The 144179-nt window shown below is 41.7% G+C and overlaps 3 protein-coding genes across 20 annotated transcripts; 1 reads left to right on the top strand and 2 right to left on the bottom strand.

Annotated features, from left to right (window-relative positions):
• The first annotated feature begins 7463 nt into the window (after window positions 1-7463).
• Window positions 7464-89395, top strand: TLR2 (toll like receptor 2). Of its 11 annotated transcripts, none has more exons than XR_011501967.1 (4): window positions 7464-7834; window positions 64492-64635; window positions 67655-67807; window positions 85598-89395. XR_011501967.1 is itself a non-coding variant. In XM_044767075.2 (4 exons), exon 4 carries the CDS (start codon window positions 16096-16098, stop codon window positions 18448-18450), a length of 2355 nt encoding a protein of 784 aa, XP_044623010.1. In that variant the 5' UTR covers window positions 7488-7834; window positions 11650-12244; window positions 15232-15323; window positions 16080-16095; the 3' UTR covers window positions 18451-18966. The 11 variants fall into 11 exon arrangements, 5 of the variants coding, with proteins under 5 accessions (XP_044623012.1, XP_044623010.1, XP_070361038.1 ...); XR_011501966.1 differs by lacking the exon at window positions 85598-89395 and adding an exon at window positions 77558-84712 and having other exon boundaries at window positions 7465-7834; XM_044767075.2 differs by lacking the exons at window positions 64492-64635; window positions 67655-67807; window positions 85598-89395 and adding exons at window positions 11650-12244; window positions 15232-15323; window positions 16080-18966 and having other exon boundaries at window positions 7488-7834.
• RNF175 (ring finger protein 175) lies at window positions 19107-63770 on the bottom strand. 7 transcript variants are annotated; one of them, XM_014826674.3, is made up of 9 exons: window positions 63491-63739; window positions 53144-53181; window positions 50199-50340; window positions 39042-39196; window positions 34757-34864; window positions 31845-31965; window positions 27739-27872; window positions 24614-24715; window positions 22276-22628 (listed from the first exon to the last, which is right to left on the bottom strand). In XM_014826674.3, the coding sequence occupies exons 1-9, from the start codon at window positions 63542-63544 to the stop codon at window positions 22508-22510; spliced, it is 975 nt and encodes a 324-aa protein (XP_014682160.1). In that variant the 5' UTR covers window positions 63545-63739; the 3' UTR covers window positions 22276-22507. The 7 variants fall into 7 exon arrangements, with proteins under 7 accessions (XP_070361040.1, XP_014682160.1, XP_044623015.1 ...); XM_044767080.2 differs by having other exon boundaries at window positions 50199-50380; XM_070504939.1 differs by lacking the exons at window positions 22276-22628; window positions 53144-53181 and adding an exon at window positions 19107-21647 and having other exon boundaries at window positions 50199-50380; window positions 63491-63770.
• On the bottom strand, window positions 84108-95037 carry SFRP2 (secreted frizzled related protein 2). Of its 2 annotated transcripts, XM_070504943.1 has the most exons (4): window positions 94852-95037; window positions 91862-93202; window positions 89404-89484; window positions 84108-85272 (listed from the first exon to the last, which is right to left on the bottom strand). In XM_070504943.1, the coding sequence occupies exons 2-4, from the start codon at window positions 92358-92360 to the stop codon at window positions 84968-84970; spliced, it is 885 nt and encodes a 294-aa protein (XP_070361044.1). In that variant the 5' UTR covers window positions 92361-93202; window positions 94852-95037; the 3' UTR covers window positions 84108-84967. The 2 variants fall into 2 exon arrangements, with proteins under 2 accessions (XP_070361044.1, XP_014682159.1); XM_014826673.3 differs by lacking the exon at window positions 94852-95037 and having other exon boundaries at window positions 91862-93746.
• Window positions 95038-144179: the final 49142 nt, after the last annotated feature.

Raw genomic sequence — 144179 nt, forward strand, 5'->3', positions numbered from 1 at the left:
ATTACTATGAGGTTTATATATAATAACTATGTATATAGCCATCTATATTGAGTCGAGTGCCTCTTTAGTTTGACCTCTTTCTAAAAGCTCTACTCTTTTACCACCCTGCTCCCACATTTTATGTTTTTGGTATCCTATCTAACCTCTTTTTTGGTGTGTGTGTATCCACTACCCTATTATCATTGAAATAGGTAATTTTAGTACTTTTGTCTTTTGATCTTCATATTATCTTCCTAGGTGGTTGATCTGTTACCTTTACTGTATTTTTGCCTTTACCAGTGATTTTATTGCCTTTTTAAAAAAAAATAATTTTCATATTCCTATTTGTGGTCTTCTCTTTCCCACTTAAATAAGTCTCTTTAGAATTTCTTGTAAAACTGGTTTCTTGCTGATAAACTTCTTTAATTTTTGCTTGTCTGGGAAACAGTTTATGTCTCCTTCCATTCTGAATGACAACCTTGCTGGGTAGAGTACTCTTGGCTGTGGGTTTTTTCCTTTCAGTGCTTTACATATATTGTGCCACGCCCTTCTAGCCTGTAAGGTTTCTGCTGAGAAGTCAGCTGATAGCCTTGTGGGGTTTCCTTTGTATGTTACTTTGTTGCCTTTCTCTTGTGGCTTTTGGGATTCTCTCTTTATGTTTAATTTTGGACATTTTAACTATAACATGTCTTGGTGTGGGCCTCTTTGGGTTTATCTTGTTTGGTGCTCTCTCTGCTTCCTGTACATGGATGTCTGTTTCCTTCCTTATGTTAGGAAATTTTTCAGCTATTATTTCTTCAAATAGATTCTCTGCCCCTTTATCTCTCTCTTCTCCTTCTCTCTCCTTCTCTTCTTTATCTCTATATATTCACCTATAATATGAATGTTAGTGTACTTGATGTTGTCCCAGAGTTCCCTTAGAGTGTTCTCATTCTTTTTAATTCTTTTTTCTTTTATCTGTTCTGCTTGGTTGTTTTCTTCTAGTCTTTCATCCAGCTCATTGATCCATTCTTCTGTATCGTCTACTCTGCTGTCACTTTCCTCTAGTGAATTTTTCATTTTCAGTATTGCATTCTTCATTATTGACTGGTTCTTTTTTATATTTTCCAATTCTTTGTTGATATTCTTACTGAGTTCACCCATTCTTCTCCCAGATCAGTGAGCATCTTTATGAATTTTTGTTTGAACTCTTTGTCAGGTAGATTGTTTATTTCTGTTTCATTTAGTTCTTTTTCTGGGGTTTTGTCCTGTCCCCTTGCTTTGAACATATTCTTTTGCCTCCTCATTTTCCCTCTTTCTCTGTGCTTGTATCTATGTATTAGGTGGGTCAGCTACATCTCCTGATCTTGGAGAGGTGGCCTTATGTAAGAGATGCTTTCTGAGGCCTCGCGGTGTGCTTCCCTCCCATCACTAGTTCCAAATGTTCCAGGGTTACCCCTCTGTGGGCTACATGTATCCTTCTGTTGTGGCAGGGCTGCTCTTGCTGCAGGTTCCCAGGGAGGATGGGCTGTCCCCCTGGCTGTTTGGTTGTAATTCTCAGCTGCATGTGGCTGAAATCCTTCAGTCTGGACCCTTCAGTCACTTGATCACATTTGGGGAGTCCCAGCACAGTTGGCTGCAAGGTATAATAGTACATTTCTATTGCAATTTTTCTGTCAAGTGAGTAGGCCCCCAGCATGGCTGGTTGCTAGGCTCAGGGACTTACAGTTGCTGTAGGTTTCTGGCCTGCAAGGCTGTTGTCAGGTCTATCAGGGTTGCAGCTGAGTGGGGCTGGCCCCAGGCACAGGAGCACCCAATTATTTATTTATTTTTTTTGAGGAAGATTAGCCCTGAGCTAACTACTGCCAATCCTCCTCTTTTTGCAGAGGAAGACTGACCCTGAGCTAACACCCATGCCCATCTTCCTCTACTTTATATGTGGGATGCCTACCACAGCATGGCTTTTGCCAAGCGGTGCCATGTCTGTATCTGGGATCCAAACCGGCAAACCCCAGGCTGCCAAGAAGCAGAACGTGCGAACTTAGCTGCTGCACCACCAGGCTGGCCACAGGAGCACCCAATTATTTCAGGTTTTGGAAGGTGGGGCTGATCTCCTATGTGGCTGTTTGAGAAGAACAAGTCTTTTGCAGCTGATAAGCCCCATGGCCTTCAGGTCCACACACACTGTCAATGCAGTCCTGTCTCATGTGCACATCCTGACTCCCTGAAAGGACCCAGTTTCCCCACTGCAGAGGCCCCCCACACACTCTACTAACGTGCCACACACTCCACCTGCTCCTCATGCACTCCCTGCCCCACAGAGGTGGAACCACTCACCTGCTTGCAGAGGATTCAGGCACCCAGTCTATCCAGACCCACAAGTTGCCGGAGCGCTCGCTGTTGGGCAGGGCCAATCCCTAGGGCTGGCTGCCTGGCCTGGCTGAGCTGGATTAAATCAGTGCTCTCATGGGTGGGGCAGACCCTGGGCTAGCAGCCCAGGGGAAGAACTCCAATGGCATCTGCCAGCGTCTGTGTCAGCACACCTGTACTAGGTCACAATAATGGCTGCCCCCAATGTCTCAGCTCCTGGAGAGGTCTCACCTCTCACTGAGATGCACCCAGAGCCTAGCAAGTGAGTCTCTTTTCAAGAAATGACTGTGCACCTTTCTTTCTGGTGATTTTAGGTTCTTTCCAAAATGAGCGAATTTGTGCTTGGGCCCTTCAAGAGCCGGCTTTTCTTCTGCTTGTGTCAAACAGCTTTTCTAGGGGTTCTCCCTGTTGTAGTTAATGGCCAGCAAAGCCAGATTTATGAGACTTGTCTCAGTTGTGCTGAGTTTGAAGGATGCTTTTAGTGGTAACTCTTCCCTGCTCAGGTCCCCTGCTCCTCCAAGGAAGGCTAAGTACCTTAGGACTGCTCTCCGCTGGCTGTGAAGCTCTGTGGCTCCTGAAGGAGGCTTTTTTTTCTCCCCAGAGACGAATTTCTGCCTTTTCCACATTGGTCAGCACTGTCCCTCGTTGCAGGGATTCTTTTTATCCAGTTTTCAGTTCTCTCTCAGGGGTAATTGTTCCAAGAATAGTTGTAAATTTGTTGTGTCCATGGGAGGAGGTGAGTTCAGAGTCTGCCATCTTGACACCAACTCCAGTTCCTCCTTTTCATTGCTGAATAGTATTCTATTGTATAAATATACATGAATTTATTCATGTATTCACCAGTTGATAGATACTTGTGTTGTTTCCAGCTCTGGATAAAGTACATGCCTTTGTGTGGACTTATTTTTTCATATCTTGTGGGTAAATACCTAAGAGTGGGATTGCTGGGTCATAGAGTAAGTGAACATGTTTAATTTTATAAGAAACTGTCAAACTTTCCCAAAGTGGGCGTATCATTTTGCATTCCCACCAGCAATGTATGAGAGTTTCAGTTCTTCTACATCCTTACCAACACTTGGTATTGTCAGTCTTTAGTTTTAGCCATTCTAATGAGCATGTAGGTGTATATCTATGTGGTCCCCCCATTTTTATTGAGATATAAGTGACATATAACATTGTATTAGTTTAAGGTGTACAATATAATGATTTGATATATGTAAATATTGTGGGATGATTACCACAATAAGTTTAGGTAACATCCATCATCTCACATAGTTACAATTTTTTTTTCTTGTGATGAGAACTTTTAAGATCTACTCTCTTAGCAACTTTCAAAGACTCAATGCACTATTGTTAATTATAGTCACCATGCTGTACATTACATCCTCAGAACTTATTTATCTTATAAATGTTAGTTTGTAACTTTTGACTACATATAAACAGTCAATTTTATTCTGAGAAGTTTTGGTCGATCTTTCAAGTTTCCAGAATGTTTAGAAGTGAGAAATACTGCTCTTCATATGAGATGACAGGTAACAGAAGAGAACCTTACAGTCAGGCTCATAGCAAAAAAACTAATGTTAAAACCAGTTGAAGTAATAAAACGATGAGATCTGAAAGTCAGTTATTGGAGGTAGAGCTGGAAGACTTTGTACCTCAGGAAAATGGGATGGCTGAGATTCCATAATCAGACCAGGCCCATCATAAACTATAATAACAACAGAGCTTCGCTAGCAGAATTTTCCACGATGACAGAATGTTAAAGACGTGCTTTTATATTAACTAAAGATACTCACAGTTGTAAGTGCAAAGTCTGATTAATACCATATCTTCTGTTACAACACTTAAAATCCCCAGGATACATGGATCTCAGTGAAAATTTGATGGTTGAAGAAGAATTGAAACACTAAGCTCATAATGATACCTGGTGTCCCTTACATACTGTGAATTTAAGACAACATGATCTATAGACTCTGGAAAATGTGACTTACTCTAGAAAACCCTGAGTAACTTTAATCTTGGTCAGTGTACACTTGTTTCTTTACCTAACACTTACCAGTGGCCAGAAAAGATAGCATACTTAAATTTATCCAACAGAAAAATAAACAATTTAACCCACAGTGGTTCCCAGACACTGGGCATATTAGATGTTAGCAATATAATTATTTTGCATTCTCAGGTATGTGTTGAAGATCCTACCAGATACCTCCTTCTTCTTTGAGAGTAAGCAGGAGAATAAAATTTTCTCTAAGGAGCAACTTGATTCTTTTCAAGAACTGAAGACTTTGGAAGCCGGTGGCAACAATTTCATTTGCTCCTGTGAGTTCCTGTCTTTCACTCAGGAGGAGCAGGCACTGGACCAGATCCTGATCGACTGGCCAGAAAACTGCCTGTGTGACTCTCCCTCCCACGTGCGGGGCCAGCGGGTTCAGGACACTCATCTCTCGGTCTCTGAATGCCACAGGACAGCTCTGGTGTCTGCTGTGTGCTGTGCCCTTTTCCTGTCGATCCTGCTCACTGGGGTTCTGTGTCACCACTTCCATGGACTGTGGTACATGAAAATGATGTGGGCCTGGCTCCAGGCCAACAGGAAGCCCAGGACAGCTCCCCAAAGGGACATCTGTTATGACGCCTTCGTGTCTTACAGTGAACGGGACTCCTACTGGGTGGAGAACCTCATGGTCCAGGAGCTGGAGCACTTCAACCCTCCCTTTAAGTTGTGTCTTCATAAGCGGAACTTTATTCCTGGCAAATGGATTATTGACAATATCATTGACTCGATTGAAAAGAGCCACAAAACCATCTTTGTGCTTTCTGAAAACTTTGTGAAGAGTGAGTGGTGTAAGTACGAACTGGACTTCTCCCATTTTCGTCTCTTTGATGAGAACAACAATGCTGCCATTCTCATTCTTCTGCCCATTGACAAAAAGGCCATTCCCCAGCAGGAAGGGTTTGAATTGAAAAATAATTGTAGCTTTTAAAAGGAAAATACCTATTAAATGAAATATTCTCAGTTTTCAAAATAGTTCTATGTTACTTTAGAATTTTACAATTAATTATTTTTGATGGGCAGTATTAAGTACTATTCTCCAAAAATTACAGATGTTATTGAAATCTGTACAGAGGAGAAAAATATTGAAGAATGAGTGTGTACAAAGATTTGTAAAATAGTGCAAGGGTTACAGCAGATTTTCATTAAGGGATTTTTGATAGATGTATTTCTTCTTATTTTATTTAACTATTACAAACTACTTTATGTGAAAAAGACACAGCCTGTGTTTTTTGATAACTTCATTTTAGAATTTGTCAGATGTTCAAAAATATAAGTATATACCATAAGATTTACCCTTTTCCAAACATCTTTTCAAATTGTTTCATTTTCTAATCTTTTTTTTTTTTTTTCTAGAAAAAGAAAAGTTTTGTAGGGAGTTGCAGGAGGTCTTACAGCAAACTGAAAAGATGATGGACTAAGGAGGCTTGGAGTCTGGCCTGGGGTTGCCACTCAGCTGTGAGCCATGTAATTCGAGGCAAGATCTCTAATCACTTGAACTATAATAATATCAGAACTATTTCATGTATCATTGTGAAATTCAGATAAAAAGATATATATGAAAGTGCTTTGAAAACATTAAGAACTGAGCTCGTATAAGGACTGTGCGTGAGTGGAACATGCTAAACAGCTTCGCTGAGTGCAGAACAATCTGCATTTATACAGATGACCATGAGAATGACTCATGGGTAGAAAAATGACTTTTACCTGACTTTGCCAGAATATTCTAATTGGCATTGGGATTACAAAGCAACAACATCAGTGAATCTAGGCATTTCAACTAGAGAAGATATCTAGAGAAAGGACAGAGGTTTTTAGTTTCAGGGGAAAGAAATTGGAAAGTTTTCTCAGGTACACACTTGAGAAATCATGAGGAAGAGAGGTGGAGATTTTAAAGTAACAAGAAGGGAATCTTTTCAGGCAGCTGGAGAGCCTGGCTCCTCAGAGACAGAAAGAAATATCTATATAGTCAACTGTACAGAAAATCAGACTCCACCTTCTCAAGTTCACGTTCATGCTTATTGATTACGCTTGCCTGACGCTGGAATGTTTCATGAGGTTTAGGGATCTGAAATAGGGTAAGAAAAAGGACCCTGGATTTAGGGCAAAATTCTTCTTTCAAATCTCAGTTTGGACATAATTTGCATGATATTTCCTTGTGGATAGCAGAGTTGCAAGAACGCTTCCTCGGCCTCTGATCGCAATTTGTGAAGATCAAATGTAATTATAAACGTAAAATGTAGTTTATGAATATTAAGACAGTTTAATTTTTAAAAGGTAGCTTGTTTCCCTTATAAACATTCCTTGCTAGTGTCAGTGGAAATGAAGAAAGCCAATCGAAGACTGTTTTTGGAATTACTTACTTTGAGAAGCAGGAATGGAACGGAGCAAAGGAAGGACTTAGGTCCAAAATCTTGGATATAAGTGGATGTCCCACATCATTTCCCAGTCAGACTAGGAATGGGACGTAGGTACTAGAGATAGTCAGCGCACGGCCAGGAACTGCCCAGGATTGGGGGGGAAAACAACCTGGGGCTGTCCTTTTTTTTTTTTTTTTTAAGATTGGCACCTGAGCTAACATCTGTTGCCAATCTTTTTTTTTCTTCTTCTCCCCAAAGCCCCCCAGTACATTGTCGTATATTTTAGTTGTGGGACGCCGCCTCAGCATGACTTGATAAGCGGTGCTAGGCCGGCACCCAGCATCCCAACGGGCGAAACCCTGGGCTGCCAAAGCGGAGCGCGCGAAACTGAACCGCTCGGCCGAGGCCGGCCCCCTGGGCCTGTCCTTATCCCAGGCAAAATCTTGCTGTGTTGGTCTGGATAGTGACTGGTGGGCTATTTTAAGGCAGGAGAGCACAGACTTGCGGGTGCAAGTGGACCTTGGAGATATATTGGCCAGTGAGTAAGTGTTGAAAAGGGGGGAAAAATGAGAAGCATGGTTCACGATACTGAATTCAGGTTCCCAAGGATGGAGACGGAGTGGCGTTTAACGACAGTGTGTTTCACAGTCATGTGAGGCTTTCGATGACCGAAGCTTCAAGGAAATCCTGGTTGGGTAATTAGCCTTCTGTCTGGTTACGAAACCTTCTTCTGTGCTTCGGGAATCCCACGCGGAGGCCGCTAGCATCTCGGTTCTCTTTTTCCTTTACCGCGACTCCTCCCCAGCCCCCAGCGCCCTCCTCCAACCCGGCCGGCACCCGGCAGCCGTCAGGGCCACACCTCAGTCACAGTCACCCGAGGGAGCCTGCGGGGAAGGGCGGCTCGGGCGGCCCCGGGCCACAGCCGCCGGGCGCGCGGACCGAGCCGGGCATCGCCTCTCCGGGGTGAGGGGCGGCTCCTGGGCCGGGGCAGGGGCGTCCCGCGGCGCACTCGCCGGGACTCTCTTCCTCGGTGCCTCGCGGCCCCACCGCAGGCGGCAAGAAGGCGCGGCCTGGCGGCGGCTCGCGGACTCCCCAGGTACGTCGGCTCTTCCCGCCGGCGTCGGGCCGGGAGCGCGCTCGGCGGGCGTCCTCGCGCCCAGTCCTGCCCCGGCTCGGGCGGGCAGGGGCGCAGGGGAGCGGCGGCCGGGGCGCGGGCGCTGGGGTTCCCGGGGCCCCGCGGCTGCACCCAGGAGCCCAGCCGCGCGGCTCGGGACCCGGCGCGCGCTCGGAGAGCCTCCGGCCCTCGGGGACGTCCACGCTCCTGCCGCCCAATCTGCGCGGGGAGGCGGACACGCGGAGGTCCGGCTGAGGTCACCCTCGGGAGGAGGAAGGGCCACCTGGAAAGGGACCGGGCACGGCAGAGAGACGCCCACCTCTGAGCGCCTCGGTGCCCACGGTCCGTGGCGGGGCCGAGCACCCTTCCAGCCTCGGAGGTCCCTGGGGGTCGCTGCGCGGAGTTTCCGCTGGCTCCAAGCTGCGGACGGCCGCGGTCCCCGGGAGCCCGAGGTGGGCGGTGACCCCGGCCCTGTCCTCCGGCCTCCCGGGTTCCCGCAGGCCCGCCCTTCCCGCTGCCTCGGTCCCCTCGGCCCCCTCGACTCCGCCCTCGGGAGACGGGGATCAGGCGCAGGCTCTCGAGCTTGACCGCGTGCGTCCTGCTGGGGGCGGGTCCGCGCTCGCCCGCCACCCCCGGGACCCAACTGCGAAACGTGGGGTTTCGCTGCCCCTGGCTCAGAAGCGGCGAACGTTCAGGACTGGGAGCTGCCCCGGGACTCGAGCTCCCTCCCCCAGAGCTGGCCTTTGCGCCGCGGCGGGCTCCTCGTTCCTTCATCCTTAGAATCTCTGAGTGACGTCTCTGGTTAGAAAATACCTTCGAGCGTTTAAGCAGAGACGAGTTCTTTAAAATAAGAATGCTTTAAAGTTCACCTTATAACTTCTTCAAAATGAGAACTTGCGTTTAGAACTTAAATGCAAGACAGGGTGGCGTTTTACCTGTTTAAAAAGAGGTGGTGGGGACAAGTTCTAATTGTAAACAACTCAGGCGGGTGAGCTGATTCTAATCTTGCAGAAGGTCTTGTCTGCACTTTTACTAACTCAGATCTTCACCAAAAAGCAGCTGGTAGGTAGGGTGGCCTGACTTGAAAGTAGAGACCAAAAAAAAAAAAAAGAGGAAATGGCAAACAGCCTATTTGAAAATGACTTATTCACCAATGTTTTAAGTTTCTTCCTGTTCTAAGCAGAGGACATTTGCATCTTTAAACTTTTTATAATGAACCCAGTTTATCAAAATTGCCAGAAGTTGACAGCGTTGTTTTGGACGTTTCTAAGCTTATGAGTTAATTTTTTGCATTATTTTATTTAAGAATTTGGCTTGGTTGGTTAAATATCTTGCAGGAGGTTGCAAGGGGTGGCGGCTAAAGGGTGGGAGGAATGGGTGAACTCTTTTTTTTTAGTTTAAATAAATTTAATAAAAATTTAAAAATAAAATAAGGGAGCTCAGAACTGCATATGATCAGGAAGTGGTCCCAGGTATGGCAAGAGCTCTCCATTTAAGGCAATACTGATTTCTCCCACCAGTTTCCCTCTGCCACCTTCTGTCTTTCTTTTGGAACCCTACATGGTCCTCCAGAGAAATATCCCTTCAGCAATGAACACCCAGGAAACATACCCCTGTGGGAAGGCATATACAAGAATCCACTAGCTTTGCTTTCTGCAGGACGAGACAGGATAGATTTTTGGGGGGTTAGTCATTTAATACCTGAGTGCTTTTAATACTCTGCAGCAGGTAATTTAATTTGTTTTTAGGAAGGATGAAAGTTAAAAGCAACACAAAGAGTAATAATGGGTCAGAATTATGGGTCAGTGGCTAGAACTATCTCCAAAGTTAGAGCCTTTTGACGTAGACTGCTCAAATGAGGAAGGGCCTCAGAAATGAGGAAATCGTTTTGCAACCGGGGGAAGTGAGACTCAGACATGTGCAGTGATCTGCCCAAGGCAAAAAAAAAAAAAAAAAGAATTTGGCTTGTTGGTTAAATATCTTGTCTTGGTTTTAGTGATTGGGTATGATTTACTGGATATGACATCCTGGATGTGACCTCCTCAGAAAGCTCTTTTGATCCATATAAGTCATATTTACTCCTTCAAAATAGTAGGCTTGCTTGTCAAAATTACGGGTTTTTTCTCCCACAATATCATTTAAAATTTACATTACTTTTCCCTCTTATTGAAAAGTCACGTCTGAGTGAGTGCTGTCTTCCTTCTTATCTATTAAATATTATTATATTTAAAAAAATTCAATTGTTGCTCCGTATGCTGCCTACTCTTACCGGGTTCATTTTCCGTATTGCTGAAGAACGTAAGTTTTTGGGTACTTCTCTCAATGAGGGTCTATGGATAACAATTCTTTTTTAGTTTTTAAATGCCTGAAAATGCCTGTCGTATCTTTACTCTTGAATGATAATTTAAATGGGTGTAGACATTTAGATTGACAGATATGTTTTCTCAGCCCTTTGAGGATATTATTTCATTATTTTCAGGCTAGGGCAGGAATTTTTATTCTTTTTTGTTTGGGATTCAATGTGCATTTATAATTTGGGAACTTAGGTTTTTCTTCAATTCTGAAAAAAAAATCTGTTACTATATCTTTGAATATTTGGATCCACACCAGTGTGTGCGGCAGACCTGGGGTTCTGATTTCTTATAGAAGGTTTCTGGTAGGCTGGTTTCCAGCCAGGTCGAGACCCTGGGCCAGATGGCAGAGGTTTTTTAGGTTCCTCGTCACATAAGTGTAACCTCTTCCCTGAACATGGTTTTATGGAGAGAGCTCACTTTTGGTTCTCTACCACGCACTGGGCCATGAGTCCTTTCTCTTTTTGTGCTTCACCAGGCATTATCATTTAGGCCTAGCCCTAAAGCCGGTATCGGGTCATGGTTTCACTGTGGGCTTCAACTTCCTCTCTACCCAAATCAGCAGATGTCCACAGAGTAAGTTGCCTCTAATACCAGGCTTATTTCTCAGATTTCCATCCTTTCTTGAGTCTTGGACCAATAATTCCTTACCAGTCTGTCAACTTTCTGAATTCTTTAAGCAGATGATTTTTATAGTTTGTCCAGACCCACAACCCTCATTAGATGTGACTTCATTTAGTCTAACTCTGGCCATTGCCCTTCCATTTCTCAGTGTCTTACGTTGAGGGGTTCCCTGCCCTATGCTGTAATGTAGTGGGGAAATGAGAGGGGAGAGAAGGAGTTCTGATCTTAAGGGTCAAATTGTTAACCGTAGTTTTAGCATCATCAACAATTATAATTTGTTGAAAACTCACCATGCAATAGATACCATATAATATTTGTATGAAATAGCTCAAGATCTCTGCTCTTATAAATTTTACATTTTAAAGAGAAAAGACTAGGAAAAATAAAATAAAATAGATGTACTTGATCTTAAATCTTAGCTGAACACTGGTATAGATTTCTTAAGATTTGTGCTATTTATTACAAAATGGAAAAAATCAAATAAATGTTGGTTGCCTAGTACAATTATACTCAGAGGATTTTTTTAGTAACTGACTAAGCAGAAAGACAATGGAATAGGTATAGTACTGGACAGTAATAACCGTCTCATCCTAACCCTGTCCATTCTACAGGTGGGTACAGTACTAGATCTATAGCCTCTCTGGGTTAGTTTCTATTGTCAGCTGTTTCTGCTCCTCATACTCATTATCTTGCTTCCTTTAGTACCTGGTTGTTTTTTATTTTGTACTGGACATTGTATTTGAAAACTTGTTTGTAGAAGGAAATTCAAGGCCTAGGACGATGCTATCTTCTTTTAGAGAAAATTTTTCTTTCCTTCTGCAGGTACCCATGAGCACTAGCATTCCAGAAATCACCTTAATCCATTTTCAGAGATTGAGACTGTCTGAGCCATCCAGATAAATGAAAGCTGTGCCGAGGTCTATGTGAAGACTTGTTTTCCTCGATTTCAGCCTTATCTGTTCCATCCATGACTGCCTCACACCTTAACCTTTACACCCCTGTCCTTCAAGGCCATCGAAAGTGCCATGCAGCCTAGCAGACTGTGCTTACTGTGTTCAAGGTGATAAAAGACAAAACTGAAAATTTTGGCAGAGAATTGGAAACTATGAAAAAATGACACAGCAGATGTGAAAAAGAACCAAATAGAAATTATACAGATGAAAAGTACAGTAACCAAAAAATGTAAAAGCAGTGGATGGATTTAACCCAGCTGAAGAAAGAATAATAAACTGGAAAATAAAGCAGAAGAAAACAGCTAGACTGAAACTTGAAGAGACAAAAGTATGGAAAGAACAGAAGAGAAAGAAACATGGAAGATAGATACAGCTAAACCAGTACTTAGATGAAAACTGATGACCTTAAATGGATATATTCAAAATGAAGAATTCCAGGGCCAGCCCGGTTGCACAGTGGTTAAGTATGCAAGTTCTGCTTCAGCGGCCTGGGGTTTGCTGGTTTGGATCCTGGGCGCGGACATAGCACTGCTTGGCAAGCTATGCTGGGGTGGGCGTCCCGTGTATAAAGTAGAGGAAGATGGGCACAGATGTTAGCTCAGGGCCAGTATTCCTCAGCAAAAAAAGAGGAAGATTGGCAGCAGATGTTAGCTCAGGGCTAATCTTCCTCAAAAAAAAAAAAAAAGAAAGAAAGAAACGAAGAATTCCAGAAAATTAATGAGCAAACATCTACTTCAAGAAATTAGAAGAACAGTAAATAAAATCTAGAGGAAGCAGAAGGAAGGAAATAGTAATATAAGAATAGCAATTAATGAAATAGAAAATAAAGGTTCCAGGGCTGGCCCCGTGGCCGGGTGGTTAAGTTCACGTGCTCCGCTGCAGGCGGCCCAGTGTTTCGTTGGTTCGAATCCTGGGCACGGACATGGCACTGCTCATCAGACCATGCTGAGGCAGCGTCCCACATGCCACAACTAGAAGGACCCACAACGAAATATACAACTAGGTACTGGGGGACTTTGGGGAGAAAAAGGAGAAAAAATAAAAAAAATCTTAAAAAAAAAAAAAGAAAAAGAAAGAAAATAGAGGTTCCATAAAGCGAGAAGTTGGTTTTTTGAAAATATCAATAAAAATGATAAGCCTCTGGCAAGACAGTCAAGAAAAAAACAGGCACAGATAACTCATCTAAGGAATAAAATAGGGATCTTACTATAGATCCTGCAGACATTAAAATAATGAGAGGATATTCTAAGTAACTGTGTCAATGAATTTGAAAATGTAAAAGTAAATGATAAATTCTTTTAAAAACACAATTTACCAAAACTGACAGAAGAAGAAAAAGAAAATCTGAATAGTTCCATAGCTGTTAAATAAATTTAATGTATTTCACAAAAACAAAATAAATGAACAAACAATAACAACAAAAACTGCAGGCTCAGAAGATAAAATTGGTGAATTCTACCAAAGAAAGGAAAGGAAATATATAGGGCAATTTTTCTTATGAATATAGACACAAAATTTCGAAACAAAATATTAGTAAATAAAATCCAGCAATATATAGAAAGGATAATACATCCAGACTAACTTTGAGTTTGTTCTAACAATGCAAGATTGTCTTAACACTAAAATTGATTAATGTAATGACCAGTATTTCTTAAAAAAGTAAAGGAGGGAATTCATGTTAGTATCTCAATACATAAGGAAGAAAAAAAGAATTTGATAAAATTCAACATTTAGTAATCAAGAAAATGAAATAAAGGTATAAGGATTGGAAAAAAGAAATAAAACCATTATTAGATCTGGGTGATCTGACTGTGTACATAGAAAATAAAAAGGAATCTACAAACTGTAGAATTACTAAATTAGTTTAGCAAGGTTGCTCAGTGCACACTAAATATATAAAATTTAATTTAATTTCTACATATATATGTATATGCCACATAGAAGTATGTAATATTATTTTCAAAGCTTCAAAAGTATCAGATGCCTACAAGTAAATCTCACAAAATATGCTCAAGACCTCCATGCAGCAAACTACATAAGATATTATTGTGATAAATTAAAGAAGACCTAAGTAAGTGGTGGAAAGTTATATCACGCTCATGGATCGGATTATTCAATATTGGAATGATGTCACTAATTCCCAAATTGATCTTCAGATTCACGGCATTGCCGACTAAAAGAAACAGGTTTTGTTTTTGAAACTGATGAGCCGATTCTGCAACTTATAAGAACATGCAAAGGGCCAAGACTAACCAAGAGTCACTTGAAGAAGAGCAAGAAGGAAGGACATGCTCTCCTGGATATTAAGATATGTTATATATTTAATATAGTGTGTTATTGATACAAGGGTGAACAAATAGGCATTGGATCAGAATAGAGAGCACTGAAACAGACCTACCCCTATGAGGACAGGTGGTTATTGGCAAAGGTAATATTGTTGATTGTTTCCCAGAAACAATCTTTTTAAAAATGGTGCTGGGTCCATTGAATACCCATAGTGGAAAAAAAAAATGAGTCCTGTGTGCTACCTCAAATATTAATCCCAGGTAGATTATAGGCCTAGAAGTGAAAGGCAAAGCAGTAAAGATTTTAGAAAATAATAAGCAGAATGTCTTCATGATAATGCAGGAAAGATTTTTTAAACAGGCCACAAAAATCACTATTTTACAAAACAAAACAGAAAATTTAATGACATCTGTTCATCAAAAGATTCCACTGAGAAAGTGAAAAGGCAAACCAAGGAGTGGAAGAAGATATTTGTGACACATACATCTTCCATTTCCAGAGTATATAAAGAGCCCCTATAATTTAATAATTATAGGATCCCAGTAGAAAACAATGGGCCAGAAGCTGAAACAGGCACATTACAAATGAGGATTTCCAAACGACCATACGCAGAGGTGTTCAGACCTATTATTAGTCTAGGAAATGCAATTCAGACTACAGTGAGATACCACTACCTACCTACCAGAATAGCTGAAATTAAAAAGACTGACAGTGCAAAGAGGTGGCAAGATGTAGAGCAATGGGAACTCTCATACAGTGCTGATGGGAATGCAAATTATGGTGTATACCTACTATGAAATGCTGTGATCCATTGGAAGAAAATCAGAACTGTCTCTATATGCTGACATAGAAAGACGTCAAGCTGTAGTTTTAGATGAGAAATGAAAATCCAGAATAAATATGCATGCTATGACCCCATTTATCTAAAGGAGACAGGAGGTGATGCAAAGCTGTGGCATTGGTGTTGCCATAAAAAATCTGGCTGCAACAGCGATTAAATTCCCAAACCAAGTATGTATTAACATTATTTATGTCTTAATTCTCTGTGCCTATAAATGAGATAGCCTAGGCCTTTATAATCTCTCAAATTCTCTGAATGTGGGAAATTAACTTTACTCATCAAAAGTATTCTTTTGGGGTTAACAAATTTTTCCTTTTTTTGTAGAGTTAATGCAGTGAGCAAATACAGACAAAGGAGGACACATGCAAGGAGTGAGAGAGCTGAATAGAGCCAGAGAAGGATAAAGGGTGCAGAAGGTGGGCAGAAAGTGCTGGGTTCATGGTTGAAAGGAAACTAGCGGTTGTGGAGAGTGTGCAGACAGCTTGATTTCCCCCGCGTTTCTCTCAACAGCCCATCCAGACTAAAGCACTGTCTTCTGCACTTGCTTCTCTACAGGAAGAGAAGGTTCTAATGGTCTGATTGTCCCTCAGCTCAGCAAACCACCTTGCTCTGCCTGGGCCTGCCTGCTAGTAGTAGGTGCCAGACAGGGTTGAGGAGCATGGGACCTTTAACTTTTGGTCAAAGAGCATGCTGCTCCTGGAGCGGCGTTCAGTGAATAGTGTCCAGTGAGAGCGGTGCTCTGGCTCTGTGACATCTCTAACTCCCAGGAGGCATCGAGGAAGGGAAGAGCCATGCTTAAAATATAAAACAGGGTGAAGTGCAGATTTGGGTGATTGTAAATCTGTGTGGTTAAGCCTAGCCCATTTCTTAAACTGCTTGCTTGTCATTCCTCCATTCATTCACTCATTCTTTCAACCCATGTTTATCGAGTCCCACTCTACTCTCAGATGGTATTGTGCTTTTAAGTCACTGCACAGTGCAGTGTATTGTGTTAGTGTTGCTGGATGTGTCAGGGAATTCATTTTTTATCCCCATTCATACATTCCATGTGCCTCTCGCTTATTTCCTGGTAGCTCTGTGTGTGTGTGTTACACCTTACAGAACGTTTCTCAAGAACTGGAATTACGATACCCTGTCAAACAATCACTCGTTTGAATGTCTTTTATTTGTAGGTTGAATCACTGGACAATGCCACATGCTTTGTGGACGGTGTGGGTCTTAGGGGCCGTAATCAGCCTCTCCAAGGAAGGGGTCCCTGATCAGCCTTCTTCTCTGTCTTGTGATCCCACTGGTGTCTGCGATGGCCGCTCCAGATCTTTAAACTCCATCCCCTCAGGCCTCACGGCAGCTGTGAAAAGTCTTGACCTGTCCAACAACAAGATCGCCTCTGTCGGCAACAGTGACCTGTGGAAGTGTGTGAACCTCAAGGCCCTGAGGCTGGGGTCCAATGACATCAACACCATAGAGGAAGACTCTTTTTCCTCCCTGAGGAGTCTTGAACATTTGGACTTGTCCAATAATCACTTATCTAATTTATCGTCCGCCTGGTTCAGGCCCCTTTCTTCTTTAAAATTCTTAAACTTACTGGGAAGCACTTACAAAACACTCGGGGAAACATCTCTTTTTTCTCATCTCACCAATTTGCGAATCCTGAAAGTGGGAAATATTCACTTCACTGAGATTCAGGGAAAGGATTTTGCTGGGCTCACTTTCCTTGAAGAACTTGAGATTGATGCTACAAATCTCCAGCGGTATGAGCCCAAGAGTTTCAAATCAATTCAGAACATCAGTCATTTGATCCTTCGTATGAAGCAGCCTGTTTTACTGCCAGAGATTATTCTAGATACTTTGAGTTCCTTGGAATATTTGGAACTGAGAGATACTCATTTAAACACTTTCCATTTTGCAGAAGTATCTGACCCTGAAACCAATACATTGATTAAAAAGTTCACATTTAGAAATGTGAAAATCACTGATGAAAGTTTTGATGAAATTGTGAAGCTGTTGAATTATATTTCTGGAGTGTCAGAAGCAGAGTTTGATGAGTGTACTCTTGATGGGCTTGGTGAATTTAGGACACCGGATATAGACAAAATTAAAGTTATAGGTAAGCTAGAGACATTAACGATACGGAGGTTGCGTATTCCACAGTTTTACTTATTTCGTGATCTGAGTAGTATTTATTCACTTACAGAAAGAGTTAAAAGGATCACAATAGAAAATAGTAAGGTTTTTCTGGTTCCTTGTTCACTTTCACAACATTTAAAATCATTAGAATATTTGGATCTCAGTGACAATTTAATGGTTGAGGAATACTTGAAAAACTCAGCCTGTGAGCGTGCCTGGCCCTCCCTCCAAACCTTAATTTTAAGGCAAAATCATTTGACGTCATTAGGAAAAACTGGAGAAACTTTGCTTACTCTGAAAAACCTGACTAAACTTGACATCAGCAAGAACAGTTTTCATTCTATGCCTGAAACTTGTCAGTGGCCAGAAAAGATGAAATATTTGAATTTATCCAGCATAAGAATAGATCGTTTAACCCAATGCATTCCCCAGACACTAGAAGTTTTAGATATTAGCAATAACAATCTCAATTCATTTTCTTTGATTTTGCCACAAGTCAAAGAACTTTATATTTCCAGAAATAAGTTGAAGACTCTACCAGATGCCTCCTTCTTACCCATGTTATTAGTCATGAGAATCAGCAGAAACACAATAAATACTTTCTCTAAGGAGCAACTTGATTCTTTTCAAGAACTGAAGACTTTGGAAGCTGGTGGCAACAATTTCATTTGCTCCTGTGAGTTCCTGTCTTTCACTCAGGAGGAGCAGGCACTGGACCAGATCCTGATCGACTGGCCAGAAAACTACCTGTGTGACTCTCCCTCCCACGTGCGGGGCCAGCGGGTTCAGGACACTCATCTCTCGGTCTCTGAATGCCACAGGACAGCTCTGGTGTCTGCTGTGTGCTGTGCCCTTTTCCTGTCGATCCTGCTCACTGGGGTTCTGTGTCACCATTTCCATGGACTGTGGTACATGAAAATGATGTGGGCCTGGCTCCAGGCCAAAAGGAAGCCCAGGACAGCTCCCCAAAGGGACATCTGTTATGACGCCTTCGTGTCTTACAGTGAACGGGACTCCTACTGGGTGGAGAACCTCATGGTCCAGGAGCTGGAGCACTTCAACCCTCCCTTTAAGTTGTGTCTTCATAAGCGGGACTTTATTCCTGGCAAATGGATTATTGACAATATCATTGACTCGATTGAAAAGAGCCACAAAACCATCTTTGTGCTTTCTGAAAACTTTGTGAAGAGTGAGTGGTGTAAGTACGAACTGGACTTCTCCCATTTTCGTCTCTTTGATGAGAACAATGATGCTGCCATTCTCATTCTTCTGGAGCCCATTGAGAAAAAGGCCATTCCCCAGCGTTTCTGTAAGCTGCGGAAGATAATGAACACCAAGACCTACCTGGAGTGGCCCACTGATGAAGCTCAGCAGGAGGGGTTTTGGTTAAATTTGAGAGCCGCCATAAAGTCCTAGGTTCCTTCATTAAAGGCCAGTCTTGGTTTGCTGGTGGTCTTTATATCACTAGTTGTAACTAGGTCCATTTTGACACACTTATATGTAACCCACATGAATGTACTGTCATTTGAGGCCTTGCTTACTAAAACGACTAAAACTCAGATTTTATCTAGAGTGCTGTTTTATAAAAACTGCTACCAGATTGAAAAAAATCGTTTTTGGTTTTTCTTTATCCTATGAGATAATCAGGATCTGAGTGCATTATTGATACCTGAATTAGCTGTAGCAATTGGCTTACTTCATTCAGAAAGGGCACAAATGAATAGATTTCAGCCGGATGTGTCCGTCAGCTTTCTGCAAGGAGAGGCATCCATGTCAATCGAGGGCCTTCTCCATCCCACCCAACGGTCTCCTCCCTGTGTGACCGCACTCTAGAGCATCAAAGCAAAACGCTTCGCTCACTCAGCCAAACTTCTTGTTATTCCTAGAAAAAAGTGTTGTGTGTCCCCATTAAACTTTACAGGATACAAAATACCTGGAGGGTGTGTTTTCATGTGGACTGGGTCTGTCTTTCTGGGTATTTGATAGGTTTCCCTTGTCATAGTTACTTGAGAGAGGGTACATAATACAGGAGGCAGTAAATTATGTCTTTCCATGAGAAGTAAACCAGGGAAGTAAATAAAATACTCCGTTTGGAAGAATGTGAAAGAAGCCTGCCATATCCCTGACTCTGATCTTCCTCCAGCCTTTAACTATGTGTGAAGTTCTACTTAGCTTCCGGTGACTTAGCCTCTTGGTCCCTGTGTTCCTGGCTGTTTCCCCTGCATCCTGTTGCTTTTTTCTTCTTTGAAAAGTTTTCTTTCTGATGCTAAAAATGCCTTCTTTCCTCTTCTTCTGAAAATTTATAAAAGTACAAGTGAGCTAAATAGATTTATAAACAGAATGTACCTAGAGGTTCATCATAATGACTCAAAAATATTTGATATACAGTAATTTAAAAAATAGATACCACTTCCATATATTAATTTTTATAATCTAGATTTAATAATACATTAAACTTAATTCAATGAATGCATTAAATTTAAAAGCCAAGTGCTATTTACTGATTTGGTGCGACTCTTCTTAAGCTGGGAACCACAAGCGAACCTCCTCTGACCCCAGTCACTTCTCAGCCAGAACTGGCTTTGTGTGGTTAATTGGACTCTGGAGTCAGACCTGGGTTAGTAGATGTGTATCTTTGGGTAAGTCACTTAATCAGACCCAAAATATTTTCCTGTCCTTAAAATAGGTATAATAAGATCTACATCATGTAGCTATCTATAATATCTCTGGTGTAAATATTAATGTACAGTAATGTAAGTGAACCACTGAGTGCACACCCCTAGCTTGCCATTTCCCTGGAGGGGTGAAGAGGGCAAGAGGACCAAGCCTGTCAGAATGGGGACCATGGGGTGCTTGCACGGGGTGACAGGGATGCCTATAGTAGATGTTAGCTATTATTATTATTCTTCTTTTCCAAAAAGTGATTCATCTGCTTATGTCTTATGGTTTGTAAATGGATATTTCTCTGTTATGGATACTAGCAGGGATATAAGGGACCCTGTTGTTTGCAGAAAACTATCCCAAAGAGATAAGTTCATTAAGTGCATCACAGGCTTTAGTCCTTGGGAAACTCACACCGTGTTTCTTCTCTCTCATATAAATTCCTGGGAGAGTATAATGGAGGGAACAGTAGGCAGCCTAAGAAAAAAATGGGAAAGTTCAGGAGAAGGAAACTTGAGGAGACGCCACAGAAACCAAACACCATAATGGACTTTTTGCTTTACTTCTCTATTTCCTACATTAAGCACAATGTTAATTATCATGAGAACCAGACAAATTTAACACGGACTTGATGTAGATTTAATTTCAATGATCTAAACAGCTGGAGAGGAAGTGGGTGGAGGGAAGGCAAAAGGGGTAAAGGGACACATGTACAGTGATGGATGGCAACTAGAGTTTTGGTGGTGAACACGATGCAGTCTGTACAGAAGTAGAAATATAGTGATTTCACCTGAAATTTATATAATGTTATAAACCAATGTGACCTTAATAATAAAAAAACCCTTCCAACCTAAAAAAAATTTAAACAGTAGAAATAGCTTCATAGTTAATTGATAGATTTAAAGCAATATTTTAAAAGAAGACTTTATTTTTCACATTGTAAATGTTAAACATGTTCACTGTAGGAATTTTGGAAAAGAGATGAAAACATATAAAAGATAAGAATCAGCTCTTATCCCTTTACCTTGGGGTAACCACTGGCAACTGGGTAGTGTATAGCTCTCCAGTATTTTATTTTTTTCTCTCTATATATATCTTCACAAAATTGGGATTGGATTTCAAATACTTAAACCATATAAAGAAAATAGCATCTTTTTTTTCCTGAGATTGTTTAATTATTATTATCTAACATCTCTGAACTCTCAGGGTCATTCAGGATTCCATGCAGATACATACTGGTTGACTTGCCCAGACTTCATAGGGTTCTAACAGCTACCCTCAGGCAGCTGTCCATAAAAGAAAAAAGCAAATACATCAGAGGTCAATTTAAGGACTCCTTCTTTTACAGAAGAAAAACTAATATTTAGTTAGTGCTTTATCCAAATGTGAGGGCTTTTATTTGTCAATAGACTATAAACTCAATCTTGTTTTCTCTCTTTAACCCTTGCACATGCCTGGTATGTAATAAGAATTGAATTGTTGAACGTTTGCTGAGTAGGGAAATAAACCAGAGTCAAATCTTCTAATAATCCTGATGGTGAACCAATCGTAATGCTGAAGCACTGGGCAGTTTCAGGAAGGAAAACTACCAACAGGTAGAAATCTGTGTGTGAGTTTTCTTTGTTACAACTATGATGGAACTCTGAATAACATTAAGTTAGATCCTTTGCCGATATTTTTAGCAATAGATGTGTTTCCCTTTTGCTTCATACAAGTGTGATGTCTTCAGGCATTGCAGAGTAGATGTCTGGTGTTCTGTAGATGGTGTTGGCTGTTTAACAAATGACCGATAAATTTAAAATGAATTAATTTTGGGAGTCCAACATATCTTGGGTTAATTCTTTCTGATTGGCCTCCCCATTTTGTTCGTTTTGTTCCCTCCTCCTGGATTAATTCGTTCTTTTAAAAATATTCACTGAGTGCCTGTTACGTGCCAGGCATTGCTCCAAGTGCTAGGGATACAGTAAGGAAGAAAACTGATAACATTCTCTGCCTTCATGGAGGGGAAGACAAAAAATAAACAGGAAACAAATAAATCCATGATATGACTGCAGGTATTGATAAGTGCTCTGAGACAATAAAAGCAGAGCATGGCAATCGAGTGTGCGTGTGTGTGTGCATGTGTGTGTGTGCATATGTGAACAGAGTGGCACAAAAGAAGAGAGTGATTCTCCCCACTTTAGTGCAGCCCGTGGGTGGGTTGAGAGCATTTGGCAGGCCCCGCATCCCCAGTGTAGCTGTGGCCCACTGAGTGGGCTGTGGCACCTCGTGCTGAAGGTTTTGGGAGTAACCCTCTCCATATAGAAGAGCTTTGTGGTGCCAAAGCTGCCACTTGGTGACAAGTACAAAGAGCAGAAAAGACCACATCCTTAAATCACAGATTACTTAACAACTCTGCCTACTTCTTTGAAGACGTTGAACTGATCAGAAGGAATTAGTTCTAACTACATTGTGTATGTAAGAAGTACTTTGCAAACCTCTGAAACACTTTACAGATGAGATCATCGTCAGCCAAACTAGAGGTGGGATATCTGTGGTGGGCTGTTAACACATGTGTTGCAGGCATGGATTAGAAAACAATTGAAATGGGAAAGATGCAAAGCATGCTTTGTTTATTGCATTGTTCAACTTCCCTTTAAATTCTCTCCACATAGACAAATTGCCTTATGTAAGAGACCAAATTTTATTCACTTCTCTAAACTCTTGGGATCATCTCTAAAATTAAAAAAAGAATATTAATATTAAATGTAGGATCAAGGATTTAAAAATATTTCAACATGCAATACATTGCTTCTGGGGCAAGTCAGCTGTACTATTCCAGCCCTAGAGAATAGTTAATGCCTTGAACTATTCCTATCACCACGGGTTGCCAGGCCACCAAATAACGAAGCCAATCCAGGATTTGTCCATACAAAAAGCGTGTGCGCTCCCAGCTAAATCCCAGTTAAGGAGGTTGCTCTATCTACAGCCAAGTAGCAGAAATGTTCATAAATATCATTTGCAAAGATAATAAGCAACGTCATGAGTGGGTATTTCCTTTCTTGTTAATTGTATGTGCTCATTTAAAAGCCCCTTGCATGATTTTTATAGCATTTGGTTATCATTGTCATTTATGCTACACTTAATTTCCAAAAATAAATCCAAACAATTTACAATAAAATCTCAAACTCTAAAACAGGAATAAAAAGCAAAGGTGATACACTAAAGGAAAGAGGAAGAGGAGAATGACCACGTTGGAAAACCAAGGATAATGGAAGCTGCTCTAAGTGAGCAAAAACAGCTCTGGGCTTTCCTATAGTCAGCTCATCTGAGGAGCTCATAGTATATTAAAAAGAAAAACATGAGTTCACAGCTAAGACATGCCTTTTCCTGGTATCCTTGATAAACTGTGCCAAGAGCACTTAATACATAGCATTTCTGATAGCCTTGTTACACACATAAAGGCTGTTTTTTCACATGTACCTTTTCTTCTACTGAGTCTCAGTAAAAAGAGTACATGTAATATTCAAAAGTTTATTCTCTCGAGACCATATAAAGAAACCACTTGTCCTTTGTTATTTGAATGATCATTGAAGGTGACATTTATGATCATATTATCACCAATTTTATAAGAAAGATTTATGTCCTGTAGTTTTATAAAGTATTAATCAAAAGTGGTTCTGGACTCGGTCTCCTCATGTTTGTAGGGAAACTCAGGGAGAGTGGATGAGAGGGCAGGAGGAAGGAGCATCGCACACCCATAGCCTCAGTGGTCCTGGAGATGGACTGTCTCACCAACAAGGGCCAGCCGTGTGGATGGAGCTGGTGGCTGCAGAGGGTGTTGCTCTGGCAAGGTTCTGAGGCCCAAAGACCCATCGATGCTGCCTCCTCTGCTGCCCCACTTGAAAGTCTTCCCTTGATTTGCAGTCGTCAGGGATGGGGGCGTTGCTGCCAACAGCCATTGTTAAAACTGTACATTTGGGGTTGGTGAAAAGTAGGGGGAGCAGGAAGCCAGGGAGGTGTCTCCTTCGGCACCATGAAATTTAGGTGACTGGGACTCAGAGTATTGAAAGGCTGTCTCTAATGATAAGAGAGAGTACTTGGCAGATTGATGCCAACTTCTCAAGGCTCTTCTGCTTAATGGGAGATAAGTTTTAATTCCATTTACCCACCCTGAAAGACATATATTATGGTCTTGGGCCAGTGGGATTGAGGATTAAGTCTTTATAGTCAGCTCTGGATGGGGCCCTTACCTTCCTGTGGCCTTTGTGAGATTTGGGTTTATTCAGTTGGGAATCCCTGGGGTCTATAAAAATTCTAGTTGCTGCCGTAAGGTGACCAAGTCTGTGGGTCTTCATTTCCTTTCAATATTACTATCACTAGGGTTTAATCTAAGAAAAGATGAGGCATAGCAAGGAATTAAAAAAGCTAAAATCCAAGGGAAAAAAACCCTACTCATTTCTGGAAATAATAAAATTTGGTACACCTTAAAAATAGTTTCCTATACTCTAGTTCTCATTTGGGGCTTTTAAAATTTCAATTCCAATCTATTTATCTACCCACCCACGCCATCTACAAATTACCTACATTCATCTGTCTGTCTGTCTATCTCACCATCCATCTTTCATTTATCTTATCCTTCCATATATTTACCTATTTTTTGAAACGCCCCCTCACATTCCCACTAAAGCCCTTATAGTGGAATATATGGAATATAAATAGTAGAAAGTATCTTTTTTTGGCATTTAAGTTCCTAACCAGAATAGTAACATAGGCACAGGGGAGAAAAGAGACCAGCAAGTCATTTTGAAATAGGTGGTTAGGGAAAACAGAAAGTGTTGTGTTATAACTATAACGAAGATAATGAAATTTTCGACTGAAGAATGCATCACCAGAAACATTTAAGATAATGTTTTGAAACTTTTTAAAAAAAGGATACGGGTTACTGATCATCCTCTTCAAATCAACCTTCTCTTTGCAGTAAGGGCAAGTCTGCTTTTTACCAACAATACACCAACCTCGGATGCAGAATTCATGAAAGCTTAGGCATCTTGTTAGGGAAGCTTCTAGATATTAAAGAGCGAAGTCTGCTTCATGAAGACATCGTGGAAGTGATCCCATATGTAGGGTGGAGTAGTGGAGGGTGAGAATGGCTGTCAGTCATGACTGGATTGCGCACATCCCTTTGTAGGGAGATTCTGTAGGACAATGGAACCTCCAAGGACTGTGAGCTTGGAGTCAGGGCTGCAATAATTCTGTGACTCTGAGGAGTTTACTTGGCTTCTTGGCTTTACTTGTTCCTCTCGCCTCACTTGATTCTCGCAAGAATTAAATTAGATATGGAATGTGAAGGTGCTTTTATACAGTAATATCTTATGTAAATGTATCACTGTACTTCCCTGCCTCGCTCACTGTGCATTTCTCATGCATTTTCCATAGCATTTCCCTAGTCTACTTTTCGTGCATTACTCATTACCTACTATGTAATCAGCCTTGTCTTAGGCACTTGGACAAGTTTAAATTATTTGTGGTCATAAACTTACAAATATTTCTATTAGCTTCATAAATTTTTTCTCAACTTGTTTTTATTGCTGATAAGGAGCCAGTTATTTTTAATAGAATATAGGTCTCATAAACTTCTGAAACTCTAGGCATTTAAAAATTCATTTGTATACAACCCCTTGTCCAGAAAGTTGACCCTTTGCTCCCAAAGTTGAGAGTGAACCCTATGTTTTCCCACACATCAGGGACTTATTCTTTTTAAAGCACGTATCACACTGTATCAGGACTGTCTGGGTACTTACATGTCTCTCCTGGACCATAGGCTACCTGTGGGACTATGTCTCCTTCATTTCTGTCTTCAGCACCTTAAGCAGTGCATAAGTGCCTGATCATTGAAGGAACATTTGAATGAATCACTCAAAACCAATTACTTTTGCAAATGTATTCTCCCAGGTTCCACAACATTATGGATTCCGGCAAAATGCTTAACTGTAATGAGATCCATCCTATTGATTGATTTATTTCTAGTCTTTGGTCCCAATGCAGCTTCTGGATCCAGATCACATGATCTTCTGAGTGGCCTGCTACACACCCACGTGAACAGCAATGATGTACAAGTCCTCACCCTAACAAATAGAGGATCATGGAGGTGTAGACAAGTCAAGGCCATGTATATAATTCCTCAACATTAGATCTGTGTGCCAGTAAGAGTTTGCACTATTTTAGTTCTTGGAACTGGGGTCACTTTTGCAATATGTTTGGGTTGACATAAGTGGTGTATTATAGCCAAGATTTTGAATTAAAACCCATACAGCCCTTCATTCAAAAGGGCTGGAGTATGGACCCGTCTTCCAGATAGGTATAGAGTTCAGAGGTCATAGAGCCAGCACTGAAATGTCCACCTCCTCTTTAATATTCTTTTTCATCTTCCAAATCTCAATGCTAGAAAGCCTCCGAGCTGGCAGCACTGCCGCAGAGCAATGCTCAGAGTCCCCTGCCCCTTGTTAACATGACTCATGTTTGCCCACTCCTTGCTAATATGACTCATGCTAAAATAGGCCATTAATAATACTCCCTGCAAAGCAAATTTAAAGGTGACTACATTTTTGATTACATATGCACACATGTACAACAATCCCTAAGGGCTTTTAAAGGTGGAGAGAGAAAATATTTCCACTTGCAAATGGCAGAAGGGGCTCTGTTCCAACATTTGAAGCATAAATCATATTTAAAACTAGGGCCAGACTTGGAAAACTTCTACTAAGAATGATAGTTTTTTGGGAAAGGTATCACACTGAAAAACCACCATAGAATTCCATATGGGATATCTTTGTTAAGGCTTAAGTGTTGCAGTAAGGGCTCCTATTACACTTCAGATGCCATTTGGTCCAGTTTTTCACTCTCAGGATTGAGTAAATGGAATCTGTCCAGATTAAACAGAATTGAATCATTGGTGCTGCACATCTAGGGTATAACTGACTGAGTTAGGTGGGCTTCAGAGGCAAAAGACAGATGGTTTGACCACCTCGTGAATGCCAGAGCTTTGAACGGACTGAATGTATAGCAATATTATAAAATTGATATTGTACTATAAAATAAAGTTAAATGATGCCCTTTTCCCCCCGTATTTAGAAAAGAATTAAATTACTGATTGTTGGCCAACCCAAACACAACTTTGGTATCCAGAGTTACATGCTTGGGCAGCACAGGCTGCTTTGCTCAGGGCTCTTGACCCCAGTATCCTTCCATATATTGAGGTCTTCCTCAACAGTTACTGGAGTGCCCAGAGAATGCTGGCTTCCAGGCTCAGGCTTGTCTGGTCCCTAACACCTAAAGATCCCTCAGCTGATAGATGGCTATTTGGGACAGAACCCATAGGCAGAGCAGCGAAATGGTCCAAGAACTGGGTGCTCAAGTTGTGGTCCCTCCTTTCGTAATCTCAGGTGTACTGCTGCCTGTGGCATTACCCTCTTTTCAAGAACAAAACTGATACTTGGCTGCCCCTGTTACCACTGTTGACACAACAGGATCCTAGGATTATTTCCAGGGAAAGTACACTTTGTTGTTATTGGTCCCATGAGATTCAGACACAGGGCTCCACCTGGACAGTCCTGAGTTCCTCTCTGTACCAGAAACTTCACTCTTTTCCTCACCCCCAAACCCTTCTCTCCCTGGTCTTTCTTGGCTGTCTGTTCACTTATGGCTTTGTCAGCTTTCCAAGACCACATCCTGAGCAGGTGCGGCAGCCTTCCTATCTGTGCGGCATTAAGATTCCTTTTTAAACAGGAAATTACTGGAGGAGGAGGTTCCCCTTAATGAGCAGTCCATTATTCAGCAGGGATTATCAGAAAGTCTCAAAAAGAAAGATGGGCAGGAGGAAAAAGGCCTGGGGTTTGGGGACAGGAGGTAAGCAAGGCAGAGGAGATGGGGACAGGAGCAGAGGAAGGTGATGTGACAGTCTTCCCTGACTTGCCATCTCCCATGCCCAACACAGATTATTTGAAAATTCCCTCCCAACATTGGCTTGATGAAGCCCAAATGGGTTTCCCGTGAAAAGGATACACATGATTGCAGGAAAGCTGGTAGGTGTTTTCAATGAGCCCTTCTTCATTGAGCTCCACAATGATCTTCTGCCCACAGACGGCGCAGATATTGTCTGACAAGCTCCTTGTGGGCATCCCACTGATGCTGTAGAACTGTTGGGGGAAATGCACAGTGCACCGTTGGAAAGGAGAGCACATGCCCTTCTCTGAACACACAGAAGCCACTGCCAGACTTTGGGACATAGAGGCTTTACTGCTTCTTTGTCGGTTTAGAACTCGAAACACTTTTTCCCATAGCAGTGATGCCACAGTGGGGTTAAGGTTTCCAGGAAAAACCCCTCTGAACCCCAAATGGACCCAAAGTACACTGCTAATTATAACCTCCAGTCTAACTTCCCCACTGAGGAATCCTTGAATAGGAATAGTTTTTATGCAGGGCTGTAGTTCAGAATCACATTGTAGGAAGCTTGTTGAGCTTACCCATGGCCTGACCCTTCCCTTTATTCTCCTCGAGATTCTGATTCATAGATCTGGAGTAAACCCCAGGCATCTCTATATTTTTTAATTCCCATGTGATGATAGGGAGCACACAGATGAATCCCATTGGAAGGTAATGCATTTCAGATTCTAATTTGGGATACCTGCATCTTCCCAGTGCTGTGGCTGAGGAGTGGTTCTCAACTGGCAGCACGTTAGAATCCCTAAGAAGCTTTTTTTTAAAAAACAAAATATTTACTTTATAATTGTTTTAGATTTAAAGAAAAGATGTGAAGATAGCGCAGAGACCCCTTATACCACATACTCAGTTTCCTTTTCTATTAACATCTTACATTAGTATGGTACATGTCACAATTAATGAACCAACATTGACACATCATTATGAAATAAAGTCCATATTTTATTCAGATTTCTTTAGTTTTTACCTAATGTCCTTATTCTCATCCAGAATCCCATCCAGGATACCATTTAGTTGTCATGTCTCCTCAGGCTCCTCTTTGCTATGGCAGTTTCTCAGGCTTTGCACTTTTCCTATGACTTGGACAGTTTTGGGGGAGTATTTTGTAGAATGTTCCTCAACTGAGATTTATCTGTTATTTTTCTTGTGATCACTCTGGGGTTATGGGTTTTGGGGAGGGAGACAACAGAGGTAAAGTATCATTCTTATCACACCATAACAAGGCTACATGCCATCAACATGACTTATCACTGTTGATATTAACCTTGATCACCTGGCTTGAAGTAACATTTGTCAGGATTCTCCACTATAAAGCTACTCTTTCTTTTACTCCTTGTCTATAGTGTACTCTTTGGAAAGAAATCACTGTGACCAGCCTACACTTAAGTGGTGGGGGGTATGCTCCACCTCTGTATCAGTCAGGGTTCTCCAGAGAGATGGAACTGATACGATGTGTGTGTGTATGTGTATACTCATGGATATTTCTTTAATATTTTGGTTTATAACCCTGTACTACTACTAAAACTACCATTACTACTATTTTCTTGCTCAAATTCTTCCAGCTTTGGCCATTGACCGCTTGTTGAGTTGGAATCCTGTGTCTCTTTGACATACTCCCATCATTGTGGGGTTTTTTTGCTGTGTGTTTTTTGAGCACTTCTTTACTTTGTGGCACTACAAGTTCCTCCAGGCACATATTGTATATTTCCTGCCAACTTGAATCAGCCATTTCTTCAAGGAGTCCTGGTTCCTCTCATTGTAGAATGGTATTAGAAACCAAGATCTGGGCACTATGTGTGCTCACTAGAGCTTCTTAGCTGATGGAGCAAGGAAATATATCTGTATATACTAATCCATGTATATGGACATATCTATAAATATTTCTATATGTATTCATCTATATTAAGAAACAGGTAATATATACTAAGCTAAACATGAGTTTGGTCCAATGTCTTCAACTCTTATTCATTACTACATGGGTCATTCTAGCCTTTTCCCCTGGCTTGTCTATAACCTTCTGAGAGTGAGAAACATAGCTCCCACTATCGGTCATCCATGTACTTAGTTGTTCAATTCCAGAATACATGTATGATGGTATCAGAATTGCTAACCCATAGCCCTGAGGGAAACACCTTTATGAATTAGAGGACCATGCTCATGGACAGTTCCTTTTGCTTTTGATTTTATATCTCCACTCATTTCAAAGTTACTTAAGTCAGCACTTTTTCCCCATTCCGTGAGGTTATTTCATACATTGGTAATACAGCTAGATTCTTTTGTCACAGTCTATATTCTATCCTGGCATTCTCTGACATCCTAAATGATTTTTTAGATTTGTATACTTTAAAGTTTGCCCTTTCTGTGATAAAGTACTATTCATTTTGACAAATGCAGTGTCACATAGCCACCATTCAATATTGTACAAGATAATTACACCACCCTAAAAACTTCCCCATGCTTCACCTGGTCAGTCTCACTCCCTCCCTAAACCCCTGGCAACCACTGCTCCGTTTAGCATCTCCATAGTTGTGCCTTTTCCAAAATGTAATATAAATGGAATCATACAGTGTGTAGCCTTTTCAGACTGGCTTCTTTCACTTAGCAATATGCATTTACGATTCATCCATGTTTTTGCATGGCTTAATAGCTCATTCCTTTTCCTAGGGAGCTTTTAAAACAAAGCAGATGCACTGGCTCCATTCCCAGAGATTCTGACTTAATTAGTCTGGTGTGGAGCTTAGGCACTGGTGTGAGAATGGAGATTGCTCCTCCTCTGCTTCCTCCTTACCTCCATTACAAGCATGCGCACGAGTGCACACACACACACTATCAATTCACTGGTGGCTGTGCCAATGGGCTTGTGGCAGTGGGTTTTACACATTTTGTAGCTGGAGTGAAGATGACAGAGGATGACAAGAAGTTGAAGACTGGTGGGGTGGGATCAGGTGAGAAGTCTCCAGAAAGTTGGTGCTTAAAGACTTGGTTAAGTTAACCTTGGTTAGGTTAAATTAAGCTTAAGACTTGCCATATTAAATCTCTTCTTCCTGGTCCACTGGAGAATGGAGGACATACAACTCTTCCCTTTCTCTCCTGTCCATTAACAAGCACAAGAAGCTTTGGGAATTTTCTAAGGGGTATGGCTTCTGGTTTTTGTTGAAAGGAGCTGGGAGTAAAAATGCTCCTTCCAGTGCTCACCTTAAACCTTTATAAGAAGGCAGTTGTCCCATAGGTGATACATGGCAGAGGGATTCCAAAAGATATGTTGTTCTAGCATTTGACTACAGAAGCTGGATTCTGGGCTCTAGGAGAAAAGTAAGGTAGAGCCTATGGAGGAGGGGAAGGGCATATGGTTGTGGATAAAGTCAAGGTCATGTGCGCTTAGTCCTGCCCCATAAATGGAGAGAGAGAACAGTCTAGAAGTTCACTCTTCCCTTGCCGCTCACACTAGATTTTCCGTTTTCTATCTGGCTGTGTACCAAGAAACTGGTGGAGGACAGAGACGCAGACTTCCTGAAACCACTGGGTCATCCCTGGAGCCCTTAGTCTGTAAGTTTTTAAGAGATGTGCACATGTCAGACACAGATGAATGCTCCTAACGTCTGAATCTGAAATCCATCTAACCAGAAAGTTTGTTCATTCTTTAATTTTAAGATAGTTAAAAAAAACTATTAGAATTTTTTTTTAATTCCAGGGAACAATTTACAGTCAGAATCCATTTAGCACACTTTTTATATCTTCTACTTCTTCAAATGCTATATAACCATGACTGATCTTTATGATATTACCCTGAGGCACTGGTTGATTGTAAAGTGTTTTATGTGCATGAAATATGATTTTTATTTGCATTAGGCAGAGATAAAGGGTTTTGTTACTGTTGACTTTTTCCTAATCCTTTAAATGTTGGCAACTGGAGTATGCTAGAGATGGTAACTTCCAAATAATTGCGTATTTTATTTTAAAAGATACCTTATTTCCCAGACACTTTGTATAAATAAGAAATGTATTTTCTAATTAATTAGCAAAGACAATTTTGATGCAAGGAGAATCCAGGAGCAACTGTGCTAGGAGAACCAAAAAAGATTTATTCCTGAAAATGGACGCAAACATGTAAGAGGAGACCATTTCTCCACGTTCCATAGATGGTTTCAAAGAATGAAAGCAACACTTACCCCTATAGTAGAAGCCATGTAATCGGAGCAGATCTCTGCAAAGTCTCTTCCCATCATGCCATAGTAGAGGCCATAGAACAAGGACACGATGCCAAAATCCATGGAATCTCTAGCTTTGATTCTATTGAAAGCAACAGCGTAAGGGAATAAGAATGCAGCATTTGGGGCGCTGGGGAGGGCTGCAGCTCGGAAAGTATTTACTGCCATAGTATCGAACAGAATCTTGGGGGTACTTTTTTTCATTGCTTTGTTTACTTTTTCTTATTTCAAATGAAAGAATTTAAAATTCTTTCAATTCCATTCAAATTTTACCTCTCAGAGCTAAGTGGACAACTTTAGACGCCTCTTAAGGCTGCAGTGCTTAGATAAACTCACTCTAACCAGCAGTTTTCAAGCTTGGCTGCACAGAGAAAGACCTGGGCAGCTTGTAAAAATCTCTAACTCCTGGCTGCACCCTCGGCCACTTACATCAGACTCTCTGGGGCGGGGCCTGTGCAGCAATGTTTTTGGAAGCTCTCCAGACCCCAGGTGATTCCAGTGGGCAGCTAACATTAAGAACCTCTTAATAGATCAATGGTTCTCAGCTCTACCTATAGATTAGAATCACCTGGGGGACATTTAAACATATACTAATGCATAAACCCACTTTCAGGGCCTCTAATTTAAGTGGCCTGGGGTGAAGTCTGGACAGCAGTGTTATTTAAACGAGCTCCTCAGGTGACTCTCCAATATAGCTAGGGTTGAGAATCTCTGCTATCGAGCTTAGATTTTACAGAATGCTTTCAAATACTTTATCTTACTGAAAATATTTGAGATAGAGATCATCATTCCCACTTTGCATTTGAAAAAAATGGAGCCTTAGAAAAAATGATTTGCTTAACATGGCAGTTCGTACAAAATAAAACCAGGAACCAAGCTCCAATTTTGAGGCCCTTTGCTACTATGCTGTAGTTACCATGTATTAATAAAAAAAAATTGTTTTACATTTTGGATCATATTTCAAATACACTCAGATTCTCTATGATAACACCCTCTTTCTTTTTTAAAGGTAAAGATTTCTTCAAAAAGTAAATAATTAGCTCCTAATTTAATTTCTGGATTTTAATCATTGAACATTTGGTTGCTATCTCTGCAAATAGTCTCAAATACTAGCAATGGGCCTTGGTGGATCTGACGGAGTTGGGAAGGGAGTGGAGAGAAGTTGGGTTGTCTGTTTCTGGAAACTTCTGGTTGTTTTTGTGTTCTACTAATTTGACGAGGAAATGGTAAAGGCAGAGAGCTGTGTGATCTTATGGTGATGCGAATGGGGAATTCCAACACAAGTGGTGGCTTCATCCTTTCAAGATTTGCCTAGGTATATTTGAGACTTGGGTCAATGGGGAAGAATGAAGATTATCTTCCCTCCATATCCAGGGGAGCATGTATTTATAATTAAACTTATGATTCCACAGAAAAGAATCTTAATACAATGATGATCAACAAGAATTAGTAGTGAAAAAATAGTTTCTTCCCAATCTGAAGGGTTAAGTTCTTGGCATGCCTCATTGTAGGAGAACTCATGGTTAAGGATCTTAAAATCTTATGGATAATAGTCTTGGGACAACTATAGTCCCAAGTGATTTTATAAAAGTTCTTATGAATGTTTTTTACATTCACTGAAATAAAGTAATATAGACAGTAGGCTGAAAAAAGAAATCAGTGTCTTCCTATATCCTAAACTAGCAATAATAGGTCTGTACAATTATTTTCTATCCCATTCCTGCAAGAAAATGGTAAAAGCTGCCTCTCTGACAGTTTCTTGAAATGCTTATAAAATTAGATTGCTATGGTGCCATAGGACGAGCCTTTTCCTCCAGGAATGGCTCACCATCCAATTTCCTTCTTTACTTTATGAATTAAGGGTTATCAATCTCTGCCTTTCAATTTCTTTTAAGGTCTCAGAGATTTAGAGTAACTTTGATATGAGAGATATTCTGGGCATTTTTATTTGAGCTGCCTTCCATAGCTGTGTGGTATGTCTTAAATTCCCTTTCCAGAGCACAGGTTAATCACACAGCCTCAGCTCTGCCCTCATCCACAGCAACCATCTTCCTAATGGGAGCACAGTTCTGAATCACAGACACAATTATCCAGATTTCCTTTATTTCTCCCAAGAATTTCTTGCTCTATCTCTTTACCTCTCTTTCAATTTCTAAGCACTGTTTCTTCCTTTTCTGTCCCTAGCAAAAAGGATTTCATAGGTACCAAAAACAAAATTCTAGAGCAGTGCTATCCAATGGAAATACAGATTGGACATATACAGAAAATTTAAATTTTGTAGTAGCCACATTAAAAAGGTAAAAAGAAACAGATGAAACAATTTCACCAATACATCCAAAATACTATCATTTCAACATGTAGTCTATACAAAAATTATTTTTTCGTCCTGTCTTTGAAATCAGTGTGTATTTTACACCTACAGCACATCTTATTTCATATTTTGGGTGCTCAATAGTCACATGAGCTAGCAGCTACTGTATTGGATAGCACAGTTCTAGAGGTTTTAAGGAAAAAGCTGTATTGAAGGAACTAATACTTCAGAATTTTGTGGAAGGGAAATTTGTAGGTTAGTAAGAATTACTCTACCACAAATGTAGGCCTACTTTTAACAGAGATCTTTTACATTTGCAGATCAAGTATAGATTCTCTTTAAAGCTTATAATTTTTTGAGAATTTTTTAATCTGTGGGTTTTCTCTTCCTTTTCTAGTGGTTTCCCCCAATGACATCTACTATACCAATGATATCTACTATAAACAAGGTGTGCATGGAAAATTATAGGGCCAAATGTGGCTTCCAGTTACAGAATACTTGACAAGGTGAACAACACAAGCAAGTGCTTGGAGATATTACTGTCCTAACTAGAGACACTTACTTGAAAAATAAATTGAATCCACACATTGTAAACATGATGGCCAAATAACCCACAACACCAAATGCATAGCTGAGTTTGTAGATCAGAAGAAACCATTTGTAGACCAATCTGTGGAGTGAAAATGGGGAGAAACACAGAACATATTATAAAGTATTTCATCTTTTTCAAACATTGTTGGAAGTCAATTTTTCATTTCTAAAATTCTATTAATTATGTAATATACAGAATATAAGTATATTATCTCAGCTAAACTCAATAATAATCTAGAATTTTAATATACTATCAACAAGCAGTATATAAATAGTACTGTCATGCACGTGTTTCTATGTAATGTGCATACCTAAATTCATCCTAATTTATCTATGTTCCTCATGTAAAAATGGCCTTCAGGAATGGTTATTCTACCTGGGCCCCTGCCTCCCTTGCTCCCCTCCTTTTCTCATTTGGCTCTCAGGTTAGCTTAGAGTGGTTTTGGCAGAAGTACCTTGGAGGCGAGCAAAAGATGGGAAGAGAAGTCAAGAGGGGAGACCTCTTCCCCCAGGAGTTTCTCTCCCTCCTGCTCCTGCTGCCCCTCAGCCCCAGTGGGGATATCATAAGTAGTGGGCCCAGCCCTCATCCCATCTCCTGTCCACGCAGAGCCCCTCCCCTAGCCCTGGGATGAAATTACAAGGGCACTTCAGCCTTGGTTTTTTTCTGCTATGTGGACGGGTCCTTTGTGTGTCTCAGCACTCACCATGACTGCTCCTAAGGCCTTTCCTTCTTCCAACAAGGTCTAAGTGGAGAAGTGAGAGGATGGGGTCAGAGGGTGAGATTGGAGGTGATCTAGAAGGGAGCCCTGTACCCTGTTTGTTTCCTTCATCCCTGGCAGTAAAAGCCCTCAGAAAAACTACAGAAAGAGCCACGTGGCTGCTTCATGCCCGGGAGAATGTGGGAAGAGTCTGGCAGCCTGGTTCCATTGCTGGTGCACCACAGCAGCACAGCACAAGGGCTCCCCCACTGGAACAAGAGATGGTGGAAGGAGAGGGAGCAGGTGGGGGCAGATATCCTTGGTGCCCAGGGAAAATAAGGGAGTGGCTGGAATGCTTGCTCACAAGTTTGAACAATGGCAGGAGGCCCTGTCTGCCCCTCAGCTGTTCTCTCCACGTCCTCCTGAAGCCCCTCTCCTGCATTCCACTGCAAACTCCATTGAGTCTTGCTCCAGAGACTTGGCCCCACCCTCTCATCTCCAACCCCCCTCCCCCGGCACCCTGTCACCAACTCTCTCAGCTTCCCTGTCTTCCTTCCTGTTGGAGCAATTGCACCAAATGCTCACGTTCTGTGATATTACAGTGTTATTTTAAAAGATATTCTGCTTCATTCTGGATTCATTCAAATCCCAGTCAGAAGGGACCTTCTGAAATATTACAGTTTAAATGGAGGTTTGTGGGCTAGTCTGAGGAATGAGTTGACATTTATGTTATTTCTCCAGTGAAATGCTTTCCCCACATCAAACAACTGACATACAGGGCTATCTGGGCGGCACCTCCCCCTCTAGACGTAATCCTGCCCATGGGAGGGGTTGGCACTGTGGAGTTACCTGGAGCAGGAAACTCACATGGGCTGCACAAAGTGGCTCAAATCCCCAAGAGGCTGTCATCTCTCAAGGGGGCCAGAGAGGGCTTTTGGGGTCTTTCTGCTATAGAGACTCCTTGGGCCGTCAGTCCTTTTGATTTGCTGGTGCTGAGCAGTTTGGATCATTGCTCAGTACAGCCTAATGGAGGAGGAAGTTTGTGTAGCTAAAAGGGGTGATGATGGGAAAAGCGCCCAGCTCTGAGGCTCTCCCCCTGTGCCCCACAACACCAGCCGTTTCCTTGAGCTTCATACATACTCGACATACCCTCTCTCTGCCTCGAGGGGCCCCTGTCAAGGTTGTGCCAGCATTAGAGGTGTTCCTGATTAACAACTTTTTAAACCGCAGTTTCTCTGTGTGAAGCGGTTTGTTGATGTATTTAAGCCACAGCATGCTGTCGGGAGCAGCGTTTTGCATTCTAGTAGTCTTTGGGTGATTCTGGGTTCCCTTGCTTACTGCCTGTGGGATCTTGGCCACCCTACTTAGCATTTCTTCCTATGATTGCCTCATTTATAACACCAAGACAACACTGGCTCTTAAAGTAGTTCTGAAGATTATGTGAGATTAATGTTTAAAAGACTTGGCACAATAAATAAATGCTCAATATGTCATATCATTGTTACGGATGTGTTGGATTTGCCAAATCGGCCCAGCCCAGAATCTTCCGGCTTATTGGCGGTAAAAATTTCTAGAACACTGGAGTCCAGAACGCCCTTGCTACTCAGATTACACTGGAAGGCAGATCAACCAGATTAGAAATTGTGTTCACATTTCAGCACAGCCTCCACAAAGGAAGGCTTGGCCTTGGGTTGGAATTGATGTGATCAAGCCCAACTCTCTGTGGCCAGCATGTGGCTTGTTTACAAGCCTGAACATTGCTTGAGAGGCAACCCAACTATAGCAGAGGGGAAACCCACTTCCCCTTCTCTGTTACTCTGTCCCATAGAGAGGGCTTGGTATACCCTGGGGAGGAACAGCCAGTTTTTAAGCTGCAGTGCTGCCGGAGATGACTCCTCTTGGGTTTGCCTTCTGCACCATGCCCATTGGCTCCCACCAGCTTTCCTAGCCTGTAATGAAATCCTCTCCTTCCAAATGGAAAAGACCTAAGTCGTGACTTACCTATAACACGATGATTAAGCAAAGATCCATAAAGATCCTTAGGGCCTACTACCTCTCATAAACAGGAGCTTCTTTTTCCAGACTGCTTTTCTAGAAGAAATGGGGCCCTAATTAGCCTTTCCCATTATTGTCTCTTCAAATGGCAGCTAGGTCTGCTTAAAATGTTAGAGGAGTTTCTTAGCTCTCAGACTATGTCAGGTTTGTAGCTGCGCAGGCAGGAAGAAGCTAAAGTGGATGCACAGTGGGCATGAGAAGCAGAGGGCATGGGACGCTGGCCATGGGAGATACATCAGCGATGGAGTGTATGACGGCAGCATTTGAGTATTTCTTGTAATGGAGTTCTGCATTGAATGAGCTGATGTGCACAGAAACACTGCGTTTAGCTAGAGAATTCGTTACACGATGGAAAAGTGAACCACTTGTGTTGAAGTACAATATAGATTATATCCAGGGGATGAAAACAAGTACAGTTCAATTCATCCAAAATTTAGACTTTCACAAGTCTTAAATAACTTGCCACATTTTGTAAGAAAGAGAAATGGCGTCATATGTCCATTTACTGATGGGGAAACCAGGCCCTACAACAGCTATCTAAAATCCCAAACTGGCCAGGTTAGAAGATCTCCTAACACCACCCCAAAGCTCTTCCTAAAGTGGGATTAAATTACAATACTCATAAACCTGAATTCATTTATTTGAATTTCAATCTTTATCCTTACATTTATCTATCTGATTTCTCTCACTGCATATTTCCCTTCTCCAAATTAAAAGGAAAAGTTGATATTTGTCTCTCCCACTTTTTTTAGAGGATTAAAAACACATATCTGAATGGCTAACCAATCAGAAAAATATCTCACAGGAGTTGTGATTTATTCTCCAATGAAGATCAGATCTTGATGTCATCTTATTACCATTTAATACCTTACACAGTTTCTCTTTATCTCATCAGTTTTATCTGGATTCAGATTTAGAACCTATCTATGGAGAGTGAAAGCAAATCCATGGGCATATCATGTGATTACAAGCACTTTGGAAAGATTTGTGAATGATACGATGGAATTATATGAATGTCATGAGGTTGGCAATGGTAATTAAAAAGATCATTGGAATGTAAAATCCTCATTTGTTAGAGTAATGAGCTGTCCATTACTTATGACTTATCAGACATAAAATACATGCATAGTTGTTAGAAATACAAACTTCCAACTCTTGCTCTATTTTAAAGTGTGTGTGACACAACTGATTGTGGAATGAATCAAAATGCTGAGTTGAAAATAAACAGGCAAATAGTGCTCTAGAAAATTTAAACACTAGTTTCACTTCTCTTTCTCCTGGCCTTCACTAGCTAATATCTGAAGTCATAAATTCTACAGGCATGTCTAAATCACCATTAAATAAGGAATGTGAACTGACAGTATAGCTAATCTCCAAATGGTTTTGCTAATAAAGGCAAAAGTGTAGCACCCTTCTCTCCCATCCAGGAAAATGGAAATTAAATACACTTTTTAATGTTTACAATAAAAGGGAGGGCGGGGAAGGAATGAATGGAATACATACCGTGGTGTTCTCCCTGACAGGGGTTTTCGGGTAGCTCTGAAGACGATGTAACTGGTAATGACTGAGAACATTCCCCACATAGACAGAAACCGCCACCAGTACAGTTTTATCGTGAAATACAAAGGGACAACCCACATCTGCAACAGGGTCACCAGCTGTCAGAGAAATGAACAGAAAGTCTCTTTCAATGACGGAGGGTCCAGAATGGCATGTGCACTATTAAATGGGTTCAGAAGCTACTCTACCACCTTCGCCATCATGTCTGTAACGTACACCTGGTTGACGATCCAACTGTAGGCTGTTCTGTACATGCAAAGTTATGGAGCAGACTGCCACAATTATCTGAAAATTCAATGGGAAATTATCCAAAATATCCACCTTCTGTCACCTCCTTTCCTCTGGGTGTTTCAGATGAAAGCAACTTTAGGCTTCAACAGCTATGTGATTTTGGACAAGTTAGCCTCCCTTTGGTTGTAAGATTGAGGATAACAATGCCTGCTTCCTTGTACTGACGGAGGTGGGGATCAATGATATCACAGATGGGAAAGCGCTCTGGAGCCGAGGGGCTGTTGCTACTGTCACATGCACAAGTGCAAATGCACAATGATGTCAAAGGAGGAAGTGGTGTCCAAGCGGCTTCTGGGACCTCTTCTGCCTGCTGTCCCAGTGCACTCTGCAGGTTAACCCTGGAATCCCAACTGTCGGGTTCCCTTGCCCCTGACGATTGGATTTGCACCCCAACATTTTGCTTCTTGTTTTTCCTCTTTAATTACTGGTGCCTTTTCCAGGCAGCCCAAGATGTAGACCAGACTCTTTCCTGTTCCTCTGTGTGTAACCCCTTTGTGGCCTGTACCACTTCCCTGAATCCGAGCAGCCTTCAGAGGGTTCTTCAAGTTGCCTGGCCTCAATCTCACATGGCAGGAAGCAGGACAGACTGTTCTGATGGGCTGTGGGTCAATGACTTGATATGGTTACCATAGTGACTCTCCTACTCTTTGGATCAGGCCTAACACCAGCTCTTAACTTCTCTTGTGAAAAGCAAACAGGTTTAAACAACAGCAGTAATCTTTGGTCTTTTATGTTTTATCACATTCAGACTAACCATCTATTATTTGCTCAGCACCAATATAAGTAAGAGGGGCATGACAAAGAGGTTTTGTCTCAGGTATGGACTTTAATTGGTGGTGGCACCTGGCAAGGTTCTGTTGAGGAGGATTCTGAGCCTGGGTCTTGGTTTAGTGGTAAAGAGTATCACAACCGGTTAATTATGTCTGCTATCAATGTGTAAAGAGTTGTTAGAGCACGCATGTCACATATTTGTCATCTGAGTATCAAAAAGACTGCCGTCATTTATTTGTTTTCTTTGCTTTCTTCATCTTCGTGATAAAAGGAGGCGGCTAAGAAAAAAGAGCCTATGGTTATAATTTTGGATCCTTTGATAAGGTCTTGGCTATAATAGTCTTAAGGTCAATAACCAAAATTATTTGAGGACTTCAAGATGTAAATGAAAAAGGCAAGGCCACAGCCATTCTTCTTTCCATGTCAAATAAGAAGACATTTTGAGGCTTTTCCTTCTCTTTTTATTGCTTCATCCCCATAAACAGCCTGGATCTGAAGTCTCCTTAGAGTTGCTCTAAATCTTCTCCCAGAGAACGCTAGAGTTGTTATTATACAGACGCATTCAGACACAAATACACATGCAGCAAGTCTGAGGTACCTATCTGGGGGGTTCAGGAAAAAATATCTGTAACTTATTATTTTTGTTTTTAAATTCCAGGCAGAATTAGTCAGATACTTGTTTTAATTTTCCATCCTACTTTGTAGGTTTGATCAAAGCTAATAAATGAGTTGGCACCTTTATTTATGAACTCAAGATAAATATACATACCCAAACAGGAAAAACAGGCTTTACTTAGGGAAGTAGGATAGTTTCCACAACGGTTGGAAACCAGGTAATCAAGACTCAAGATACACTTACCTTAGCACTCAGCATTAGCAACTGTTGATAACAAAAGTGTGAAGCCCCTTAAAAAATTTCATCCGTATGTTGGTCATTTATTTTCTATAGCTGATTATGGAGATAGTTGTCTATGATAAATTATAGATTTTGACTTCTTTTAGTTCATTCCTTCTGACATTAAAGAAGGAAATGGGCACGAACCCTATCTTTCAAAAGCTGATCATCTGTCATTTGCATTTTTCATCTTTCTGTTTTAAGAATTTGATTCATATTTACATTTTCCCCATAAAAATGCTCAAGTTTTTAAAAACAAGATGTTGAGTCAGTTCATTTTAGTTCAGTGAAACTACCATGCTCCTTTATTTTCTACTTTAGATTATAAGCCAAAATTTAGAGGACTAATTCACTTTCTCAAATCCGTGGAGTTACAATCTATAGTAGTTTGAAGCAATGATTGGACCATATTTTTATGAAACTAGTTGTCTCCCTGTGGATCTATAAGTACAACCCATTTCTGGAAGATCCCAAATTTCTCTTACTTGATGCCTGGATTTAATTAACAGTGAGTAACAATGTTCAAATGTATAGACACACTACTTTTTAAAAATAGGCCTTGGAGATTAGAAATAAAAGGAAAGCAAAAAATCATTACAATGTATTATATATGCAAATAATTTCTTAATGAACTTTAGAGGGTACACCCAACACCATATTTTCTCAAAATGCAAGGAGAAAGGTCAGAAATTTGCATTATGAATTCAATAACTATATGAGAAGTCATTTTAAAATGAGGGCCACATTTCATAGCAATTTAAAAAATTCTTTATCAATTTCCAGAGCAGTTAAAAAAACTTCTCATTTTTAATAGTAACTGCCACATATGAAATGTAGGAATGTTGTGCCTCATAAATAAACACATGAAATATGTGAAATCGAGGCGCATGCATGCAAAGGAGGAAGCCTGGCAGCTGGGACACATTAATAATGCCAGAGGGGTCACCATCTGGGCATGTGCATATAAAACACATCTGCACTCCTGGCAAAGGGCAGCCCATGCATCTGGATCACATCACCCACGTTCTCCCCACCCAAGCATTGTGGCAGAAGGAATTTCCTGACAAATCAGAGGCTGCCCAAAGGTACCATGTTTTTCCTTGTAGCCATGCACATAATGAATCTGAAAAGAACTGCAAATCAAGTCAAATAAAAGATATCTTTTCATTTGTCTAATTGTACAGAATGATGAATGGGTCACACAATATGGGGAAAGAAAGAAAGAAGAAAGAGAGAGAGGGAGAAAGAAAGAAAGAAAGAAAGTTATATGCTATTCATTTCCTTTGCTCTGCAAATCCCAAACTATTTGCAACCATTTGTGCACGTGTCTGTGTGTATTTGTATGGGTAGGGGCGTGGAGGGAGAGCAGTGGGATGCTAGAGGTAAGCAGAAAATTATCGTGTAAAGAAATGGTTCCAGGAAATATTGCTTCCATCAGTAAAAAGGCAATGAAGGAAAGTGTGAACGCAAATTGAACAAGAAAAGTACGGAATCTTGGCATGTGAAGGGCTCTTTGAAATTCACTTGGTCCATATTTCTATCTTCAAATCAATTCAGACTGTTAATTTTGCTATTTAAATTCTTAAAGGAGATTCTGCAATGTTGTGTATGTATATATGTAACTATGTATGTGAGTATTTGTGCCTTGCTTCATTTCAAGAAGACTTGAACAGACATAATGCTTTATTGGTATAGTAATACGTTCTAGAGTTTCACAGCTATTAATAGGCAGGAAGTTTGATTTAAATAGAGAAATGTTTCAATCTGTGGCAAATTATTTGCCTGTGTATCGAGACAAGTTAACAGTGTGTCTGAAATCCAGATTCTGTCTATGTAGTCATCAGATCTTCTATTGATTTGAAGGGAAGTAGAAAGATTCTTTCTTGGTGCCTCTCCCCTATTTCCTGCAGATATGAAAAGTAGGATACATAAAAGAAAGTGGAGAGGGTGGTGTTGAATGAAATTTTATTTTTAATTAAATGCTGTAAAAAGCATTTGGAAACAATTTAATTTTGAAGCTCTGCCATGTCTCCACCATATCAACACTACCAGCTGGAAAGAGAAAAATTCAAATATCCAGATGCTTGGTCTACATTGTACTGAAAATGTGACTATTTGCAAACACCCAGGTATTTAGTAGTATCCCAAACAAAAGAAGAACTTTCCACTGTCTATCTTCTTTCTCTCTGCACTTTTTGGCATCACCTAGGAGCAGTAAATGCTATATTTTTAAACTTTACCTTCTAAATAACCTGTTTCCTTTGCTTTACGTATTTATATTAAGCTGCTCTGATGTACACAGCTCCAACACACCATCGAACAGAACCTGTCCAGACAAATTAAATGATCACTTCAGAAGACAGACATATTTGTTAAAAGCTGGACCTGAAAACGTTCTGAGCTTTTTGGATCGGTCCCTCACCTCTGAAGTACATGGTCTGAATTATGCATGAAATAATGTGAAAATAATAATACTTTATGTACAAAAAACAACACCTTAGGGTATAAGTAATATGTATAAATAATAATACCTTCACTGTACAAAGCTGTTCACACATATTCTGTGTGCCCTTCCTACTTTTTTTCTGGCTCCCTACTCCAACAATGGGCAACATGGCTCCCACCGTCTACCATCTATTTACTTAACTGTTCCATTCCAGTATGCATATACAGCCATCCCTCAGTTTCATGGGGGATGGGTTCCAGGACCTCTACGGATACCAAAATCTGGGCATGCTCAAGTTCCTTAGTCACTTCCATGTCCTCAGGTTCGGCAACCACAGATTCAACCAACCACAGAGATTGGTTGAATCCGTGGTGCAGAGCCTGTGGATACTGAAGGCCGACTGTATACCAGTATCAGAATTGTTAATGCGTACTCCCCTGGGAAACAATTTTATCAACTAGGGTACAGTGCTCATATGCAGTTCCTATCGCCTTAATCTTACAGATACCTCTCATTTCCAAAGGTACTTAGAGTAGCACTTTTCCCTTCCAATTCCCTCCAGTGAGGCTGTTTCATCTATTGTACTGCAGTTAGATTCTCTTGTCACTGTCTGTATTTTTCCCTGGGATTCTCCAACCTCCCAAATGGTTTTTTTAAAATTTACATACTTTAAGGTCCAGTCTTTGTGCTGTATAGTTCAGTGGGATTTGACAAATGCATAATCTCTTGTATCCACGATTACAGTATCATACAGATCAATTTCACTGCCCTAAAATCCCCGTTTCACTTGCTTATCCCATCCTCTTCCCTCCCTGAACCACTGGCAACCACTGATCATTTTACTGTCTCTATTGTTTGCATTTTTCAGAAGGTTGTATATTTGGAGTCACACAGCTGATATTTGAAAAGATCAGTGAATTTGCTAAACCTCTAGCCCACTAACTAAGAAAAATAAGAGAGAGAACACAAATTACTAATAGCAGAAAAGAAAGAAGGGTCATCATTACTGATCCCATGGACATAAAAAGAAATAAATATTTTACCTTCATTTTTTCCTTCTCTGACACTCTTCTTTATGTAGATCTGAGTTTCTGACCTGTATGATTTTCCTTCTTTCTGAAGAATTTCTTTTAATATTTCTTGCAGGTAAGGTCTACTGGTGATGAAATTCTCTCATTTTTTGTTTGTCTGAGACAGAAACTCTTTATTCTCTTTCACTTTTGAAAGAATTTCTCTGAGTATAGAATTCTAAGTTGGTGGATTTTTCCTTTTAATATTTTAAATATTTCACTCTACTCTCTTCTTGCATACACGGTTTGTGAAGAAAAATCTGATGTAATTCCTATCCTTGTTCCTCAAGAGGTAAGGTATCTTTATTCCTCTGGATGCTTTTAAGATTTTCTCTTTGTCCTTCTGCACTGTGAATTTTATATGCCTAGGTATAGGTTTCTTGCTATTTGTCCTGCTTCTTCTTTGAGTTTCTTAGGCCTGTGGTTTGATGTCTGTCATTAATTAAAAAATTTTTTTGGCCATTATTCCTTCAAATACTTCTTTAGCTCCATTATTTCTTTCTTCTCCTTTTGGTATTCCAATATGTATATGTTACACTGTTTGGAATTATTCCACAGTTCTTGGCTATTCTGTTCCTTTTTTTTGGTTCTTTTTTTCTCTTTGTGTCTCAATTTGGGAAGTTTCTATTGAGATTATCTTCAAAGTTACTGAATCTTTCCTCAAACACGTCCAGTTTATTGATGAGCCATCAAAGACATTCTTTATTTCTGTTAGTTTTTTAAAATTTATTTCTAGCATTTATTTTAGTTTCTTTCTTTGGGTTTCCACCTCTTTGCTTCCATCATCCATCTGCTTCTTGCACGTCATCTACTTTTTCCATTAGAGCCCTTAGCATGTTAACCACAGTTATTTTAAATTTCCAGTCTGATAATTGCAAAATATTTGTGATATCTGAGTCTGGTCTAATGCTTGCTTTGCCTCTTCAGATTGTGTTTTTCTCCTTTTAGCATGACTTGTAATTTTTGGTTGAAAGGCACACATAATGTACTGGATAATGAGAACTGAAATAAATAGGCCTTTAGTGTGAGGTTTTGTGTTAATTTGGCTAGGAGTTGGGCTGTGTTTAATGTTTGCTGTAGGTGTCAGAAGCTTCAATTTCCCTTAGTATACTTGTTTGTGTCTACCTTTTTGTCTTTGGGTTTCCCTAAAAGCTTCTTGCATAGCGTCTGAGTCTTGCAGCTCTTTCAGCTCTAATACACTGCTACACCAGATACCTATTGATGTGCTGGTAAGATGTGGGGGCAGTGGAAGTGTTCTATCATTCTATGATTAAGTCTTGGTCTTTTAGTGGCCCTCTGTCCCTATGCTGAGACCTTTACGAGTGTTTCTCAACTATTTGTTTTCCCCTTAGGTGAGACAAGAAGACTTGAGGGGGCTGAAGTTGGATAATTTCCCTCCCCCAAGGTTGGATCAGACTCTGACAAAACTTTTCCCCTCGCTGTGTAGGTCTTTGTTATGGAGAACATTCTAGGTCTAGTTCAAAATGATTACTTCTCCCCTCTCCCATTCAGAAGCACAAGGGGTTTGTCTCTGCTTTTCACCATGAGAACCTGGTGAGGTTCCTAGAGGTAAAACCTAAAATAATGTGGGAGGTCCCTAAGATTGTGGCCCTCAGGAGTTTCTCAGTCTCACACTAGTCTAAACTTCACTTCCAGAAATTCTTCAAAGTTACCCAGTAAGTGTTTCTACCAGTTTAGGGCTCTGGCAGCTTCTGCTCCCAGGAAGCAGATCTCGTTGTGATTCCCTGCTTTCACTTGTCTTTCCAGATTTTGAAGGGGGTGGTTTGACCTCAATTCTCTGATAGATCTAAGAAAAGTCACTGACATTCAGTTTGTCCAATTTTTCTCTTGTTGTAAGAGGGGAGAGATGATTTTCAAGCTTCTTATATGTCAGAGTTGAAACTAAAAGTCCTTTTTATTTTTTAAAATTCCATCACTTTAAAGATCAGGAAGCTGAGGCTCACTGTGGGTTAAGTGAGTAGCTAAAGTCTTCTAACTCCTAAGCCAGTACTCTTCCCTTCATCTTCCCGCCTCTGGTTCCTGTTAATACATCTCGCAAGATCAGCCTGGGGAACGCTCCACAGACAAAGCATATGGCAGAGCAGAAGGGTGTGGCAAGGCAGGACACACAGGTGCGCTGCTTTGCAAAAACAAGACATCAAATCTCCTAGCGGAGAATGTTGATTAATAGCTGAGCATTCACTTTAGCTCTACAAAAAGGTTCAGAAAAAGAGTCTTTTATTAGTAAACTGCTTTTATAGTGCATGATTAAATTTGCACAAATGGTATATACAAAGAATCCTCTTGAACACATTCAGAGTCAACTAATGGCACGGAACACTCACTATGTCCAGTCACTGAGCTAGAAGTTCTCACAGGGAAATGTTTCCGAATCTCAAGGACTCTGGGAGACAGGTTCCTGTCTTCAGTATTTCCATCTCACAGATAAGGAAACCATGGTTCAAGAGATATTGAAGGAGCTTATCCTTGATATGAGAGAAAACAACTAGTGAGGTTGGATTCTAGTCTCCTCTGTAACTGATTAGCGATATGACCTTGACCAAGTTATTCACTCTCTCTGAACTATGTTTCACAAAGAGAATAAAAATAATTACCTCCCAGGGTAAATTAGATAATGTACAAAAGCACTTATCACAGTTATAACAATAATAGTAATTTATATATAAATTTATCTATGTATTAATTTATATATAAATAATCATAGTAATTAGAATTATAATAACTATAGGGTAACTATTATTATAGTAATTATAATTAATATGTTATATATAATAATACATTACTAATATTGATGGAGGTTACAAAATCAAATCATGGAAACGAACTTTACTGTGTGGCCCCTTGTAGAAAAGAGGCAGGAACTTCATGAATCTTATGAACATGTTCAAGGCTGTCTGTAGCTCTGGTAGGTCCTACATAATCTTAGATGCCAAGAGACATAACTTAAAAATTAGGTTCTTTCTGGATGATGAGGCTGTTTAGGTCAGTATTTGTGGAAACACATCCATCAAATTCCATCCCAAAGATGTTAAATTGAAGAGTGCATTAGGTCCAGGTTTTTTCGATACAGTTCATGAAGAGCACAATAAGAAAGCTGGAAACTGGTGCCGGAATCAGCAACTGGTGCTCTGGGAACCATCTCCAGCTCCAATGGTTGCAGAAATCACTGAGAGGTCCTGAAATGGCTGTGTTCTGATGACTGGCTCTGGCAGTGAATCCCCAGGAGGGATGCAAAGCATGGGGGCAAACTCGAGGCAGCAGCGTGGGAAAGATCAGCCTGCCATGCTGGCTCTTACCTTGAGCCAAAGATTGTCAACAGAGACATGCAGGAGAAAGGGGCTACTCCACTCGTTCCTTTGGGACTACGTGATCATAGATGGACTGATGGGCAAAGAAGTAGAAAATATTCTAGAGGCCAATCACGTCTATGAACTAACCCAGCAGAGTCCCAACAGGGCCACCAGGACACCCAAATCTGTCCTTGACCACTGCGGGGTGTCTTTATCTAGGCTCCTGGCTTTTTCAAAGTGCCAGGCAGGATCATCCTAAAAGAGGCCACTATCACATCACCTTATCACCTCCAAGGTGATCCTTAGAACCGAACAGCCCCTCTGGGTAGCCAAAAATAGAGGAGCTGTGTGATAGAAGGACAGAGAAACAGCAATCTTGGGGAGCAGAAGTGAGGTGATTAAGGGAGTCCAGTTGTGGGTGGAGAGTGGCGTGCAGTCAAATGCAACGTTCCTGGAGAGGCAGGTACCCCAGGCAGCACAGCCTGTGCAGCGGGCAAAGGCAAGCAACTTGAAAAGACCACTCCAGCTAAACAGCAGTTGTTAGGCTCAGGGATGTCCACCTGGGCCTGGTGTAGCCTGAGTTGTCAAGAATTAGAATCTCCACTGGCAACAGGTACTTCAGGGGAGCCTCTGACTCACAGGCAGGGCTATCTGTGGCCAGATGAGCCAGGGTGCGAGCGCCACATCGACGGGTGCAGTCACCCAGAGAGTGTGAGAGAATTCAGAGAGTGGACTCAGGAGCAACTTCAAACACAGGACAAGGCCACATGCTTATTGCTGTAAGCCACGTCAAAAATCATCAGATAAAAATGGAGGAAGAGTGGAGGGATACAGTGAAGGTCAGTTGGCTCACGTGGCGTTTCCTTTCAAGGGCGAGGGCCTTTTATGCAAAATCCATACCTGTGGTGCCACAGAAACTAAACATTTTAAAAACTATCTAATTCAGAGAGAATTATCAGGTATAAAGGAAGGATGGAACAGGGCTATAAATGGCTTCCTTAAGAACCCAGGTTTCTTCTTACTTAAGGACTCCAGAAATTCTGTTTTAGGTGTTTCCATTTTGCAGATAAAGGAAACCATGGTTAAGATATATTTAAGGAGCTTTTCTTTGATATGGGAGTGACTAACTAATGAAGTTTGATTCTAGTTTCCTTCACTTAAAAAAATTTGTCTAAGTGCAATATAGAGGGTGTTTATTTTAATTGACAAGACAGTGGTGACACGACAGCAAATCAATGTGTTTGCTTAAAAAACAAAAACAAGATTCCTTTCTAAATAAATGGACAAATTGTCTAAACTTAAACATTATACAGAACTGAAAAGAATTCTTTTAGACCATGCACTACACAGGAAATAATTTTTATGATGGGTGAAAATAAAATAAAATACTGGTCTAAGCCAGCACGTCATATGTCACAGGCAAGCCTTCTTATCCGATGACCAGGTCAAGACCCAGAAGCATGTAGAGTGTTAATTGAGGACCTCTTCCTTTGCAATGTTTCCCTATTTAGGCCATACTTGAATCTAAACCATTTGTTCTTGAAACGTGGTCCCAGCACCAGTAGCATCTTGTTAGATGTACAAATTCTCGGGCCCCCATTGAATTAGAAACTCTGCGGGGGGGACCTGGGAATCTGATTTAACAAGCCCTCTAGGTGATTCTGACACACCCTAAGATTTGAGCACCACTGCTCTAACCATTGCAGTGGCAGGGTCTTAGGTTCAACAAGGCTCAGGGTATGACTCTGAGGCCCTGAGATGGCACAGTTCCAATGGACATGCCCAGAGGGACTGGCCTGTGAGGATGGGACGGCGCTCCATGCTGCTGAGGTCAGTGCAGTGTTTGCATTAGGATATTTCCATGGATATGCAAACCATCAATGCCAAGACAGTTTATTGCTAATGAAACAAAGTTAGACAGCCGCAACCTTTTGTTTCTATTATTCCTAATCCTCCTTTTCCTGGGCCATTAGCAAAAGTTGTTCATGCTCAAAAGGAAAATTGGTTTACTGAAACCAGGGTTTCTCAGCCTTGGCACTATTGATGTTTTTGTCATGAGGAGCTGTCCTGTGCGTGTTTAGCAGTATCCCTGGCCTCTATCCACTATGTGCCAGTAGCAACTCTCGTCCTCCTCCCGCTCCCACTAAGGCGTGACAATCACAAACATTTCCAGACATTGCCAAATGACTCCTGGGGGCAAAATTGCACCTAGTTGAGAACCACTAACTTAAACTAAACCACTTTCTTCAAAGCGGGCAACGAAGGAGGGATGTGGCAGCCAGAGGGGTAGGCTTTAGTGACCAGGGGGCAACTCACGTTGTAGGACCGGCCGTGCCTCTGTCTCCACTGCACCAGCACGATCTGGGCGATGACCAGGGCGCAGAGGAAGATCAAGATCATCTCCACGTGCATGGACTCATGGCCCCGGTGCATCCTGTACATCCTCTCCTGCTGCAGGCTAGAACCGGCAAATGAGGTCATCTGAAAAACTCTCAAGCCTTGCACATTTAGGCAAAAAAAAAAAAAAAAGAAAAAAAGTGCCTTTTTTGGCTGGACTCATAGGAAGCAATTGTGCATTTCAAATATATGGGTTTTTAAGCTTTGGTTACAAAGTTTTCCTAAGTTTTTCTTGGTTCCTCCTTTTCCCCCAGGCTTGGGGAAGGAGCAGCAGAGAGGAGAAGCCAGAGTTGATAAGCAAAATCAATTCCTCTCAGTCTTTTGCTTTCCCATGTGCAGTTTTGGCCCCAGCATTGTCCTTTCAAGTTAGGTGATAGGGCGGAAAAATCACTGACGGGCCCTAGGAAGACCTGGGTTTGAGTCCCTGATCTGCTACTTCATTGCCATGTAACCTTGGGAAAGTCACTCACCCTCTCTGAGCCTCCGTTTCCTCATTTGCAAATTTAAAATAAGGATCCCTCCATATCTCACAGGATTGTTCTAAAACTGTAAAGCACATATGTTATTTTGTTCGTACCTATATGAGAAATAATAGTGATTATGAGGTTGAATCCTATGAAATTGCTATTTTTGAAAGTCAAAAATAGTGAAATATCAGTAATTTCAAGTAATTTCTAATATTCTCAAGTAAAAGGATATCCTGCAGATGGTGCCTATGGAGCTATTATTCATGGGGCTATGGAAAACTCCTGAGTGAGTTGTACAAATTTTTTTCATTATAAGGAGAAAGAAGAGGCCTAAATATTATCCTTGACAGGCAAAAACATTCAGATGATGGTGGAATGTTTCCATTTTTCGTTGGACTCTTACTTTCTGCACAATGGTAGAGAAAAACCACTAAAATAGTCTATCATCTGGTTTAACTTCCAAAGCATAAGAAGCCTTGAGGAAAGCCTAGAGCCGTGGTTCTTGACCTTGGCTGTAAATTGGAAATCACCGGGGAGCTTTTAAAAATCCCAGCGCCCAAGCTGTACCTCATTTAAAGGACCATTGCTGGGTTTTATGGGCTGACTTGTGTCCCCTCCCAAATCCATATGTTGAAGTCCTAACCCCCAGAACCTCAGAATGTGACTGTATTTGGAGATAGGGACTTTAAAAAGGTGATCAAGGTAAAACGAGGTCGTGTGGGTGGTGACTGGTGTCCTTATACGAAGAGATTAGGGCGCAGACTCACACAGAGGGAAGACCATGGGAAGACACAGTGAGCAGCTGGCCATCTGCAGGCCAAGGAAAAAGGCCACAGAAGAAACCAAAGCCTGCTGACACCTTAATCTTGGACTTCCAGCCTGCAGAACTATGAGAGAATACATTTCTGCTGTTTAAGCTGCCCACTCTGTGGTATTTCATTATGGCAGCCCTGGTAAACGGACAAAGCTTTCCAGGACGGGCTCTAGGCATCCGTACTTTTTAAAGGTCCTCATGTGATTCTCAACTCATGTGATTCCTCATGTGATTGAGAATCACTGGCCCGGAGCGAAAGAGGTCCAGGGTCAAGATTAGGGAAAAGGGGGAAGAACGATAAATGCTGCCAACTAATTACTTTATAAATATTGGTTAGCATTATCTTTCACCCTCAATGGGGCACCATCAGTCACTAAATCTCTTAAAATGTCCACTTACGACTGGTTACAGTATGCACTTAGCTAGTGTATTAATCAGAAAACACTGCGGAGAAATATTCTGTGCCACAACACTGTGATTCTTTAAAGGCGCTTGTTGGGTATCTGGGTTGGGTTCTCCCGCTTTAACAGCATTTCTACAACTACTCTGAAGAGCCGAGAAGTGTGGAAAGTTTCAGAAAAGGGCCCCATCTGAATCCCAGGGGTGCCCCCTGCTGGAGAATACACAGAAATGGGCCTGCAGAGCCTCGTAAATATTCCTGCTGTAGCTCAGCTTCTCTGAGACGGAATCTTAGAATGTCAGAGCTGAAACCCCTGCATTTATCAAACGAAGAAGGTAAAGTTCACATCAGGTAAGCAAGCTAAAAAACATCACATGGCTATTATTCTCCTAGCTGAGCTTAGAAGATGAGAATCATTTCCAGAACCTCTTTAAAAGATACACTCATTCCTCTGAAGCAATGGGAAATGAAGAAAAATAAAAGGGTATAAGAATTTAGTTATAGTTTTTACAGCCCCAAATCCAAAACAACTATTTCATATTCTATGTAACAAACAGGCTTTCAATTTTGGCGATGTAGATAGAAGTGTGAATTTATCATCAGTCTAAAACAGGACTTGCATAGATATAAAACGAAATTTGCCTTATGACATTAATCTATTTTGTGTATATCTAATGAAAATGCATCTCAAATGGTTAACCTGTGTGGAAGTACTTTGGAAAGTAGAAAGTAGTATACAAATGTAATAAGTATTTCCCATCTTGATTAGGAATACACTCATAATTGATGACCATAATGCAAAAAAGAGGAACTTTGCATTTTTATTTCATTTCATTTGGTGCCCACAGGGGCCCAATGCCTCTGCAGTAGGTACAGGACACAGGGGAAACAGCATATAAAGAAAACCTGATGTATCTTGTGCCTAACACAAATACTAACTCGACACTGCCCTATTTCGAAGGACATACAATCTAGCTTTGTGGGATTGTATAGAACACACTGTAGAAAACAGATGGAATCCTTGTGGTTTTGGTCTATATCTTTGTGCGCGCATGGCTATGCTAACCCACCTTCTTTATCCTGGGAAATTTACAAACAAACTGATGGCTTCATTTAAGTTAAACTGTTAAGATGGAAATCTAATTTTACTATAACAGCTATAAAAAGAAAACTAATCACTTACTTCCACTCATCATCCGCAGAAAGTTTTGTGTGAGAAATCTGAAAAACATAGACAGAGCTCTTCTCAAAATTTCTTTGTTTTCTTAGCTTGTATTTTACAGCATTACATGGGGAACCCAGACCATGAAAAACAGTGATGTTTCCTAGGACTGGAATAATTTAGGATGAAAGCCCTAATAATATATTTGCTTAAGGAATTAAAGCACACACACTCCAAAACAAAACAGTAATCAGCTCACCATTCATAAATATTTGATTCTGCTCCTAGATCAGAGAACCAGACAAGGCTCCATTCCTGCGGTTTCTGTTTGGCAATTCAGTCAACGTTGTACAGTGTGGGTTCCCAATAAGCAGTGTCACCCTGGCTTCTGGGATATGATGTGTCAATCTGAGAACCCCTAAAAAACATCTGTTTTGCTGGTATCTTAAATGATGCCAACAAGTAAATATCATTTTCAAGTTCAAGATTTTAGAAATGGAACTGACTAGAGGCTCTACTTAGTTGGAGGATTTTTATGTCCTCCTGTTAATTTAATTTAATTTAAAGCCTGGCCCCAGGGAAGGGGGTAATCTGGCCTTGCCCTTGCAGAATGAGCTGGAGAGCACAGAGACCATCCCCAGGAAGTGCTTTGGGACGACCTACTGAGTGTACCCACATGCTATATCGTCCCTCGATCACTGCTAATCCACTACATTTTGTCATTTGAAACTTTTAAAGCCAATCATTGGAAAGACATAATCTTATAACTTTCATGGAGAGCACAGATAGCTTAATCCCTAGTCCTGTAGTGTTAAAAGCTAAACTCCCCAATGATGGCAAAGAAGGGAAGACAAATAAAACCTTTGTTACACAAATCTGATATTAACTAGATTTTTTTCTTCAAATGGCATAAGCAGTTCTGGCAGATGGAAAGAAACAATGCCATCCATAGTTTAGTCCGGGATTTCTGATTTGACGTAAACAGGTTCCATATTAAAATCTGTGCTTCTGTCAGAGGCTCGAGGGGTTCCCTCAAAAGAGAGAACAAAGCTCCGGATGACACAGCGAAGTAGAGGCTTAGGCAACATGTGCCAGGGCTTGCTGGATGATGCCAGGAAAGACAGAGAAAGTGGGTGGCATCAGGTGATGCTGGCAGCTTCTCCATGGCTCCCTGCCCCTGGGTGATCCCACCTGGTGGTCCCTGATATTCCAATGGAGGTCATAGAAACTAGGCTCAAATGCAGCCTTCCAGGAGCAAAGCCTTAGTGGCAACCCTCAGAGAGCAGCAATACCCTAGTCCCCTCCTTTGTCTGATAGGTCCCTCTCTGCTAACTGCTGCTTTGAGGGAGAAGACATTGCATGGGTTTGAAGCCCTGAGCCATGTAGCCACCCAGCACCACCCAGCACGGAACACTGAGCTGACTGGTTCCTTGGGTGACCTTGGGCACAACACTAACCTATGTCTGTCTTCATTTCCTTATTAGAAACTGGAGATTGATGTAAGAGCTCCTCTTGTCTACTTCACTGGGCAATGAGTATAAATAAGACACTATAAGAGAGTTTTGTAGGAAAATGCTTCATCCAAGGGCCAATTATCTCAATAAAAGCTCTAATCTACAGGACTCCCGGGTCCTCCTCATTTTGCTGTTCACGATCTTCAGGTTCACAGTGCTTCTTGTTAAAGTCAACTTAAAACAGGGAACTGGGTTTTTAGTTAAGTTGAGAAGAAACACTCCCTTTGCCTTTTACTAGCAATAACCCTGGGCACAAATGAGTAACTATCCACCAGATTTCAAGTCATTTTAATGAAGCATGATAAATTATTCTACTGAAGACCAGGAAAGCTTAGGGAGTGGAAATTGTGGCTGAAAAGATTTCTGCTAAATACAAGTAAGAACTTCCTTAGATCAAGTGATATTGAAACAATACTCTTATTTCCTAAGGAAAAAACAAACTATGATGAAGGTGGTGGTGGTGGTGGTCGTGGTGACACTCTTAGGGACATCTCTTTTTTAGTAATAGTTCCTTATTGTACAATATTTTTTTCTGGGGTGGAGTCTACTTTTTGACAATTTTTCCTGATATATTATTACGTAAGCCCATTCAAAATCTTAAGAAGATGTATTTTGGAAACTAAAATGACATTAAAATTCATCTGGAAGGGTAAGCATATAAAGATAGTCAGGAAATTCAGAAGAAAAATAATAAAGACTGGGAGCTTGGCTTACCAGACACTGAAATCCACAGAAATTAACTGAAAGCAGTATTGGCCCAGGGATAACAAGAGAGATGAATGAACAGAACACAGACTCTGTTCTGTGAATAGACCCAAGAACACGTGATAAATGAGTCACTTCAAATCAATGAGGAAAAAATGGATTGTTCAATAAATGGTGCTGAGACAATTGGCTAGGCATTTGGAAAAAACAGAAAGCTGGATTCAGTCCTAATTCCTCACTTGAAAATAAATTCTAGATGGATCACATATTTAAATGCAAAAAAGAAAATCTTGAAAGTACTAGAAGAAAATGTGGGTAAGCAATTTAAGAATCATGTGGTGGAGAAGTCATTTCTAAGTATGATGTCGAGCCTAGAAATTATAAAGTAAAAAAACTGACAGATTTTGAGGACATAAAAATCAAATACATTATAATCACCTATATTTGAAAGACAAATTAAACTGGGGAAAATACAATATACGTGAGAGGCAAGAAGTTAATAACCTAAATAAAATTTTATAATTTAAATAAAAGAGATGGACCCTTCCAAAGGGCAAAGTATGTGAACAAGAAAGTCACAAAAGAGGAAATACACGTGACTAATCCATTTATGGAAAGATGTTCAGCTCACTAGGAATAACTGTGTAAAAACCTTCATGAAAGCAGGCTGATTGTGCTAAGACCCTTGGGAGGGCTGAGAGACTGAGGGGTCTTAGCACTCTGGAAGTGGGGGTGCAAGTGGGGTTGCCAATAGAAGGTTCAGCTGAAAGTCGGTTTAAGACTGCGATCCCAACCCTGGTAGAATTCTAGTGGGGCTCAGAGGCACCAGGCACACACAGCAGGGCTAGACCACATCGAAAGTCCTCATCTGAAGGGAGAGAGCCCCAGCCCGGTCCCTCAGTGGCAGGTCACCCCGAGATCAGGCCCCAGGGCCTCTGCCCTGCTTTAGAAGGCTCTGTGCATCTCAAATTGGAAACACAAAAACTTTATTTTTTGTCTTTTCTATCTCTTATGAAAATATTTTGAAAGTTTGGTAACTGAGTAGAAATTGCCTGGACAGGAAGGATGTGGGGCTGACACACCCCAGGTGGATTAGAGGAGAAGGAGAGGAGAAAAAGCACAGCCTGTGCTCTGGGAAATCAGAGATGGAGTTTTTACATTTGGCCCCCTCAAACCATCCAAAGCAGGTGAAGGCAGACGGGTATTCCCTCATCACTGCGCTGCCTCTCTTCCCTCCACTGTGGTAGGGTCATTTGGGAACAGCTAAGAACTGTCTAGAAATCCTGAGTTTGAGAAGTGAAGCGTGCAGCAGGGGAGCTACCTACCAGGGACCTTGGGGAGTCCTATGGGATCAGTTGTCGTCCCTGGTGTAGGCACTGTAGTGGGTTGAATTGTGTCCCCTCAAAAGATGCATCCAAGTCCTGACCCCTGGTACCTGAGACTGTGACTTTATTTGGAAATAGGGTCTTTGCAGATGTAAGCAAGTTAAGGATCTTGGGATGGGATCATCTTGGATTTAGGGTGGGCCCTGCATCCAATGACTAGTGTCCTTATCAGAGAAAGTCACTGGGAGATTTGACACCCAGAGACACACAGGCACAGAGGAGAATCACAGAAGAGAAGATCATGTGAAGACAGAGGCAGAGATTGGAGATTTGCAGCCACAAGCCCAGGAACACCTGGAGGCACCCAAAGCTGGAAGAGGCAAGGAAGGATACTCCCCTAGAGTCTTTGGAGGGAGCGCGGCCCTGACAACACCTAGATTTTGGACTTCTGGCCTCCAGAACTGTGAAGGAATAAATTTCTCTTGTTTTGGCAGACCTGGGAAACTAACACATACACATCCAAACTACCACCCCTCCAGGCCCAGCAGACCCCTGCTACACTCAGGTCTGCAGGCAGCAGGCTGCATGGGAAGAGCATGGCCTCTTACAGCCTCTGAGTCAAGCAGGCTGCATGTCACGGGTGGACCTGCAGACAGTGCTTTCAGAGCAGCTTGTTTTATGATCTTTAGACATGTGGCATGTGGGCCTTTATTTGTACTCTCATCCTGGGCCTAGTAGAGGCAGGCCTGCCTAGTTGGCTGGGAATACTGGCAGCCAGACATACCCCTTGCACACAGAAGACCAGTGGATTTCTCTCTGGGGAAGCCATCCAGGCCAAGAGAAAAGACGTACGGATATGGATCGTCAGTGTTCTCCCTACGAAAAGGCCCAGCTGGGTCACCCTCTAGTGCGGCCAGCCTGTCAACAAGCTCTCCCCATTCACAAGAGCTTCCGAACAGTGTTTTAGTGTCTTCTCTTAAATACAAGCAGATGGCTAAAGATCACTAGATGTTTGACACAGGCAAGAGTTATGCATCCATGATGACATGAACACCATGCTTTAAAAAATATACAGAAACAAAGAAAAGCTCTTAGAAAAGAAAAATATGAGAATGGAAATAAAAAATCTAATGGAAAGGTTGAAGATAAATTGACAAACTCCCTCAGAAAGAATAAAAAAACCCCAAAGAGATGGAAAATAGGAGAGAAATATAAGAAAATTAGACAATCTGGCCAGGAAGTCTCATGTCCAAAAATAGGAGTTCCAGAACAGGAGAGTAGAGACAATTGATAACAGGAAATTTACAAGAAATTACACAAGAAAATTCCCAAGAACTGAAAGACACCTGCTTTCAAATGAGAGGACTTACCAGCTGCCCAGCACAAAGGATGAAAAAAGACCCACATCAAGGCACATCAACATGAAATTAGAAAATCGTAGGTTCAAAAGGAAAAGCCTTTCCAGAGAGAAAATACAGGTCATATGCACAGGATCAAGACTCAGAACAGCACTGGACTTTGGAACAGCAGCTCCACACGTTACAAGACAGCAGAACAAAGTGTTCAAATTTCCAAAGGAAAATTATTTGTATAGACAAACTACCAATCAAGTTTGGAGGCAGAATAAAGACATTTATAGAAATGCAAAATTTCAAAAACATTTACCTCCTACAAGTGCTGTCCAGGAGGCTCCCAGAGGATGAGCTCCACTCAAACAGAGTAAACTGAGAAAGAGAGAAACAGGAGATGCAGGAAAGAGGAGTACAACCAGGACACTCCCTTCTGGGTGAAAGAACTCCCCAGGGAGAGTGGAGGGGCATCCAGGATGGATGTCTAGGCAGTAGACGGAAGGTGCAGGCATCCCGGCTGGACCAGGGGCACAGGTGGTTTCGCCAAGTGCATCTCCAAGAAAAAGATGAAGCTGAGAGATCAGCCAGTGTGTTCCAACGTATTGAGAAGATATGTGCTGTTCCAGCAGGGGGTTTGGGGATGAGAAGATGAGTGGTACACAGAAAACTAAGGAAATTGAAATACGCAAATAGATACAGTAATGTAAGCAGTGGATAAAGACAGCCACAACTTGTGCTATAACTAAACTGAGAAGATGGAAGAAGGGGCAGCAGTGGCAGTAGGATAGAGTGGACGGAGTGGTGTTAGTTTAGTTCTTATCTTCCACAGCAGAGAATCAATACATAATACCATTGACTAAAAATCAAGAAATATTACACAATTGTATTATTTAACATATGGAGCATATACTAGAAAAAATGGCTCAAAGAATTGAAAGGCATTGCCTCTAGGGAATGGAAATCAGGAATGGAGACGGGTGGAGTGGGAGTGGGGCTGCTGTTTTTTCGTCTTGTAGAACTATTTGACTCTTTAAATTGTGGATGTACATAATTTCAATAAAAATTAGCACTAAAAAGAAAAAATTTCCACAGCAATGCGGTATAATTTTCTCGTAAAAAGATGACAAGGGGAAAAACGTTTGGCAGCCAGTGCTGATGAGGTAAAACGGGCTCTTTGTGCACTTCAGGTGTGGGTGTACATTAAGACCGTTTCTCTGGAGAGAAATTTGGCAAGACATGTCAAAATTTTAAGTGTTTGTTCTACTGTAGAATATTCTAGGAATATTCTCTCAGGAAATGAAGAGCAGATACACAAGGAAGGATGACACAGGTGTTCACACAGTTTTGTTTAGAATATTGAAAAATTGGCAACAATCTACCTGTCAACCCATGGGAGACTGGTTAATGAGTTATAATATCCACACAAAAGAAATCTATGTGGCTCTTTAAAATGATCATGCAGATCCACATTTATTGATGTAGAAATATTTCCATGATATATTGTTAAGAGAAAAAGCATGCTGCAAAAGCAGTCGTGTATACAATGAGCCCATCAATGTAAATGTATGTAAATGTACAGTTATACAGAATAAAGAATAAAGAGACATCTGGAAGAGAGAGATATCCAGAATGGTTACCAAAACGTTACCAGGAATGATCCATGGGTGTGATGTATCTTGGGATATTCACTCCTTTTTTATACTTGTCTATGTTGAATATATTCCTCAGAAGCATATGTCACTTAAGAGAAATTAATCACTCATTTTTCACTCTGCCCTTTCCTTTCTTCTTCTTGTCTATCAGTTGCCAAGTCCTTTTTTCTAATCCCTGCATCATCATTCCTATTTACCTTCCTTCTCCTTTCAGCTGGCCAAATCTCACTTTTGAGATCTAGATTCTTCTAAGTGTCTCCTACATACCTCCACTTGGATGTCCCTCAGACACATGAACTCAACCCGCCCGCAAGTGAACATATTAATTGTCCCTCAAAGTGCTCCCATTTCGGTGGCCCCATCTCACTCAGTAGCCCCACATCCCATCCATCCAATGGCTCAAAGCAGGAATCTGGGGCACCATTCTTGACCCTAATCCTCCACCTCAGACCCTTTACCCTCCTTGCAAACCACTTCTTTTCACCTCGATGGCCTCTATGCCATCCATTCCACACATCTTTATGGACTTCCTCCTGGGTGCCAGGCACTGAGGTAGAAGCTGGCATACCATAAAGGTTATTAAGACAGACAAGTTTCCTGTTCTCATGAATTGAGCCTTGTGCTCTAGAGGAAGTATGGACAATAAACAAGTGAAGAAAACAATTACCTAATGTGGTAAATTCTGAGGAAACTAAAGAGAATGTGGGATAAAGAATAACCGGCGGGGGAGGGGCTATGACTCTTTAGATTGGGCGCGAAGGGAAAGCCTCTCTGAGCCTGAGGAGAGATGGGCCCAGGAGTTCAGCGTGTTCCCCTCCTCCCAGGGGCCCTTGCCTTCACTCTTTTTCCCGCTTCAAACAGTGAGGGTGATCCTACTAAAAGCAAACTGATCATATTATCATCCCCCTGCTTAAAATCCAAGCTGCCCTTGTCGTTAACATGGCTCAAAAGACACTGTGTCACTTTTCAGCCTCATTTCTCTCCACTGCCCCTTTACACCCTCTGCTCCAGCCAAGCAGAACTTTCCAGTCCCCTGAATGCTTTTCCTCCACCCGCAGCCTCCCTCTGGGGTTGCCTTCGACTCCACTTCCTCCAGGAAGCCCTTTGGGTTAGGCCCCTCCAGTAGGCCCACTGTTACCACAACGCACGGTTATTGATGGTTTATTTACTTGTCTGAGTATGTAGGAGGGCAGGGCTGGGCCTTACCCAACCCTGAATCCCTCCTGTCTGGTACACCACACAGTCGATCAATATCTTTGAAAACGGCCAGCCTCCTGCTTCCGGCCCTCATCATTTCTCACCTGAACTGCTGACTCCAAGCTGATTTCCCCACTTTCAACTCTTCCCTCGCAAAAATCCATCTGTTAGAAAAATCTTGCTAAAAAGAGGACCAAACCAGACCAGTAAAACACTGATGTCCCTGGGACACACGTCAGCGGGAGGTAAGGATGTTAGGTTTGGAGTGTTGTGTTCAGAGACACGAAATTCACGTTACAGGGCAAGGGCAAAACTCCCATGGATGAAGAGCAGGGGAGGGCTGCTGTGTATGCCCCACCCCAAGGCAGAGAGCAGTTTTGCAGTTTGGGGGCAGAGATGGGTCCTTTGGGGGGGGGGAGGGGCAGGAATCAGAGCCTGAAAAGCTGGCCTCAGACAAGCAGAAGAGGGAACTGCTGAATCCACGCTCTCTCCTCTCTTGCGCCCCAAATTGGAGGAGTGTCACAAGTACACAGGGTGCAGCTGGCTCAGTGGACCCCATGGGGTGCAGCTGGGGAGGGGGAGGATGGGGAATAGGGAGACAGTGTCTGCCATAAAGAGGTACACGGGGAGCTGGGTAGACTCGTGTCCCAGATCATGAGGTTGTATGCTCATTCATTCAATAAACATTTAATGAGGGCCTGACATTTGCCAGACTCTGTTCTAGGTGCTGGAAATATAGTAGCTGCAAAGCAGATCAAGTGCCCGATCTCCTGGAGCTCCATCCAAGGTGATACACAAATAGACAGACATGCTTCAGGTGGCAGTAAGGATGAGGAAGGAAAATAAAATAGACTGAGGTTTAGAGTGAGGGGGTGCTATCACACATAGGGTGGTCAGTCAACTTTTATGGGGTGGTCAGCAACCATATCTATTTTTCTTTGATTATCCTCATGTCTTGTAAAGTTTAAACCAGCACTGCTCAAACTTTGATGTGCAATCACTTGGGGTCTGGTTAAAATGCAGATTTTAATTCAGTTGGTCTGGGTTGGGGACTGAGACTCTGCATTTCTCATGGGCTCCCAGGTGACACTTTTTGGCTGCTGGTCCCAGGACCACACAGCCTTGCTAGGGGGTTTACGGGAATAGCTGTGAGTCCCTCCCAGGGCAGAGTTAACGGAGGGACCACGCCTCCTGAGGACAGTGGGCAAGGCAGTGACGTCAGCCTTACGGGAGAGCAAACATCAGCAGCAAAAGTGACACTTCTGCCCCTCCCAGTGTGCGGAGCTCTCCATCCATAGGCCCTTTGGATGATCTGGGTTTGAACCCAGAAAGGAAGCCATGGAGTTTCCTTACAGCTTCTCCCATTCTAGAGATTAAATCCCAAATGTACAGTCTGGTACCCAAGGCCACCCACAGCCTAGCACATCCTTATCTTTCACTACAAGCTTTCAGGAACCCAGGATTTCTGCCAGTCAGAGTGAACATCCCCGTCTCTGCCTTTCCCCATGGTCACCGCCCCCAACCCCAACAATTTTTTTCACCTCCAAGCAATCTGGTACTGCTGTTCCCTCCATCTGGAATTCTCATTGCCCCTCATCACCACATGGCCAGGTCTCACCCATCCTCCACGGCCCAGCTCAAACGCCACCCCCACCATCAGCCTTGCCCTCCCCCCCCCCCGCCCCCCCCCCGCCAGGGGCAATCTGTAGCTTCTTAAAAATCCTACAAAGCTTCACCTGGACCTGTTTTGGGGACAGTAATCTCTTCCTACCCTCTATGAGTTATTTTTGTACTTGTTTTATTTTCCTTCCAGGACGTAAGCTTGCAGAGGAAAGGTCCACCTCTAATTGCAACGCCGCCTCCCCTGCTCCCCCATGTGTAGCACAGCTCCTGGTACCTGGTCAGGGCCTAAGAAATGTCCTATGAATGAAAAACAAAGTAATGATTGGGTTTGAAATCACCCCCAGCGGGAGGAAGAAAGTGGTAGGCCGGTGGTTTTGAAAGCTCGGGCAGCAGCACCTCCCGGGAACTAGTTAGACTTGCAAACGATCAGGCTCCATCCGGGAGGTGAGGAATTAGAAACCCTGGGGGCAGAGCCAGCGATCTGCGTTTTAACTAGCCCTCCGAGTGGTTCTGAAGCACGCTCCAGCTTGAGAACCACAGAGTCAAGCCGATGTATACCCGGCATCCCTCAGCTGTCCTCCTCCAATGCCCAGGCCTTCACCTGGGCCCTCCAGCGAGGAGGAGGGGGACAGCCAGTATGGACGGCCGGGGATGGACGGCGATGAGCCGGATAAACCGCATCCAGGAAGAGACAAAGTTGAGTGGGGAGAAAGAGAAGGAAGGAGGGAGGAGAAAGGAGGAGGAGGGAAATAGGAAGAGGAGGAGGAGAGGGAGGCGAATAAGGAGAGAAAGAAATGGAGAGGAGTTCGGCTCCCCTGGGGTGGGACTGGATGAGGCGAAGCTACGAGCACCTTCCAGAAGGTCATCCGCCTCTCCATCCCCGGCGGGTTCACACCCGGCAGGAGCGAGGGTCTTGAAGACCTGTCTGTGAGGCCCGCTCAACCCCAGCGTGAGCCTCGAGACCCTGGCCCCGGGTCCCCCGGCCTGCGCCCGCGCCCGGTACCTGCTCGTGTTGCGGGGGCACCTCCAGCCCCGGCGCCGCCGCCCCCAGCGCCATGCCTCCAACGCGCACAGCCGGCGGTGGAGGGTCTCCGGGCGTCCGCAGAGGGGCGCAGCCCCGACCACGGGGACGCCGGGGCCGAGCCTGCGGCGGCCGAGAGCAGAGCTCCGCCTCGGGCTGTGCGGGAGCCGGCGCCGGGAGCCCTCGGGCGCGACCGCCCCTCCGCCCTTCGCCAGCGCCCTGGCCTCCTCCAGCGATGGGAGCTCACTATCAGCGTCCCCATCACTACTGATGAGACCCTTAGGGTCTCGGGCCCTCTGTAGCGAAGCAGTCGTTAACCACCATCGCTAATAAAACAGCCTGCGCCCTGGCCTGTGCGCTGGGCAGGAACCAGCGGTTCTGTTACCAGGTGATGGGGCTGGAGGACGGCTCAGCAGTAGGTAGGAAGAGATACGGGGAATACGGAGAGTAAGAAATGGAGGTGAGAGAGGGAGCGAGGAAGAGAGGTCGTTTTCCCCTAGCTCTCTCCCTCAGAAGTGTTTATCAGAAGACAAGGTGGTTGTCTGAATGCTGGGAGATTGAACCTCTGTTGCATGCCCAGTCGTGTCCCTTTCCCTGGACCCACTGCCCCTTTTCCCCTCAGTTATCTGCAGTTTTAATAATGTGGACAGTTCCCTGGTGGAGTCACACTTGGCTCCTCCACAGATGACAAAGGAGAGAAACTCCGCTGGGGGAGAAAACCCAGGTCCTCTTGGCCCCTGTGCGGTTTGGGGACACCTGCTTTCCCCTGGGAAATTACCCACAACGTGCCTTTGTCCTCTCCACCTTCAGCGGGCGCTCTCCTTCCCCTTAGCCTTAAGCCCAAGCCTGGACTCAGGGCTGGAACCAACTGGAACATTTATGCAAGGCTATGGGAATACTTCGTGTGAATTTAGGGCAATAGACAAAGAGGAAACACACAAGTAGGTAGTCTGACTTACAAAGTATGGCTTACTCCATTCCAGTTTGTGGTGGCTCACATTTTTCAACACCTACAAGGAGCTACCAGTGAAGACTGACCAACAAGATGGACACTGATCCCTGCCATTGTGGAACTTACAACCTAGCAGAGGGTAGAGATGAATAAACATCCAGTAGACTTTATCACGGTAAGTGCAAGCTTTTGTTTTCTAGCCTTAGTGTACATCAGAATCCCTTGGAGGGACTGTTGAAACTCGGATTGCCCCATTGTCGGATGGAATAGGTCTGGGCTGGGGCCTGAGAACTTGCCTTTTTAGCAGTTTCCAGGCGGTGCTGCCTCCTGCATCCTCAGACTACCTTGTAGCGTGATCAGGATGTTGGAGAGAGTGTTTTGGATGGAGGCAACAGGGGATGCAAAGGCCTGGAAGCTGGAGAAAACAGTGGATTGGAGAAACTAAAATGAAAGTAACAGCTGACACTGCTGGAATGCTTACTACATGCCAGGCCCGGTCCCAAGCACTTTACTGTGTTAACTTGTTCAGTCCTCACTACGATTCCATGAGGTGTGTGGTGGAGTTATTTCCATTTTACACATGAGAACACTGAAGCACAGAGAGGTGCAGAACTTTGGCCAAGTTTCAAAGCTAGAAGATGCTGCAGTGAGAATTTGAACCCAGAGAAGACTGACTTCATAATCAGGCCTCTTAGCCACTCAAGAAAGTGGCTGCAAAGAGCAGTGGGGCCGGATCTAGAAGAAGGTGTATGTAAATCATATTAAACAGTTTAATTGTAGCCTAGGGAGAATGGGAAGTCGTTACAGAGTGATAAGCAAGAAAATGATGTTGTTAGACTTGCCTTTTGGCTTCAAGGGTGGGAAGGGGGACTTGACTATGACTCAAGACAGAGGGACCAGTCAGAAAGCTATTGCTGTAGTTCCAGCTACAGATGGCAGTGGCCTTGGTAGTGTATGAAGGTGTGTGCAGGGATGGAGTGGAGGGGAGATGGAGAGGTGTGGATGGAGCTGAGCAATTTAGGTGATAGGATCCATAAGGCTTAACTGATCCTCAAGGTTGGTGCTCAGACATGTGGTTTGAGCAGCTTGACATTTGGGTGGATGGTGCTGCCATCCTGGAGAATGGGAATATCGAAAGAGCAGCAGATTTTTGGGAATAAAGATAATGAATTCGTTGGGACATGTTGCCTCCCTCCCTAGCTTCTGGCCTGTCTTCATGTGGCAAAGGCCACTTTTTTTCTCCAGTTCAGGATGTCCACACATTCATCTGGATTCTTCCCAGTCACGTGTAAACACAAAGATAGTCATCTTCCTTCTGGCTTCAGCTCAGCAATCATACCAGAATAAAACTCCAGAAGTCCCTTTCTCCCTCACCCGAAGTGATGGATTTGCTCTAATCTCTTCTCTCATAGCCGATTCCTTTCGTGACCAAATTCCAGATGGCCAGAACCAATATCTCATTTCTCAATAAGTTAACAATTGCTTTTTGGAGTAATTCACCCAACCAAAGTTAATTAAGTTGCAACTTTCTTTTCCAAATCAAATGATTGGCAGCTGATTCTATCATAAATCCTGGAATAGATGAACTGTATTCCTGTTGCTTAGCTCCAATCTCTTCAGTGTATTAGTTGTAGCCCGTGCAGCCTCCTGTCATCTCCTGGTCTAGAACCCTGAGCTGATTGTAATGATGTAATGGAAGAAATGACCTAATGTCCTGAAGGTATTTGAGAGACAAAATGGAGTCAAGAATAGTTAAACAATTAAGTATGATATTTGGTGCAGGAATAGAGAAATACACCCGTGAAACGAAATAGCCCCCAAATGGACACATGCATTTACGGAAAACTAGTTTTGTAAGAAGAGTGGCAAATCAGCGAGGAAAGGATAGACTATTTAGTAATTAGCTTATCCATCTGGAAAAAAAATTATGCCATATTGGGACAAAAATACCAGGTGGTTTAAAAAGCAAAACTTTAAGAAGATTTAAAAGAATCTTTATTATCTTAAGAGACTAAAAATATATATTAAACAAGACTCAAAAAGAACAAATTGTAAGAAAAATGATGAATAAATTAGTCTATGTTAAAAGTTAAAATTTCTGTGCCACAGAAAGTTGCCATTAAAAAGAAGCAAGCCATGGACCAAAAGAATATATTTGCATATATCTAGCTGTCAAGGATTAGTGCTCAGAAAAAACAGCACTGTTATAAATTAATTTTAGAAGAGTGTAAATCAGTAGACAATGGGCAAGGGATGTAAACCAATTTGAAGAAATAGAATTTTGAGACTTTTTGGTAATTTTTTTTTGGTGTGTGTGTTTCAATAAAATTTTGTTTACAAAAACAGGTTGCCAAAGAAAAAAAACAGGCCTTAGTTTGCTGACCTCCCCTCCCCCACCAGCATATAGGAATGATTCCGAGACTTTTTGGTAATTTTAAGGGAATTAATTATTGCGTTTATGTGTATGTGTTAATCTAGAGTGCATGCTTCACAGGAACGTCTTGTACCTGTTAAATTACTTCTTGCAAAGTGGTTCCCTTCAGCCTTTCTACCCGCTCCCTGACCACTCGTTAAGTTCTCCCCTTCTCTGCTATCCTCCGGACAACCAAACTGCCTTAGGCCAATGGTGCCACCTAATGGTTAGATCTTGCAGAAGTTCACTATAATTACTTTACCAATGATCTTTTTCAGTTTAGTTTCCTCTTTTTTCATGTCTCTTTCATATTTACAGATAAAATGTGTTTTTGATCCTTGGCAGCTAAAATGGGAGATTCAGAATGTCTCTAACCAAGTGCAGTGCTGGGCACGTGGAGTAGGGTGGTGGAGGGAGCGTCTAGACAACTGGTGGGGCCTGTCTTCTGTGAAAGGGATGGCAATAGCAGGTTCAGTCTGTATGGGGGTGGGAGGTGTCAAATTCAAAACCATGTAGGCCATGTGAGTATCTAAGAGGTTGTCTGATCTCAGAAATCGGTATGATAACAAGTGTTAGAGAGGATGTGGAGAAAAGGGAACACTCATACACTGCTGGTGGGAATGTAAATTGGTGCAGACACTATGGAAAACAGTATGGAGATTCCTCAAAAAAATAAGAATAGAAATACCATATGATCCAGCTATTCCACTTCTGGATATTTATCCAAAGAACATGAAAACACTAATTTGAAAAGATATTTGTACTCCTATGTCCATTGCAGCATTCTTCACAGTAGCCAGGATGAAGCAATCTAAGTGCTCATCAACTGATGAATGGATAAAGAAGATGTGGTATATATACATACAATGGAATACTACTCAGCCATAGAAAGATGAAATCCTGCCATTTGTGACAACATGGATGGACCTAGAAGGTATTATGCTAAGTGAAATAAGTCAGAAGGAGAAAGCCAAATATCGTATGATTTCACTCATATGTGTCAAATAAAAACAACAATGAACAAACACATAGATATGGAGAGTAGATTGGTGATACTGGAGGAGAAGAGGGGAGGAGGGAGGGCAAAAGGAGTAAAAAGTCATGTGTGTTTGGTGATGGATGGTAATTAAACTTTGGGTGGTGGACATGATGTAGTTTACACAGAAATGGAAATATAATTATGTACAGCTGAAATTTAACAATGTTATAAACCAGTGTTACCCCAATAAAAAAAACTTTAAAATTTAAAAAAAAATCAGTATGAAAGAGACCCAAAAGTTCTGCACTTCGGCGATTTTTGGGATCAGCGGTAAACTGGGTCATTAATGGGGGTAATCATTCCTAAAAGGAGAGGGACACAGAAGCCAGGTCCTAGCTTGGGTCAGATGAAATGGCTGCATAGAGATAATTAGGCTAACTCTTTCAGTCATCCTCCAGCCCTCCATCTACACTGCGCCCCCACCCCGACCCCATACCCCTCTGGGTGCTGGCTTGGCCTTCAGGTGCAGACACTAGTTTCTTAGAGTTGGCAGAAGTCCTGCATGCTGATCTGATTCCCAACTGCCAGGGTTCCTGACTACAGTCCCAGTTTTCCGTGGCCCCTCAGCCTCACTGGATAGACATTTTCATTCTCCTTTAATTAAATCTGCTTTCGCTTAAGCACTAATAGTCAAGACAAGTGAAAGATACTCAACTTTATTGTTCATCTCCTCCTGTAATTATTAGTATTGTAACGTTATTGGCTTCTACTCTTTTTTGGCTAAAATGTACAGTATTTAGCTCTATTATGGTTACATGGAATTTTGTGAGCTGGTGTGTGGCCCTAATCACCATTTATAACATCACTTCTTTGGGAAAGTGCATTCTGCCTTTCAAACCGCAGGCTTCCAAATGCACGTTTGGAACGCAATCCGTTTGTGAGCTCGGAACCCTCAGTATTAATGTCTCTTGGCCCAGGGCAGCCCCACAACCAAATGACATGTGGTTTAAGGTTCATGTAACAACCGATTCATTTAAATAATGTTAGCTGGGGCTCAGTTTTCGGGTTCTCTGGTTTCTGGTTAATTTGGAATAGAGGAGGCCGCAGAGTCACGGCGATCAGACAACAGCATGGATGGGGCTCCCCGCTCCCTATGGAGAGATGGCACATTCTTGCTTTTCACAGTTTACTCCGCAGGTTTTAGGACTGAGCCTCTTCCGAGAGCATGCTTTTCAGTTTCGTTGAACAATTGATCTTGAGAAAGAACTCCTTTTAAAAACCAACCATACTTTCAAGCCTGGAAGTTCAGCGAGGGTCATTCCAGGTTATTGAGTGCAGGGGCCCTCTCAGCAGGGGAGAAAACCCTATTTAAATCCTTGATGGGGCTCCTTCCCCTCCCCTCTCCTTGTTTTCCTTTCCCTGTGCCTCCTCTAAGAAGTCTCATCTTTCCTAGTTAGAAGGCAGACAGCCTGTCCCAGGCAAGCCCATCTCCACTGTCCTAACTATAAAAAGATTTAATATTTGTCAAACACCTGTGTTTGTGTGCCAGGCACTGGGCAAAACACCTTATTTGTCTGATATCATTTAATCCTTAAAATGACCCCCAGTGACAAGCATCACCATCCACCTTTTACAGATGAAGACATATAAGTTAGAAAAGGTTAATTGCTTTATCTGGGAATGTACGGCAGCAACCACAGCTCTTCCAACTCCCTAATACCTGGGTTGTGTGGGAGGCCCATGGCTGCAATGGGGGTGCCCCCAGGAAACCCTGTTCTGGTTTGGAAGTTGTATTTGTCATTTCTAGTTAAGACCAAGGACTTGCCATCATGATTCCTACACCTCAGCTTCATTGCTAAGATCACATTACACCTCTGTCCTGCAAAAGTCACATTCTTGTGAAAGAAAAACACTAATATTCCTAATATTCAGTTAGAGAAACAATGACGAGAGGACAGAGTTATCTTTTCCTGGAGTATAAAGCCTTCCAGTGGGTCCTTCTGGCCTTGCCTATCATACTTCCTACCCAGGATAAATACAGCTTTTTAGAGTGCCTACTAGTGCCAGATCCTTTACAAATATTTAATCCTCAAAACCATCCTTGAGCTAGGTGTACTGTTGTTATCGTCATTTTACAAATAAGAACTGGGCCATCCCCTCTGCTTATAACGCCCTTTTCTTTTCTCATTTTAATCTGCACAAGTCCCACCCCTCATCCAAGGGCCTGCCCACCCCTGTTCTCTCACCAGGCTCTCCCAGGACACCATTGGAATACATTTCTCTCAACCCTTTGCTCCCACAGCTTTTTGCATTTGCCTCTATTCCAAACTGCTTTGTATTCAAGTTGCTGGTACGTATGTCTCTGTCGGCCACCAATTGCAAACCCCTGGAGAGTGGAGACCATGTGTTAATCATCTTTATTCCACCACTGCGTCTAGCACAGTACCTGGCCTGGAGCCACATGGCTTTGGTGGTGTGGTCACATTCCCGGGACGGGTGGTTTCCCTTAGCCCATTGCCTGCAGTTTCCTCCAGGAAGAAGAGGGGACTGTTGTCACTGTGGCCACAGCCTTTCACTATCTACCCATCACAGGACCATTCAGAACTCTGCACATCCGTACGGACTTAAAATAAGAGGTCTAAAGGGTGCCCTTAACATAGCTTCAAGCAGTTCAGGATGTGCATAGACTTCTTATTTTACAATGTGGCATTGTTCATCAGGATGGGGACATGTTTTTACCATCACTTAGAGATGCTCAGACGTGGTTGGGAGAAGGAAAGCCAGGTAAAGGGTAATCTTAAGTCTGTTCCATTCTACCTGTTATCTTATCCTTGTATCAACTGAACATAAATTTTGGTGTTTAGCCACATAACTGCTAAAAATATGTGGCACACATGAGGGTTGGAGATAGAGTTGCTTTTCTAATTTATTCTATAAATGCAGTAATCTTAGCACATCTTATAATAGTTGAATAGTGTACACATGGAAATAAAACACAAATTGACATCATTTTGGAATATCAGAGAAATGGAATATCAGCATTTTAGGTTGTTTGTCATTAGTTTCACCTTTTCTTTGGGAAGGATTTCAATTAGTACAAGTTACTAAATGGTTATAAACAAAAATTTTGTGGTTGGAATGTCTAATTATGACTATTTTTAAAATTTAGTATCTTGGCACAAAATTACTTATGTGTTTTTAATTTGTAGAGTAAACATATTTTAATGGGTCTCAAAAGAAGGAAAATTTTACAAGTTGTCCTAGCTACGATAGTTAGTGGATAATTTAGGGAATAATAGACTTCACTGGTTTAAGATTTTCCTGAAGATCTTATGGATACCCGTCAAAATGGCCATAGTTTTGAAAACGGCTCAAAGGAGGTTTGATCCTGTTATAGCCGTGGAGGAGGGCATTGTGTGGTCACAGTGCACAGCAGGACTTGAATCAGGGTCATGCCTCTCCTGCTCTCTAAAGTTTTTTGGAGAGAGGGTCTTTATTTTTTCTCCTTAGTTGCCGTTGTGCCCATTTTTAAAGTATATATTTAAGGCATTGTTATAGTGAAGTGAGAATGAAAAATCTCCTGGTAATATGTCATCTGAGTGAAGAATCACCAAAGAGAATGGTCAGAGCTGTAACCTGAACATGAACAACTTGGTCATTTACTGGACTCGGGGTAGGTTAATGATCTTTGCCTGAGAAACGGAAAGGGAACCAGCCAATGAGGAATAACTCCCAATACGAGCTATTCCTAAAAGGAAGATGAAGTTGTAGAAAGTGAAGTTAAATTTGGTTTAATAGATGTTGATTTTGAGGCATCTCTAGGCTAGGAAGGCAGAATTATCTACAGTTGGAGACAAATTGAAGCTCAGGAAAAAAGTTAGGGGTAGAGATGGGGATAGAGATTTGGTGTTTGACAGTGGTGAACTGTACAGGCATGAATAACGTTGTCCAGAAAGGCTGTAATGTGAAAAAAGGAGGTGGTCCAAGAGTGTAGCTGATGGTTAAGACAGTGGAATTTAAAATCAAACAAATTTGACTTCAAGTCTCAATTATAACACACTGTGTGACCTTAAGCTTAGGACATCTGACTTTTTTTCAATAACAGATTTGAGATCTAATTCACATACCATACAATTCACCCTGAATCAAAGTTTGTGATTCAGTGGTTTTTTAGCATATTCACAAAACAATGCAACCATCACGATTATCTAATTCCAGAACGTTTTTGTCACCCCATAAAGAAACCATGTTCATTAGCAGTCGCTCCCCATTTCCCCCTTCCTTCATCTCCTAGCAAGCACAAATCTACTTCGTGTTTATATAGAGTTGTCTGTTCTGGATGTTTCATATAAATGGAACTATATAATATATGGCCTTTGTGTCTGGCTTCTTTCACTTACCCTAATGTTTTCAATGTTCGTCCACGTTGTAGCATGTATCAGTACTTCATTCCTTTTTATGGCCAAATAATATTTCATTATATAGTTGTACAGTCATGTGTCATTTAATGAAGGGAATACGTTCTGAGAAATGTGTCATTAGGTGGTTTTGTCTTTGTACGAATATCATAGAGTGTACTTACACAAACCTAGATGGTACAGCCCACTATACTCCTAGACTATAGGGTGCTAATCTTATGGGACCACCATCATATATGTGGTCCGCTGTTGACTGAAACATTGTGTGGCGCATGACTGTACCATGTTTTGTCTATCCACTCATCAATTGATGGATTTTTGGGTTGTTTCCACTTTTTGGCTATTATGAATAATGCTGCTCTGAAAATTTAGATTGCACTAATTTCTATCCGAAACCTAACAGCTTCACTAGATTTCCTACTAATCCAATACTGAACACAAGTGTTTTTGTGGATATATGTTCTCAATTCTCTTGAGTATATATATCTAGTAGTACAACTGCTTGACCATATGGTGACTCTATGTTTAAGATTTTGAGGAACTGCCAAACTGTTTTCCAAATTAGGTGTACCATTTTCCAATCCCACTAGCAATGTATGAGGGCTCTATCTCTCCACATCCTCAATAACAGTTGTCATTATCTGACTATTTGATTCTGTCCATTCTGGTGGGTGTCAAGTGGTATCTCATTGTGATTTTGATTGTATTTCCCTAATGACTAATAATGTCAAACATCTTTTCATGTGATTGTTGGCCACTTGTATATCTTCTTTGGAGAAATGTCTGGATCCTTTGCCCATTTTTAAATGGGGTCATTAGTCTTTTTATTGTTGAGTTTTAAGAATTCTTTATATATTATGGGTACAAGTCCTTTATCAAATATATGACTTGCAAATATTTTCTCCCATTCTGTGGGTTGTCTTTTAATTTCTTTAGTAGTGTGCTTTGAGGCACAAAAGTTTGAATTTATCTATTTTTGTCCTTTGTACAGGTGCTTTTGGTGTCCTATCTAAGAAATCATTGCCTAATCAGGTTGTGAAGATTTGCTCCTAGGTTTTCTTCTAAGAGTATTATAGTTTTAGTCCTTACATTTAGACCTTTGATCCATTCTGAGTTAATTTTTGTATATAGTGTGAGGTAGAGGTCCAACGTCATTATTTTGCATGTGATATCCACTTGTCCTGGCACCAGTTGTTGAAGAAACTGTTCTCTCCCCATTGAATTATTGTCTTGGCACTCTTGTCAAAAAACTATTGCCCATAAATCTAATGGTTTGTTTCTGGACTCTGAATTCTATTGTTTTCATCTGGGTGTCTATCCTTATGCCAGTACCACAGCGTCTTACTTACTGTAGCTTAGTATTAAGTTTTGAAGTTGGGAAGTGAGTCCTTTAACTTTGTTCTTTTTTTCCCAAGATTTTCTTAGCTATTCCTGGTCCCTTACGTTTTCATGAGAATTTTAGAATCAGCTTGTCAATTTCTGCAAAAAAGACAGCTGGGATATTGATAGGGATTGTATTGAATCTGTCAACCAATTTGGGGGAATATTGCCATATTAGCAATAGTAAGTCTTCCGATTCACGAACATAGCTGTCTTCTCATTTATTTAGCTCTTTAATTTTTTTCCAATGATGTTTTGTAACTTTCACTGTATAAATCTTGTACTTCATTTGTTAACTTTATTTCTAAGTATTTTATTCTTTTTAATTCTGTAGTTATTGGAATTGTTTTCTTAATTTCATTTTTGGATTGTTCAATGCTAGAGTATAGAAGTACAATAGATTTTTGTGCGCTGATCTTGTAGCCTATAGCTTTGTTACACTCATTTATTCTAATAGTTCTTTGTGGATTCCTTAGGTTTTTCTGTATACAACGTCATGTCATCTGTGAATAGAGGTAGTTGTTTTACTTTTTCCTTTCCCATCTGGATCCTTGTGCTCTTCTTTCTTCTCCTCCCCTCCCCTCTTCTCTTTTCTCTTTCTCCTTCTTTCCTTCCTTCTTCCCTCCTTCCCTCCTTTCTTCTTCTCCTGCCTTCCTCTCTCCCCCTCTCTCTTCTTTCTTCCCTTTTTTTTCTTTTTTGCCTTTTCGTGCTGGCTAGAACTTCAAGAATGTGTTGAATAAAAGGAGATATTACTTGTTTTTTCCTGATCTTAAAGGGAAAGCATTCAGTTTTCCACTATTAGATATGATGTTAACTGTGGCATTTGTGCATATGGCTTTATCAGGTTGAGGAAATTTCTTTTTATTTTTAGTTAATTGAGTATTTTTATCCAGAAAGGATGTTGGATTTTGTAAGTGTTTTTCTACATCTATTGATATGATCAAGTGGTTTTGTGGTTTATTCTATTAATATGGTGTATTACATTGATTGATTTTCATACGTTAAACCAAGCTGGTTTTCCTGGGATGACTACCACTTGGTGGTTGTGTATAATTCTTTTAATCTGCTGCTGCATTGCTGAGGCTTTTTGTATCTATATTCCTAAGGAATACTGGCCTGTAGTTCTTTTCTTGGGATTTCTTTGATCATAGTATGAGTTGGGAAGTGTTCCCTCCTCTTTTATTTTTTGGATGAATTTGTGAATGACTGGTATTAGTTCTCCTTTAAATGTGTGTTAGAATTCACCAGTGAAGTCCTCTGCGCCTGAGCTTTTCTTTGTGGGGAAATTTTTTATTAATAATTCAATCTCTTTACTTTTCCAGATCTATTTATATTTTCTATTTGCTCTTGAGTCAGTTTTGGTATTGGCTGTCATTCTAAGAATTTGTCAATTTTGTCTAGGTTATCTAATTTGCTGATATAAAACTGTTCATGGTATTCCCTTATAATCCTTTTTACTTCTGCAAGATTGGTAGAATATCCCTCTTTCATTCCTTCTTTTAGTAATTTGGGTCTCCTCTCTTTTTATTTTGGTTGGTCTAGCTAGAGTTTTGTCAATTTTGTTGATCGTTTTAAAGAATCAACTTTTATTTTCATTTATTTTCTCTATTGTTTTCCTATTCTCAATTTTATCTATTTCTACACTAATCTGTATAACGTCTTTCTTCTGCTTGCTTTGGGCTTAGTTTGCTCTTCTTTATTTATTTTTTAAGGTGGAATGTTAGGTCGTTGATTTGAAATCTTTCTTCTTTTTTAATATAATCATTTACAGCATTTCTCTCAGCATTGTTTTAACTGCATCCCATACATTTTGGTATATCGAGTTTTTGTTTTAAGTCATCTAAATTTCAAACACATTTAGGAATATGTTGTTTAATTTTCATATGTTTGTGAATTTCCCAAATTTCCTTCTGTCGTTTATTTCTAATTTCATTCCATGGTGGTTGGAGAACATACTTTGCCTGATTTTGGCCCTTTTAAATGTATTGAGGCTTGTTATGTGGCCTAACATGTGGTCTGTCCTGGAGAATGTTCCATGTGCACTTGTGTGGTGAGTTCAAGGATCTTGGGGCTGATGGAGGAAAGACAGGAGCATGAGAGGGCCATATTGTACAATAAGCATATTGGGCAGTATTCGGACAGTGTTGCATGAGAGGGGAAGTCCCTCACAGCAGGAGACCTTCCAGAGACAGAGGCCACCATCCAAAAGGGGAAGAGGGAAGGGAACCCCCAGGGGAGAAGGGAATGGAGAAGGGTCTTATGAGTCAAGGTGATGTCGCTCAGCAGCAAGGTAGGGAGTCTCTGGGTCAGAGAGCTCCGAAGGGCAGCTGCAGTTTGAGCTTTTTTATAGCCATAGTGTTTGTCTTATCTTTGGCTGGCAAATACTGGGTGCAGTTTTGCAGGGTATACAAAGCAGGTGGGCTCTAAATGGCTAAAATATGCTTATTTTGGATCTATTTAAAGCAATTGGATATTTAAGAATTTGAGTTTGGCTTTGAGCTGATGGTGCCAACCTGCTATGAAAAAGTAAACAACATAAGAGCCAATATTACAGGGGTCAGGTTTGGCCCATTTATATAACAATTTGCGAAAAATGTGTATTCTGCTATTGTTTGGTGGAATGCTGTGTAGCTGGGTGTTAGGTCTAGTTGGCTTATAGTGTTGCTCAAGTCTTCTATTTCCTTGTCGGTCTCCTGCCTATTTGTTCAATCCATTATTGAAAGTGGGATATTGAAGCCTCTAACTATTATTGTTGAATTTTCTGTCCACTTTCTCGCCTCTCTGCACATCCCTCTCACCTTCTCCTTTGCCTAGATGACTCCTTCTCATCCCGTAAAAAGTAGTTCAGGATTCAAGTTGGTAGTCTGGCTCTGCTGGGGGCGGGGTGGGTAATTTTACTGGTTTGGGGGGTTTTTAGTTTAATTTTTCCTTTCTAGCCTCGGATCTAGGCCAGCGTGCGTATTCTAATCCTCTATAGGACAGGAGCTTATTAGAGCTAGGCCAGGAAACTGTGCTACACTCAGAACTTCTCCCCTTTCATTTCCAGCAGTGAGTGTTAATTACAATTATTAGAAGTCCAAAACAGTAGAAAGATTATTACGACCTCCCCATACCACCCCCATATTTTCATTCTGAAAACTAAAAAAACACTTATTTTAAAAGGTATAAAAAACACTAACTTATTTTAAAAGGCATAAGTAAGTATACAATGGTTTGGTTTTCTCTTCTAAAGACTATTTGGATGCTGTCTTTTTTTTTTCTGCGAAGAAGATTGGCCTTGAGCTAACATCCATTGCTAATCTTCTTCTTTTTGCTTGAGGAAGATTGTCCCTGAGCATCTGTGCCAATCTTTTTCTATTTTATATGAGGGAGGCTGTCACAGCATGGCTTGATGACTTGATGAGTGGTGTGTAGGTCCCTGGGACCCGAACCTGCAAACCCTAGGCCGCTGAAGTGGAGTGCATGAACCTGATCACTATGCCACCGGGCTGGCCCAAGACTATTTTGATGCTTTTTAAAGAACAAAAAATCACTTGTTATTTTCCCTTTTTCTTGTTTTTGGAACTCCTGCTTTATTGATACCCTAAACACAGTGTTTTGCCTGTCATAGAATTAAGCACTACACAAAAGTCTCCTTTGCCCCATAGGACCTGGGTGGCAAGCATCTGGGTCATGGCTGCCACTCCCTCCTCCCGCACCGATGGCAGACACCATCAAGGCCATGTGTATATCCTCTTCTGCCAAACGTCTGTTCATGTCTTTTGCCCATTTTCTAAGTGCATTGTTTGATTTTTTACCATTGAGTTTTGAGAGTTATTTATATATCCTAGATACAAGTCTTTTGTCAAATATGTGATTTACAAGTATTTTCGCTAATCCATAATTTGTCTTTTCATTCTCTTAACAGGGTCTTCCCCCCAACCTCCGTGGCTTTGTTGAGGTATAATCAACAAATAAAATTGTAAGATATTGAAATTGTACAATGTGATTATTTGATATTTGTTTAACAGGGTCTTTTGGATAGAAAAAGTTTTAAATTTTGAAGAGGTTCAATTTATCAACTTTTCCTTTTATGGATTGCACTTTTGATGTCAAATCTGAGAACTCTTTGCCAAGTCCTAGGTCCTGAAAAAATAAATTTATCTTCTGTTTTTTCTAAAACTTTTATAGTTACTTTTTACATTTAAGTTCATGATCCATTTTGAGTTAATTTTTGTATACAGTGTGAGGTTTAGATTCTTTTTGTTTTGCCTATGGAATATCCAATTGTTCTAGCACCATTTGTTGAAAAGGCTATCCCTACTCCATTGAATTGCTTTTACATCTTTGTAAAAAATCAGTTGGGCATATTTATGTGGGTTCATTTCTGGGTTCTTTATTCTGTTCCATTGATCTATGTGTCTGTCCCTCCACCAGGACCACGCTGTCTGCATTACTGTGGTTATATAGTAAGCCTTAACATTGGGAAGAATGATTTCTCCTGTTTTATTCTTTTTCATAATTATTCTGGCTCTTCTAGGGCCTTTCCCATTCAATATAAATTTTAGAATAATGTGTCTATGTTTACAAAAATGCTTGCTGAGATTTTGATAGGAATTTTGTTAAACCTATAAATTAATTTGAGGAAAATTGACATCTTTATCATGTTAAGTCTTCCAATCTATGAACATGGTATGTCTTTCCAATTATTTAGGTCTTTTTTGATATCTTTCATCAGCATTTGGTACTTTTCAGCATATAGAACCTTTACATGCTTTGTTAGATTTGTACCTAAGTATTTTGTTTTCTTTGGAGCAGTTGTAAATGGTACTGTGTTTTTAATTTTGATTTCTACTTGTTTGCTCTTTGTATATGTAAATACAATTGATTTTGTGTGTCAGTCTTGTATCCTGTGACCTTACTGAACTCATTTATTAGTTCTTGCAATATTTCTTGGTAGGTTCCTTGGGGTTTTCTTTCTTTCCTTCCTTCCTTTCATTCTTCCTTCCTCCTTTCCTCTCTACCTCCCTTCCTCCTTCCTTCCTCCGTACTTTCTCTCTTTAGATGTGAAGATGCTTTTGCTGACATTCAATTTAGGCTTTGGATGCTTTGCTTGATCTCCTAGGCAGCACTTGTTTGAAAATGTTGGAGTTTAATTTAAAAGTTTTCACATTTGCTTTTTTGTTCTTATTTTTAAAAACAGCAATAACTCTTTAGTTCTTTAGACCAGATTCTAGACTTAGTCTTCCTATATGTGTGTATGTTCATACATACATGTGTAAAATATGAAAAAAATATTTTTACCATGCTTTTATATTCTTTTACTCTCTTCTAATTTTTGTCATTGAACTTAAACTTTCTCAGTCTCAGAATACTGAAAATGGAACTGCAGTGCTGTTTTTCTAGAGATGACCTTTTTAGGTCCATACCCTTCTTGGCTTAACAATGTGGATCCATATGTAACTTTCTGATTACAGACTACAAGGTTGTTAAGGGGCACTGAAAGCTCTTCTTAATCTACCTACCATGTGAGGCATGTGACAGAACCCACTTAAGTTACATAGACTAAGACTTCCTCCTCAACAAGAGTATAAGAGTCTATGTCCCCTGATAAAACCCATTCCAAATCGTCGCCAATTAACGTTGATAATAGTAAAGACAACTTATATTTGTATATGTAGATTACTTGGGATTTTCTGTGTAGATAATTATGTTGTCCGTAAATAGCTAATGTTTTACTTTTTCCTATCCAATGTATGCCATTCATTTCTTTTTCTTGCCTTATTTCATTGGTTGTAACTTGAATATTATGTTGAATAAGAATGAGAAAACGGACATCCTTGCCTTGTTCTTGAAGCACTTAGTCATTTACCATAAATTACGAGGTAAGCTATAGCTTTTTTGGTATATGCTCTTTGAGGGTAGTTTCCATCCATTTGTAGTTTGCCAAGAGATTTTATCATGAGTGGATATTGAATTTTGTCAAATGCTTTTTTTTTTGCATTAATTGACATGATCATATGATTTTTCTTCTTTAACCTGTTGATATGGTGGATTACATTGATTAGTTTTTGAATATTGAAACAACCAGTGTGGTTGTAGTGTATTATTCTTTTTACACATTTCTGAATTTGATTTGCTAACATTTTGTTGAGGATTTTTGTGTCTAAGTTCATGAGAGATAATTGGTCTTTAGCATTCTTTTTGTGTGCTGTCTTTGGTTTTGGTATTAGGGCAATACTAGCCTCATAAAATGAGTTGGGAAGCATCCATTCTTCTTCTATTTTCTGGAAGAGATTGTGTAAAACTGGTTTCAATTATTCGTTAAATGTTTGGTAAAATTCTCCAGCGACACTTTCTGGGCCTGAAGATTTTAATTCTTAGTATTATTTTAATGTGAACATATTTTTACCAATAAGAACAAATGGGGCCCAGGAAAACTCTGTCCAGGAGGGTCTGGAGAAATTTGGGTCTCAGTTACTGTTGTCTGTCACATGTGTATGTGTTACATTAGACTATGATCTTCCTGAGAGTAGCCACTGTGTGTTGGTCATTATTGGGACCTTAGCACCTAGGACAGCACCTGGCACATAGTAGGTGTTCACTGTAAGATTGCTGAACAAATGAATTGACCCTCAGCACTCTGACTGCTGCAGATTGGAAGACTGATGCTGTTAGAGAAGCCTGATGAAGAGAGGGCAGCATCCTCTTTTCGGGGTGGAAAAATCTCTTTGGAAGAAGGGAGGAGCAGATAATATTTATGGTTCCATTTTCCCCTCTTATCTGCCTAAGCTGCTACCAATCAGGCCCTGATCAGCCACACCACCTAGAGCAACCCAGTGTGTTCAAGAGCCTGAAGAGTAGGGGCAGCTGGTGGGCAGGGGTGTGAGGGGGTAGGACTAGGGCTGTTGCTCTTTCCCGCTGTGGGTCCCTCCTCATACAGAAACAAGCCCTGAGAATTATACTTCAAAGTAGAGGATGGATAGGAGATGAGAATGTAAGAGCCTAGGCATAATTTATAGAGTAATAATTTTTAATTATTTGTAGATGAGTAGTCTCAGGTTTGCAGAAGCTATTGACTTGCCAAGGTCTCTCTACATTCATATGCTACGCCAAGGTGCTTGCCACTTTTACTGCAGTTTCTAGTCTGCTAAGTGATTTGTTTTGATGTCCCTTAGATTATACAACTTTAGAAGATTTTCTGCCAGAACTACATTAGTGTGGGTGCACATGAGAGCACATGCATGCGTGAGTCAATGCATAGGTTTTTAGCTGTATTTCTGCTGGAAACCCAGTTACTGACACCAAGTTCTAGTGCTCTGCTCATTTTATAGTATAACAGAATATCTGTGTTGTTACATTAATGATTATTATTACTCTGTACTGGGACATCTTGTGGCAGTTAAATTATTCCATTTCTTCTTCTAACACTATCTGTATTAACTGCTGTCTTTATTAACAGAACTTTCCTTTTATCACCTACATGATTGTCTCTGGACAATCATGACTGCTTTAAAAATATTTTGTTTTATTAGATTGAATTATTTGTTCTGAGCTAAATGTTAATTCATTTTTTTTGTAATTTTAGAATTTTGGAATATTACTGATTATAAAAGCAATGGGCCTTATGCCAGTTTTATTTGTAGTGTCTGGAACAATGCCTTCAGCATGATAATTGCACAACGCCATTGTGGATTGCGGAATACATAAAATTGATGATAAATTTGTAATTTCTAAGGCTCTGTCCTAATAGAAGATATTCTGGTAGAATTGGTTGAAAGTTCTCTCCTTGCAAGCACTTTCACCCTGATCATAAGCTCAAGGTGAATCAAACATTCTGTTTTCTACATGAGCTAACCACTCTCTCTTCTGTGTCATCCCTGGGCATGTACACACCTCCCTCTTAAAACGGAGTGTTGGAATTATTTGTTGGCAAGCACCCCTCCCGTATTGAATGGTGAGTTCCTTTTGCACAGGATCCATCTCTAACACAATTCTAGCTCTAGAATATAAGCTGAAGGAGGGCAAGATCACTGTGTATCCACCACCTAGAACATGTGGGTAAGCACTCAATACATATTATTGAATGAATAAATCAATGGTGATAGTTGGTGCTCAATATAAATCTTTGCTGAGTTAATGAATTAATTTGTATTTGTGCAATGTGTTTCACAGGCAACAATCACATTATTCCATAATCCAGATGTAGTGACTGCACAAGGGATATGTATGCCTGGATTTGCTTTTCAAGGCGACCCCCTCCCCTCATCAAGCACATTGAAAACTTGATAGTAAGCAAGAGTCAAATGATCCCATGATGAGAGAATAGAGAACGAGGAATGGAGGGTGCTATTAGATAAAATGGATCCTTTTTAACCCTATGAATTTCACTATACTGATTTGTGCACGTAGACCGAGCCTTTGTGCACTTAGGAAATGCTGCCCCCCAAACTCTTATAAATGTGTTCTTGTACAGCAACTCATTTCTCAAATTATTTAGAAAGGGAAGAGGAATTACATGCATAGTAGATATGTAGTTTTCCTATCTTTTAACTTTTCCATTTAGGTTGATCCCCTATTGGTGCATTTAAGCAGTTTATGAACAGGTCATGAATCATCTAAGGAAACTCAGAAATGCAATGACCTCTGATTACTTGCTTTCTTCTTCCAATAATGGATGGACATTCATGTTTTCATCTGCCTGCAAAAGAAATCTGATCGTTGAAAAGTAATTAAGAATATAATCATGATTATTTCAAGAATAAATGAGCCATATATATTTGAATCATCATGCAAAACAAAACAAAACAAAATAAAAACTTAAATAGAAACCTACCTGCTCTGCCCAAGCTTGTCTCATTGTCTCGTAGCCTTGTCAAAGATGAGTTTGAAAAGTCCGTAGGGAGGCATAGATGGCAGGAGGCAGACATGGGAGTGATGCCTGAGCTGCTAACTCCTCAAAACCTGACTGAAGGAGGTCGTGTCTGGCATTAACTTACTATCCAGAGCTGAAGATTTTGCTTCTCTTATATGGGCACATGGCTTTTGGATTGATTGGAGAGGCACTCAGACAGGTCAGTCTCTTACAAATTGGTTCTTTCCATTAGTTTTGATGCATTGTACACGTTTCCTCCTTCTAATTCCTAAATCTTTGGTTTATTGTTTCCTTTCTTTTGTCTTTTATCTTCTCTTTCTCTTTTTTTTGCCTTTTGCAGGGTCCCTAGTCTCCCATTCCAAATGTTTAAAATGAGAGTTGGCCTTGATCCATGAGTGTCCCCCTTCTGCTCTAGCCCATGGTGACCTTGTAGGAAGAGGGTTGTGTCCTGAGTTTGTGGAATCAGATGAGAAGCAGAGTGAAGTGGCATCCCAGAGAAAATGAAAGGGACTGCCAAAGTCATGCGGCCCAGGTCATAGGCGATATTGACTTTTGGTGCCAGAAGACCCGAAGTGCTGTAGAGAGTTCATGGATGTATGTTAGGGAAACTTTTAAACTAAAATCAAGAAAATGCCATCAGATAAAGGCTTCACATGAACATCACTAAAAATGTCAGATTTGCTGGGGATGTTCTATTGCTCTCACATATTACCTGTACATACACTTCATATAGCTTATCAATTATAAATATATAATTGTAATTGTGGTTATTTTCTTTCACTCCTTCACGTAAGCCCCATAGGAACAAAGACTAATGTATGTATGTATCCCCAGCACCTGGAACAGGGCCAGGCACATAGCAGATGCCCAATAAATATTTGTTGAATAGAGAGTGCCACCATGTTTCTATAATCCACTCCTAGGTTGAGTAGAATTCATCATTTGAAAGGCCTGAGTTTCAGCTCTGGCTCTGCCTCTCATGAGCTATGCTGCCTAACCCCTCTGAGACTTCGTTTCCTCATGTGTTTAAGAAAATTTCTCTGGAGGCTCCTAAATAAAATAATGAAGCATTTGGATGGACATTTTATGGATGGATGTCTCCTTCTCACCTTAATGCTGTTTTTTCGCCATCTGTTCCCTAACCCCTGCCTTCCAATGGACACTATTCAAATCATGGCTCTCTTTATCTGAGGGTTAGAGTTTAAATGGGGAAGGAACTAACATTTTTGCAGTGATTTTTCCTTTTCATTGTGAAAATCTCTGGAAATGAAAAGCACAACTGTAAAGTTCATGAACCTTAGGTTTAGACTCATGTTGCCACATTAGCTGCTGCTGAACTATGAGAAGGGACAAAAGCAGAAAGATTCTTTGCACAGCCTGCAAATCTCTGCCTCTGTGTAGTGTCCGCAGTAGTAAAATCTGTATGAGATGTGAGGCACAAGGCAGGAGCCAGGTGGTGTAGGGGGGAGACACTTTCTGAGTCACTTAAGAAACGGACACTGCCAACTGTGGGAGGGCTGGGCCTCAGGAGAAAGGAGGTGATGACTCTTGTACAGCTCCCTTCCCAATTCCTTCCACTAAGAAGAGAAGACAGGAGACAAGGAACAGGTAAAACAGGATGTAACGTTTATATACAAGAATAGAATGTTTATCTGAAATATTTACAGTGTTGGTTAAAGCAATATTTTTACAACTTTTTAAGGTCAACTACGATGTATATTACAGGTAAGCTACAATGGTTTAATTTGCAAAATTAAGTAAAAAATGTTTTAAACGAAGCTTAAAGTACTCAGGTCAATTATAAAATTTCTCTGCTTTGCCCTTTATTCGAAGAAATCATGCTATGATGGTTAATGTGCTTTTTATAAATGGAAGTACTCTACCTGGAAATGCAATAAATGCTACAGTTGTAAGTTCCCAAAGGGTGTAAAATGACAAGTGAGTTGTTATAAGACTTAGGTGCTGAGTCTCAGGCTGGAGATGAGAGAGATGTTGAGATAACAGCCAGCTTTATCTCAACCAGGTTTGTGACTCCAAAGTTTGGGCCACACAGAAAAATGATGCTATTTGCACGTTATGGCAACCTCAGTGAAAAGTGAAAATCAGTTGACCCAAACCAAACAGAAAAAAAAAAAAATCAGACCCAAGTCACCGTTGCACCTATTCAAAACTAGTTTTAAAGTGAGCTATTTAAAAACTTCATAAAAATATTCATGATTTTATTAGTTTGAACATTTCTACAAGATTTGGGTGGGTTTTTCCTTTACGTGAAAACAGCTATCCATTCCTGAGGCCTCCTAGGGCCTTATAACTCAGGAAATGCTGGGGGTGCAAACGTGCAAAAGGCAGGGGGAGCTGCTCCAGGCTGGGGGACTGTGCTTGGGAGAGAGAGCAGAGGTCCTGGAGTGGAAATGGTCAGCCGAGCCCTGGAGCTGGCCTGTCAGGGCAACCTGCGTGCCAGAACTAGCACTGCAGCTTGCGGATGCTTCGGGAGATGCGCTTGAACTCTCGCTGCCCCTTCTGCCACCGCTTCACCGAGGTGATCACCAGCTCCCCACCCACTTTCTGTCCCATGACCAGATAGGGTGCGTTGATGTCATTCATCTCCTCGCAGGTGCACTGCAAGCTGTCTTTGAGCCACAGCACTGATTTCTTCAGGTCCCTTTCGGACACACCGTTCAGCTTGTAAATGGTCTTGCTCTTGGTCTCCAGGATGATTTTGGTATCTCTGTTGATATAGGTTATCTCCTTCACTTTTATTTTCAGTGCTAGGAAGACAAGAGGTGGGGGGAAAGAATCACACCAGTTATACTGAGGGGATAGAGTATAGATTGGGAGCTTTCCTCACCCCATTCCACAGCATACGTGTGTGACTTGGCCTGGGGGAGGGACGAAGAGCTTCCTAGAGCTAATGAGACTGTGAGGGGCTGCAGGTGGGGGGTTGGGAGCTGAGGGCAGCAGGTAGCTCCATTTCTAAAGCCTTGAAGGATTTGCCAGGCACTTTGTTTCAGATCAGCCATCCTTTCAAAACTCTTTTTGCGGGACTCAATTAACTTCTCTTCCTCGCCCTTGTGTTCTTGTGTTTGTACATAGGTTGCATGTGGTTTGTGCTCTCCTCAACAAATGACTTCCCCTATTGGAAACTTCAGCATGAAAAGAGATGCCTGACTCTTAGGCGAAACATGATCCTTCTGTGGTTGTAAACTTTAAACTCAATTTATTATGTCGGAGAGGTTTTTGGACAAACCTGTAAGGAAATTATATCACAGAATCATTGTTTTCTAAAGAACAGACTACAGGGAGGGGGAATTGATCTAACAGCTGCATTTGATTTGGGAAAGTAACTAGGAGAAAAATATCCAAGAGTCTTTTTAAGAGCACAACATGTTTAGCTGTAAAAGTGTTTTTCTGAAGACCTCATCCTCATATGCTATCATTTGCCTGTCTAAGGCCAAGGCGTTTACAGATTATATATGTACTGTTTCCAAAATGGATATGTAGACTCATTAGAATGCTAAGACCAAAAGTAAGTGGTTTACTATAAAAGACACATTTTATAGTCCTGAACAGTATGCTTTGGGAAAGAAAGCCATACAAACATACATGCTGGAATTAAATTTCAAGACTCCATGAAGGCAAAGAAAGGATAGAATTTTAAGGTTAGAAGGGATCATCCAGTTGAAATTTCTTGTTGGTACATGAAGCATCTGAAATCCAGAGAAGTTTAGTGACTTACATGAGGTCACCCAGTTAGGTTGTGTCCTGGCTGAGTTGTTCTCAGAATTCCAGTCCCCAAACCTCCTCCTATAACACCACTGTGGTCTCTTATAAGCAACATCAAGTTTTCTGTCCTGGTTGGAGCATTAACACACCCAACTGTAATGTGTCCTAAGAGTGTTGGTGACATTGACCATTGTTCCATATGGATGATGTGCAAGTGTGACTTCCTGACTTTGATGGACTTTAATACATTGTTTAAATTAGTGATAGAGAAGAGGGTTTTTTGTGTGTATAACTGCTTTGGGGATTTCTCTCTTTCTCTCTCTCTCTGATTCTCTCTTTCTTTCCTTCTGTCTCAGAAAGAGAATTTGACCAAGCATGGCTTTTCCAGTCAACCAGGAAATGACCAAAGCTCAACTAGGTAAATCAAGGACTGTGTGACTTGGCCAACCATGATTTTGTTTGAAAGGCATCTGAACCGTAGTACTGAGTTCTCAGGGTTTATGAGACTTAAATCATGGAATAAGTCATGTGGAAATGTCACATGTTCCTGTGGCCTCTGTGTAAGGCATGGGGGTGGGGAAGATAAGTGGTGGGAGAAGTGGTTATATGTTACCTGGGAGCCTTGTCTACAGCACAGATAAAGCATGTGTGAGACTTCACCTGGTCAAGTTAAACATTCTTGAGCTCCAAACATCAGAAAAATGATCCCTTTTAACCAGGGGGATGATTTATTACTCACCTCGCTCTCGCTATAAAATAACCAACTTTGCAAAAGCTTGCCAGGGGAAGACATCAGGCATTTCATTTCCTCCCTGGATTTTCAGCTGGGACCAAATATAGGGAACCAAAGCCCCAAAATAACTTTTCCTGCCCTGGAAGATGCGAATGGGGATGCAGGGTTTGGTAGGAGGCAGAGGTGATGATACTGTCTAGTCCAACAATAGGTTGTATACACAGGCAGGCAGTTCTGGGCCATTCTTTCTTCACCAGTATTCACCACTGAAATAAGGAGGTGTTCTGCATTTTCCCTATTCTTCAGGAGTGCAGTGGAGAAAGAGTGTGATGCTTTCGTGGATGATTCAAGTTAAATGAATCAGATTTATACCCACATTCCTTCTGCCTCTCCATTTCTCCCACCAAGTACAGAGGCAATATGGAATACTGCTTATAACCCAGGAGTGCATGATGCACTTCTCACAATTCAGGTTCATTACTCCTTTTGTGACAAAATGAATGTGGGGAAATAGGAAACATAGCTTGTGATACCTTAAAGGTAATGACTTCCATGTTGTTTTGAAAGGCTTTCTCCTCTAAGGAGAGAACACTGGGGACACATACTCACAGACACCGATTTTTTTGGCCCAGATCATGATAGAGCATCCTTAGGACGGGGATCTTCTGTAAGGCAAGCCACAAAACAAGTAGTAATATGTGTGTGTGTGTGTGTGTGTGTGTGTGTATGGGTGCGTGCCCTAATTTCAACTGTTTCGGAGCCCGTGATTTAGCCAACTTTTTCCTAGCAAGCAGGAGAGAGATCTGTATTAAAGCTAGTGCCAAGGACATAAGCTGCCAGAAGAAAATGATATTTTATATACATTTTTGTATAAATTTTATTAAAATTATATTTTTCTATTTTGCCCTTAATCAAATCTTGTAGCATGCAAGCTAAGAACTGTGTTCTGGTAAGGCTCTGGAGATTTGGGATTGCTGCTGCCAACATGCCTGGCCCTCTATGACTTTGACAGTCGTATATATTTGAATATAGATACATGAAACCCTGTCATCCGTTTTGTGGCTCTTGCTGAGGGGAAGGCTTGGTTAGACTTAGAGATGCCTCCTTTCTTTCGGCCTTCCTTGGCAGCGTGAAGCTTTTCCTAAAGCTCTGGCTGTGGTTGTTCTGGGAGCAGCTAAGATTAGACCCAGGACACTCCCTGAAAGAGACGTGGGTTGTAAGGAGCATCGATGGGCTTGTTTCCAGAGTTTCAGCCTGACCAGGTCTGAGGTTGCTGGGATGGTAAGTTGTAAGGAGAGAGTGGAAGGGCCTTCCTCAAGAGTGGGTGGGAGCCGCAGTGATTTCTCTCAGTCTCCAGGACTGTGTTGAGGATGTAGAAATGTTAATACAGATCTATTAGATCTGTGTAACCTAACTGTTAAAATTTAGGTGAAATTAGATTTTCATTTTCAAACATTGTATGAACAGGGGTCATATCTGTTTACCAGTGAGTTCAACCTTCTGCCTGAATAAATACTTTTAAAGGGTACCAACCTCTCAAACACACCAAAAGGTGCCTGCTCTTGGAATGGGATGAAAACAAGAATGTCTCAGGAGTGTGGGTGACATTTTTTGCCACTCCCAACTCTGAATCCTGTGTCTGTCCGGGCTTATCCCTCACCTGGGAGGCCTGAGGACGGCAGATAAGGTGCTGAGGGAGCTCTGTGTGGACAGTCTCAAGCCTCTTTCCTCTTATAATATTCTCTTAAGGGTAGTGACTTATACTCCATGAAACTTGGGTCACTTAACACATGCACTCTTTGTTGTCCCCAAGCACCATGTCATCCTGGCACCTTTCATGTATCTTGCTAAAGCAAATTCCTAAGCTTTATTTTTCCTTCTTTTTATATTTAAGGAACTTCTCACTCCCAAATTGTTAACCACTACGTTGGATATATTCACTGGTGGTGGAACACAGAAGAACAAAGCATTATGGGTTATGAATAAAGTAAAAATATTTCTATTTGGTGCTGGAGCAAATTTTTATTTTGGGCCAGGTTAATGCCATGAATCTGTTTTGCTGGGGCTAATATGTTTTCATCTCTGGTGCACAAGACAAGTGACTGAAAGAGAACATGGCCCAAGATTATGTTTGTTGGCAAGAAAAAGCCAAAGTGAAATGAAAAATGTGCCATTGAAAATTCATACTTTGAATAATTCTCATTATTTGATTATTGCTGAACAGAACAATGAATCTCACCTAAAAAGATATGATTTAATACAAGATAGTTACACAGGGAGGAAACAAGGATAGAGCAAGTTAGATGATTTAGCAAAGATGAGCTGGGATGGTATTTTACCCAACCTTTTTGAGTAACATCTTAATGATTTGTACCTTTAAGTTTTACTGGAAAATAAAACTTTTGAATGTGAAATCTCTTGGTGGTGGTGGTGAACTACTTACCAAAATCATTTTTACAAAGAGTTTCCATTATGTCGTTGTCATCCTCATTTTTATTTTTGCAGGCTTCACATACCTTTGGAGCTAGAAATGTGAAAAAATTAGTAAGTTTGCTTAAACGGGAACAGCAGGTGGTGTCTGTAAACAACTCACACGGCTTATCCAGACACGAGTTGGCCATTGTTCTCTAAGACCCCAGCTTCTGCCTCCTTTATAAAAGGAGCATTGCTCATTTCTAAGAAAGTCTCCTGTGCCTCCCATTTTTTGACAGGCAAAAATGCCCATATGCTGTGTTTAAAATAAATGATGAATCCCAGAGAGAAGGGCATTGTGGGTAGAGTGTGCAGGTGTAGCTACAGTTAACTGGAACAGGCTGCCACTTTTTAGCTCCTCCTCCCACCCTGGGACAACATCAGTGTATAAGGATAAAGCCCCTTTGAGGAGAAAGCGCTAGCAGACCCTCAAGGGATTGCGGAAAACTAGTAACCACAAACTATGGCCGAAAGATTGTCCTTCTCAGCTGCAGGACGCCAGTGCAGCCCGGTTTCTGCTGGGCTCTTCAGAAGGGCTCTGTGTCTCAGGGGAGTCATTTCAAGATATTCTCAAGTCTGGACAGGGAGCGGCGGCATCACATATGGGATGAGGGCCACAAATGGGCTCTTTCCTCCTTGCAAACACCTCACCAACTACAACAGCCTGCTCTAAGGGGTTCTCTATCACCTCGTGCTTTCTGCCAAGTTTGTGCTTGAGTTAAGCAGCATTTATTTCATTATCCCTGGTGCAGGTTCTTCTTGTCCCTCTTTGCCCATTTCAAACTCTCAAAAACAGAAAGAAAAAACCCAACCAACCAACCAAAAAACCCCAAAGCTTTTCCTGAAGCTAATCAAAGTTGGAGCAAACTGTCTCTGGAGTCTGACCAAACCTAGGAAAGTGCACTAGCACAAGCATCAGAGAGCCTACTACAGGCTCTTCTGAAAGGGTCTGACTTCTTCAGAAAAGGAAAAAAGAAAACTCCTTTTTGCCCATTTATAAATGTTCTAATGCTGTCTTGAAAATTTAGGCGAATTTAGATTTTCTTTAATATGAAACTGAATTTTCACAGAAGAAAACTTTATGTGACTCATGATTGAAGTTATTTATCAAATTAGAAAAAGAACAGAGCAGATTTTCAAGAACATAAACTTTTATTTTGAAGGGGGAAATGATTTTTGGAGAAATCTAGTATAAAACGGTGCTGATAGTGGAAAGAAAGAGAAACAAAAGCAACACACATAAAACTGCCCAAACCTCCCCTCACTCAACCCAAATGAAACATTTCCAATTAGGAGCTCTAGGAATGTATATAAAATGTTACTAACCTGTATTGGTTGGTCTGTGGTATATGTTGGACAAATGTTTGAAATATGCCAAACATTTGCAATAAATTAGAAATCTAACCAATAAGATGATTGCAAACCCAGGGTGCCTGCCAGGAAAGATTGCTAAGCAACTTTGCATTTTCTTTAACTAATGATGGCTGTAGGAAAACAATTAGAGATTGAAAGGGAGATGCTGCTGGAGCCCTGAAAAGGATTAGGAAGCCCCCTTTCCATCCCTGGGGGACCTAAATCAGCTCAGACTCATTGGATGTTTTCCTTGTAGGAAGAGTATCAAGAGCCCATGAGGTTTTCATTGCTTTGATGGTTTTTGCACAGGAACTCCCCCTCAGTTTTCTAAAAACTTAGGAAACTCTCTTTTGCATGATTTTCTCCAGTTAATTAAAACCACTCCTAAGATATAAGCTGATTAGTGATAGAAAAATAATTCCTGGAGATTCCCTTTGCGCCCTCTTCCTTAAACACCTGAGCAGTTGCAGCCAATGCTCAGATTTCAACACGCTCCGAGTCAGTCCTGCTTTTATTTCCAAAACCTAAATCGGCAATGAACAAAAAGTACCTTAAAAGGCTATTTGTGCATTTTGGCTCTCCTGCCTGCATGGGAATGTTCCTGTGCCTAGAATTCTGCCCAGTGGGAAGAACGTGCCGCATGAGACTGAGAGAGAAGCCTCTGGCCAGGGTGCTCACCACCAGCTCCACACACGACCACTTCCAAAGCTCTCAGAATACCGGCCCCCGTGCTAGCTTTTAAAAAAATAATTGTATATCTATAAGCGAAAAACGACTTTCACTTCTTCGTTTTCTTTTCTTTTTAAAAAACTGTCCCTAAGAAATAGCAACTGGTATAACTCGGGAGGCGAATGAGAGACTTGGAGGGGTGTGTGTGCGTGTGGGGGGGCCGGTTGTCTCAAATTTGTCACGATGACACACGAGGGCAAGGAGAGCGTCTGCCCCGCTCGAGACTGGCACCCCCCCCCCCCCCGACCCGCGGGGATGCATCAGGATGTGGGGCGAGGGGCGCGGGATCCTCCAGGAAAGCCTTACCAGAGCTGGGAGAGGGGTGGGGAATAAAGGGGAAGGCTTACCTTCCTCGGTGGCGGGCAAGAGGTGGTCGCTGCTAGCAAGAGGGATGCAGAGATCGTTGTCCTGGGGGAAACGGTCGCACTCGAGCATGTCAGGCCACGGGAAGCCGAAGGCGGACATGACCGGAGCGCAGCGGTCCTTCACCTGCACGCAGAGCGAGTGGCACGGCTGGATGGTTTCGTCCAGGTCATCGAGGCAGACGGGGGCAAAGAGCGAGCACAGGAACTTCTTGGTGTCCGGGTGGCACTGCTTCATGACCAGCGGGATCCAGGCGCCCGCCTGCTCCAGCACCTCCTTCATGGTCTCGTGGCCCAGCAGGTTGGGCAGCCGCATGTTCTGGTACTCTATGCCATGGCACAGCTGCAGATTGGCCGGGATGGGCTTGCAATTGCTGCGCTTGTAGGAGAAGTCGGGCTGGCCGAAGAAGAGCCCGCGCGCCGAGCCCAAGCAGCAGTGCGAGGCGAGGACGAGCAGCAGCAGCGAGCCAGGGCCCCGCGGCATCGTGGGCGCGCGACCCCGGGGGGGCGGAGGGAGCGGAGCCGGGGAAGCGCGAGGCGGCCGGGCGGCGCTCGGCCCGAGCCCGCTCGCTCCGCTCGGCGGGGCTCGGGGGCCTGGAAAGCGGGCGGCGGGAGCGCCGAGACGCCGGGCGCGGGGAGGACGGCGCGGCCAAGCTCTCTCCGCTCGGCTTCGCGCTGCAAGCACGCGCGCAGCTCCGGGGGGCTCCGACCCGGGGGAGCAGAGTGAGCCGCTGCTGGGGCCCCGGCAGAGTTTTCTTGGCCTTTTTTATGCAAATCTGGAGGAGGGGGAGCAAGGGAGGAGCCAATGGAGAGTAATCCGAGGAGGGGTGGTCACTACTCTTGGTCTGGCTTTCCGTTGAGAATGCCCCTCACGCGCTCCCTGGAAGGAAATTCAGGCTTCGGCCCCCTCCCCCCGCCCCCGCTTCAGATGCTGCTGAGTGCGCGCTCTAGGATTACTTTAAACGACAAACAAACAAATAGACAAGCCTGGCAGCTGTGCCCCAACAGTGAGCGTGCGGGGCGCGGGCTGCGGGAGATGGGGACAAGCTGGGGACGCGACCGGTCCCGGCGGGAACTTGCTCCGCCCCCCGCGAGCTCGGGGCCGGAGTTAGTTTGACCCCAGCCTTAAGTTTCCGCTCCGGCCGGGGGCTGCGTGGAGGAACTGCATCCCCGGGAGCCGCGAGCCGGCAGCCCTCGGGCTCTTTGTGCCCTCTGCTCGCGCCGGGACCTGCCCGCCCGAGGCTGCCTCGGCGAGCTTGGTTTCCTCTCGAATCTCCAGCCACGTTTCCCAGCCTGGCCCATCCATACGGTGTGCTCCTTCCTGCCCTTTTAAAAACCAGAATAATAAATAGAGGCGTATGAGCAAAATTGTTTACATGGAAAAGGAAATAAAACCTTGGGGTTGTTATTTTGTTGGGGTAAGTCTAGATTTTGCTGTTGTGGAAACGCCACTACAGAGTCTGGTTAGAATCACACACGACTGCCCACCATTTCCTGGTTTTGCAGAAGAGACCTGCCGTCCCTCCTTCAATGAATGGGCTGACTCCATGCTCGAAGGCATTACGAGCCCTAAGATACACGGGCCCCAGCAGCAGGGCGCTCAGGAGAGCCAGGATGGGCCCCCAGCGCAGTTTGGAAAGAGAGTGCTGGGCACAAGGGACTGGCAGAAAATGCGCCATAAGGGTGCGCAGGCTGGGAAGGGGTGAGGAACGGGGAGTCGGGGCAGAGGAAGGAGCCCTGCGTCGTGGCCTTGGCAGAGATGGTTCCTTCATCCTACCCGTGCCAACGGGCACAGTGCTGGGGCCGAGTGTGCGGAGGTGAACAAACAGGCCAGCCTCTGTCTCCGGGAGCTGGGGCTCTAGTGCCCTCGAGGACAGCAAACAGTAAGTTCACAGCTGTAAACCGGGACAAGGGTGCCAGCAGAGGGAAGGTGTGTGTGTGTGTGTGGGGGGGGGGGGGTCCTTTCCTCTAATCGCCCCAAGTCTCCCTTAGGGGCAGGTCGCTTCCGCCCCCTCAGCCTCTCCAGCTGGGTGGTGGTGCAGATCCAAAGAGAATCCAGGGAGAGAGAGCCCGCCTAGGTTCTTTCATATGTAAGATGGGCGCATTGTTATTACTTCCCGGCCACTTAGAGCCATCCACAGGCTCGGTCCACAGCTTCCCTATTTCCCTCCTTCCGGAAAGATGCATTGGCCTTGGCGGCCCCCCAGGTCCAAGTCGCCCGGCTCGCTTTGTGGTCCCACTGCTTAGAGGAGGGGGTTAATGTGTGGGTGGTGAAAGCCCACTCTGTGATCTCCTACCCTTTCCTGGCCTTAAACACACCAGGAGAATCGCCATCTGGACAGAGAGCATCTTCTGGACTCCAAGAATCTGGGTCCCTAAGACTCCAGCTTCCATCTTGTCTCCTTTGACACGAGCGCTCTGCCGGGGCAGGGCCGGGGCGGCAGCAAAAGGCCGCTCGTCTGCTGAATTGGTCCTGGGCCTTTTCCTTTCTAAAGCCCCGCTCCCCAACACAAACTATTTTGAAAACAAACCCCAAATGAAACGGAAGCATATCGAATCAAACAGCTAATCAGACCCTGAGCTTTGATAGATGCTAGGACTTGGGCCCGGGAGGAGGTGTGGGGGTGGGATGAGCGCCCTCCCTCCTCCACCGCCCCCAGCCCCAACGCCCTCCCCTGGGGGCGCCTCGGCCTCCCAGATCCCGCAGCGCTGGGCTCACGGAGCCCGAAGCGGGTCAGGGTTGGTTGAGGTGGTGCAAGGCCGCACACCAGCGGTCGGCCGGGGGCCCGGGCGTCCCGCGGGCCCGCGCTGCCCGGGGCATTGTTTCGCGAGCCCGCGTGGCCCCGCTCGCCGCCAGGGGGCGCCGGGAGCCGCGCTGGAGTCTCCATCGCGCCGCGCCACTGTCCCGTTCTAGCCGGCGCAGTTCCCGGCCCCGCGGCTCCTCCTCGCACCGCGTCCCGCGGCCTCGATCTCACCCTGCGCAGGCTGCGTCTCTCTTCTCCACCGCGGGTCTCGCTCCACTCCTTTTCCCTTCCGCCGCTCGTTCGCGCCCGGCCAAGCGCGTGCCCGCGGGACAGGGCTGGTGACGATCTCGGCGCGCCTCCCCAGCCCGGGTCGCTGTGCCACCGCCAAGACGCGCGCACGTGGTGCAGCCCCGCATTGGCGCCTTCCTTAACCCGGACTCCTCCGCGCTCCCTGTTGGCCCTCTGGCCTGTGGGTCTCCTCAGTTCCTTGGTACTCATCAAAACCCGCCACAGGCTTTTGCTTTTACAGAGAGTCAATGCTGACCGTCTCCCCGCCGGGGTCCATGTAGTACTTGCCCGTCTTAGGAACGGAAACGCCATTCACCCAAACCCAGAGTAGATTGCAGTGGGCGCCCACTCCTCTGACTGCAGCAGCCAGTCGGGCAGCCTGCTTAAAGGGGGCTGCCCATGGGTCCCTGGTGATGGGGTTGGTCCTCTCCTTGGCCCCCCGCCCCTGCCACACACACAGTGAAGAGCATCTCACCCAGATGCTGCAGGCTTGAAGAAGAGCTCAACTATCTGTGCTCTAGATTTGTCCCGGCTTCTCTGCTCGTTTCCTGTTGTTGAGGCACTGAAGAATCTTGAGGCCCAAAGAAAGTTCCCGCCAATCTCACCAGAGCAATTCGGCTGTGCTATACTATAGCTACAGAGTTTTCGGGCAGGCAGGACCCTCACTCTCATGCTCGGAGATTCTGTCCTGTGGGAAGGGTCTCCAAGCCCGGGGACCCTGGAGTCTGCTCTGCATCCCCGGAGAGTGGCGGAAATGGAGCCTCCCACCACCACTCGCGAAAAGTAGAGTTAAGGCGGACGGACTCTTATTTCTGAGAGGGAGTGCAAGCAAAAGGGGAAGAACGACACGTGTAATGTGCTGGATTCTTAATTCCGCAAATCCAGCACCGGTAAAGGGGCAGCCTCGAATTGGAAATAAACTTCTTAGTCCCCAAATGTCCACATCACTGACCTGCCCTTCCTATCGATTGTGAAGCTTGAGTTTCGATGCTCCGTATTGAAAAGCACGGCCTCCTGGGAGGCTTTAAACCTCTACGAGAGCTCCTGGCTCGGGATGAAGACAGTTACATAGGGCAGGCCAGGAGCGCCCTGCGGAAGCACCGGGAAGGACGACCCGCGCCGACGCCAAGAGGCTGCCCTCACAGACTGACCGAGAGCCCCCCTGTCTCCTGAAACCCTCACTGCCACCCGGCAGGTGAGTGTGATTATCATTCTGCGAATAAGTAGTCACGAGGAAACTAAGGCTCACAGGGGGTTAGTGACTGGAATCGGGTCACACAGTGAGTGGTACATCTGCTAGTGTTACACGTGCCTTGGCTGGGTGAAGTTCCGGCCCGGGCTGGCTTCGGAGACGCGTCCTGATCTGTCGGGTGTCTCCAACAGCGTCGCCGCTTGCTTTTCATCCACGCCCAGGCCAGCCGGGTGAGTGACGTCACCTTCTCATCCTGGAACGGTGGACCCGGGCCTTCAGTGCTCCTTGCCAGGCGGAGCTGCGCGCCAGCCGGAGCATCCTTCCGTGGGATTCGCGGCAGCCATTTGGGGGCGCCATTTCCCAAAGCAGATGGTCCCTCTAGGGCTGCAAGTCAGCTTCCTTTAATCTGTTGAGGCTCTGACATCTGTTACATTTTTACATGTCGGGCAAGAGGCTGGCTTTTTTCTGGTCTGGGGGAGTTGCTTCGTTCTTTCGCCTTTGCCTTCCGCACCCCGGCGCCACAGCGAGGACGCGGGCTGCCGCTGGAGGGGAAGCTTCCCGGCGCAAACGCGCGCTGGGCAGGGGCTAGCGCTCCCGGCCGTGCTCTCTGCGCTCCCTTCGGGGCCATCGGACCTCAGGGCTTCAGACGCGGGTTTCTGATACTGAGGTCTGGACCTGCGGCGGGAGAGCCTTTGCCTTGCGTTTTAAGGAAAGGAGAGTTAAGCCCGAGGGCGAACAGTTTACCAACTGCTGACTCGAGCTCTTGCGCGTATCTCCTTTAGGATCTCAAGGGGCCGGCGAGCCCCAGATCGGAGCTGGAAATGCAAACGAAGGGCCCAGCCTGGGAGGCTTTGACTCGGGGGGTGCGGGAGCCACGAAGGAGGCCCGACCCTGGCCGTGCCCGCTGTCCCCGCCCCTGCAGAGGCCCACACGGAGGGGCGAGCTGGCCGAGGAAGGGCGCGGGAGGGGAGGCGCGGCAGAGACCTAGACCTCGCGCAGCGCTCCCGGAGCCCTGGCGCAGGGCGCGAGGCGACGGTTCCCTGGGGGCGAAGCAGGAGCCATCCCGGGGCCTACCCGCGGGGCACCTGGCCGAGAAGGAGCCTGCCCGGAGAGGGCTGTAACTGCGCTTGTCTGTGTGAGCTCTCTGGTTTGTGGGTCCAAATCCAGCGAGAATCCCTTAAGTTCCCGAGGCCGCTTTGTGCCGGGTACAGCGAACTTGGTCTTTGAGAAGGGCCTGAAGGCAAGGGATGGACACTTTTGGAACTCAGTAGAATGACTAAGAACAGTCGCTCCAAAATGATTAAAAAAAAAAAAAAACCAAACCAAAACAAAAACCAGTTACACCTACAGTGATAATCTACTGCTGCAACAGATGATTTTCTTTCTCTTCCTCAGCCGCACGAATGTTTCAGTCAATGACTGGCTTGGGATGGACCGGGAAAGCTGTTTTGTAGTAAGCTTCTCTCGGGAACAGCTAGAGGCACATCGCAGAGGCCGTGTTGGTGCCTTAGGAAAGAGCAATTTCTGTTTCTTCTATTGTTCCTCAATGAGAAAATCGGCCTCGACGTTTTGGGCTAGGACATGGCGTGTCCTACTTGCATCCCTGGGCTGCTTCTGCTTCAACAAACAAACAAACAAAAACAAAATTAAAAAACCCCCAACCAACCAAACAAGAGCACCTGGAGGCAGTTCAGTGTCGTGAACCTCTGGGAAGGAAATTCCACTTCTGTTTAGTGCACACACCTCCCCCCCAGCAACTATTTGTTTACAGCATAAGGTCTCAAATTTTCTGGACCAGTAGTAATTCCTTGGTCTTTGGGGTTCAAAAATTTGAAATTCGTGTCAATTCTGTACACCTAGTCGATTTTGCACTCTTAATTAAAGAAAGATTTATTGACCACCTCTTACATACAAGCAGCTATATTGGGTACTGTCTCTTTTCTCTCTCCTGCCCCTTTCTTCCTAACTTCCCTGTGTGTTTCTGGGGTCCCGGTAGTTTATTGCTCACTGATGTGTTGCAACTGCTGATGAGACTCTTGAAATGAAGCATCTCCTAATTGCTCACATTAGGAAATCCTGAATGGAAACAGCAAAATCCCAAGGCCATTCATAGAGGGCGGTCCAGAAGCCACAGAGTGTCGCTGGGAAGAAAGACTTGCTCTATTGTCTGCCTTGAACAGCAGGGGTCACCGGCTAAGCTGGTGTGTCACTCTGGTGGGAATTTATTGCCATCAGATAAGAGCACAAAGTCAATACAATAAAGCCTGTGGGCTCTAAAGGAACAGATGGAATCTGAGTTCCTGTGCACATGTATGATCTTTCCAGAGACAAATCCAAGAATAGAAAGTCCTTTGTCATTCTTACTGAACTGACTCTTAGGGACACCTTTCCATACTCTGTGTTTGTCTGTCTGTTTAGCTCTTTCGGTATAATGGTAGATTTTTATCCTGCCCACACCAAGACATTTGTCAGATTCATTAAAGTGATTCTTCCTTTTATGACCCACTCAGCTTCAGTAAGTCACAGATATTCACAGCGACAAATAGTTGGACAAAGCATTGGTTTTTGGTTGAGTTCGGGCTAATAGTGTAACCGGTAATTTCAAACCATAGTATCCAGCATACACAGGCTCAGCACTCTGACTGAATTTATTGGCACTAAATGTTAATAAAGTTTCATTAGTAAGCCTAATATTTCTTAATAGTTTGTAACTCTCCAGTGGTACAATGGAGAGTGAAATATTACATAGAAAGAACATTTCCAAATGTCAAATTGGGCTCCTGGTAGATGGCCAGTCTGTGAAGTAGCTAGTGATCATCTTGGCCATGTTTTCCAGAGCTTTGCTGTTTTCCCTGTTTCCTTGAAATCTTAATTAATTAAAGAAATTCATAACAAGTTCTGCCCTGGAAGAAAATAAGGGAAAAAAGAGTGCTTTTATAAGTACAGTTAATTTATTATTTGTACTAATTCAGAAACCCTTTTCCATGTCCAAGTTTGCCTGGATTAGCTTCAAAATAAGCTTCAGAATGAGCAAGATTATCTGAGGGTTTCTATGATCAATTCTTCCCTGGAATAAATACTGAAAACATGTCTTTAACTCCCTTCTCTTTGGTGTTATGAAGTTGAAACCTTTTACTTGTTATGCTAGTTTTCCTTTCATTCAGAGGAGTTGGGGATGGGGGAGGGGTTGGGGAGGGAGGTGGGAGCAAGGTGTCCATCTTGCTTGCACTCAGCCTTCAAACCAGATTTCTCCCATTTTGGATTTTTTGTGTGTGAAAGGGTGTATTATTCCTTAGGATAGTCTTACTGTATCTGAAAGACTTGGACAGGTAGTCGCTGGCATGATTTCCATGGAATGTTACCATGTCTCCACAGGCGGGACAAATATTCTGCCCTGCTCTTCTCTTTAACTATAGATGATATAATTAGCAACCTAATGCCTTAAAGAAGGAATTCCTCGAGTTCCTTGATGTTTAACCCCATCTATTCCATCAAAAGATTGTTGAGCCTCTACCATGCACTGTGGGAGTAATCAAAAAGTCTCTGCCTTTGAGGGGTTTATGGTTGAGTATTTGTGGGTAAAAGGAAAATTTCCACTTCTCTGCATTTAGCTTAAAGGTGAAGATGGTGTATATTTCTGAGAATAAAGGCTTTTCCCACTACACTTGGCTAAAGGGCTATGAAGGTCCTCTTAGAGCAAAATATGTGTTGATGGGGCCAAAGCTGATGACCCATTTGCAGGTTGTGTTTGAGAACTTTAGTTACTTTCTGACTTGTGATAGAATATAGTTTTTTACATTCGTAAGCAGGCAATCAGAGAAGCCTTCTGTAGGAGGTCGTGAGAGGTCTGTTCCTTGCCCTCACTTAAAACCAGCTTAAACTAACAAAGGGGGATTACATTCTGTCCAGTTTATAAATTTACTTTCAGAGAAAGAGAAGACTATTCAGTGTCTTAAAAACTCTAAACCATAATAGATACGTGAGAAATTCTCGTTAACTACCAGATAAATGATACATCCTGCACAGTTGCGTTTCCCAAATCAACAGCAGACAGTTGGGTAGAAGACTGAAGAGAATGGATTGAAAATTAAATCAAGTTAATATGATTAACTTGAAAATTGTCAAGTTCATTTTTACTCATGAATTGCTTCATCCCCAAAAATGCTTCATTGTTGTTTATAGAAGTAATACACATAAAAAATCCAGGCAACATAGAAAATGATAAAGAGGAAAGTAGAAATCTCTTTAATTTCACTGGCCAGATGTACAAAAAAATGTGAAAAATAGTTATATTCTTCTAACTTAGGAGAACATGAATATACAGAAAGTTTTATAAGCATACAATCAAACGATGCATACTATTTGTAAACAACTTCCTGTATGTCAACAAATGGAGATCTATGTCATAATAAATTACCTTTGAATATAATATTTGAACCATATTCAATTCCATGAGTGGATTCCCCTGTGTTGGTTTCCTCTCCAGTTTCGCAGCAGTTCATATGTGGCACTGCTTTTGTAGTGGCTGAATTATGTATATCATGATTAAGACGAGTCTGGATAAGCGCCTCATTGTCTAGATTTCTCCCAGTATAGAAGTTTGATCATAATATCTTCTGGCATTTGGATAGATTGGCCATAACTCAGAAACTATTTTTCTTATATTTCTCAATATGATATTTCCCCTATCAACTTGGTTGAAAAGAAGAATTTTAGATTTACAATGAAAGAAAAAAAGCCTATTGAGCTTTTCTCTTAACCTCAAAAATGGCGTGGTTAGAATTTGAGAAGGCTTAGCTCTTATTTTTCTGAGCTGTTTTTCCCCTTCATGTATTTCAAGTATCCCTTTGTGCAGAGAAGAATGTACTTTGGGAACCAGAACTTTCTGGTTCTTGGAGGACTCACTTGGAAGGCTCAATTCTACCCTCCACAAGGGTGATTGACTGGGAAGGTGGGGGAAGGTTGTGTTGTAGCTGAGGATTATTGCTCTGTGAGCTCATGCTGTCTGGGAGAGGAAGGTGTTCACTCTCAGGTGGGGTAGTTTTGGAAGGGGACAGTGTCAGAATAGATCTGACACACTCACCTGAGTGGTGCTCCTTTTGCTCACATAGTGTGTACCCACAAGACCTCTAATAAGAATCCTCATGCTGGCATGGACTAGCTGGCAACTGTTTTATACCTTGCATCTATCTATATTCTACTTCCAGAATTAATTTAGCTAAAATAGGTTTTTGATTTACAAGATATCATGGGCTGTCCTTTATGTGTAAAGATGTTCCTTTTGAATATTACTCATTAGGTGTGTGTCATCACTTGCTGTTACAGAAGGAAAGAGAATATGCACTGATTTATGCACATTCTTTCCCAGTTCTCCTTGTAACCACACGTTAGTACTCATTTGCAAGATGGCAGAGTTAAAATGATGTTTGGCCATTCACAGAGCAAGTTGACTGGTCTAGTCAGGAATTACACATATGGTCCCGGGTTTCAGCATGATGCAAATCATGGATCACATACAATACGGTATCAGTCAGACTGGGCTAGATTATACTGCTGTAACAATCATCACCAAATGACAGAAGTTTGTTTCTCACTAAGTAAAGTTTGCTGTAGATTGGGAGGCTTACCAGAGCAGCTGTTTTCCCAGCTCAGCATTTCCAGCTGCTTTATTTTATGGCTCTTCCATATCAAGATGTTCTACCGTATTCACTTAACAGGCAGAGAGGGCTGGTGAATCCATTACTAGAAGTTGAACACTTCCATTGGGAAGTGATACATGTCACTTTCACTCACGTTCCATTGGCCAAAATCAGTAAGAAGGCCATCCCTAACTTTGGGGGTGTGGAATGTACAGTCCTGCCCCATGGCTGGAAGTGAAGAACTGGATATTAGGGAACAGTAGTAATGCCTACCACATATATGTACACATTTCCTATCTAATTCCATGCTTTGTATAGTGCTTAAGCTACTTAAGCTATTGTGGATCAATAAATGTCAATACTGGTAAGGTTTGTAGATGGATATGCTGTAAAGTCAGGGTAAGTGAAAGAATTGACAACTGGAAAACACTCCATGAATCTTTTTCCGTGGTTATGCTTTGATTTGTATCAGAGCAGAATCTATGGGACAGCGAGCTAGGTTATGGTCTGATTCCACTGCATTTGTAACTGGCATTGTCAACTAACGTGAAGAAATAAAAATAGCCCACTTTTCAGAGGGCTAGAGAAATATAAAGCTGCTGCTCAGAACTGAGAGGCCTGAGCTGACAGGTCCTATAAAATTTCTTCTACATTTCTAATTGGCAATTTTAACGAGCTCCTATAGGTGTTTCCCACTGGAATGCCTATAGGAAATAAGATCCTTACCGAAAGGACATACTAGTGGAAATATGCTTTTAAAATGTGTTTACATTATTTAGCTGAGAAAGAGAGTGCTTACAAGAATGTTACCTGGGAGACAAAAACTTTTTAAGAGAGAAAATGACTTTCTGAATTAATTTCTTTTAATAAATAAAATCCTCGAGCAAACTGAAATGTATTGGATCTATAGTTAGGAATACATATTTATGATCTATTTTGTATAGCATGCATTGCTGGTCTTCATGGATTTTATTTATTTTTTGGCATTTTAAGGTGATCCATTTATAAAAATATGTTCAATGAAATGTAAATTGCCGGGAAATTAGATAAAGACGGTAGATTGAGGGAAGGAAGGTCAAGGAACTCTCCAAGCTATTTTGATGCTTTTGTTTTCTATAGAACAAGGGATACTCAAAAGAAGAAGACATGCTTTGAGACTCCCCAGGGGAGGGGAGTCAGAATCTTTTTTGTCACAGAGGGGGAAATGAGGATTGCAGATGTCTTTTTTGATTCTCTTCTTTAGCATAGTTGCAACCCAAGAAACCAAATCCTGTGGTTTAATTTGAGATATATATTTGGTACTGGGAGATATCAGCTCCTCACAGGCTGATATCTGGGGCAGGCTGATGGTAAAGAGTCAGACTGGGTTCAAATGTGACTTCACTACTTTCTAGTAAGATCCTGGACCAGTTACCTAAACTCTCCGTGCCTCAGTTTCTCCATCAGTCAAATAGGATACTAATGCACCTAGTGAGGGTTCAAAGAGTAAAGCACTTAGAAGTACAGAGTAGGTACTTTCTCTAAGTGCTATTTATTATTTTTATTCCACCAGGTAGTCATTAGGGCATCATGTCAGCCAACTCCAGCCACAGAGGCTTCCTCTGGGAACTTACTATGTGGATGCAATGAAGTGTTAAGAGACTTGCCCAGGTCACAGTAAAGCCCAAATCACTAGGAGAGTTGGAGTGCCCCTCAGCTGTGAAGGACTGGGCCAGGAATGAACTCCACACCATCATCCCAGGAAAGGGGAAAACAAACCTGATTTACACTTTTGCACATTAAAAAGAAAATCAGGCTCACTAAATGGAAAGAGATCTAATTATTTTTAAAATGTTGTTCCTGTTGTTGGAATTTGAATCTTAAGTCAAAATTGTATTACAAAATAGATGGCAAATAGTTGAAATATTAACTGAGGGAAACAGTTTTGGCACTCCAAGAAAAACCCTTGTAATTAATCTTCTCTGGTAATCTCCTCAGGGTAACCATTACTAATTAGAAACATGTTTTGTCAACCCATCCAGATTCTAAGCCTGGTGATGGCAAGAGTTTATTTTTTTTGGTACTGCCACAGCCCCAAGACTAAGAGGTATGTTTTGCATACAGCAAGTGTATAATCAATGTAGTCTACTACTTTTCAGTGAGAGCTGATCATAGAATCATACACTTAAGACAAGCTCAGAACAGGATTTCCTGGAGTGGAGCCATTCTCTTTTCTAATCACGTGCCATGGTTGAGAGACACTCCAAGTTGAAAGAGTGAATTGGGTTCTGAAGGGTGAGCCGCAACATCTGCAGTCTGGCACTCCACCCTTGGCCTTGACCTTCTCCTTCAAAACCAGTAGACAGATAGTGCTTGTAGAAAAGTGATTCAAACAGCATAAGCGTGTAACCTTGTAAAATCCACTGGGGCAATGTGACTAGTGTTTTGCTGGTAAGTTCATACTGAGTATTATTCTCAGCATAAAGACATTTAAATTTCTTTGGGTACAGATGATATAATTCTCAACTCTCCATTCCTGTCCCCATCCTGCCATGCAGACCAACATGGTTCTATTAATCGGTTACCTAGTCTGTTAGAACACTAACATACTTAGAGGTGTTATTTTTATTATGTGATTAAAACTTTGTGTTACTTTTTAAAAATTGTGGTAAAACATATATAGCATAAAATTTACCTTTTTAACCAATTTTAAGCATGCAGTTTAGTGACCTTAAGTCGATGTGATAACTTCTTAATCAAAGTGCTATTCACATTTTGGGGACTGTATTGTTCATTAGCACTTTTACCAAAGGAGGGCACAGAAAAGCAGGGATACCCTTATCATTTAATGAATTCTCTCAGCAGCAGCTTTGTAAAATGATTTGATGGTATAGGAAACAGAAGTTATTGACCAAAATGAAAGTGTCGTATTATCAATAGCCATTATTTTTGCTATTCTTTTCTCTCAACAGAATTGGTTACACTGGCTAATAACTTATTGGAGATCACAACTCCCTCTGCTGAGTTGACTCTTTACAACCAGCAAGAGTAGAGCAGATCTGTTGACTCTTGCACATGGTGGAAGATTCTAGAATTCTATTTTCTTGTGGTAACTGCAGCTGTTCAAAGACCATCTCACCTCTCTGTGACCTTGACAGTAGAGACAGGAGGACATCAACCACCTTCTTCTCACCTGGAAAGACAACTCTTAGTCCCTTTCCTCCCATTTGGTAAGATCTTAGTGGTCCTTCAAGATCCATTTCAAATACTCATCTCCAAAAAGTGGGAAAAAGATGATGGCAGCATAAGAGACCATGTGTTTGAGAAATTAAGGAGCCAAATGAAGGAGGGGCCAGAGAGAGTCAAGTGAAAGTATTTATGTGCACTTTTGTTTTAGTCTTAATTTCTAAATAGGAGACCCCAAAGTATATTTGATGATGGGAGTGATAATTCTCTTCCATGGAGAAATTGAAGTTTGTAGAGAAAAATGATAGAATCTAAGTATTGGAGAACATGTTCAAGACCAGCTAGTCTATTCTCCCACTAAGTGTGATGTCCCTGACAGGGATTCATCCAGTGTCTTCTTGAACCCACAGAGGGATGGCGAGCACCCTCATGAGCTCTTTTTCAAGATCTAACCCTCTTCACTGTCTCCTGCATTCATCAAGCAACCTTGATATAGGGAAGGATACTGTATTGGTTTACTAGAGTTGCCACAACAAAATACTGCAGACTGAATGGCTCGAGCAAGAGAAATTTATTTTCTCACAGTTTTGGAGGGTTTCTTGGGGCGTCTCTCCTTGGCTTGCAGGTGGCTGCCCTTTTGCTGCTTCTTCACGTGGTTGTCCCTCTGTGCGTGCACATCCCTGTTGTCTCTTCCTCTTCCTATAACACCAGTCATATTGGATTAGGGCCCCACTTTACTGGTCTCATTTTATTTAATCATCTCTTTGAAGACCATATCGACTAGGAGTTCCTGAAGGACAGGCATCCTGCCTTCTCCATCTTGAGCTGCCTGAGTCTAGCCTGGTATCCTTGAACATAGTAAGCACTTAGTACGCAAATGAACTGCAATGAAATGGGCTGAAATGTATCTCTTTATTTATTGGGCTCTTCTGTTAGAAGTCAAAGCAGGACTGGATCAAAAAGTTTAGAGAAATGTGAGAGAACAACCTCATGATGGCACCTGGGCACACTAGTACTTTTGCTGCTTTGAAACTGAGATGATTTTCCACGTGGTTGAGCACCTGATCCCATCAGGTAGGTCTTAAGTGTGTGACTCTCTTGAGATTTCGTACTTCTCAGTAACACAATGAATTTTCATTGCAATTGAAGGGCATTCATATTGGAAACAGGCGCCGACTGTACTGTGATGACTTCTCATTTCCAATCAACTAGGGGCAGATAATAGCAGATGTTTGTTAAAGCCAACAGGCTTTCTCTACGTGGTTCAATGAACTGCTCTTTCTGTTCTGAGTAGACAAATGTTACCGTTGTTTATATATGATCTTTGGGCAGGTTGTTATGTTCTAGGTTTCTTATATTCAATGAGGCATACTCTTTTATTATTATTATTACTTCTTTGCCCTTCTCATTTAATGATATCTACAACTTTTGGGTGTAATAGGCTCTTATTTAGCAGCAGCAGATTCATCCTGCTTTGACTAACGACGCATCACTCAGTTTCACCCGTCATTGATTGCTCAGTTGGCGGAGCCTGCATCCGGCTTCCTGTTTCTCCTATGTCCACTTTTCTCTAATGTCACAGATGCCCTTATGTGGTGGGCACTTTCATTTTCTCTATTTACTCTTCTTATGTTCTGATGTTCCTTCCTACTTTTTCATATTGCTGTTAATTTCAAAAAGTCAATTGTTAAAAATGTATCTACCACCATAAAATAAATATTTCAATGCATATATTATTTCCACGTTCACACCAGTTTTTCCTTTGGACCTAGTTAGGTGAATATGGAGGATAAAGGTTGTCCTTATAGGGCAAAATATAGTGGTGATTATTGTCCTTGGCCTTCGAATATCACACACCCAAGGATAAGGAAGTCATCCTCTAGAACTGAGAATAAGGCGTAAATACATTCACACACTGAATTACTGCTTTAAGCCATAGCGAATTATGTTAATAATCAAGAGGAAGGCTAGCTGTCATGGGAAAACTTCACCTGTTATTTACGCAGTGGTTTTAGGACAGTTTCAGTATTATATCCTTTGTGGCTTGTGGTTCATGGCTCAGACTGCCTAATCCTTAGAATCACAAGGGACATCTGTGAATCCACTGTTCAGTTCCTAAGCTAAAGGCCCACAGGCAGAGAGACCACTTGTTTATGGGCAGATCCTTGCACAAATCAGCAGATGAAATTTATTCTAATGTGGAGAAAGCTGGATGTTAGGGCTATCAAAAATGACATTAATTTTCATAAACATTTTATGAAATTAAAAAATGAGACAAACCTCACACTGGATGTGAAAAATAAAATCATTATGAAAAATAAAATAGTGGCAAGTTGGTAAAGCTACAACAGTGATGTCCTTTTGTCAAAGGAATAGGAAATCCTTAACAGAAATATTAGAAAAGTATGTAAGTAATCTTACTTTAGAGAATAAACAATTAATGATGACTGATGTTTTATTCAGCAGAACCAAATAGGATTAAAACAGTAGCTTAAAATTGTTTTTCTATACAGAACTAACTTGACTGTCAGACTTCCAGAAAATACTGTGAACAATACCTTGCTAATTTGTTTTTAGATTTGTACTTCCTGACTTTTTATATCTTTACCTACTATACAAAATGTGTATATTTTCCTTAGTGAGAACTGATAAGATGGTAATTTTCATATGAGAAGGGTGGTTATCAAAGTTTTGCAAGATTGGGACCCTGTTGCTTTTAGCTGCTGGCAGAGGTGAGGGTTGGTGGGGGAGGGGGAGGGTGTCATCAAGGGAAACAATAGATATTTTTTCCCTATAATCTCCTTTTGTTATCTTGCTTTTGTTATATAAGTGCATACTGACGTTCAACCTTTGAGTTCTTGAGACCCTGGCTGTTGATTATGCGGTTCCTGTGAGATGTTTTCTGGGTGGCCTGGTTCTTTGCTGAGATGGTTAAATGACAACAATAACACTGCAACCCCGTGAGGCTCCTAAGATACTTGTGGCACCCCTCTGTGGACTGATGAATCGGTTCTCCCATGCCATCCCATAAGGTGATGATCTGGGGACATTTTTAAAGAGGATAGGCCGCCAAGATGAGGCCTCCCAGTGAGTTACCTCACTCCTGAGAAATTTTAGCAAGTTATTGAGCAATTTTACATTTTTACAAGAAAAATTTCAATTTTCCATTCCTGGACTGTTTTACACTTGCTACTTGGCGACATCATTTTTGCTTAGGCTCATGAGTGCCATCACGGCGCTTATGACAGGCTGAACTGAGCAGCAGCCCAGAGTGACAATGCACAAATAGACCCAACCGAATTTGGCTTCCGGATCTACAAAACATATCACTGACATTAGTTTTCCAGGGGAGGCAAATGTTCTCATTAACTTAATATTTGAAAAGATTTGTGTGTCATCTGATATCCTTTAGATTGGCACTGGAGATTGGGAAGGGGACTGAGGCGGTCATACTGCACAGAACTTTTATGTTCTTCTTTGACGACCAACTCCCCTCTGGGCTCCTGGGAGCAGTTTCCAGTGGAATGGAGAGCAGAGAGAATCATAATTATGTCTCAGCCCTGGTTCATCACCCAGTAGGGACCTGTATTTCTACATGTGGCCTTATAAATCTTTTAGCTAAATCGGGACTCAAATGTAAAACCTAGCTCCCTAGGGAACTTTTTAATATAAGCCAAAGTCTGGTTTAGGCTGATTTTTTTTTTTTTAACTTTGTGAAATGAATTTACTCATGATAGTTACAGATTTAGTACAAAGTCTTGTTTATTTTGCATGACACTGAAAACAAAAACAAAAAACCCCAAATGAACAAAAAGCAGAAACATTTCTGGAACACCTTATAACATATAGATCAAATCCCATTTAAATTTATATCTATGAAAATGTAGTTTAGAAGCTGGTAGAATATTCAGAGAAAGCATAATATTTCTGAGCAATGCTACCTTCATTATTTTGCTTGGTTTTGCTTTTCAGTTGAATAATGTTTTTACTTTATAATATATATCCATAAGGTGATAAAGTAATGGAAATATGACAGACTTGTCCTTTCTGGTTGTTCTTGTATCCTATGACAACCATAAAACCTGACACTGCTTCAGTTGGGTTCTGAGTAAGTAATATTCTGGAGTTAATCTCCTAAGGAGCTCTACCCTCATGTCCTGACTACCCTCAAAGGAAGAGATTCTGTCTGGTCAGCACTCCAGGAGCCAAGCACTCCTTTAAAATCTGGATTGGCTGATGCTACGTGTCAAAATCCAGACAGAGTGATAAATTACTCATAAATGAAAAGAGAGGAAACTATTGCAATGATGGTCACTGGCTATGATTTTGGTAATTCCATTTCTATAGCCGTTCCTTTAGTTACAGATCTTTTTTAGATTGAACATTTGGTTCCCAATTTGAACCCCTGAATTTGAATGGCACAATAAGTTACTGGAAGCTGTTAGCCAAAACCATGCAGGCTGGAAATGATCCTTGGGATCTCTAGAATCCTACAAAGAAATAATAGAAAACCCAGGGACCACTAAATGCCATGTGAACTGCTGGGAAAAAATAGCTTGCATTTTCTGAAGAAAGGTGACTCTCTGTATTTATGTAATCATTCTGCTTATGATTCTGCTTATTAGTCATAAACCCCAGAAGTCATGAGGTTAATAAGAACCTTTCCAAAGACACGTACATTAAACTTAGGGAATTGGGTCATAAATTTGCAGAATTCAAGGTTTATTGGGACGGGTTTTGTGTCTCACGTTAGAGTCTTTGCGGGAACACTGGCTCCTGGCACATACTCTCTCGGCTTCCATATTATTTCTGTCTGCATGAAATGCTGCTTGTTCCTCAAACCAGCAGAAGCTACGTAAGCCTTAAAGGATGGATGCTTCCCTACACCCACCATCATGTAAGCAATAAGATATGTGCTCCATTCACCTAATTAGGAAAGAGCCTCAGCAGCGAGTTTGTTGTATTAGTGATATGTTTTCATGTTTTAGTACATGACTTACATTGGAGTGATTTTTTTTTTTTGGTCTGAGTGTTTTTATTGATTCACTTTGAATTTCTAGCTTTTAATTCAATTCGGTTCAAGATCTGTTTTCTGTTTTCAACACGTGCTAGGAACCATGTGCAAAAGGCTGTCAAGGATGCTATAAATAAGATGGAAGAAATACTGATAAATAATTAGCATATGAAAAGATTTCAACTTCAGGAGTAATCCATAAGTGTACATCAAAGTAAGTTTTTTTCCTATCAAATTATCCAAGAATTGAAAAACAAAGAATGTTGGTGAGTCCCTGATGCAGGGCACTTTGTTGTACTGCTGTGGGAGCAAGTGCGGTAAGAGACACAAACCAAAAGCCCTGGGGGAAGGAGCAAGGTTGGAAACAGAAGGGAGAGTTTCTGGAAGGATTAGCGCCTGAGCACGGCCTTGGAGGAAGGGAGGAATTTAAACAGATGGAGGGCAGAGCACAGAGCTTGATTAAGGGTGGCACTGTTTCACCCCACCATGTTTTGGACATTTACCCATCTTGGCGCTTGAGCTCTATCTCATTCATTCTAGTGTTTTTATAGTATTCCATGGGATGAATATGTATTTATCCATTCTCCTATTGATGGACACTTAGATTGCTTCCAAATTTTTGTTGTCACAAACAAAGCCACTGGAACATCTTTGCATATGTTTTCTTGTGCACATTGGAGAGATTTTCCCGGGGTGCATACTGGGGAGTAGGCTTGCTGAGTCATGGGGTATGAACTGAAATAGTCCAAATTGCTTTCCAAGTGTCAATGCGGATTGAAACTTCCACTAGCCATGTTGGAGGGCTCTTATTTTCTCTCGCCCTTACACTTAGTGTTGACAGACATACATTTTTACCAATTTGATGGGTGTGAATGAGTATCACATTAATTTTTTTTCAGTTCCCCGATTACAAGGGAGGTTCAAAATATTTTTTGTATATTTGTGGGGGTTCAGATTTCTTCTTCAGCAAAGTGCTTGTCTTCCCCTATTTTCTATTTTTTATCTTTTCTATTTCTTTATCGACTTATAGATCCTCTCTATGTATTCTGGATGTCACGTTTTAAAAAAAATCAATGAAACAAATTGCAAGTATTTTCACTTCCTCTGGATCTTGTTTTTTAAACTTATATTATTGCCTCATTTCATTCAGAAATAATTTTAATTTAGGCACAATTATGATTCTTTTTGTTTATGGTTTATGTTTTCCATGACTTGCTTAAGAAATTCCTTCCTAACATATTTCATAAAGAGAGTATTCTAACATTCTTTGTTTTGTGTCTCATATTTAAGTCTTTATTTGGCCTGGAATTGATTTTTGCGTATGGTCTGAGATAGTATTCTAATATTTTTTTCCAAAGGGATAGCCAACTCTCCAAGTCCATAAATAACAATTCTTTTTATATTGTATTTTGATGTATTTATCACATGCCAGGCAAGTTTACACAGACTTCAGTGAGCAAAAACTATGGAAATCCTCTCAATGGCAGTGTGTGCAAGTGGCCCTGTAGTCACAGGTATTCCAGAAGCAGCTAAAAGACCGTGAGTACAGATCTGACTGAGTCTGAATTCAAACTCTGTCACTTATAAACGAAGTAGGGTAGAAAGAATACTAATGAAATGAATCAATTTGAAAAAGTTGGTATTGAAATGAATATAATTAGACAGAAGTTTGGGACAGAAATATCAGCGGTCCACATCAATTTTAAAAGGTTGAAGGGCTGGAATATAAGACTCTCCAGTGGACTCTGAAATATTGGAATGAAATGAAGAGGACCCATAATAATGCTAACCCCAAGAGCCTGGACTAAATATATTAGACAAAACAATATCATTGAGGAGCAAAGTATGTGAAAATCATTTATTCTTGGGAAAAGAACTGTCTGCAGATAGCACCAGGACGTGGCTCACTCAACCCCATTCCCAGCTGGCTTTTCCTTGGCTTTCCCCTTTAAAGAGGCTGAGACGCTAAACACTCACTTTTCTTAGATGCTTTCTGTCTGAGGTGGCCATGTGGCTCAGCTCTGGCCAGTGATGCAAGTGTACAACATTCTTTTCCATGAAAAAGACAGAGCTGCCTGGGGATAAGACCCTTAGCCCTCTCACCTTCCTGCTTCCTGGAAATTGACATGGGCTCTGGAAATGCAGTGGCCATGTTGTGATCCTAAGGACACTTGTGGCATTCTGAGCTACTCTACCAGCCTAGTGTTTCTACCTTTAGGCTTCGTGTAGCCGGATACAAAATAAACCCACATCTATGTAAAGCCTTGTAGTGAAATTTTTTATTTTTAAGATACATTTATGCCAAACACATGCCTCCATGATACAGCTTTGATACCTTGTTCATTGATTGCTTCAATACTGGTTATCACTGAAAATGTTTACAGTAATGGGTGTGTGTGAAGTGAGAGAGGATTAAACAGAGGAAGGGAAAAGAGAAGATGGCACATATACCTTGTGTATCCAGAGTTTAATTTCTAATAGAAGAAATAAGACATGACTACAGATTGAGAGGTGGTTTATGATGTGTCCCATGTGCCAATATTTGGTCCCAAGTTTTCATCAGATGAACTTCTACAAGCATCTGGGATTCATTGTGGCAGCTTGGGCACCACATGGACATTTTTGTGCATCAAACACTTGGTCCTAAGAGTACATGTCATGTGCTCCTAAAGTCACATCATAAATAGTCACAGGACTATTTTGTAGTAGGAGATGTCCAATAGTGTATTTTCTACCACAAAACCATCCATATAAAATTCCTTTTGGAGCTATAAGATTACATTCAAGAGACACAAGCAAGCATTCCAGTCCACCTGTTACAGTCACAAGATGGTCTCTATTCTATTGGTGAGCCTTTGAAAGAAACAAGCAGCCTGCTGCCATGTTGTGTCACCATCCTGTGCAGGCAATGCACAGGAGATGAGAAGGCAGAGAAAAAGCACATGTGTGGCCGGGGCTCAGAGTTAGGATGTAACTTGTTGTTTTTCATCATGCTGTATCCCTCAACATGACTAATTTCTTGTTTGCACATTTCAGGGACTCCAAAAATGGTTGCTGTTTTTGATTGCATGTAGTTTTATTTCCTGGCCATAATTTAACCTAGAGTATATAAGGATATAATCTGACCTCTTGCTTTACTGGCCAGCCAGTCCTAAATTTAAATTTGGCAGTGAACACTCTACCTAGTTTCCAGTTCCCTGACCCAGAGGAATGAATTTCACAGCAAGGATAGGTCATGCCACCTGCCTTCCCACAGATTGTCCTTTGGTCCTGGCCAAGGGCTAGGACAGGGTGGCAGTGGGAGTGGAGGAACAAGATAAAGGCATGGTCATGGAGGGGCCCAGCCCTAGGTAATCCTTGGCCTAAAGAATGTCCAGGAGGATGAGTTGGGAGGCATTTAGGATTGTCAGTTCTCCTCAGATTTCATTAGTGTTGCTGTGAGGCTGTTCTCAAGGGTTTTGAAGTGATCCTTGTCTTGGCTGTGAATGTGTGGTTTGTGACTCAGGCTGCCCATAGTCTGTCCCCAACACTTTCAATCTGACCAGACTTGGGCTGAGGCTGTAGAAGAAGCAACTGAAAGTGTCAGGGTGCAGGATTAAGGTTAGGGGAAGCTTACCTACTCTTTACTATGGTACTGAAATGTCTTCCCTTGGAAAACCCTCCAACTGAGACTTTCGTGCCTTAATCTGCTAATTGTTTTAGACCAAGGTGGTTCAGCTATGGGCACAGGATGCCTTGGGTCTTTAGACTTTGATCTCTAACTTATAGAAACACCCTATGGGATGATGTGGTTTTAGCTTATTTGTCTTCTCCCACCTTTTTTGAGCATTAACCTTTTTTTTTCCCTGAGGAAGATTCGCCCTGAGCTAACATCTGTGCTAATCTTCCTCTGTTTGTATGTGGATCACCACCACATTATGGCTGCCGATGAGTGGTGGTGTAGGTCCTTGCCTGGGAACTGAACCCAGGCTGCTGAAGTGGAGTGTGCTGAACTTAACCATTAGGCCATGAGATTGGCCCCATGAGCGTTACCCTTCTTAATTAAAAAATGCTATGCTTGCAAGATCAAAAGTTTGTGATTAAGATTTTTATTCCGTATAAAGTCATTTAAACTGTTTTTGTTTGTTTCAGTGATTGCTTAGTCCATCTGTGATTACCTCAGTGCAGCTTTCTTTGATATAAACAGAAAGGCTTTAAAAAATTTGATGAATCCCAGTGTTGGTTAACATTAGAATTGGCTCATGCTGAAATTCATATTGACTTCAGAGTGCAGTTTATCTTTTGAGGTTGCTTTGACTTTGGGGAGGATAGATATTGGAAGTTTCCATGGAGAATACTGCTTGGTTGACTTGTTTTTCTTCTCCATGATGTTAGAAGGAAAATCTCCCTGACCAGAAGGCTCACTCCTCAGCCAAAGCAGTGGTCCATCTGCTGCATCACTGGCTGTACAGAGGAAAGAATCCCAAGGTCGATTGATCCAGCACCCAGGCTGGGAATATAGTGCTTCCGCTGTTTTACAGGTGGAGTAACTGAAGTCCCAAGAGGGCCAAGCAACTTAGGTAAATCACTAGGAAATGAGGTTGATGGTGGTGTGGAGGTGCAGTGGATGTAAGGTGGGGCAATGAGATCATGTTCTAGAATTCCTGATTCCCAATTCAAATCCACAAATTGATAGTATTGCAAAGCTGGCCAAAGCTTGCAAAACAAGTGTTAGCTTGTTGAGTGCTCCTGATGCTGACCTACAGGAATCTGAGACTAAGGACCAGGCTGGATGGTGAGGGAGACAAAGCTGGTCTTGCCACTCTCTTCTCTGTTTGATAGTTGTTTACTACTCCTTGTCCTTCAAAATTTCTTTATTAAAATATCAAAGAAAAATGTCCTTATTTTTCCCCTCCAAGACTTGAGTCAATTCTCTGGCATGACTTCTTCATTGACTTTGTTCTTTAGTAATCTCTTCTCTTTCTTGTATTTCCAATCTCTCCTTCCCTGCTGGGTCTTCCCTGAAGCTTACAAACATATGCAAGTCCCTCTCATATTGAGAAAAAAACCTCTATTCTGCATCCCTCACTATTCTTTTTTTATTTTCACAGCCTAGCTTCTTGAAGGAGTTGTCTACACATTATTATTATTATTTTTTTGTATTTTAAAAAATTCAAATTTATTTGACATATAACATTGTGTAAGTTTAAGGTGTATGACATGTTGATTTGATACATTTATGTGTTGAAATGTGATTGCCATTGTGGCAGTGGATTCTACACTTATTTTTTCTACTTCCTCACTGCTGATTCATGTTGAGCCCGCTGCAATCCTTGCCTTGACCGTTTCACTTAACTGTTTTGTCAAAGGTCACTGTGATATCCTAATTACCAAGTTGAGCAGATTCATTTTTGGTCTTTCTTATTTGACTTCTCTATGGCATTTAACACTTTATCTTTCAGTTTTTGGGGGGGAGTTTCATGAAGATAAATTATATACTATAACATTTAAGGTAATATTTAGCTTCTTTTTCTATGTCAACTTTTATTCATTAGCACAGATATTAATTCAAGTTAAGTTACTAAACCCTAATCTTTATAAATAATAATTAATAGATTTTATTTTTTTATTTTTTATTTTTGTGAGAAAGATTGGCCCTGAGCTAACACCTGTTGCCAATCGTCCTCTTTTTGCTTAAGGAACATGGGCCTGGAGCTAACATCTGTGCCAATCCTCCTCTATTTTGCATGTGGGTTGCCGCCACAGCATGGCTTGATAAGCAGTGTGTAGGTCTGCGCCTGGGATCCAAACCAGTGAACCCTGTGCTGCTGAAGCAGAGCACGTGAACTTAACCAGTACACCACTGGGCTAGCCCCAATAGACTTTATTTTTTAGAGTAGTTTTGGGTTTATAGAAAAATTGAGTGCAAAGTGCATCAAGTTTCTGCACCTCTTCTTTCCCCTCTCACAGTTTTTACATCTTGCATTAGTGTGAACATTTGTTATAATTGATGAGCCAATATTGGTATGTCATTAACTGAAGTCCATAGTTATCATTAGGTTTCACTCTTTGTGATGTACAGTTGTATGGATTTTGATAAATGTATAATGTCATGTATCTACCATTACAGTACCATACAGAATAGTTTTACTGCCCTAAAAATCTCCTATGTTCCACTTATTTATCCCTCCTTCCTTCCCCCTGAGTCTTAGAAACCACTCATCTTTCTATTGTCTCCATAGTTTTGCCTTTTCCAGATTGTCATAACTTGGAATCACACAATATGAACCTTTTCAGATTGGCTTCTTTCATTTAGCAATGTGCATATAAGTTTCCTTCATGTCTTTTTGTGGCTTGATAGCTCATTTCTTTTTATCACCGGGTAATACTCCATTATATGGATGTACTACAATTTGTTTATCCATTCATTTCTTGAAGGACATCTTGGTTGCTTCCAAGTTTTGGCAGTTATGAATAAACCTGCTATAAAGCTCCAAGTGCAGGATTTTGTGTGGACATACGTTTTAAACTCTTTGTGGTAAAGCTCACTTAATTTTCAAGCCTATCCTTCCTCGACTTTCATGGCACCCTTCTCCTGTCCTTCCCCTCTTACTACTTTGATTATTCCTTCTTGTTTTCCTTTGCTGATGCCTCCTCTTCTGCTGGCCTTTTAAGTGATGCTGTTTCCCCAGGTTCTGTTTTGGCCCTTTTTATACTTTCAGCATTTCACACATTCTTCCTGGATGGTCTTATCCACTCCCAGGCCTTCCTTTATCAACTCACCGATGAGCCCCAAACCTGTAGTTCCATTGCACACCTTTCCCTTGAATCCCAGACGCATGTATGTGCCTCACCTCTTGGACGTCTCCTATATGGAGATGTGGGCAACATTTCAGAGAGGAAGGACATCCAATTTTGGGAGTTGTTTCTCATATGGAAGTAAAAGTATTCCTGTTTTTCTTTCATACATATATGAGTGGGAAGCTTTTCTACTATGTTTCCTCTATTGCAGGGTTTCTCGACCTCAGCATTATCGACATTTTGGACCAGATAATTTTTTGTTGTAGGGGGTTGTCTGTGATTTGTAGGATGTTCACCAGCACCTCTGGCCTCTACCCACTAGATGCCAGTAGTTCCCCCTTCCTTCAAGGTTGTGACAACCAAAAATATCTCCAGATGTTGCCAAATTTCCCCTGGTGGTAGAGGTGGGGCAATTCACCTCCTTTCCCTTGAGAACAACTGCTCTAATGTAACATACTTTCCACTGCTCTGTGTCTTTGCTCACAGTTTTCCTTCTTCCTGAATTATCCTTCTCCAAGTGAACCCAGAGAAGCTTCTACTTATCCTCTAAGACTTGGCTCACGCATCACCTCCCTTACAAAGTCTTCTCTCATTCTTCTCCCCTTCTGTACGAGATTACCTCTTCCTTTGTGTCTCACTGTTCTTCAGTGATGGTACTACTCTTGCTTCTTTACATGTGTGACTCTCTTCTCTGCGTGGTGAGCTGATTGAGGGTTGGCATTATGCTTCAGTCTTTGAATCACCAGCACCTTCACAGTGTGTGGCAATTAATGTGCCAAATTAATATTGTTAAATAAATGAACCATAAAGGCCCTCCCTGGTCAAAATCCTCTATGATAAATTCTCATTACACTATGTACAGCTCCTTCAAAGCACTTATTACAGTTGTAACTTTCCACTTTTTTTAGTATGATTATTAAATTAATGTCTTTCCCCCTCGCTAGGCAGACCATAACAGGCTTCATAAAAGCAGAAGCTACAGCTGTTTTTGGTCATCACTGAGTCACGCAGTGCTTGGCACTTAACAGGTGTTCAAATATATTTGTAGAATGAATAAATGCTCTTGGAAAAGAGTCACCTTGGGAGCTTCAATTTGGGCATATTAATAATAACAACTAATGTTAGCTTAAAAAGTGTTTTTATAGATATTATTTTCATTTAATAATCATAAAAATCCTGGCAATATCTTATAGATGAGAAAACTGAGGAAGCTCGAAGAAATTAAACATCCTAAGGTCTCATATCCCATGATCATTGTATTACAAAATTTGAGCCCTGGGTATTTCTTGTCCATACAGCCAGATTTGGGAGATCAGTAAATGTTTTAATGTCATGTTAACTGAATGAGTAACTATATGATTATTCCGTATTTTTGTGTATTGGTTCAGAGAACAAACATTTTTACATCTATATGAGAAAAGATCACTGGAATTTATAGTAACTGCTCATGGCCCCATACCAGCCCTATAGTAACACAATCATTGTTTTTCCACTGTCATCCAGGGGCTAGCCAGAGAGAGTCAATATAGGAAGTTTCACTGGTCCGGTGGGTGCAAACACCAAATGGAAGAATTATTTTGATGTTTTGAAGAATAAAATTCTTCATCTGGATTAATTTACAATATAAGTGAATGACAACTCAAAAGGGATAAAGGAGGCCCAGTCCAGTGATTCTTGCAAAGACTAATATAGATCCCTAATCCCATCTTTTTACCACTAGAATCATGGGGTAACAACACTAACCCCTGCTAATCTGGAAGCAGTGGAAGGAATAGATTTACAATAGGAGAGCCTATTGTGGGTAGATTATTAAAATATTCCTGAAATTAAGTAGAGACATGAGTACATTATGAACTTGAATGCTATAGGAAACCAGCTGAAACTCTTTTGCAGAACACTGGAACTCCCAGGCCAAAGCTAGATGTCACTAATCACCCAGACTTTTTACTCAAGAATGGTGATGGGCTGAATCCTGAAAATATATGCACATAGAAAAGGTGAAAAAGGATGTGAAATCTGTTCTAATACTCTTTCAAAGATGCATTGGAAATGAGAATAGATTCTTTATGGGGTAGACAATTGTTTACTCCCTACTAATACTCTTTGTACCACTATGCCAGTTCAATGAAGGCGTTCAAGAGTTATTTGTTGAATTAAATGGGAACTCCATTCTATCATATGAATGCTCAATTAAAAGTTTTCCAGGCCAAGAAACTAGCCTCTATTTCAAGTAATATTTGCTAGGGTGTATGGATAGTTATCTGTGATGATACCAAAGGATAGTCTATACCCTGTCATTTTACATCTGACAAAAAAAAGATGGTATCAAAGGGCATGTGAGAAGACATGTGGAATTCTGATAGAGCATTCTTTATGGGGCTGATAGAGATACTTCCTTAATGATATTTGACCCACCTTAGACACAAATGGAAAGACTGAAGATAAATGTGAGTGAAGGGAAGTGATTCTAATAATAATAATATGAATTCATTAGGTATCAATCTTTGAGTTGCTCATCATGATTGATTTCTTGAGATCTTTATCAAGAGATGACCTTGTTGCTGAAAATTACAGTATTGGGGAAATATATAGCTACTGATGAAAGCATGTGAGGATTTGCTTTGTGTGAGTGTGTGTGCACGTCACTTGGAGATACTTTCACTCTATTTAGCAAGGCAACTCTTCCTTGTTCTTGAGTCAAGAATATAATGGAAACTCAAGAGAATTCCTCTGTTGCCAGAAAAGCCTTTTATTTTGTCCTTTCTGACCCTAATATTCATACTTTTGACCACCCACAGGCCAATCCAGGAAAATTAGAGATAACTTTCATAGACTGGAAGACCAGGATGAATTTGTGTACATTTCAATTTAAAAGATTCTTTTTAGGGGAATTAATGCTGTGATGTTGGAAGGTGTTATTTCATTCACAAAGCATTTGCAAGATCTATTATGTGTGAGATTAATCCCATGTAAATATTTGGTAGAAGTAAAGAAAATTTATTCCCTGCAAAATGGACCCAGTGGTGGGAACCAGCCCAATGAGAAGAGGCTGTGCTTCACTTTTCTAAGCATCACCAACAGAGCTGCTTATTCTCTGAGTCTGGAAGAGATCCAGAGGGATTTAGTTTTATGGGGTTTAATGTAAAGGTGTTATATTTCATGAGATGAAATCATAACACAGTGGGTTGCAAGAATTTTGAGAGATTATTTTTTCAGAGTGTTGGCAAGCACCATCCTCTGGAGAATTTTGTGTCTAAAAGAGAAATATAGATCTTCTTTCATAGGATTGAAATGATAACTAATCTTTAATCCATTTTAGATGGCTTGAGTTTGACCGGGTAGGCTGATTTGGAATGCACATAGCAGGTCTCACCTCTCCAGTTGGTCCTTTTTGAATCTGTGACTTTCAATGCATCCTAAAACTTCAGGGCACATGGACAATGCCTTTTGGGTGGCCCCCACTCCTAACCCATGATTAAGGATCATTTTATTTGTTTGTAGATTATACTTCACCTTTAAGCTTCAGGCACAGTTTGATTCTCCATGAGTTTTGACAATACAAATGAACACTTGGCCAAGACAAGAGAATGCTATTGAGCTGTATCTCAGGTTTCTTTCCTCTCTTTCTCTTATGTTTTCAGCTGAGAAAAGTTCTCTCTCTCTGTTTTAGAGAAAGCCGAGCCATTTCCTTGACTTAGGTTTGACCTTTTTTACTTTTTTCTGAAACACATATAACTGTCCTTAGGCTAAACATCTACTTTTGTGACCATTTCATCTCTAATTTCCCTGCAATGCAACATGTTGGAGAAGGTTTCTGATGAATGGCAGGAGAGAAACAAGACACTGTGTGGAGAAGTCTGGTGCCTCTTCTGATTTCCTGATTTCGATGTGTGTGGAAGGGAGTTTTCATTCTCTGCAGCTGAGAGCCTTCTTGAAGCGTGGTTCAGGCAAGAATGTTTTGGAAGTGCAATTAATTCAGCAAAAGAGTCTAGGAAAACTAATGTATGCCCTATTGTGTGTAGCTCTTTTCCCAGGGAGATTTTTTCCTCCCTCGTTTCAGAAATAATAGATGCAATCTTAAGGCTTTAAAAACGTTCTGCGGCAGCCAACATATCATCTGTAATGATAAAAAGATGTGCACATCAGCACAGATGTGTTTGTATCAAATCGTGTACATGATGTATCTCATGTGGAGCCTCTAGTGAATTCTCATGGTAACACCGATGAAATTATGCTGTGGAGGAAGGGAGGGGGGAGTTATGAGTTATTACCATCAAGGAACAAATGTTACATTCCTTATCTTTCTCAAATGTGTTTCTGCAAATGCATGTCAGAGCAGGCTGTCATCCGGAGAGAGTCCAGCTTTAGGATGCTGCAAGAAGTCAAGCTGAGGGAGGTTAAGAAGCTGGGGCATAATCAACAAGAGGAGCAAGCTCACTTGCAGCTGTAGACTATCACCTATCACCCTGTTTCCCAGACTTGCCTGCTCACCTGGGGAGTGTGTTAACAATGGAGATTCCTGCAGACATATCAAATCAGAGTCTCCAGCGGAGGGGCCTGGGACGTGGAATTTCCAACCAGCAGACCAGCTGATTGCTATGATCAGGCAAGTCTGGAACTCACTCACCTCGCAGAATTAGGATGACATTTAAAAAGGGATGGTTTCGTGAGTGTGTGTTTTGGGGGGGTGTGGATGATGAATAACAGCCAAAGGGACTGTTCTGCCTTTGTTTTTGCTGAGAAGTTGCTGGAAGAACATTGTCCTCATGTTTCTCCATGCTCTCTCTGCAATGTCCCACACAGTATATTTCTCTCACAGTTGGGTCAAGAAAGACCTTTGTCTTTCCTAAGAAACGGGTCTGTCTTCTTCTACAAGATGAGAATTTTGTCACCTACTCCTGAACTCCTTCTTTAGCTCAGTTGCCAGGAAATGCGGTGCCGGTTTTATGCTCAACCACTGTTACCACCTCTATTATTATGGTTGGCTTGTTAGAGTTCCTCTTCCTACTTTTGTGTTGCCTTCTTTTTAATCTCTATTTTGATGAATTTTACGATATTTGTTTTATGAGTGACTTCCAGTCTCTTTTTTTTCTGAAAAACGGCAGAGTATGAATACATTAAATTGGATTTTTAATTAATAGTTGTTAATAGAAGGAAAATAAGACAACAATTTAAAAGGTGACTAATTTAAATCACTTGCCTTTCGACTCTGAATGCAGTGGTACCACACAAATATGTGTTTTATCTTTGTTCCTGCCAATGACTAGTGTGGGTTCTGGAGAGAACAAAAGAGGCCTAGGTTGATTATGGATATTTGAGAAAGTGCATATTCTGAAGTTAATTGATGTAATTTGCTTATGCAAATAATAGTTCTGTAAAGGTAGGATGATTTTTTTCTCTCTTATTCATAATTTACAGGTATGGGTTTGATTAGAGGTATGGTAGGTGACACTTTTACTTCTTTTGTTTCCAAATTGAAATAAAAATACATCACGGTAACACATGAAAACAGGAAACTCATGGTAGATGGCAGGAGTTATAATGAAAAGCAAGTCCCCCTCTTGCCTTCCAACAACAGTCCCTTTCAGAGGCAGTCACCCTGAACTGTCTCAGTTTTCAATTCTGTAGGTGGCCACCTTGATGATTCCATTGTCTTTGAATGGATCATCGTTTGCTCTGTGCTATGTTGCTGTTTCATGATGCTGTGTCTAGGTCTGCTCATGTACACTTTCTGTGCAGCATACTCCATTGGCCTTTACCATCAGAAGACTCACTTTCTTCAGGTTGGGGAATATTCGATTATTATTTTTCTAATAATTTCCCACTTTTCATTTTCTTTATTTTATGAAATCCTACTGGAAATTCCTCCTAGTGCCTTTTTTTTCTTTCTGCTGTTTAGAGAAGAAATTTTTTCTTCCCTGAAGGTAAATACTGGCTGACCTGTTGCTCTGTGAGCAGAGTAACTGCTACAATTTTCCATTGACAGATTATCTAATTCCTTGTTTTCAGCTCCATTTCTTCTACCTATCCTCCATTCTCCTTGATATGATCTTTAGGTTTTTTTCTGGGAAGATCCTTTCCCATCTCCACTGCAGCCTTATCCTGCACATATTTGGAGCTGCAGCTGTCTCTACTCTGTTTCTTCCATCAAAATGCCTCTCTTAGCTTTCTCTCTTCAAAACGTGTTTATGGGTTTATTTGTATGTGGATTCCCTTACTTTCACTAGGGTCTTGGTGTATTAGTCAGAGTAGGTTAGACTGTGCTGTGGTAACAAACAAATCCTGAAATCTCAGTGACTTAATACAATAAAGGAATATTTCTGCCTCATACTGAGTCCAATCTGATGTTCCTGTTTGAGCATCTCTTCTGGTCAGTTCTCCTTCAAGCTGTGAATCCTTCACTTCCAGCCATGTAGGCAGGAGAGAGATAGATGATAGAGATAGAGAGAGAGAGCTATACAGGGAGACAGACAGACAGACAGAGAGAGAAAGAGAGGTTTTACAGAGGGACCTTGAAGTGTGGAATATCATATCTGCCAACATTAATTGGTTAGACGCATCAGGAGAAGCTGAGAAATTAAGTTTAGCTGGGTACCCAGGAACGAGAGGAGAACTGGCTGGATGTGGATGGTCCAGAACAGTTTCTTCTAGATTTCATCAGCAGGGAAGGTAGGTGTGTGTATGTGTGTGTTCAATTTATCATCTTCAACTAGAATTACTTCTTATCCTTTAATTGATTTTTCCCCCCAATGGCAATCAGAGAATATCATCAAGAAGCAGCCAAGGATGAACCTGGTACATGGACTTTTTCGGATTTCTAGATTTATTAGGCTGAATATAAGTATATCTTATAAATTATTTTTTAAGTATTCTTAAAAAAACCCTATAAATGTAGTACATATTCATCATTGAAAAGTTGAAAATATTAAATAAGAAGAAATAACTACCATTAACCTCATCTCTTAGTGAAAACAGTGCTGACATTTTGGTATATCTCCTTTCACCTTTTTGATCCATAATACATGTATATATAAATTTTTCATTCTGTGTCACTATTCTATTAAGTGGATATATTATATTTTACTAAAGCATTCCCTTATTACTGCATTTTTAGATTATTGCATATTATTGATTTTGTATTATTATTGCATTCCAATATTTTGCTCTATAAACATTGCTGCTATAAACTTTTTAAAAATCTGGTTTTTTTTCTGCATTTAAATCTTTTCTTAGAAATGGACTTACTGATCAAAGAGTACAAACTTTTTAAGGTTACTAGATATGTTTTACCAAATTGCTTCCCAAAAGGATCTTTCAATTTACTCTTCCACAACATTGAGTATTATCATTTTTCCCCTAATATTGTTCATGAAAACTGTTAACTTCATTTAACTCTGGAGAGGGAGGAGATTTCCCTATTTTTGTAACCAATCACATTTCTTCTTTCTGTATTGTTTGCTCATGTGATTTTTAAATTTTTCCTATTGGAAATCACAGCTTTTTAAAATGAGCTCTTCCTATATTAAACTTAGTATTCTTTGGCCAACTAATTTTATCATATGCTGGAGGCTTGTATAAGAACACACGGACTTAGTTTCAATTTTCCAAGAATTGATGAGGACTTTATCTTCTCCCCTTTGCTTTTTTTTAGAGTAATGGAGGAATGAGCTATGAACTCACTTTAGGGAACTTATAGTTTCTCTTTCTCTTTTAAGAATTTATGGACAAGAGATTTGTTAGAAAGTTTGTTTAACAATTTTGCTTATAGCTGGAGGAGTGAGTGCAGAGTGTACTTTGTTGGGAGAAGGTAAGGCATTCTTAGGGGTGAGAGACAATGATGTGTGGGGTCAAGTAGGGTAGCTGGCAGAGAATAAAAGGTAAATCTTGTTAGATATTCAGAAGTGAAATGGCTAGAGGGGGCTGGGTGGGGAGCTGTGTTGGGGCCAGATCTTGAGATTGGGAAGATAGCTGAAAAGAAATGACAATGAGTATATTGCCGAGAGAGGCTGGAAGTGATCTGCAACAATCAGAACTTTATTTATGTCTATTTTTATTTTTTAGTTAAAGCCAAACAAGGGACTTAATGATTGTTAAAATCATTAAGGGACAGTGCAAACTTGTCAGTCTTTTACGCGCCAGACTTACTGTGTTAATGACTTGTCCTGAATCCTGGGAATGCACTTGGATAGGAGGAGGGAACAAACTCAAAGCCCCTGGGGTCTGGTGACCAAGAGATGACGCTGAGAAGAACAAGACAGAGAAAGAGAACTGTGGAAGATTCAAAGATGATTCCCTATTCGGTTAGGGTTTAATGCATTCAGGACAATGGACTGGGGGCACCAGGAAAGGGGAGAATGTAAAAGACAGTCTATACGTGGAGGAGGCTGTTACCTGAGGAGGTATTGGTGAACACAGCAGGGCTCGGAGAGAACCGGGGGTTTCCGGGGCTGGTGGGATGCAGGTGTGTATATGAAAACCATGGCAGGCGAAACTGGCTGCCTGAGTTGCTTCTTTGGCCAACAGTATTTCAGCAACATCTGTGGATATATACATTTTAGAGGCGAAAGCTGCAGGGGTTTATCAACAGTGGGATTGTCGAGGATGCCTCTGCGCCTAATTCTTTATGTGTCAAAACTTGCCAACTCTGCAAAAAGATCCCAAACAAAAGATACAGTTGATTTACTGTGTCTAGGTTCAGAGTAGAAGTTTATATAATATATTGGTCAATGAGACAGAGAGAGCCAAAAGTATGACAGCAGAGATTAAATGTCAAACCAGATGTATCTTGTGTGACCATTTTTGGATGATGTAAAATAGGATACTATCTTTGGTTTGGATGCATATGAATTTATTTGGAATTTTTACTTCAGGAGCGAACTCTGGTGTAAAGGAGTCCATTAACAAATTGATAATTCAGCTTAATAACTAGATCTTATGCAGGGAGAATCTTTTTTACTTTAATATAGGAGGACAAAGAGTAATTTTTTCAACAAATTTACTGACTTCTAATTTTTGTAGATCTCTTAGAGCAATCAAAACTATTACTGCCTAGAACAAGGTTGACAAACAACAGTTAGTCACTAGATTTCAAATAAGAAAAACAATCAATAGTAAATGCTGCTATGTTGGATCTTTTCCTCATTCTTTTGAAGCTCTGGTATAGTTTTGTATTTTTTTTTTTCTGCTTTATCTCCCGAACCTCCCCCCCCCCCCCCCCCCCCCGGTACATAGTTGTATATCTTAGTTGCAGGTTCTTCTAGTTGTGGGATGTGGGACCCCGCCTCAATGTGGCCTGACGAGTGGTGCCATGTCCGTGCCCAGGATCTGAACCCTGGGCCGCCGCAGCGGAGCATGCGAACTTAACCACTCAGCCACGGAGCCGGCCCCTAGTTTTGTATTTTTTTGCACTATATTGTGGGTATACTCTGCAAAGTATCTTATCACGAGGCAGATATAATGCTGGCTAATTTATATTAAAAACTGTTAGGAACGATAGATTTTCAGTCACTGCTACTCATATCAATAATTTTATTCAATAAGCTAAACACACAGAAATGGATGATATCCTATTGTTCTACTTTTAGCTGCTGCCCAAAGCTGAGACCAAAACGACTAGTACCTTCCACTTTCCAAAGGGGGTGCTAGAGACTCCTGCTGGACTTAGTAAGGGGCTAACAGAGTCAGTCATGAAACTATCAACCCTGCCACCCCTGCTTCAGCCTATCCAAGATAAGGGTAGACCTTTGAAAAATGGGTTGAAGATAGCCATCAAGGTAAAGTGTAAGGAGTGAAAGAGTTGTATCAGCCTAGGAGGTAGTGGCTGTGTGTGTGTGTGCATACATGTGCATACGTGTACATATTTGGGGTAAGGAGGTGGGCAGTAGCACTTTAAGAGAATTGCTCCTTGAGATGGGGCATACCCTTAAAAGGAGAAGAATCTATCACTTCATGTGCTAACTGGATGTCTGCTGAGCCACGGAAATCCATGGGCCCACCTCAGTGCACTAGAGTGGACCTCCAGGAGAGATTTCTTGGAAGCTGCCTGGCTAAGGGGAGGGGATGTCAGCAGCAGGGCCTGTAATATTACTAGAAATAATGGCAAGGATGTGAATTTCCCATGGGCCAGCTGGACATAGAGGTATGAACCCAGGCTTGAGTCTTTTTTTATGAGACTTTGCTAAGAAGATGAGCTTCGGGCCTCAGGTCCAGATGCGCCTTAAGAAAGTTGAAATGTCATTCATAGCTGATGTTCAGACCTATGCAATTATCTGACTATCTCTGTAGCAGTTCCCCACCCTCACTCCACAGGTACCTGATCCAGGGAAGGTTGGGAGCAGGGTCCCTCAAAGAAAATCACCAGGAGTGAACAAAGAACAAAGACTTTGAAAGGGTGGGTCAGACCAAGCCTGAGACCCAATGTCAGGAAGGTGCAGGGGACCAAGGGCCACTGTAGCCCTCCCTCCCACACCTATGTGTTCTGTGAGAGAGGACTGCATGTGAGAAAGAAGCAAAATGATCATTCCACAAGAGCCCTCAAGCCCGCAGCTGGAAGTGTCCTTCATTCCGAACAAGGAAGCCATTCAAAGAGATGTTTCGTGTATCAGCTGAAAAGAAGTAGTAGTGGAAATCATGAGGCAGAGACCATTAGGAATCCCTGGGGCTGGTAGTACAGAGAGGGCTGAAGCCTGGGGGCAGTCATGGTCAGGTGCAGGTCAGCACAGGATATAGTGGCCTCAGTAAGCTGACAGCAATGGCATTGGAACCTAGGAAGCCTAGAACTGTGTGATGGAGAAAGCAGTTGGAGCCCAGGACCAGGCTGCTCAAACACAATGGTTCAACTCTAAATGTACATAAGATCAGCACCCTACCTGCCTTTCTGGAGCATCTCAGAAACGGAGGAGCAGGGGCCCAGAGGAAACTACTGTCCAGTGGACAAGGGCCACTCATTCAGCCAGCCTAGACATACAATATTAAAATGCTTTTCTAGGGCCCACAAACTGGATGGAGCCCTGGGAACCCCTGGGTTACACCACAAATTCAAGTGTGACCCACCCCCTAGGAGTCTATTTCTTTATAATGCCCCTGTGATATCCATTAGCTAGCACTTTAGAATATTGATAAGGATGGACAAGTTTGGTGACTTTCAGCATTTAGTAGGCTTTTAAAAAGTTTTGCCCAGACTATCATCTAAGACTAAAGTCTCTAAAATTCATGAAGAAGTTAATATGGAGCAAGTCTCTGGTTGAGTAGAAAAAGGAAAATAAGTCTACTCCAAGTGCTTTGAGGTATTGCATCTGTTCTGGAGGAAAGCGCTCCACGGTGAAATTCACTGTAGAAGCCTTGAAGTGGTACAACAGCCGGTTTTATTGGAAAGAAGTGGCACCCATGCATAGCAGAGCCCTCTCCCTTTCCATCAGATAGATTTCCTGGATGGCTCTGGGGTCAATGTGCAGTCTTCGATATATGCACTCATATATTGTAACCCAAAGAGAAACAAGAAATGATTTCTTTGTCTAGGGGAATTTCAGCGGCAGAATGCTCCATGACCTGCTAACCTCGCAATCCCTTTTCTCTGTGTATCCTCTTTCCTCTTGCCTTGTTTTGTTGAGGGATTTTCTTTTGTCTTCTGATTCTGCTTCATTTGGCCAGCTCTCTGCGGGTCTTTGGCACCTGGGAAGGTCTGAATGTGGCCTTTGTGTTTGTTGAACTGCACTGTGCCCAGCCAGGCAGAGCTGATCACTAAGCTTTTCTATAGCTTCATAACTGCAAATTGCTCAGCCATTTGTCTTTTAATCCTCATAAGCCCTTTGTGCTGGAGGCACTGCCCCATTATCAGCGCCCTTCATTTTCCAGTCCAGAAGGCGGACGATATGTGACTTGTTCAAGGACACAGGGTGAGTTGAGAATCTGCCTGCTTGGGCCACAGGAGACTTGAGAGTGAAGATAATAGCAGTGAAGCTGAACTGGAAAGAGTGGGTTACACTGGGGTAGGCTGAGGTTTGCAGCCTTTTGAAGAAATCCTGACACTCTAATGGAAGGTGGGAAAGACCTACCGGTCTAAGACCTCAAAGGGGCAATTGTGCCACAAAGAGGAGCTTGTAAACTCAGATTACTTCTGGGTGGTAGCACTTATAGAGAGAGAATTTTGATGCTGGTGCCATCTAGGTTTCTTAATTATTTCAAGTGGTCTATGTAGTCAATAATGAGCCTGTTAAAGAGCCTCAGTTCAGTAGCACATAGCTTGAATTCCAGCCCTTCCTCCACCTATTGCAAATGTTCCCTCGCCTCCTCTGTGCTACCTTCTTTCCTCTGCCTTTTGAAGCTGCCCTTGTTTTCTGCTTCATTAAGAAAACCTAGGTCATCAGGCTTTTAGTCTTCCACATTCTCCTTTCCACCTCTGCTGAGCTGTCCTTTCATAAATTCCTTCCTCCTTTCCTTCTGTTTCCAAGAAAAATATGATCTAGCCTTCTTTCCTGGGGCAGTCTCACCATCCTCCCCCTTGACGCATTTCGACTTATCTTCTTAGTGACCTCTCTCACCCTCCTCAGCACCCCTTTCTCTCTGGCATTTCAAGTCTCCTGTGTTGACTCTGGACCCTACCCATGTATACGTTCACAGTGCTCCTTTACCAATTTCAGTTGATCCCAACACTCTTGCCAGCTGTCTGAGTATTTCCCTCTTTCCTCCACTTGCAAATCCTTCGAATCAGTGGACTGTGCTTCTTGTCTCCACTTTCTTGCCTCCCACTTTCAACTCAGCTGACTCGCTCTTACCCCACATACTACCAATGCTGCTTTCACTTTAGTATTTTTCAGTCACCAAGGATCTGTAATTGGCCATAGCTAGGATTTTTTTCTGCCTTCATCTATGATTTTTTTCAGTAACTTTTGCCATCACAGATTATCCCAGCCTCTTGGAATCTCTTTTTTCTCATTGACTCCCATGACACAAACTTGTCCCTTTCTGTGTTTGCCTGCTCCTTCACTAGCCCCTTCAAGCACACCCAAAGGTGCTACCTTATCTGCCTTACGTCCCTCAGAGAACTCACTTTAATGACCTACAATTATGACAATATGATACTCAAATCTCTACTTCTACCTTGAAATTCTCCGCTGTGCTCCAATTCCTAATTGCAGATTTGTCACTGGACATTTCCAGATTGGTGAGATGACAGCAGCTGAAGCAAAATGTATGTAAAATAGAATTCATCATCTGCCCTCTAAAACCTGCTTCTTCCTCCTGACTTCCCATTTCTGTTAATTATGTCACCAAGCGCTGAATCTTATGGCTATATTTGATTCCTTTCTTTCCTTGTTTCCTATCATTCAGTTAAGTCCCCTCCCTTCCTCCATCACAGTGTACCTGGAATCTGTCCTTGGCCCTCCCACTGCTGTGGCCCTGGTTCAGCACCTCTGACCTTTGCTCCTCATCTCCATCACTTCCTGTGTGGTCTAACTGGCCTCCCTCTCTCCAGGCTTTCTCTACAATCCACACAGCACTTTCTCTAGATGAATTTTCCTAAATTTCCAGGTGCAGAGTTACAGTTACTTTGATCACATCGCTTCCTGTCTCAGAAAGTATCAGTGGTTTCTTATTGCTACTGAAATCAGCTCTGAACTTAATTTAACTGTCCCGGGTCCCTCTGCCTCTGGACCCTGCCCCTCATTTCTAGCCTCCTCTCCCCACTGATTTCCCACAAGACTGCACCATCCAAATTTAAAATCCCTGAAGTATTCCTCGTTCTTTTTCACATCCTTCTGTTGATTTACAGGATTTCCTTCTCCTCTGACACTCTTTTTCTGCCCTCCATCTCCAATGCTTCAAAACTCTCCACTCTTCATGGCCCTGTATATGTGCTACTCTACTTCAAGGGGCCAATTCAGAAAGGAAGGAAGAAAGAAGCAGGAAAGGGGATCCCTACAATGTGCCAACAGCTATTGAATTGACACGCTGATCATTCATGCGCCTCTGTGGTCTTCACTGTGGACCTGTAGCAGTGCTTCTCTTCCTCAGCTGCACATAGGGTTCTAGGTACTTCGGCTGTGAGCATCTTTGCTGTAAACATCTTTGCTGCAAGTCGTTTTGCCACAAACTTTTTCACCACATAACTAATTGGCCATAAGGCAATTCTGCCATAAAAGATAAAATAACTGGTTGACAGTTTGGTTTCAACTGATTGACAGTTTGGTTTCATTTCTCCGTTGACATAGTATTCCCATTTTTATATTATATAAATCTTAGCTCCACACTTCCCATAGAACTTTGAGAAGTCTACCAATGGGCATGTGACAATATGCCAAGAACAAACAGCAGTGTAGAAGGCTTTTCACAGGGTAATACAAAGCCCAGTTACAAATATGCATCCTCATATTTTGAAACTGATACCTCAGTTAATGAAGGAAGAAATTTTAGCGAAAAAGAAAAAGTGCCATGGATGCCCAAGGAGGAGAGGAGTCAACAAGCGAAAAAAAAAAAAAAGTAGAATGATATGAACAAAAGACTTTGAAAACAAGTGCTTGGGTACAACCCATAAAATAATGTCAGTTATTTGCACAGTATTACCATGAGTCTACACACATTTTTTCTTTTTTTAAAGATTAGCACCTGAGCTAACAACTGTTGCCAATCTTCTTCTTTTTTTTTTTCCTTTTTCTCCCCAAATCCCCCCAGTACATAGTTGTATGTTTTTAGTTGTGGGTCCTCCTAGTTGTGGCATGTGGGACGCCACCTCAACATGGCCTGATGAGCGGTGCCATGTCCGTGCCCAGGATCCGAACCGGCGAAACCCTGGGCCTCCGAAGCAGAGTGTGCAAACTTAACCGCTTGGCCACAGGGCCGACCCCTTACACACATTTTAAATGTATTCAAGTATTTTGTATTTCACAATAAGGTTTTTTAAATTTTTTATTCATTTTCATTATGTCCGTTTTATTTTTCGTTATTTGATCTTTTACAGCAAAGTTGCCTTACAGCCAATTAGTTATGCCGTGAAAATGTTTGCATTAAAAATCCTTGTGGCAAAGATGTCTGTGCAATGATGCTTACAGCGAAAGTACCAGACACAGCATGTAGAATCATTTGGGAGCCTTTAAAAGCACCAGCACCCGGGCTGCATCCCAGACCAATTAAACCAAAATTTCTGTGGCTGTGACCCAGTTATTAGTATTTTTTAAAGCTCACCAAGTGATTCCTATACGCAGCTAAGGATTTATGTCTGTGAATATGTGACATTTTTGTAGATTTTTAGTGGTACTGCATTTTTTTCTTGGCCAAACTCTTGGTCCTTGAGGAATTCTTTGTTTTTATAACCTCCATGATGTCTATCACTGTTTCTTACCCTGCAAAGGGAAAAAAGGTTATAAATAAATTTAAGAATAGAAAACAAAAAGAGTGATTTTTTAGGGAGGAATGCAAATCGGTTCTATGGCCATCCCACAGTGGAAATGGTGAATTGAGAGTCTCTTGTATATAAAATAACCTGTTTCAAGTATTCTGTATAATCTTTTTGTATCCAAGCAGTTAATAGACCAATCAAGTATTTATTAATATTTGTCTAGTAAGGCTATAACTTTCCCATTTTATAATATCAATTAATAAAATGCTACATACACTTTAAATACATTGGATGAGTTCCTGTCCTACCTCATGGATTTTTATCAAGATTAAATGTGTAAAGCTTCTGGGGAAAAAGGGCTTTAAAAATCGTGGCTAGACTATTATTTATAATAAAGCTGCGTTTTTGAAAGAACTGAAGCATAAAGAACTCACCTTTGATGCATTCTCCCTTTCATGAGCACCAATGACTATACTAAATCAAATAGAAAACTAGCATTATCTGGGGCATATCTGCTTCTTTCCGCACTGTATTTCTGATAACAATGTGTGGAAGTTGTGGAACCTACTTAATCTGTGCGGATGGGAGTGAATTTAAATCCATTTGTACCTGGATTATTGCTATACTCAAGGTGAGGTGGTCCCTTACAGAATAAATAGAAAGGAGAGAAAGAAGACTGCTGAGCTAATTCTTTTCTTTCTAGTTTATAAAAACACAGGATGTCTCATGGAGTGTGATTTAATAGGTTGGACTCTGAAGTCAGAGAGGTTTGTGTTCCATTTCTGGCTTAGTGTACCAGCTGGGTTGACCTTGGACAAAGTGTTTGGCCTCTCTGAGCTTTGGTGTCCTTAGCCGTGAAAGAGGGAGTAGCTCTTATGTCTCAATCTTGTAGGGAGGATGTTAAATCAAAGGAAGCCTATAATATACATCAGGTAGCCGACACTTAGTAGGACCTCACAAAGGTTCCTGTTTCCCTAAAGCACCAAGGATATCAGGGATTTCTTTTTTCCCCTCCATCCCATGACCGCAGGAGACTTTCTCTTAGTGTTTTTCAGGGCATGCCTTTTATCGGTAGGTTTGTAGACAGAAATATGCAGTTTCATTTTGGATCTGAGTTTTTCATTTTTCCTTTTACCATGTCATAATTTCCTTCTGTGAATTCATTGAATGTTTGAATTCCTTTGTAGTGTCTTTGCTGTAAATTCTACTCACTACGTATAATTTACATCAAGCAGAAGAAATGTGATGGTGTAACGTAGTTACCCTCATACAGGGAATGGAGGACAGTATCATAACTTTGCTTCCAAGGAATTCACATTGCTGCTTGAAAAAAATTTCTAAACGGAGTCCCATTTGCAGTGGTTTCTGGAAACTCAGATTGAAGAGTCTTGTTTTGTAAGAAACAAGTCTTTGGTGGTCTTCTGTTTAATTTATTGCCTTGTCCATAGATTGCTTGAGCTAGTCACAGCAGTCTCTTATAGATCACAAACAGGAGTTCATCGTCACTCCGGTTACAAGCCCTACGCCACAGCTCAAATCTTATCAAAGGCCATTTTAGAAATCTTGAAAAATTCTGACATTTTGTTAAAACAACTGACAAATAGATTTTTCCTGCCCCCCCACATTCCTTTCCCTATGTGCAGGAGCACCCTTTGTGTAATGCTGTTTCTAGTCTTCCTTATTTTTCTTAACATGCTTTTATGCAAGCTGGAGTTAATTTTTTAAGCATAAAACTGGGCACTTTGCTGCCCCTCACAGAAAGACTTTACAAGTCCAGCTGGAATAGAGCCAAAGTGCACACAAAGGTTATGTCAAGCCCTACTTATATTGGAGTAAAATTAAATTTATGGATAGGAGAGAGAAGCCTAATTTTTATGTGCCTCCTCCCTAAAAACCAACTAGAATCTAGGCAGAGGGAAAACTGTCTGAGCCAGTTTCAGTGGACCCAACTTATTTCATTTTCTAAGACTGGTTTAGTTTGTTACTAATGGGGTGAAGGCAGAGACTAGTTCATGTGAGATTAAGAATGACCACGTGAACCTCTAACACCAGGGTATAATCATATTAGCATTTTTCAGTACCTTGCCCACATAGCCTGGATCTCTCAGAAAATTCTTTTTTTAAAGAAAGAGATAAAATATATTTTCTATCCACCCCAATTTTAATTCTCTGAATTTCTACGCATATCTCAGCATTTCTAATTCCTGGAAAATTCATTAGGTTTTTATTATCGTTTCTTTTCTAGTTTCCTCCAACACAGAGCTATGCTTCCCCAACGGACCACCTCATCTTTGGGATTCCAGTCCTCGGAATTTTGCTTCCCAGTTCCAGAGCTAAGGAGCCAGTTTGCATTCCTTCCTTGTCCCAAGTCCTTCTCCTATTTTGAATACCCCAACTTGTCTAAATTTATCAAGGGGGAAAAGGAATGTCTGACTTTGGCCTGGAAAATTCCCCTCCATCAAAAAAATCTAATAATATTTGGAAGAAATTGGCCAATCCCAATTCTTAGACCTGAAGAGACCAGATGATTTTTCAGGGAGAGTCTTTTTGTGATTTTTTTCTGTTCATACAGTGACTGAAACAATTCAGGCTCAACCACACACATTGAGTATTAGTTGGTAGAAAAGAAAGTAGGACTAACAATCGTGTTGAATTGAATTTTCCCCATCCTTACCTATCTCAGATCAGAGTCAGTATAGAGGATGAGCTCTGGACAAGGGTTTCCAACCACTAACCCCGATGTGTTTTTCCTCTGAGCACCTTGGAAATCTCGAAGTTTGCTCTTAATTTAGACAGGCTTGACTACAGTTCTTACATATACTCTGTGGTTGAATTCTGTGCCATAGTAATAGAATTTTGGAATTAGGAGGAAACTTCAAGTTAGCTAGTTAAAAACTCTCTTCCATATTCTACAAATGAAAAACTGGAATTTGAATGAGATCCCAGAGAAGGATGAATTTGAGGTATCTTTTAGTTTAACGTCCCTCCCAAGGAAAGCATCTTTATCTCAGTAAAGTTAGATCATCCATTTTTTTTTTTCCTGTCCTTGACACTCTCACTGCCCTTTGAATAGAACAGGTGAACCAAAATTCAGTAAAATGATAGACAAGGATGTTTCCATTTAATTCAAAATTTAACACAACTGTTTATCCTAAGGAGAGGCAAAGAGGAAATATTATTGGTAGTAGTCAAACTTCCCTTGACTAATGCTGTAGATGTTACTTTCCTGATCGTTTTCCTGAAAAGCAGTCAATTGGTATAAATATGCCTGACCTTTCACTGCTGAAAATAGTAATCCCGCCTCCATTTTCTTTGCTCCTTTTCTCCACATAAACAAGTTTTTAGAAGAATGCCACTTCAATAACAGTATTTTTTGTAACACCTTTATTGAGATATAAATCACGTATCATACAGTTCACTCATTTAAAGTGTATAATTCAATGTTTTTAATATATTCACAAAGTTGTGCAATTATTAACATAATCAATTTTAGAACATTTTCATTACCCCCAAAAGAGACACTGTACCCTTTAGCCATTACCACTCCTCAATCCTTCCTTCCCTAACCACTAATCTGTTTTGTCTTTACAGATGTGTCTATTCTAGACATTTCAAATAAAAGCAATCATATAATTCGTAGTCTTTTGTGATTGACTTTTTTTACTTAGCGTAATGTTTTCATTGCTCATCTATGTGGTAGCATGTATCAATACTCATTTTTTATGGCCAAATAATATTTCATTGTATGGAGATACCACATTTTATTTGTCTGTTCATCAGCTGGTGAACATTTGAGTTATTTCCACCTTTTGGCTATTATATATAATGCTACTATGAACATTTGTGTACAAGTCTTTTTTTTTTTCGTGGATGTATGTTTTTATTTCTCTTGAGTATACACTTAGGAGGGAATTGCTGGGTCAAATAGTAACTCTATGTTTAACCATTTGGGGACTGCCATGTTATTTTCCCAAGTGGCTGCACCATTTTACATTCCCACTGGCAGCGTATGAGGGTTTCAATTTCTCTGCATCCTCACCAACACTTATTATTATCTGTCTTTTTGATTAAAGCCATCCTAGTGGATGTGAAGTGGTGTGTCACTGTGGTTTTGATTTGCGTTTCCCTGATTATTACTAATGATGTTGAACACCTTTTCATGTTCTTATTGTCCATTTGCATTTCCTTGGTGAAATCTGTTCAGATAATAATGTCTTTAGAAATAAAAAATGTATACATTGGTAAATCATATAGAAAAAAGATTTGGAACAAGGATTGTTAATAGGAGATTAACATTTGACTGAAGAAATCCAAGGAAAAAATCTTATTCTAAGTAGTTATTACGACTTTTGTGTATTGAAAAAAAGACATCAGGGGAAATAAGAATGTGTGTATAGTCATATATGTGGATTTGTACACACATCTAATATATATATAACTATATATCTAAAATTATATGTATATATAGTTATATTTCCTACCTTCCAAAAAGTAATCTGAGGGAATAAAAGAGGAATATGAATTCATTCCTCTGTTCAGCTGGCATCTGCTATATTCAAGGCATCATGCTTAGTTCGAAGGATATATTAAAAGAATAAAATAGGTTAAATAACTTTTAGGCAAGAACCCAAAACTCCTTATAGCATATATGTCACCTTATACTCTCTTTATAGTCTCCTACATACAGACTATGAAATCCTGAAGTATGTAGAGTCGTTTTGACTTGTCCAGTTGTACTCAGCCCACATAATGGGTTTGTCAGGAAGTCTTGTTGATTCTTTTTTTCAAAATACAATTTCATTTCCACTGTTTTAACCCTAGATGAGGCATTTGTTATTTTATGCTTGTATTATTGCTTTAACTGGCCTCAGAACTCTAGTATCCTCATTTCATTTTATTCCAAAGACGTGACAAGTTGAATCTTATCAAACAAAACAACACAGTAAAACCCTCGGATTTTTATCAGTTTTATCATTTTATCCTGTTGCTCAATACCTGCAATGATTCCCTTTTTCTTATTTCATTTCCTCTATATGCTCTGCCAAATTTAAAGTTATCTATCACATTGCCTCTCCCTGCCTCCATCAATCTGTTCATTAATTCATTCAATATGTATTTCTGGGTGCCTATTATATGCCAAGCACTATGCCAGGGCTGAGAATACAGTGAACAAGGTCCCTGCCCTCATGGAGCATGCCATCTAGCAGAAGCCTGGAAAGTAAGCCTGGAGTAGACACGACGATAGAGGGAATCTTAGAGCATGGTGGGAAGGAGCTTAGAGGATGGGTATACACTCTCACTTGGGAATTGATGAAAGCCGTCTTGGAGGAAGTGGCAGATGTGAATCCCGGTCAGTGAAGGAGAAGAGTAACATTGTTCCAGGGGGAAGAAGTTGTGCAATGGAAGACCGGAGGCGAGAAAGAGCCCACTTACCTACTAAAGGGAATGGAGAGTTAAAGACAGTTGAAGGTGTGAGTGGAATGGGATTCAGGCTGATGTGGAGAAATAGTCTTAGAAAGAAAGAGGAAAGGATGAAAAGATGGGATGCTAATTTCAACGGGTTGGTGATGGGAAGCAGAGGCAGCTGCTCTCTTTTTTTGATGGCTCTTATTTTTCCTGTAAACAGGAGCTGAGGGGCTCAGCTTCAGGTGGGAGGTGAAGGTTAGAAGTGGACGGTCTGAGGAGAATGGAGATCTGGAATAGCTGCTGTGTTATGAGAGAAACAGCACTGTAGGGCAGTGTAGGGCCAATGGAGATGGAGAACAGTGAGCCTTCTCTGTGGCAGTGAGGAGCACAGGCTCTGAAATAAGACGTGCCTGGATTCAAGTCGCCATGTTTCTGCTCTGACACTATGTGTGTGACTTTGGACAGGTACTTAACGTCTCTGATACTCAGTTTCTTCCTGCAGTAGGAATAATATGAGTACACTGAGATGCTCACAGGGTTGTTGGGAGGATTAAATGATATAACACATGTAAAGAGCTTAGCACAGTGTGTGGTGGTAGGAGGCACTTAATAAATATTTTCTATTATTGATGTTGTGATTGTTATTATTATAACAGTAATTTACCAGTTTCGTTCTGAGCAGCTAAGCTAAGCAGCATAGATGTGGCATTGAAAAGGTGGAAAGTTGGATGTACACAGACATAGGCCTTTCCAGGGATTTATAATGGAAGGCCAAGTTGGGCAAGTGAGTTGATGATATTGACAAGAGAGTGGTCAGATGATAGAATTGAAGCTGGATTAATGAAGCTACAGTCAGGTGGGGCTGATAGGTAGGTGTGTGGGGAGTAACTCAGTGAGAGGACTAGGGCAGGAGATTATGATGAGAGAGTAGGAAGTTTGAATTAAATATTTCAGAGGTGGTGTGATCTCAAATAAATATAGATATTCTATGTTAGTATGGCTGCCTACTCAAGATAATCAGACTTGATAATTTTTCTAGTAAAATCTCTCATTACCTCTTAAACCCCAAGGAGCAGGCAGATCAAGGAACAGAGAAACTTGGATGGGAGTATTTGTAGATTGGAATGAAGACAGTGAGCCAGGTGGTAAAGAGTTAAGTGAATGAGGGGAGGGATTGGGGAGTATGGCAGATAAAGATCACAACGTTGAGAGGAGTGGGATTTTTCTAGAAAATTGGAGGAGGAATGATCTGGAAGGAAATTGAGGAATAAGAAAGATGACTCACCCCATCTTCCAATCTTAACCTTGAAGGCTGTAGAAGAATGTCAACCTCTGCTCGAGAAAAGGAGGCAGAGGAAGCTATGTCCTTAAGGATAGCCAGGCTTCTTTCAAGGCAAAAAGGTTGAGGGGCCATTCTGGAGGTTGAGGATGGAAGACAGTCGTGGTCCCAAGACAAGAGTTTAGATGGTATCATGGGAAGCTGTTTAATGAAGAAGCATCAGCATAGAGCAGGGAGGAGGAAAGAGGGTGGGTGAACTTCTGGATGGATTTCGCTTTCTTCTTGGGGATTTTCTGTGTGAAATTAGTGGCAATTTCATGAGGTCAAAGACCTATGGTGTGGCATTGTTTATTATACTTTGTGGTTGAAAGTAACAAAAATTTTTTAAAAGATAAGAAGTACTTGGCCTTGAGGACTAGATTATTAAATCATATTTTGATTTGAATTTTCTTTATTTTTGAAAAATTACTGGTATACCTTTTCAATTTACTAATAATCAGTGGAATTTTAGCTAAAATCTGCCAGAGGAGAGAAATTGCTGTCAGCTATTCCTGTGACTTGACCTAGAATATCCATATGATTTTGTGTTGGATCAATTAGCATTCCAGGGATTTCCATAATTCATAAAAAAGAATTTCATAAGTTCCAGCAGATATCACATATGCTTTTCTATCAGATCAGAAAGAGAAAAAAGAGCAAGTTAACTTACTTTCTCACTTTTAATTTTTGAATACAATTTTTTCTTTTTATATGCTCTATTCTCATGAAAGAAATAATTCTTATTTTTTCTGTTTACAAATATGATACATCCTCATTGTAAAAGTTAAGACAAATCTGATAGGAAAAGATAAAAGAAGAAAGCAAATATTCCTCCCAATTCCACCACCCAGGGGGAAAAAAATCATTGTTTTTTTAATGAATGGCTTTTAAAAAATTATTGGTGCAGGGGCCAGCCCGATGACTTAGTGGTTAAGTTCATGCACTCCACTTCAGTGGCCTGGGGTTTGCAGGTTCAGATCCTGGGCTCAGACCTACACACCACTCATCAAGCCATGCTGTGGGGGCATCCCACATACAAAATAGAGGAAGATGGGCACAGATGTTAGCTCAAGACCAATCTTCATCAGCAAAAAATAAAAAATGAGAAAAAACTTGGTGCAGAACTCAACAGAAAGTGTGGAGAAAGGTTATGATATGTAAAGTTCCTCTAAGATTGAGTACTGTTATTTCATTTTTGTCCTCAGTGCCTGGTCTTTTGATTCCATAAGTACAGTGAGAGTGTCCTAGCTTCCCAACGGCATCTAATGCATGAAGAGGCCTCTGGCTATTTGTTGCCAGTTCCACCGTGGGAGGGCATCTGCTTAGTTCTGGACAACCTTACAGTCAGGAAAGTCTTTTTTGTATGCTTTTTGCTTGTTAGAAAACAGTTACTTGTGGTCAGATTATGGTTTAAAAAAAGAAGCCTGAAAAATGCCAGCAGCTCAGCATCCACAGTCTCCTAGCTCCGGGACTATATTTAAGGAACCAATCCGGGACATTTCCTGCTCATAAGAATGCTATTCAATAATAAGTTATTGCCTCAGCATACTAAAGATTGTCAGGATTGTATTTATTGGTTTCCTTTCATTGAAGAATAACTTGAGTTCTTTCAGGGCTGTTTAACAAAAACCAGGAAGCCCAGTGCCTGTCACTATTGTTGGGATCAGCATGGGAAACCCTGCCCCATTCAAGAGAGCTTCTCAGTGGCTATGAGGAGGAAGCACTGAGAATTATATTCCCCAACAGATTAATTAGATTGGGGATGTGCTATCTTATTTCAAACTGATCTTTTAAAACATTTCCATCTGCTGTATAAGTTCATGACAAAGTTCATCTGACTATGGAATGGGAAGGAATTGATCAGAAAAGATCAGAGTGTGGAAAGAAGAGTGTGGAACACATCTGTGGTCAGTTATTCCAAAGCTAGGCTGCTAGTGGGTGAAGTAGTAGACAGCGTGATTTGGAGGACATGAGCAGGACTAGCTTATCTGGAATTATTTATCCCGTGGGTCTGCACAGATACTGCTATCACTTTTTAGAGGGTAAAAATCGCCTACCTAAGAATTGCCCACTTTGTTGGAGGCCCAGAACGGTAGAGGGGAAGCAACTTGGGTTTTCGGGTCAACCAGGTTCATCCTAATCTTGATTCTATCAACTGCTCAATCTTAGAAGTAGGAAAAGATGCACTAACTAGTACTCTCTTTTTCTTCTTTCATTGAAAAGATGTGATTGTTGGCATGTATTTATTTCTGTAAAATACTCTAACAGCCTCCTTATTGAAGCTTTTGTCTGTGTTCCTAGCCTACAAAGGCAATGTATGCGTAGCTCAGACTGTAAGTTCTATGAGGACAAGGGTCATTTCTATTGAGTTCACAGATGTATCTCCAGGGCCTGCGGCAGTATGTGTTCAAGAAATATTGGTTGAATAAAGAGTAGGAAGATGGATGTGTCTCTTTGGAAATGACATTGCCTGGCTTAGTAAGACTTCGTTATTTCCTAAATGAGGTGGTGAGATAATTTAGCTGCAGCTTATATAAACAACCCAAAATATCTTATTAATAGTTACAGCATATATTTTCATAAGATTTTGTATTTCCTAAATTAGTGACCTCATTTTAGCCACACTTCTTTCTGAGAGGTAGGCAGGGAAGGAGAGGTATTAATTATCCCCAATGCAAGCCCCAGGGCTCATTTAAATAGCAAGTTAAAAGCATCATTTGGCATGTAAACAGTATATTTTCCTATAGCTTGTCAAGAATGCCCACAATTTCACAAAATGAACCTTACTTGAATAGATCACGTGAAGATCTGTGGATGAAGGAGAAGTTTCATGATGTTCTGGAGTAAGCCTTTCAATTCAGTAGTAAAGAGAACACATATTTCTCAGCCTAAAGTTGACTGGGCAGAGCATCTTTTATGATGTTTCGCGTGAGGAAAGGAGATCAGTTCTGATCACTGCCCCCTGAGGATGCTTCTGTTCTTCCCTATGACCTCGGATCCTCCTCTCCAGTTCTAACAGAACATCGCTTATTCCCTGCCCCTACTCTGAGATAGCAGACAATGTCAAAGTCCTATTTAAGGACTCTTACATGTCTACTTCCCTATGATGGCACAGGCACTAACGGCTTGTGGAATGTCCATGTGTTCCCTCAGATTTCCTAGCTTTTTGTAGCAAGGCAGAGCGATGTGACGACTTCTGGCCAATGGGCTGCTGCAGAAGAAATGCATGCCAGTCCAGCCTCAAGCTTTTAAGGATCTGTGTGCAGCCCTCCAGCTCTCTCCAACTCTGCTCTAGTGATCTGGAAAGTGTTGAGATGTAGAGCATCTGTCAGTCTAGGTTCCCGAGTTGCTGTGTGGAGCAGATGCTTCCTGCCCTCCACGAGCCCCCTCCTACCCTACAAACATGAGGCAAAAACAAACCTTTGTCTTGTTAAACTTCTGAAGCGTCAGGGGCAATTTTTTAATGCCTATCTTGACTCATACACCATTAGACTGTATTCTCCTTGAGGGCAGGAGCTGTGTGTGTGTGTGTGTGTGTGTGTGTGCTTTTAAAATCTTTGTATCCTGGGCACCTCACACAGTGCTTAGCATGTGGGAGATGCTTAGTATGTGCTTGCTGAAGGAATAAATTTATGGAAAAAAGTATCTGAATGAATTCATATTTGGCTAAGTTAGGCATTCACACTGAATACAACATGAGCTGTCTTGTCTACTTCAGGGTATTGATTGTCCCCTGAGTCCTTCAGTGCCTCCCTGTCTACAACCCCCCTTCTTAAACATGTTTTCATCTGTGAGGGTCCACCGTACTGACTAACCCACTTGGCATTCTGGGAAAGAAGAGGGTAGAAAACCCTTGATGTTTTATTTAGTCAATACCCCTGCTCAGCCCATCCTATATCCTCTCAGCTATCTTCATTTTTATCCTTCTGCTTCTGAATTGTGATTGAGACAAAACTCCAGCTTTGACTTGACACATTTTCCTTGGTCTGAAAAAACTGGGAACAAATAATTTTAATTTTGACAGCTGGCCTCTTATCCTGTGCCATGCACTGTGGTAAGCACTTCACTTGAATTATTTCACAACAGCCTATGACATAACTACTATTACTGACCATATTTTATTGTGGAGGAAATTGAGGCACTGTGAGCTTGACTTGCTTTAGATCTCACAGCAAGAGGGAGCAGTGTAGCAGAGCTGGGATCCTTGTCCAGGCTATATGAGGTCAGGGCTGACACTTCTAGCCATTAAGCTGCTCTTCAACTCAGTGTCCCTATTTGTAACCTTTTCCAGAGTTTCTCTGCTGCAGGAGCCAGTCTCTGGACACCGTGCCTCCAGTAGCCTGGCCCCCAGTCACCCCACTGGCCACAGCTCACAGTCCTATATCCTCAGGCTCCTTTGCAAGAGTGATTCTTCCATACAATTCTTTCTGGACACTGTGCTAAGTGCCCTGTGGCTGCTCTGTCCTCAGGATTCTCTAGGCTAGTCAGCCCCACTACTTGATCCTCTGTGAGACCTCTTGCTCCCCTGGCTGGTTTCTCTCGATGTCTCAACCGTTTCCAGGCATTAAGCCATCCGGGAGGACACTGTTCTGAGGCACATTTTATGATTTCCTTCTCACCTGTCTGCACTGAGCCCTTAGGTCCACCTTGTTCATTTGACGGGCAGCCACAAGATCAAATTGTTTGGCTTGTCTCTAAAGTGATGTTGTGCTCATAGACCACAGGATTTCATGGGGCATGCTCTTAATATTCATAAGACTTGTACACCTCCTCCACAGACATACATATACTGAGCGCTAAGGATACTTTGTTCTGCCTCTAAGGTGTTAGAGTTGAGAGAGACCCGAGGCAACAGGTCTTCCATTTGTTATTTTCTGAACACTCCTCATCAATTTAGTCTAAAATATTGTCTTGTACTGAGGTACAATTTGCATGTAGTAAGTGTACACATCTTCAGGCACAGTTTTCAGTAAGACCCAGTTTAGGAAGTTAAGTTTCTAGAAGTGAATTCCCTTATAATCTCCACGAGTCCATGAACCTCATGATAAGTCGTCTTGTATCTCCATAGTTCCTGTAGGAGGGGTCTCAAAAGGAAGAAACTATCCCCCTCCTGACTTTATATAACATTTATTGTATGCTTTTTCTGTTTTTAAAATATAATGCATGCTCATTGTAGAAAATGCAGACAAGCTGTCATGTCCAAGTCTGAGTGGGTTCTTTCTGAAATTTTTGATTGACGCTTCTAAATGTAAATCTCTGCTCCTCATTTAAATCAGTCGACACTAGACTGACATTTAAAGTCAAACCACTAGACTGCGGGTGCAGGGTGGCAAATGGGGGCTCTGCTTGGGTTGAATTATGTATTGTAAGCTGTTGAGGAGAGGGTCAAAAGTGCAGCTGTGAGCTCAGAGGCCGAGCCCAAG

The sequence above is a fragment of the Equus asinus genome, chromosome 3, assembly GCF_041296235.1.
Source record: "Equus asinus isolate D_3611 breed Donkey chromosome 3, EquAss-T2T_v2, whole genome shotgun sequence".
In the NCBI taxonomy this organism is placed as follows: domain Eukaryota; kingdom Metazoa; phylum Chordata; class Mammalia; order Perissodactyla; family Equidae; genus Equus; species Equus asinus.

Excerpts from the sequence above, each read along its gene's own strand:
- TLR2 (XM_044767077.2), top strand. The coding sequence starts at position 16,096 with ATGCCACATGCTTTGTGGACGGTGTGGGTCTTAGGGGCCGTAATCAGC.
- RNF175 (XM_070504938.1), bottom strand. The coding sequence starts at position 63,770 with ATGGGGACGCTGATAGTGAGCTCCCATCGCTGGAGGAGGCCAGGGCGC. Across the intron at positions 34,865-39,041 it reads CTGTCAGGGAGAACACCACG|ATTGGTCTACAAATGGTTTC; the intron begins GTATGTATTCCA and ends TTCACTCCACAG. Across the intron at positions 27,873-31,844 it reads ACATGGCTTCTACTATAGGG|TTCTACAGCATCAGTGGGAT; the intron begins GTAAGTGTTGCT and ends TTCCCCCAACAG.
- SFRP2 (XM_070504943.1), bottom strand. The coding sequence starts at position 92,360 with ATGCCGCGGGGCCCTGGCTCGCTGCTGCTGCTCGTCCTCGCCTCGCAC. Across the intron at positions 89,485-91,861 it reads CTTGCCCGCCACCGAGGAAG|CTCCAAAGGTATGTGAAGCC; the intron begins GTAAGCCTTCCC and ends TCACATTTCTAG. Across the intron at positions 85,273-89,403 it reads TCTTTGTAAAAATGATTTTG|CACTGAAAATAAAAGTGAAG; the intron begins GTAAGTAGTTCA and ends TTGTCTTCCTAG.